Source organism: Odocoileus virginianus, chromosome 16 (assembly GCF_023699985.2).
Source record: "Odocoileus virginianus isolate 20LAN1187 ecotype Illinois chromosome 16, Ovbor_1.2, whole genome shotgun sequence".
Lineage (NCBI taxonomy): Eukaryota > Metazoa > Chordata > Mammalia > Artiodactyla > Cervidae > Odocoileus > Odocoileus virginianus.
In genome coordinates this window covers 1,253,376-1,366,508 of record NC_069689.1, presented here as the reverse complement: position 1 = coordinate 1,366,508, position 113,133 = coordinate 1,253,376, and the positions used below count along the sequence as shown (strand labels likewise).

Below are 113,133 nucleotides of genomic sequence, written 5' to 3'. Positions count from 1 at the left end.
CTCACAGCAGGCCAGCGAGGTACTCTTCCTCCCTTCTGTTTGTGCTGATGAGGAAGGTGAAGTACCAAGGGTCACAGAGAGTGTTACAGTGAAGGTAAGGCTTATTAGCAGGTCCAGCTCTAGAACTGGAGCTCCAGTTGGTTTGCTCACAAAGCCTTTGACCTCTTTACAGTATGCTTTGTCTTTGGAAATTAGTTTTAAAATGTTCTTTTCAAAGTATGGACAGTTCTTAGGTCCCAGCTAGTTGATTTTGAACCCCCTGATGTATGTAGAAGACTAGAAGGGTTTCTGACAGAGCTGGTGACTGATTCTCTCAGATAGGACCTCCTTTTGTAGGCCCTCAAGTCTGCAGCATACCAGAGGGGTCATTCTCTCAGGGATACCCCATACATTTGGATATACTGGTACCTCTGTGGGAAGATCTTGAGTCATTTGCATCTCTCTCAGAGCAGAACCAGAAGCTTTGTCCATGTAGAACCACTCCCCATGCTGTGTAGTTACTTCCTGTCAACTAGTAATACCTGCCCAGTTAGAGCCATTCTGGCCTGGGGTGTTCTTAATAAAAATGACAGCAGCAAACATTTACTGGTTGCTTAACCCTGTTCCAGGTACTTTTCAAAGTGCTTTCTAGGTATTATGCACTCTCAAACCAAACTTTTGAAGTTGGTATTGACAGAAGAGACCTAACTGAGGCACAGGAAAATTAATCTGCCACAGCAAGAACTCAGACCTTTAAGGTTCCATCTCCTGATCTTCCAACAAAATTTCCTTGAGTTTCTTACCTTAATCAAGAGCTGAAGTATACAGCAAAAATTAAGCCAAACCTTTCTTTGGATGCAGGCAAGCATAATAGGTAAAGAGAGACACGTAAAATCTGGGAAATCAAAGTGGTTGGGGTTTGGTGAAATATGTAGGAAACAGAATTAATGATAAAAGATTTGAAGGAGGTAGCCTTGAACTGTCACTTCTTTGAAGAGACTGTAGCCCAATTGCTGTGTAAACTCAGAAGTTATGCTTGAGTTCCTCATCGCACATCTGAGGTTATCACTTGTGAGGGCTCCATAAAAATGAAGTTTCCTGGGTCCTACCCAGTAGGTGATTGAGTGAGTGGCAGGATGAGCAAACTTGTTGAACTACTGTTCATGCCCCTGACATAAATCTGAGAGAAAAGGATCAATGGCTTTCCCCTGCTATAGTCTACTTGTAGCCCTTTACCCATGAGATAATACTCAGTGTGAGCCTACCTGTGTTAGGTGTACAAGGAGGTAAAGAAAGGGGAAGACACGAGAGGAGCCCTGAATCTGTCCAGAAGTCAAGACTGTCACATATGAGATTTGGTGAACAGAGCCAGAGAACCCACAATCAAATACTGGGTTTCACCATTGAGAACATACGATGAAGAAAGTGTTTAAGGGAGAGAGAGTACTGTACATAACTCAGGCTTTTGCTTCTGATTTGGTTGCTTTTTTTCTTTCCCACTTAATTTACTCCCTCTGGGCTTAGTCCCTTCATCCTGCCCATCTCTGTTAGCTAGGATGAGGATTCCTGAGGTGAAGGGTACCCCAGCATCCTCAGCATGGAAGGGTCACCTTTGTCATGTGCAGGCAAATGACAGAATGTGACTGGTTCTTATGAGACTGGACTATTTAGCATCATACTTTGAGGAAGATGGGGCTCCTCCCTTATGATCTTCCCTTCTCTAGAGATGATCAGACACATATGGAAATTCTCACAAGTCAGACCACTGCAGGGAGGTGGGCCGGGAAGTATGGCCAGGTAGAAAAGTCTTCTTAGAGTAACTGAGCTCTTCGGTAGTTTTGAGGTCTCACCACTCAACTTAAAGCAGGTTCTAGCTTTTATTAAAAAAAAGATGCTGAATTAAATGATCCTACTACAGGCCCTCCAACACTAAGGGTCTGGTTCTTTACTGGACAGTGCAAAATACCTACAGAGGAATCATCAGACCCTTCTCTCGTTGGGTCAGCTGCCACTTGCAATCCCCAGTTTTAGTTTATTTTCAAAGTCTCCTCTTTCAAGGTGCATCCACCTCCCTATAATCCCTCAGTTTCCTTCCCAAGGGGGCCAACCCATAGACCTTTAAGGTTTTTGTGTTACTACATGTGGGACAGACCGGGTGACTCAGACCCGAGCTACCAGAGCTCCCAACCAAGGTCTTAGGTTTGTCTCCAGCCTTGGTTACTACCAAGACTACTATTCACACACCATCATTAACTTACCAAGGACAAGAGCTAAAAGATCCATCAGTTTGGGAATCAGATTTTGTCTTGGGAGATACCCACTCTACAGTTACCATCACACAGACAGTTGTGAATATCAAGTGTTTTAAGACTGCACTGCTTTTAACTGACCACAGAGAAAACAGCTCCACAGATAGAAATCTAGCACTCTCAGAAACCTGTTGCAGTGTTTAGCCTTCTTTTACCTCTCACCATAGCTTTCATAAAATCTGTTTAAGCTGAGTCTGGTGTTCTGCAGTCTTAAATACTCTCATTTTTTTTTTTTTTTTTTTTCTGGCTAAACCCAACATGGACAAAGCTAACTAAACCAGAAACCTAGAGTGTGTTGGATGGAAGGGGGAGACAATGATCCCTTCTCAACAACTTAGGGTAATAATATGCTCCTCCTAACATGGTAATATGTTCCTGACAGTTTTGGGGACTAAGATGAAGGTGAAAGTAGGAAAGCAAGACAGTGAGTTGTGTAGAGAAAGTAGTCAAAAAAGACACAGTGCCCTCTTCCCCACTAGGCTCACTTCTACCCTTCCCCTCGCATCAGAACCTGGCTCTTTTCTAAGCTAATGTATCAATAGTTGTCTTAGCCTCGTGACTGGCCAGATGCACAGCTGAGTCCAGCTCACCCATTTCATCCTGTGAAGTCTGTTTTAGTTCCTTGACCTTTAATGATACCTATTCTGTGGGCAGCAGCGAGTGGACTACAGAGTAGGATGTTCAGAGCAGATGCTAGTCTGGAGATAGCAATTGGTGACTTAGTTTAGATAGAAGCTAGGAGCCTTGGAAGTGGGTGAGAACAAGAAGAATGAGGAGGGCAAGAAGAGAGGCGAGACCCTTGGGAGCCACCGATATTTAGGGGAGAATGGAGAAAGAAAAGCCTGGGAAAGATTCTGATTACTAGGCAGAGGTAATCAAGGACAAGAGCAGGCTGTCTTCTCACACACTGGTGAGAGATGGGGAGTGGCCGGGATGAATGACCAGGATTCAGAAATGGAACTTCACTAGTGACCCTGAGGCAGGAGATGGCAAGGAGGAGACATGAGTGGGAAGTGAAGGAATAGTGCTTGGGCTCCACTTCAACCAAAGCAAGGCCCAATTTTTACATGTTAGACCTTTGAGTAAGATTTCATTTAAACAAAAGAAACTGCTACCTTAAAAAAAAATCATCAACAGCAAATACGCCAAAGCAAACAGTTTGAAAGCATAAAGCAGAGTAAACTGAAAATAGTGTTACATCTTTTTTCTAGATTTGGGCTGAAGCGACCTAGAGGGGTCAACAGTGCCAAGCGAGGGCAAGACATTTCAAGGCACTGAAAAGCTGTCTTAAAACCCAGTTTAAAAATTCCAAGTTTTCAAAATCACCTAGAAACCTAAACATGGCATTGTTCAGTCGCTAAATCATGTCCAACTTTTTGCAACCCCATGAACTGCACGTCAGGCTTCCCTGTCCTTCACTATATCCCTAAGTTTGCTCAAACTCACGTCCATTGAGTCAGGGATGCTCAAAATATGGCATATGTACAACCATATAAGCCATCTGGCTGCCACAGAAATACGGTTTCTAATTTATACAGTGGAATTTTGGGGTCCTTTAAGCCTATCCTGGTCTCCTCTCAAACTGGAACACCAGGGACTTTGAATGGCCAGGAAAAGAGGGAGTGTTGACAAAATAAAGGAAAAAAGGATCTGACAACCTTTGAGTGCTAGGCATACTTTATTTTTAATCTCACAATAACCCACTGCAGTAGGTATTCTTAGTTTGGTGGTGTTTAGTTGCTAAGTCGTGTTGGACTCATTGTGACTCAATGAGCCTGCCAGGCTCCTCCGTCCATGGGATTTCCCAGGCAAGCACACTCAAGTGGGTTGCTGTTTCCTTTTCCAGGGGATCTTCCCAACCCGGGAAGGGATGGAACCCAAGTCTCCTGCATTGCAGGCGGATTCTTTACCACTGAGCAATCAGGGAAGCCCTATTCTTAGTTTACAGATAAGGAAATTGAAAAGATTAATGACTTGCTAAAGACAGCCCAGCTAGGAAGTAGCTAAACTGGAATTCTGACCAATACCTTAAGCTCTTCCTCTTAAACCTATCAGACGCTTTGGGTTGGGAGTGGGAAGCAAGCCTTAGATGCCCCTCACCTGGATATTCCCAAACTGCCAATGGTCTTTAGCTGGCAGAAATTGTGTCAGCAGGGCCCCAGCACTGACATCTTTTTGGCAGAGCTACTAAAGTGCAGACCCTAAATATCTCTCAATCACCACCTACCATAAGCACCCTAAAAACTGTGATTGAGGGTGTGTGTGTGTGATGCCTAGGAGGCAGGGTGTCAGAAAATCTGACAGTTTTGAGTCTATGTGTTGTGAGTTGAGGATGCATGTATGTGATTGGGAGACAAATTGCTTCTTTGGAGAATTTTTTTTGAAAAGGGCCAGAAATCATTTGAAACTGGCACAAGCTGCTCTTGGAGTCAGGAAGGGAAGGAGTGTGGGACAAGAGGGGAGGCTGTTTTTCTCAGAAGTCCAAACTTGAATCACGGGTCCCAGTATGTCTAGAAATAGCACGTGGTGGAATGGACAAAGCTCAGGCACACTCAGTTTGGCAGCTTGGTTTGGGCAAGTCAGTCCAGTACTGTGAGCCTCAGTTTGCTCAATTACAAATACAGTTCAACACAAAAGAGGACTCCTGGGAATCAGAACCTGGCTTCCCCCTGTGACTTCTCCAAGGAAGGCCTTCACACAGAGTCATTCACTCTTTTCGTTCTCACTGATAATCAGAGTAGGGGTGAGGTGGGGGTGGATGCAACTGTTAATGAAGCTGGAGGGCCAGTGTCTCCAAATCAAACTTACTAATTTCCCAGAGTCTGGGAGTGACTGTGTTCTGCAGGGATCAATGTACTGAGCCAGAAACAATCACAGGACCTCTTCCAAGGGGCCCCCTTGCCTGACTGCTGGGGACACTGGGGTCTCAGGGGTGAATTAGAGTTACTGTCCTTGAAGAACTCAGTCTAGAGGGTGTTCAGGAGGGAATTCCCATCAGGGTGGTGCACTTCGGAGGGTAAGGAGTGTCAGTGAAGTCTGGTTCTCTGAGCCGGAGTAACTGTCCTAGTTTGCAAGTGCTCCATAAGTAACCTCATTTACAGTACACCCACTGTAGTCGAGGCTTACAGTCAGATGCTTGGGCCTTTGGCCTCCACAGTAGTTTGGAACCTCACTAGGTGTATTAAAACACGTTTTTATCATCACATGTGATCTACATAACAGTAGGGACTGCTCTGTGAAGTTCTTGTACAGGACAGGAGGCTGAACCACAGGAAATACGAAGACCAAGTGGGAACCACGGGGCTCAACTTCCAGACAAATGTTCTTTCTGCTCTATTACTCTCCCTCATCTTACATTCACACAGTATCTGTTATGCTTTCATTTAGGGCAGAGCATCTTGGGAAATAAAGCCCAAATCTGAGATAGGGCTCCAAACATCATGAGATCTCTGTTCTGATACAGAAAAACTTGGTCTTCAGTCTAAGGTTCCCCCAGGCTGGGAATGTACTTCAGCCTCCATGGCCTTGCCAGATGCTGGGCCTCCCACAGAATACACAACCCTCACCTCCTGGTTTTTCCTTCTTTACTCCCTTTCCTTCAGTAATTCCAATCAAGCTGCTACCCAGGTTCTAGTCCCTACACCTGAGATGACCTACTTCCCTTCCCAAATCAGTGTTTCTTCCCACCTGCTCTCCTTAGTAGCAAACTTCCATCCCCATTAGAGTCCCCCCATCCCCATGGACTCTGAGGGAGGGAAGGGTCCTTACAGACTATCTTTCTGCTCCAATTTTTCACCCCTATTTTTGAAGAAGAGAAACAGGCCCAGAGGGAGGAAGGGACTTCCCTAAGGATACACTGCTAAGTCACTGGCCATGCTACCAGATTGCTGAACCGCTCGCCTCAAGCTCTTCTACCTCTACACACGCCAGCCACTGACAACTCCTTTCCCTCCATAACCCACAATGATCAGTCACCCAGTCCTCTTGAGTCTTTCTCAAACACATTTCCCATTTTTATTCCTGCTTACCCACTGCTACTGCCCTAGTCAAGTCTTCCTTACATCTCACCTGAATCGTTGGGACAGCCTAACTGGCAGCAGGCTACCCTATTCTGCCACAATATTTAAAGGCCCTTTGCATTCTGACACCCCACCTCATCCACACTAGCTTCTTTTCCTGAATATCTCAACTAGTCTTGCTCACTCACTGTGTGACCTGGCCCCCAGGTCAGCTCTGTTGAGCACAGGCATGTGGGGTAGCCTCACCATTCCCCCCCCCCCCACAAAAAAATTTTTTTTTCAAATGATCCAGGGAAGCATCTGAGTCAGAATTTTGATTTTAGGGCTGCTGAAAGTAGGAAGGGTTTCTGGATTGGGGGAACCAGGAGAGACAACATACATCTTGGCTCCCCCCACCTACCCCTCCCACCAGAAGATGGACCTCTGTAGTCTTCAAACTGCTCATTACAACAGCCTTTCTGCCTCACCTTGCTGCTTGTAGGCACCCTTCTTTCAACCCACCCTCAGAATTCATCCAGCTGCTGGGATGTTCAGCATCTTAAATGGTAGTTCTGGGCCTGTGGTCCTGTGACCCAGCATGCTGCTTGTACATTCTGCTATACAAGTCTTTAAGAATTTTAACAAGGTAGAAAAGTCTTCTGCTCTTTGACTCCATCTTTGCAACTCTGGTTTTCATTACTATAGCCACACTTGAAGAAGCTTTTAATACTGCTTTGCATTTATCATTCTGTGTGCTTTGCTGAAAATGAGTTAGTTGCCCCTCCGTTTCTGCCTGAGTGACACCTCCTCCATGAAGTCTTCACCCAGTTTTCCTCAGCTCGAAGAATCTCCCTGCTCTGAGCCTCTGGAGGTGTCTCTATATACATTTCCAAATTGCCTTAGCTCTTTCTGTATCCTCTCTTCAGCTAGGTCTGAAGCCCTAAGAGGGCACAGAGTGAGCATCTCATTCAGTTTCTGTAATGGCAAAAAGCAGCAGGTGCGATATGAATGTGTCTGCCTCACCCCTGAAGGTGCTCAGGCAAGTGCCTGTTACCCCGAAGGCAGGACTTCCCGCTTACACCGCTCATTTTTTAGGGAGGCGCCGGACACGGTTAGGTTACACAGCCAGGGGAGTCGGGACATTCCAGTCAGTCGCTAGGGTATCCTTACCCGCCCCCTCTGCCCAGTTCCAAATGGGGTGTGTAAGAAGGATGTGGGGGCCGGGTAGCCCCAGTAGCTCCTCCTCCAGGTTCACCCAGCGGATCTTCGAGTCCCAGGAGGTTTCCTTCCAGTCCAAGGGCCTCAAGTAACTCCAAGCGGCGGTGCGGTAGAGATGGGGCCCTCTGCCACGGTTGCGCCTCCCACTCACAGCTAGTTTAATTAATTTATTTCTATTTTTTGGAGGGAGGGGGCGTTCAATGAAGGGGAAGAGGTGGAGCAAGGGGAGGAGGCGGGCCCAGGATGACTGACGCGAGCACCGGGGAGCCAATGGCCCGTAGGGGGCGTTCCCCCCCATTCAGGACTCCTCGCCTGGCTCGGAAGGTATGTTAAACAGCTGCTTTTAATTTGGTCTCCCCAATCTCGAGCGTTTGGGGGGCTTGTTTGCCGGCCGGTCCCTTTGACCAGTCAGCCATGGTGCAGGCGCCGCGGGCCCTGGGACGGAGCTAGGGGAGGCTTGGAGTCCGGCGGCCGAGGGAGGCGAGGGGCAGGCCAGGAAGGAGAGCTCCTGGCGCCGCCCGCTCACCAGTGTGTGTTTCCAAGCCGGGCCGGATCCGCGGGGAGGGGGTCGGCCCGACCCGGGGTCGCCAGTGTACCGGCCGTGCTGCCTAGTTTATTTCACCGAGCGGTCGGTTTCGGTAGGTTTCGGCGGTGGGCTGGGTAAGGGGCCGGCAGGAGGAGATCCCTCGCGCTCCTGGAATGCCTTAAAAAATTATTGTAAAGAAGAAAAAAGGGGAGATTCCGTACACCGACTGGAACCGGGCCCGAGCTGCGGCGCGCGGGCTCGGCAGGGGGCGGCGGCCTGAGCTCAGCCGGCTGGGCCCACCAAACCGCCCGGAGTTGGTCGAGAGCTGGAGTTAGCGAGCGAGCCCAGGCCCGCAGCTTTCCCCGCTAACCACGCTGGGTGAGGGCGGCAGCCGCCCAAGGGTTTTGTTTCTGTCCGCAAACTTGTCGGAGGGGGCGGTGGGCGCGCTCAGAAGAGGCGCGGGCTCCTTGGGCCCGCGGTTGTTATGGACTCTGGGGGCGGGGGCAACGCCGGACTTGCGGGAGGGGCGGTCGGGGGCGGGGGGAGGCCACCGGAAAGAGCCCCAGCGCCTCGGCAGTATACCCATGCGCCGGTCTGGGCTCTCCGAACTCCCGGGCCGTGGCAGGAGAGCCAGCGTTCGGCGCCGGAACCCGGCCCGGGGGTGTGGAAAACCTCCAGGAACTCGGCGGCTTCGACCCGCAGCCCCAGCTGATCCCTTTGCAAACATGGAGCTGCCTCCTTCCCCGCCCACCCCAAGGCGGCGACGGCGGCTCCTTTCCCCTCCCCCTGCCGTGCTGCTCGCCCGCGGAAGGGGCGGGGGCGGGGGCACCGGCGAGTGAGCGCGCCCACGAGGGGGTAGCCTGAAAGGGGCAGTGAAGGTCGGAAACTGGGCAAACAGTCTTCACGCTCGGAATCGGGAAAAGGAAATGCATCAGCGGGCGGGAGGGGCGCGGGGGGCGCGCCTGTCAGCCGGGATGGCGGCCGCGGGCTGGGGGGCGGGGCGCCGGCGCGAACCGCGGAGGTTGGGCGGGGCGACGCCAGGAGAGGAGGTGCAGGGGCCCGGCCCTTGGAGCGCCAGAATACCTCTGCTTCCACTCCTTGGCCTAGCCTGTTTACTATACTCCGGCGACGGCTTGTGCAACCGGCCTGGAGGCGAGCTGAGGGGCGGGGCCTTCCCTTCTCTCCTCCACCCGTCTCGGGCTTCTTCAGAGGGCCCGCCTTCTCTTGTTTTCCACTGGCTGGGCGAGGCTCCCTTTTTTCCTGCTCGGTTGTTGATTGGATGACATTCTCCCCAGCTCCGCCTATCGGAGGCCGGGCTGGAGTTTAAGTTGCTAGGATTTTTTTCCGTAAAGGGCGGAGGGAGGATTCCGGCGGCTTACGTGAGGCGCAAGGGTCCGCCCCTACTTCTGATTGGTGGGGTGGGTAGTCCCGCCCCCTACGGGGGAGCGAGCTCGGAGGGGGAAGTCCACCCCTGTTCCCCGCCCCCTCCCCTAGCGTGTGTGTGCGCGCTCAGCACATGTGTAAGGCGCGCCTTGCTCCTTCGAACAGTCCTCCCGCCCGGAAGTCCCGGGCTTGGAGCCCTTGGCAAGGGGGGCGGGGAGAGCCGAGAAGGCACACGATGTTTCCTCCAAGGCTCGAGATCTGGTAGCCTTCGCTTTGAAGTTAGGGGTTGACGGTGTAGGGTGGCTTTGGGGGGCTTTGCTCTCGCGGTTCTGCAAGGGTTGGGAGGAGGGGGTGTGGTCTGTCCTTCCTCGCCAAGTACCAAAGTTTTGACCCTGCATCCTAGCTTTTCTCGCGACTCAACTACCCGCAGACTGCCGTAAGCCTAAGCTTCAGAACGCTGCGGATGCTGCCAGTGTGTTTTCTTTCCAACACAAGGCAGCCGCTGTCCTTACTAAGCTTTATCAAAACCTCTGAGCAACCTAGGATTGCCGTGGATGCCTTAGGCAATATCCAGGGCAGCTCATCCCCTGCTGACAGAGAAGTCGAGGGCGGCCCAATTCTGCTAGAGTTCCAAATGGTTCTTGATGTCCAGGTGGGAACGCCGTGTGGCATCCAGTGCAAGGAGCGGAGGAAGGCCCAGTTCTGCATATTTACCGCTTCTTCGTAACCTCCTAGAGGTTTGGCCTGGGGGTCTCGTTTGTTTCGTCCGTGTGACTTATTTTTTGAGCTCCGTCCTGGGGCAGGGTTTGGCTCCCGGGGAGATTGTTCCCATCTGTCGGCTATTGATGAAGTTCACAGTTCGCTGCCTTGTCCTTCCGGTTTGGAGTCTGGCCCACCTGTTGCCAGCGCTCATTTCTTGTGGTCTCCGGCGGATTACGGAGGAAGGACAAGGACCTGGGAGTAAGCTACCTGGGGCCTGCCTCTTGGATACGGACTCGGCTCTCTTAGGGGAGTAGCCTTTATGCGGAAGAGAGCGGGAAAACTCTAGTCCCGCCCCCTCCTCTCCTGGCGCTCCGTGAGCGCCCCCAAAAGCAAGGCCAGCGTCAGTTCACCCTACTTAGTGAATAAATAAAAGCCACCTAGATATCGCTAGCACCTCGTCTGTGTTCAAGGCCATATAACCTACACAGAGAGGGCCTAGGAACTGTCATTAACACTCGCAGACCAAGGAGGAGGGAACAGCTGTTCTTATTCTGTTTCCAACTCTGGAACTTTTATCATTTCTCTGAAGTGTGGTGAAAGATTCATTTATGCCATGGCCTGTTTGGTCTCCTTTCTCAGTTCGTCGAGTCCAGATCAACCCTGGAGATCGCAATTGCCGTACTCCTCACGCTCCGCCTTTCAGAGGCTTGCCAGGGCGTTGGCTGTTAGGGCCCTGCCCTCATTTTGGTTATCTCCGCCCTCTTAGGACTGCATATTCAGGTTTAGGGAGTGTCGGTGTTAAAAGTATGCAGCCACCCCTAGCTGCGGGCTGAACAACCGCTGGAGCTATTCCTCGACTTTGATCTCCAGCCCTTAGTTCTGTATTCTACTTACTGAAAGGAGCTGTCGGCTGCTCCGCATATCTGTGTCTACAAGGAGGCAGTCTGCAGAAATGTAAATTGTAGAGAACTGAATGGGAAGGATGAGATTCTTTCTCTTTGTAAGGGGGGGTCCTCCACGGTGGCAATGCTGCTGCCTCTCCCTTTCAGATCCCAAGGCATCGGATTCCCGCTGCTGCGCTCCGCATCACCTCTTGTTTCAGGCCCTGGAACTCTCTGCGCTTCAGTCTCTAGTGTAAACATTCCACAAAAGGACTGCTAAGGTTCAGCCTTCTCGCGCAGGGCGGAGTCAGCTGCTTCCTAGACGGGCATCCTGGCCAATAGAGGCTCCTACCGGCGCCGAGATAGCCAGTATGATGGTTGGAGGCGGGGCCTGGCCCGGCAGTGCGGTAGGAGGAGCCTGCTCACGGACATTTTACCCCACATCGGTTACTTACCTTCCTGGGGCAGTCGGAGAGCTAGGGGTAGCCTTCCAATGCGGTGACCGGCGAGGGCGGGAGCGGAGTTTTTGGGCCTGTAGATGAGACGGCACGGGGCGGGACATGTAGGGTTCTCCAATGAGATGCGAAGAGCTTCCCTGCTTCCTCCAATAGTATTGTGGCTTGGGGGTGGGATTCAGCAATTCGTCTCCAATAGGCGGGGTTGAGTTAGGGAAGCTCCCCGCCAATAGGGGCGTGGAGAAGGTGAGCGGCTCCCCCCCCTCCCCTCCCAGCCGGGGGGGAAGGGGCGGGCATCAGCAGGCAGAGCAAAGCGATTGGCTGTATCTTTGACGGGCGGATAGGACGGCCTGTGCGGAGCGAAGTTGAGTCTTCCCTCTGCGGGGCGGGCCGGGCGAGTGGGCGGGATTTCCCGGGTAACAGAGAAGCGGCCGCGGCGGTAGAGGCGGCGGAGACGGTTTCTCCATCTTCCCCCCCTCCCCTTCCCCCCTCGGAGTTTCCCTCCCTCCCTCCCTCCCTCCTTCCCAGTCTGGGCACTGGGGCCTGTGACCGCTCCGTTAGCGGAGGGGCGGCTGCCAGTCCGCTTTGGCGGGCCTGTGCCCCGCGCGGTTCTTGGGGCCTCCCTGCCCCAGAGGCTCACGCCGAGAGGGACACGCAGTGAGGAGCGGCCGAAGCAGCTTTGCGGTGAGAGCACGCCGGGCTGGGGTCGGGGCGGGGAGCCTGGTGGCGGGTAACGCCGGAGCGAGGGTGTGTATTTGGGGGGGGGGGCTGACCTCTTCGGCTTCCCGTAGAGCAGGAGGGCGGGAGGCGTGTGGATGTGTGAGGGGGGTGGGGGGCGGAGCGGGGTAGCTCTCGGTGCGGGAGGGGGAGGAGAGCGTAGTCCCGGTGCGCGCGGAGGGGGCGGGCTCTCGCGCCGCCGCTCAGGGGCGGGGCCGACGCGCGCGTGCGATTGTGGAGAAAGGGGCGGGGCTGGGCCCTATGCTGAGTGTTCTTTGCCGCCGACCACCCCTCCAGTCCTCCCTGGTTGGGCGGGGCCTCGGCTGGGCGGCCTAGCACTGGCCTGCTGGGGTTGGGGGACGGGCTGGGGGTCTCCCGCCTGTGGCTTCGGGGCGCGGCAGGGAGGGGGCGTGAAATCTGCCTTCCTCCGCCTTCCTGGGATCCGGTTGGCCGGAGGGGCCGTACGGAGCGGCAGTGCCACTCCCCCTGACCGTCCTCCCCCTTTCCCGGGTTTCCGCCTCCTTGGCAAGCGAGGCGGGGCTCGGGGAAGCCCGCTGTCCTGTCTGGCTCAGAGTCGCGGCGCCTAGATCTACCCCGCCCTACGTCTCCATAGGGTGGGAGGAGCCCCCGGACTGCGAACTGTGGAGGTGTCAGGACTTTCTCTTGTGGCTCGGCCAAGCCTTTTGCCTGGGGCACGAGAGTCAGGTGCCAGAGCTGTTTGTTGTCCCTGCTTTACTCGGTGCAGCATGGATGGCACTGTGCAGCCTGGAGAGCGGTAGCGTGGTCCACTTCACGGCCCTCTTGGTTGTAATTCTTGGGGCGAGGTGCTCAAGGTCCTTTCGTTGCAGTCTGCGGTCGAGGGCTGCTCGTGCTGAGACCGTGCTTCCGCAGCGGTGCTGGTTGGGGGGAGGGGCGGAGAGTCATCAGAGACTAGAAATGTGGCCGGGGACAACCTTTCCTGGAGTTCCCTTGATGTTGGGTTACCGAGGCTGTATGGGGCGGGGCTTCCTCTAAGCCAATGGGATGGTGGGTAGTTAGTTAGACTTGGCCTCTGTTTCTTTGCCTTAGAACTTCAAATACAGTTAGCCAAGGAAAGGCTGAGAAAGCTTCTCTTCACAAGACTGAGATTTAGAAAAGGAGGTGTTGGATTTCCATTTAACTAAATGATTTTTATAAAAGATGGTGATTAAAAAAACCTGAGACTTTGAATAAAATATTCCAGTTTCTTCAGCTCCTGCATTTTTTGAATGCCCTAATTGTACAGGTGGTCTGCTACTTAATTTCACAAATAAGTAAGTTGCAGTTTAGGTAACTTTAGGTATTCTTGAAAAGTCTGGTTTTATGTAATTCTGTTAGAATATCTAGACCACTTTCTATTTATATTTATAAAGCATAATGTTCTTGCCCTATTTTTTATTAGAGAAGGGTGAATTTGAGGCTAGTGTATTGAGCCTTGTGTATGTAACTTATGTACTACTGTTGCCCTGCAGTCTGTATTTGGAAATTGTCTTAGGACATTTCAAGGTTAATGAGCCACTTTAATTGAGGATTTTGCTCAGAGTTGAGACATTCTCTTTTTTAAAAAATTTATTTTAATTGGAGGCTGGTTACTGTACAGTATTGCAGTGGGTTTTGCCATACATTGATATGAACCAGCCGTGGGTATACATGTGTCCTCCATCCTGAACCCCCCTCCCACATCCCTCCCCATCCCATCTCTCAGGGTCATCCCAGTGCACCGGCCCTGAGCGCCCGAGACATTCTCTCTTCTTAAGAGAAATTACTTGTGTTTTCAATATTTTTCATGAGAAAATAAACATGGGACAAATATGTTTATTCCTTAATATCTTATCAAGCCCTCTGGCTAATTAGCTGAACTGAAGTTCAATTCTGGATTTGTGCTTTGCTCATTTGGGACTGAGAGCTTGGTGTTCTGTGCTATACTCATGTGAAGAGATTAAGTCCCACCTTCTTAGCTAAAGAAGTAGCAGTGGCAACAGTAACTTTAATTTGGTTAGTGGTGACTGTAATAGAACTGGTGTGGAGACAGGAAACCTGGGTATTTTTCCTTGTTTCTATAAACTGATAAAAGTTGGTGAAAATAGCGGAGAATTTCCATTGAGGAAAGTTAGCACATATGTCCCACTATTTGTAGCTGTGTGCTGGGAACCATAGAAGACCTAATTCATGCCTTTGAAGACTGTGTGGTCTTTTGGTGAGCCAGGGTCAGAAGTCCCGCATAGACTTTAAGAATTCAAGTAAGAGCTTAAATAATGCTGTATTAAGAAAGTTAATATCAAATATCAGTATCATATACTATACTTTTATCAAAGATCCTGGATAGATTTGCATTTTGTAATTAAGGTTTCACCTAAAGAGTAAAAAAAAAAAAACTTTTTTTTTTTTTGGGGGGGAAGGGGATATGTAGTTAATTTCATAAGATTCCTGGCAAAATGTAGTCCTGTTTGCATCTTCAGTGCAAACAGACAAAATGCTGAAGAGCTTTGCCAGGCAGATGTTAATGGCTGTGAATTTTAGTTGAAATTAAAAGATTGTATCCATGGCATTCAGTAATCTAGTGCAGTGCTTTCAAAGGCTTTCTTACTCTTCTGGATAACTCTATCAATCAAGAATTTGTTAAACTTTATTTTCTGTAGAGTCTTATAAAGATGATGTTAAATGCTTGTTCAAACTACACTTTGTCTCTCTTCTTGAGTAATAATAAGAACTTAACACTTACTGAGCCCTTTACTATGCCCCAGGCACTGACTTTACATTTATTAATGTTTAATGCTCGCTGCAGCTCTGTAGTAGGTACTGTGAAATCCATTTTAAAGCTGAGGAAACAGTGGGAGAGAGAAGTCCGACGTACGGTAAATGGCTCGTCCAGAATCTGGACCCAGCACTCTGGTTACAGAGGCCAGGCTCTTAGTGCCGTACTCCGGCTGCCTCTGGTCTAGGGGTAGGAGATGAAGGAGGAGCAGTGTGGAGGCGGTTTGTTTTTTTTTTCTTTCTAGTTGTAGTAAAAGATATAAAATTAACAATTTTATCTATTTCTAAATGTGTGATTCAGTGACATTAAGTGCATACACATTGTTGAGCAATCATCACTTCCATCCACATTTCATCTATCCATAAGATAGATGTTTGGTTGTTTCCACTTGTCTAAGTGGAATGGTGTCTATTCCACTTCTTGTCTATGCTTCTGTGAACATGGATGGATAAATATCTCTTCAAGTACATACTTCGTATTCTTCTAGGTATATACGCAGAAGTAGAATTGCTCAGACATATGATAATTTTACGTTTAATTTTTGGAAGAAGCACCAATGTGCTTTTGAAGTCACATTTGAGGGGGAAGATTGAGCTTCAGATTCTGAAGGTAAAATGAGTCAACATGCATTGTTGACCACCTTTTTTAAGTTGAGGTATAATTGATGTACAGTATTATATAAATTTCAGGTGTACAACACAGTGATTCACAATTTTTTTAAGGTTATTGAGCATCTTCTTAAATAGCTCTGGAATGACACAGGAAGAGTCTTTGTCCCTGAAAAGTTTACATTCTTATAAGGAAAGGTAGATACACATACAATGTGATTTTTACTACACGCCAGTATAGGTTGAATGTGTAAGAGTCAAGTATAGAGAGCTGTAAGGAATTCAGGGGAGAGCCCAGCTTTTGGTGGGAAGAGGAAGAAGGGACACTGAATAAGAAATAGGAGGGAGGAGTCTGAAATCAGAGCCAGTTTAAGGGAGTTGTTAGACATCTCTCAAAATACCCCAGAGAATGCTTTGGAGTATTAGAAAGGGTGGCATTGTATTGAAAATGGCACATGGATTGTCTGTCTCCCAGAGTTTGTGAATCCTTTTCAGTTGGCAGATGTGATTGCTTCCTCTGCTTAAGAAGGTAGTTAAGAAGCACAGGGAAGAAATTATGAACTTGGGGTAACTTTTTGTTACTCTGTTAAGCTCAAGATATTTTATTAATATGGTCAACTGTTACTTCCTAATATGTCTTTCCCTCCACCTACCTTCCTGTTTCTGTTACTTCAGTAAGTGAGTGGTCAAAGTAATATCTTAGGATTTTAATATTTTTCTTGTTACAGTTTAAATAATTCCTGGTTTTTATTTTTTGTTGAGATTAAGGTCAAATAGTGAGATGCATCCAGCAGCATACTTGGGTAGTCTGAGTTCTAAATATTTCAAGGAGTTTTGTTTTTCTGACAGACATCTTTGTAAATTTGAATTTTAATTGTCTTTATACAATTATCTGTCCAATTGTCTTTTAACAACACATTAAAAACCTTTAACTTCTCTTCAGTTATGTAATTTTCTTTTGGGGTCTGTTTCTTCAAAAGGCAAGCCCTTTTCCCCCAAAGTCCCAAAAGACTTGCCCAGTGGGATTTGTCGTCAGATATAACCACATGCTGATTTTTTTTTGTCCTTGTGTATTTGCAGGACAGCAACCTGATACTGATATTCCTCAGGGAGAGCTGCACCAGCAGCTCACAGTTCGTCTAGATTGGGACTGTATTTTCTCCATAGCTTCGGTGTCTAGGACAGTCCTGGCATACAATAGGTCATAGATAAGTAGTTTACAAACTGAACTCTAATGATATTTTATAGTTTGATGACTAGAGGTCATCCTGGAGTATGAAGTCAAGTGGGCCTTAGGAAGCACTACTATGAACAAAGCTAGTGGAGGTGATGGAGTTCCAGCTGAGCTATTTCAAATCATAAAAATGATGCTGTTAAAGTGAGATGGTTGCATGACATCACTGACTCGATGGACATGAGTTTGAGTAAGCTTTGGGAGTTGGTGATGGATAGGGAATTCTGGCATACTGCAGTCCATGGGGTCACAAAGATTTGGATACAACTGAGTGACTGAACTGAACTGAAAGTGCTGCACTCAATAGGTCAATAAATTTGGAAAACTCAGCTGTGGCCACAGGACTGGAAAAGGTCAGGTTTCATTCCAGTCCCAAAGAATGTTCAAACTACCACACAGTTGCGCACATTTCACACACATGCTAGCAAGGTAATGCTCAACATACTTCAAGGTAGACTTCAACTGTACATGAACCAGGAAGTTCCAGGTGTACAGGCTGGGTTTAGAAAAGACAGGAACTGGAGATCAAATTGCCAACATCCACTGGATCATAGAGAACACTAGGGAATTCCAAACAAACATCTACTGCTTCATTGACTATGCTAAAGCCTTTGACTGGATCACAATAAACTGTGAAAAATTCTTTTTTTTTTTTTTTGGTGGAAAATTCTTAAAGAGATGGGAATACCAGACCACCTTACCTTCCTCCTGAGAAACTTGTATTCAGGTCAGGAAGCAACGGTTAGAACCAGACATGGAACAATGAACCAGTTCAGAATTTTCAAAGGAGTACGTCAAGGTTGTGTATTATCACCCTTCTTATTTAACTTGTATGCAGAGTACATCATGCAAGATACCAGACTGGAAGACAGTCTGGAATCAAGATTGCCAGGAGAGAAAAAAAAAAGATTGCCGGGAGAAATATCAACAACCTCAGGTGTGCAGAAGACACCACCCTTATGGCAGAAAGCAAAGAGAAACTAAAGGTGAAAAAGCTGGCTTAAAACTCAACATTCAAAAAATTAAGATTGTGGCATCCAGTCCCATCACTTCATGGCAAATAGATGGGGGGGAAAATGGAAATAGTGGCAGATTTATTTTGCTGGGCTCCAAAATCACTATGGATGGTGACTGCAGCCATGAAATTAAAAGACACTTGCTCCTTGGAAGAAAAGCTCTGACAAACCTAGTCAGTGTATTAAAAAGCAGTGACATCACTTTGCTGACAAAGGTCCATCTAGTCAAGGCTGTGGTTTTTCCAGTAGTCATGTACAGACGTGAGAGCTGGACCATAAAGAAGGCTGAGCACCAAAGGATTGATCCTTTGGAATTGTGGTGCTCGAGAAGACTGAGAATCCCTTGGTCTGCAAAGAGATCAAACCAGTCAATCCTAAAGGAAATCAACCCTGAATATTCACTGAAAGAACTGAAGCTGAAGCTTCAATGCTTTGTCCACCTGATGCAAAGTGCCGAGTCATTGGAAAAAAACCTGATGCTGGGAAAGATAGAGGGCAAGAGAAGAAGGGGGTGACAGAGGATGAGATGGTTGGATGGCATCACTGACTTAATGGACATGAGTTTGAGCAGACTCTGGGAGATAGTGGAAGACAGGAAAGCCTAGCGTGCTGTGGTCCATTGGATTGCAGAGTCTGTCACAGCTTAGTGACTAAACAACTGGAGGATACCTCTGTTTAGTTGGCAGTTGGCTTCAAAATTAGTTAGGCTTTTATTGGTAGGAATTTCTAACTGATCCATCTCCTTTTTGCTCCTCCCTTTTGCTTCTGTTTTCCTCACCCACTCTTGTGTGAGTGCCTGCATGTTAGTTGGATTTACCGGCATCATGGTGCCGAATGTTTCCTCAGTCCTGTTGATATCCTGCAGGGCTAGGCTTGCTGACTTGCAGGCTGTTGAAGGATATACAGAGACACAGTCCCTTATTTTCAGCTCTGAAATACAAGTATTTTTGTTTGTTTGTTTGTTTCAGTAAGTTTGGAATTCAGAAGCACAACTTCTAAATTTTGGTAAGTTTGGAATTTGGTAATAAGGAATTCAGAGGCACAACCTGATCTAAGCTGTCCCACTTGGTGCAGAAATGTGAATGTGCTTGGTTATGGAGAGCTACACTATGAACCATATGCCTTTCCAAAATCTAAGCAATACTGATAACTCAAATTTCTATCACTGGAAACCTCTCCTCTCTACTGTAGAGGAACAAATCCAGTTGCCCACTTCATACTTCCTCTTGGATAGCTAACAGGCATCTTTGACTTCTTTCTTATTCACAGCAAATAAATACTGTTGGCTCTATATTCAAAAAACTATCCAGAATTTGACCACTTAATTCCACCCCCTACCCCCAGCTACAGCAGTGAATATCACTAACATCTCTATTTCTAGCTTGGATTATTTCAGTAGCACCTTAACTGTTCTCTCTGTTTTGTTACTGCCACTCTTCAGTCTGTTCTTAACATAGCAACCCAAGTGATTCTCTGCTTAAAACCCTCCAATGGCTTCCCATTTCAGTCTGAGTCTTTATTATGACCTATGAGAACAAACATGTACTCTCTACCTATTACCCCCAACTCCATCACCTTTCTGACTTCATTTCCTATTAGTTTGTTTTTCCTCTATTCTGCTTCAACTGCGTGGCTTTTTCCCTTTTCTTGGAAAACGCCAAGCACATATGTACGTCAGAGTCTGCATTTGCTGTTCCCTCTGCCTGTAATACTGCTTCTGCTCATCCCCACATGGCCAGCCCCTTACTTCATTAACTTCATTTCATAAGTTACCTTATTAGTGAGATATTCTTTGGTCATTATTACCTAAAATTTCAAAAATTCTCCTCTGCTTTTTCTTCTTAGCATGTGTCACTGTCTAATATTTTGAACACTGTTTATTATCTTGTTTATTTCTCCCACTAAACTGTAAACTTTTCCCTGGTGGTCCAGTGCAGGGGGTCTGGGTTTGATCCCTCGTCAGGTAACTGTATCGTGCGTGCCGCGGTGGAGAGTTCACATGCCACAGCTAAGAATCCCGCCTGCTTCAAGTTAGACCTGATGCAGGCAAGTAAATAAATAAATACATATTTTTAAACATGTAAACTTCCTGAGGAAGGAAAAGTTTGTTTTATTTTGTTTACATCTATATTCCTGGCTCCCAGAACAATGCCCAACACATAGTATGTGCTTACTAAATATTAGAGGATGCATACATGTGTGAATGAATGATTTGGTTTCCATCACAGCAAAACACTATCCTGAGCACAGTGGAGGATACAAAGATGTTTAAAGGTTTGTGTGCCCATGTCTGTGTGGGGGCAGAAATATAGCTAATAGAATAGAGGGAATATGAGGTGAGTGGCACATCTGTCATCCACAGAACCACCTTGAGTTCTGTTCTTTGTAATACTTTCTTTAAAGCTGCAGCTAGCATAACTTCTGTTATACTTAATCTGTAGTTTTACACTTGCCAGTTAGTTTATAGAAAGCTTGTCTCACGAAGTAAATGTTAATGTCCTTGAGAAGAGGGATACACAATGACTTCCTGTTTTTAAATTCCTCTACTGTTAATATTTAATTTTTTAAACTTTTCATTTTGAAATAATTTTATGCTTAAAAAACTTAAGAAAATAATACGAAGAATTGCCATATAACCGTCACCCAGATCTCCCAGCTGCATCTTACAGACAACTACAGTACAGTGATCAAGTCAGAACGTGAGTATTGATACAGTTGTTAGTATCTTTTGAATTGAACTAAATAGTTTCTTGTCCATTTTTTGTCTATAACATCAGTGTTAGTTAGACCCAATTTTAGTTTTTGAATTTCTTTTTTGAGCAGTATTAACTACCTGTAAAGATTTATATTTCATGACTTTATTCTTTATTAAAGAGGTCTTCAAAAGAATGGAAATTTACTTATTTTCTTTTAAATGGAATAAACTGGTTGTAGCTTTTACTGTTTATACATCTGACCTACATTGTAGGATCTTGATGATCTTAGTTATCCTATATCTTGAAGCATTTTGGTCTTTCATCGTCTTAAGAATTACTTTATTATTACTGATCAATTATTCCCAACCTAGATAGCGTATTAAAAAGCAGAGACATTACTTTGCCAGCAAAGGTCCATCTAGTCAAGGCTGTGGTTTTTCCAGTGGTCATATATGGATGTGAGAGTTGGACTGTGAAGAAAGCTGAGCGCCGAAGAATTGATGCTTTTGAACTGTGGTGTTGGAGAAGACTCTTGAGAGTCCCTCGGACTGCAAGGAAATCCAACCAGTCCAGCCTAAAGGAGACTAGTCCTGGGTGTTCATTGAAAGGACTGATATTGAAGCTGAAACTCCAATACTTTGGCCACCTCATGTGAAGAGTTGACTCATTTGAAAAGACCCTGATGCTGGGAGGGATTGGGGGCAGGAGGAGAAGGGAACGACAGAGGATGAGATGGTTGGATGGCATCACCGACTCGATGGACATGAGTTTTAGTAAGCTCTGGGAGTTGGTGACGGACAGGGAGGCCTGGCGTGCTGCGGTTCATGGGGTCGCAAAGAGTTGGACACAACTGAGCGAGTGAACTGAACTGATGCTGGAAAAAAACCCTGAAATAATAAGTGGAAGAATGATGAATTGCCTAGAAGGATGTGTTGTGTGCATGCGTGCCTACTCAGTTGTGTCCAACTCTTTGCAGCCCCATGTACTTCAGCCCACAAGGCTCTTCTGTCCATGGGATTTCCCAGGCAAGTATACTGGAGTGGGTTGCCACTTCCTACTCCAGGGGATCTTCCCTGATCCAGAGATCAAATCTATATTTCTTTCATCTCCTGCATTGCAAGTGGATTCTTTACCACTGTACCACCTAGGAAACCCTAGAAGGGTGATGCAATAGTAAATTTTTAAGTCATCATTTCTTCAGTTTTCTTACTGCTTTGCCCAAAGCATTACAGCATCTTTCAAAAATGTATAAAAGAAGTTGGGGGATGCCATCTGAAACATTATGTAAGATGTTACCAATTGAGTTATCTGAGTGAAGAATTGATGACAGTTCTTTATGCTACTATTTTTATAGTTTTTTATAAGTTTTCATTCAACATATTTCATAACCTGTAATCTTTTATTTTCCTCCAGTAATGGCAAAGAGGAAAACTAACAGAGGAAGACGTTTCACAGTTGTCAGAGGAACTATTAGATGAAAGTAATGGGCGTCCCTGGTGGCTTGGTGGTAAAGAATCCACCTGCCAATGCAGGAGATGTGGGTTCAATCCCTGGGTCGGGAAGATCCCCTGGAAAAGGAAATGGCAACTCCAGTATTCTTGCCTAGAAAATTCCACGGACAGAGGAGCCTGGCGGGCCACAGTCCATGGGGTCGAAAAAGAGTTGAACATGACTTAGTGAATAAACAATAACGATGCAACAGATAGCAACACTCTTGGCTGTGATGGTGATGGTAGAACTGATTGCATAAGACAAGCTGATGACTTTGAGGCTTTAGATGATAATATCCTAGATGAATTTTCTCAAACTGAAGAATTTATGAGTGGACAATATATTTCTGAGGGTAGGATGCTGGCTGGAATATGATGTCCTCATCCAGGACTCATTCAACTAGAAGAACTTAGGAATGCAGCATTTTCAACAAGAGTGTAAACCATTACAATTTGCTAAAAGGATGTACAATGGTATTCTACTAAAACTTACTTGACACAGTTTGTAAATGGACAGATGCCCAAAGTTGTGTTTGATGATGTGAGGGCAAAAACCAATAAAAAACCCCAAAGTAATAAGCTAGAACTTTACTTGAGATAAGTCTGTGCATGACAGTTGATGACTAGTCAGTTGCATTTTAAAGGATATTGCTTAATTTTGGTTATATATATCTTCAAAGTCAGGGAGATGTGGAATAAAAATTTGGATTTGCAGCTTAAATTCTCACTAAAATTTCTAATAAAAATGTTTCTAGCTCAGATGTTTAATGATAAGTTTTTCTGGCATACTGGGGTTAAAGGTGAATCACATGTTGTAAAGAAAGCAGTGTTACCATCTCCACATACAAGATGATTGTCCTGAATCACCTTTTTAAAAATTGTTGTCACACTGTAGTATGACATAACTTCATCAAAGCTCACAAAAGGTATATATCAAATGGGATTGACATTATATTAATCCAGATTTCTCAGCCTTGGCCCTATTAATATTTTGGACTGAATCATTCTCTGTCGTGGGGAACTGTCTTGTACACTGCAGTGTGTGTGGTAACATCCCTGGTCTCCATTCATGAGATGCCAGTAGCACCCCTCTTCTGGAATTTTGACAACAAAAAATGTCTTCTAACATTGCCAGATGCACCCTGGAGGGGGGCAAAATCTCCCCAGATTGGAGGACTGCCTCTTCGGAAAAATATGAAACTACTTTTCAGGGGAGGCTTGGGTATCATATCTTGCGGTATTTTGAGGAAAATGGGTTGTTAATTTTGTTGAGCAGTTATTCTAGGTAATGTGGGAAATCTAAATGGATTGACTTTTTCATTCTGGAAACATTTTTCTTTTTTTTCACTTTCTAGCAGATTTAAATCCAGAAGTGGATTTTTGGACAGATTTTGAAGTAGACTGTGACAGGAGTTTTACAGGGTTGAAGTAATTATAGTCACTTGTGCTTTGACAAAAATTTCCTTACTTTTGAAGAGAAGCTTGCCATTTTTTCAAGAGTATTCATTGAAATAAAACTGACCAGGACACATTTTATGTGATTTCACGTGATGTAGTAAGAGAGAATAATTTCAGATTTTTCTTTTACTATATAAATAAAAGATCTTTAAAGTGTGCCTAATTCAAGATAATACCAACACAAAAGCAAGAGGCACTAAAGGGTCAGCCATAAGTTAAATGCATTTCATAAAGAAAGTTGTGTGTTAAAACCCTCCATAATAAGGAGGTATGTTTCATGCACACTATTACTTTGAGCTTATCTTGACTGAAAAAATTCTGTTGTTTCCATTTAAGCCAATGTGTGAAATTTAAATTAAAAGATTCTTTAAAGTTGGATTTTTCCATTTGGATTTTAGTAATGGTGAAGTTTCTGGATTTCTCGGAGGCCAACACTTTATTGTGGTTAAAGACATGTAGTTTGTAAAACTAGAAAATTAGTTTTTATTTTTCTTGTTCTAAATGGGTTAGTTTTTACCCTGCCCTTCTGTCTGGAATGTGTCCCATTCACTCCTCAGTTGTTCTGTCCTACTCCAGAAGACTCCCCTGCAATGTCAGAATTATCCTGCTCTACTTACTTTATTTGGGAATTATGATTACTTTGCCTGATGATTTGGAGCTTTTCCCACTTTTTATTATAATAAATGACCTGATGACTTTTTAGTGTTCTGTGCTATTGTTTGTTCACATTAGGCTTTCTTTACTAGTTTCTATCCCTCAGAGTGCTTCTTTTTTTTTTTTTTTTTTTTTTTAAATTCTGCCTTTTTAGATTAGAGTTTTGATAACAGGTAACCTCCAAATTTGAAACAGTTGGAGACCATAGTCAGAGATGAAAATCATGTCAACTGAATCGGGGCTTGAAAGTAGTTTTCTAACTCTTTCGGCTCCATCATCTGGCGTTCAAATACTTAATGGTTTCGAATTATACTGTACCTCTCTCTAAGGAGGATGCTCTAAGGTCTGTCCAGTATTTCTACTCCAGATATATCATGTATTCCAAGGAGAAAGAGTATCTACCCTTTTGTTCCTTTAACCAGCCATGTGACCTTGAATAAGTCACTTAATTTCTTGGAGTATCAGTTTCCTTCCAGATAGAAGGTTTCTGAGTGCTCAGCCGACAAGAGTGTTGTGAGGAGCTGGTGGCAATCAGATCACAGGACTTGGCTGTTGTGGAGCAGGGAATGTCCCTTTCAGTGCTGGGGCCCCCACCCTGAGCCCAGGGATTGGCACTCGGGAACTCTTTGTAGGATGGATAAATAGACAAAAATTTTATATAGCTATTTACTGCCTATAAGTCCAAGTTACTATAATATTTTAATTCATCCTGTATACTCCCATACCCTAATTCATCCCTAATTTTCAAAATATAACTACCTTCTCCCTATAGGATCTTTCTCAGTGTACACATTTCTACTCCCTTCCCAGTTGACACTGCTTGTTTGTATCACTTGTGAACTAGTTTGTATTACTAGCTTTTCCTCCTACGATTTGATATTTTATAGTTGACACCCACATACACACACTACCTGGATTTTACTCTTTCTATTTTTACAGTACTTGTTTTATTATATATCCACCTTTCCATTCCATCATCTATTAATCCAAACTAATTTCTTGGTGATATTCTAAGTACATTTCACACATTGGTACACTCTTTTGGGGGGGCCCTTGGCAGTGAAAGTGCAGAGTCCTAATCACTGGACCTCCAGGGAATTCTCTATACTTTTATCTAAGTGCTTGAGCATGCATCTCCTTATCTAGAGTTCAATACTTGTTTCTAGAATTTGCACACAATGAAATGCAGAAATATTAAAAGACTACGTTGTGTATGTGTTGAGAGCATACTGTATATATTCTGTAGCTCATTTTTTTTTTCACTATTCTGCCTTTCCCTTTAGATGAACCCTAATCCTTCTAATTACTACATAGTTTTCTAAATATGGGTGGATTCAGTTTACTTAGCTATTGATAGATGTCTAAAATTTTCATACTTTGCTGCAGTAAATATATTTAGCAGATACATAGGATAGAGACCTAGAAGTGGAATTGTTAGGTAGTTAAAGGGTATGCACGTTTTCAATTTGATTTAAAAATTTAATAAAAGCCTGGAAGTTGCCAACCAAATAGTCTTTACCAGTTACCACCAGTAGTGTCTCCTTGTACTCTCACCTACACTGAATATCATCATTCTCTTTTTAATTTTTGCTAGTTCCTTTGGGTAATCATTTTACTTTATATTACTAGTGAGGCTATATATGATCTTTCCAGCTAGCTGGGATTCCGTGACCAGGGATCGAACCCACCCCCACCATCCACCCACATTGGGAGCATGGAGTCTTAATTGATCATTGGACCATCAGGAAAGTCCCTCCAACTAGCTTTCAAACTTTTCTAGGGCAAGGGTTGAAATCTTCTACCACCTTCATATCTAAATATTTGCTAAATGAGTGAATGAGTGCTGCCAGAGCATTCCTGCTGTTGGGTAAGGCTGAAGAAAGGATGAATGAGGTAAGTGTGTGAGAAGTTAAAGAAAGCAGAAGTTGCTCAACGTGTGTGTGTGTGTTAAATTAGTAAAGGAACTCTTCTTTCCTGTTTGTCTTCTCTTCTGTGTGAGGTAGGATAGTGAGATGGTTAAGAATCCAGGCTCTGGAAGCAGGTTTCGTGGATTCATAGCTGTGCAGCATTGGGCAGTTTACTGAATCTTTGTGCTTCAGTTTCCTTATTTGTAAAATAGAGAATAGTATCACCTTGCTTACAGGGTTGTTGAATGGATTAAATTATTACTGGTAAATTGTGTAGAATAGTGCTTAACACTCAATATATGCTGCTGTTATGTTAATTATTATCTTTCCCTTCTGCATATGCAGTATTTGAGCATCTGTGATGAGTGTCTGGAAGGTGAGAAATGCAGACAAAGTTGAAAAGTACTCTATCTTGAAGAAGCTTACAGACTTCAGGCTTCTTTAGAGGAGTGGAAAAACATTTTGATAACCTGGATCATAGGGTGGGATTGCAAGGATATAATTGGTGAGTTAAATTGTCCCCACAATTAGTGAGAAAGAATTTTGAAGGCTAACTTAAGGAATTTGGATTTTTTTTTTTTTTTTTTTTGGCTGCACTGTATGACCTGTGGGATTTTAGTTCCCCAACCAGGGATTGAACCCAGGCCCCTCAGCAGTGAGCCTGCCAAGTTGGGTTTCCACCTGGGGACCTCCAGGGAAATCCTGGATTGATGGATTTACAACTGGATTGGATTTGCATTTGAGGCCAACCATTTTAAAAGCAGTGTAGACTGGATGGGAAGGAGGCTGGAAGGTGTTGGTAATGGAGAATGGTAAGGTCCCAAAATGAGGAGTTGCCTGTATGACTAGGGGAGAAGCAGTTGATTTGAGAATCATTTAGGGAATAGAATTAAGAGTGGTAATTGTTCAAGAAGTAACGGGCAGTTCACAGAAAGTACAGACCTTGGCAGCCCCTTCAGTGTCACAGAGATTGTCTGGAAGGCAAACTCCAGAGGCAAATGCAGTTAACTGCTTTATAGAATCACACTTTATAAAGGAAATGACATTTTAATAGCTAAAAGATAGGACATGGTCTCAGAATAAAGCATAGTTCTCTAATACTTAACCTTTGGAAAACTCAACTGCAGCCTCCTCCCCCTTCTTTTTCATCTCCTATAGACTTGTCCGTAGACCAGCATTTGGGAATAGCTTCCCATGTGGGGCAGTGGTAAAGAAGCTGCCTGCCAATGCAGGTGACTCAGGTTCAATTTCTGAGTCAGAAAGGGCCTCTGAAGAAGGAAATGACACCCCCCTCCAGTATTCTTACCTGGAGAATTCTATGGACAGAAGGGAGCTAGGCGGGCTGCAGTTCATGGGATGGCGAAGAGTGGGACACAGCTAGCATGCATGCACACAGAGTAGTCTAATTACATCCTTTTGCAAGTAAGAAAACAGGACCAAAGTTACATAGCTTCAAGTCAGTTCAGACTAGAATCCAGGTCTTGACAGGTACTCTAGTCTTTTTTCCATAGTCTGTGCCGTGATCTTCTGATCTAAATTTGGTTTTCCATTTATGAGGTATCGACTGGCTTTTGGTTCCAGCGATTAATCTCAGGTGTGTTTAAGCATCTAGGTTCCATGCCAATAGAACCCAAGATCAAGCTATGATCTAGATCATGGGTTTATATAGAAGTAACAGCCAAGAAGTCTTTAAGACTTTTCACGCTGTTCATTTATTAGACTTACTCCCAAATAGGTTGAGATTGAGTGTTCATAGTCAGTTGACTGGCAGTTCTTAAGTATAAATAGCATGTGTAAATCTATATTTCTAACTTCTTAATATGTCTGAAAAATTTTGAAATACTGTGCTAAATATGCTACTTCATACTAGAAAAGCCTGGGAAGACATAATCAGTTAAGACATTTTAAATTATTTCCCCTCGGCAGCCATCAGCAGTTTGTTTTCAACTCCAGTTAACTGAATTCAACATATTATCATATAAATTTGGGAGACCGTCCTTTGATCTAAATTTATAGTCAATAGGAACTTCCTGGCAATTCAGTGGTTAAAACTCCACACTTCCTATGCAAGGGGCTTGGGTTCAATCCCTGGTAGGGGGACTAAGTAAGATCTCATATCCCTCACAGCAAAAAATACAGTATAATCTGCAGAAAGATTAATTATGGCTTGAGATGTACAGAAAGATAATATTGAAAATGGCTGGCTTGCAGATGAAACAGTTGTGCTCCTGTGTCAGAATCTAACTTAGGTTTGTGAGAACAACCCAAGATTCTCTTTCAGGGCTGAGCACCCGAGTGACAGGCATGTCGAAGATGATGGTGAAGCAGCCCCGAGGAGTCCTTGTGAGGATTGCTTCCCCTCAGGGCATGCACATTCCCAGGAAATGAGGAAAAGAGAGATTTGGGTGTGTTTAGAAAGTAGGTAACCCACTTCCCCCCAATTTTAAAAAGAATCTTGCTTTAGATGGAAAGGGGAGTGGCTTGTGAAGTCTATTACTGTATTTTTAATCTTCTCACCACAGCAGTGGTATCTTTCTTAAGCTATTTTTTGTGACCAGAAAAGTGGTAGGGCTTGGCCCCATTTTGTCTTTGGCTGACTAGACCTCTCTTTCTTATTGATATGCTTGTATTAATGATACCAACGTTGGAAGAGCTCCGAAAAGACCCATCTGGATTCCTGGCCAGAGTGTTACTAGACTTTGTGTGCTGCGGGAAAGGAAGTATTCCCGTACAGGGGGATTATTAAACTAGGGGGTTCTGGAATCACTTTAGGATTTGAGAGTATAAGGAGAAAACTCATTAATGATCAGTTTCAACCTTATTTTATTTTTTAAGAAATAAATTTACATGGAAGGAGGAGCTTATTGGGATGTACATAGTTTCTTAAATTGGCAAGTTTACAACCATTGTCTTACTACTGGCCTAGTATTCTTTCTATGATACCATTTAATTGTTGAAACATTTCATACTTTAAAAATTAGACCACAATTATAGTACTAGCTTTTGAGAGGAATTAGGAAGAAACACTTGAATGTTTTTATAGCCGGTGAATAATATAATTAATATTAGGGATGATGGCACTTGAGAAAACCAGAGAGTAAAGAAAGGTGTATTTGTGTGTTTCTAAATTGGAGGAATAGCCTCCAAAAATATTTCAACTCTGCAGTATCAAGGTAATTCAAACTGGGTTGTTATTTACATTTTTGTCTCTCAGTTATGATAATCTGTCCACTGTTGGGAGTGTGTGGTCCCCCATGCACTTAAACTGCCCAGTGATCATCTCCAGATGCAGTAGATAGTCATTGACTCCAGGAGTTGAACTTTTGGGTACCTGGTTGTGCACGTTACATTGGAGTGTGAACTGGTTTGCATGTTGTTGCTTTTGGTTTCTGCAGGTTTTGTAGTGCATCCCTGAGCATGAGCGCAGAATGAAGCGACGTTTGGATGACCAGGAGTCACCGGTGTATGCGGCCCAGCAGCGTCGGATTCCTGGTAGTGCAGAGGCTTTTCCTCACCAGCACCGGGTGCTTGCCCCAGCCCCTCCCGTGTATGAGGCGGTGTCTGAGACCATGCAGTCAGCCACGGGGATTCAGTACTCCGTGACTCCCAGTTATCAGGTAAGCTGGAGCCCAGCAATGGACTAGGGTGAAGGAAGAACGCTGGTGATTCATCCAGTTGCAGAGTTTTTATTAAACATTCGGGTATTAAAAATCTATTTATGGGATATATGTAAGGTATTAAAAATAATGTAAACAATGTACACCTGTGTATTTACTACACACATTTTTTTAAAGAGTGTTGCTGTAACATTTGAAGTTCATCGTGTCTTTCCATGGTCCCTTTTGCTTTTCTGTCCTTTTAGAGGTAGCCACTAATCTGAACTGTATTTATTATTTCCGTGACTTTCCTTAGTGTTCTAAAGTCTTTCTTCTCCCTGGTTGAAGTGTCTTTGGCTGACGGTGCTGTGTTGGTTTCTGCTGTACGGCTCAGTGAGTCAGTTGTGTGTGTGCATGTATCCACGCTTTAGCTTCTTTCCCCACGCAGGCCAGTACAGAATATTGACTAGGATTCCCTGTGTTATATGAAACCATTTTATTTATACATATAGACAATAAAGTTGTTTAGTTTGGGTATTTTTGAACTTGTATCTAAAGTAAAAATGTATATTTTCTTCTTGGATTCATTTTTTTTTTTTTACCCATTCAGTGTGGTTCCTAAGACTTATCCATTTTCATATATGTGACCAATTAAGTGGAATTTTCACTCGGTTATGAGTTACATGAATATATTCAATTAATTTATCCATTCTTCTGTTGATAGAGTATCAAGCTGTTTCCAGGCTTTTCCTGTTAGACAGGAGCTGCAGTGAGTATTCGAAGATTTTCCTAGTACAGTAGTACTCACAGTGGCAATCCCTGGCAAGATAAGCTTGCACCAGACTATGAGTTGGTGCACTACATATTTTATCAAGAAGGGTTTGCTATGGAAATAAAAAAAGGCAGTGGAATAAAGCAGTGTATTTATTAGTGAAGTAGTTGGTTTGCATTCTGGTGCAAGCTACTTATTTTTGCAGACCATTCTTCAGGTCTGCTTATTTAACTTCTATGCAGAGTACATCATGAGAAATGCTGGGCTGTAGGAAGCACTAGCTGGAATCAAGATTGCTGGGAGAAATATCAATAACCTCAGATATGCAGATGATACCACCCTTATGGCAGAAAGTGAAGAAGAACTAAAGAGCCTCTTGATGAAAGTGAAAGAGGAGAGTGAAAAAGTTGGCTTAAAGCTCAACATTCAGAAAACTAAGATCATGGCATCTGGTCCCATCACTTCATGGCAAATAGATGGGGAAACAGTGGAAACAGTGGCTGACTTTATTTTTTTGGACTCCAAAATCACTGCAGATGGTGATTGCAACCATGAAATTTAAAAGTGCTTACTCCTTGGAAGGAAAGTTATGACCAACCTAGATAGCATATTAAAAAGCAGAGACATTACTTTGCCAACAAAGGTCCGTCTAGTCAAGGCTATGGTTTTTCTAGTAGTCATGTATGGATGTGAGAGTTGGACTATAAAGAAAGCCAAGCGCCGAAGAATTGATGTATTTGAACTGTGGTGTTGGAGAAGACTCTTGAGAGTCCTTTGCACTGCAAGGAGATCCAACAAGTCCATCCTAAAGGAGCTCAGTCCTGGGTGTTCATTGGAAGGACTGATATTGAAGCTGAAACTCCAATACTTTGGCCACCTGATGCAGAGAGCTGACTCCTTTGAAAAGACCATGATGCTGGGAAAGATTGAGGGCAGGAGGAGAAGGGGACAACAGAGGATGAGATGGTTGGATGGCGTCACCGACTCAATGGACATGGGTTTGGGTACACTCTGGCAGTTGGTGATGGATAGGGAGGCCTGGCGTGCTGTGGTTCATGGGGTCGCAAAGAGTAGGACATGACTGAGCGACTGAATTGAACTGACCTGCAGGTCTGAGGACATAGTAGGAAGTTTGAGTGTCTAGGAGAGGGTTTGCTGGGCCATAGGATATATACATCTTCACCTTTAGCAGGTAACATCAAATTGTTTTTCAGAGCTGTCCCAGTTTATTTCTGTTTACTCCAGCACTGTATATTCCTGTCATTGCATATCCTGATCAACACTGATCATTCATCTCTTTTCTGTTCACTCTTTTTTGTAAAAATATAAGAAATTTATGTTTTTCCCTTTTTAGTTATGAAAGTAAATGTCACCGTTTTTAAAAAAAAAGGATATAATGTGACTTCTTCCTCTGAACCCTCAGACTTAACCCCATTGGGTGCATTTCTCGGGTATTCAGAGTTTTCTCTGCATATGCAGGCATGTTTATTTACCTTTCTAATTATCTCGATGCACTTCTCTCTTTACATAATTTAGGTCATACAGTGTATACTGTTCTTTCTTTTCACTTAATATGTAGTGGACAACTTTGCACTTGAATATATGTATGCTGCTGCTGCTAAGTCGCTTCAGTCATGTCTGACTCTGTGCGACCCCATAGACAGCAGCCCACCAGGCTCCTCCATCCCTGGGATTCTCCAGGCAAGAATACTGGAATGGGTTGCCATTTCCTTCTCCAGAATATATGTATGGATCCAAGTAATTAAATATATATATATATTTATTTACTCATCTGCTCCAGGTCTTAGTTGCAGCATGCGGGATCTTTAGTTGTGGCATGTGAACTCTTAGTTGTGGCATGTGGGATCTAGTTCTCTGACCAGAGATTGAGCCTGGGCCCCCTGCATTGGGAGCTTGGTGTCTTAGCCACTGGACCACCAGTATATATCCCAAGTAATTTTTTAAAAAATCATTGCATATATAATATTCCATTCCAGGTCAGTCAGAACCATAACTTATGTAGTCTAGAGAGGCACAGGTTGGGCTGGCACAGGAGTTCCCTGGTAGCCTGGTGGTTAGAATTCTGGGTTTTCACTGCTGTGGCACGGGTTCAGTCCCTGGTCAAGGAGCTTAGCCCCTGCAAGCCATGTGGTGCAGCCAGAAAAAATAAAGTAAAAATGAAAAAATAAAAAGGTTTGACTGTTACTGGTAATATAAATTGGTTTAATCTTCCTTGAGAGCGATTTGATAGTTTGTATCAGAGTTGTTATTTTTTTACCTAGCAATTCCGTATCTAGGAATTATAAGAAAACAGTCAAGAAAGAGGGAAACCTGGATGAAGTAGGAGATGGTAATTCCTTAGGTGTCACTCCCCCACTGGAGCCCGCCTTGAAGCAATATAGTACCTTCCTATGGGGCCAGGTGGCGCAGTCAGAGGACTGCTACAGATCACATCACTAGATTAGGACTTGAAGGAAAGAAAGGTAGTGTGTTTTCCTTGGCTGATTACTTTTGTCTGAACTAGTTCACGACTTTCTCCTACACCTGGGATAATCACATTTATTCCTATACCAGAAACTATAACGTGCTCTTATAAAACCAGCCGTCACAAATATTTGTAAATGCTAGTTAAGTCTTACAAAAACCCATTCAGTATGTGCATGTTGTAATATAAAAAGCTCAGAAACATATAACTCTTCTTACAAGTATTAGAGCTTTTTGAATCGTCTAAATAGTTTCTTTTTACTCCTAATGTTTATTGTTTCTGTGGATTTGTAAATAGTTGCTCTATTTCCCACCTTCTACTCTGCCCAGGGTAATCTTTGTAAATCTGTGGGGACTTGGGGAAAAAAACATTCTTAAGTTGTAGTGCTTAGTTTACATTGTTTTAAAGTGTCATGTTATTTAGTCTCCTTACCTTGGAGATGTGGCATATCAGGTGTATTGTCCTTAGTTGTTTTCTGTAGTGATTAGAGTTCTGAAATAGGAACATTTTTAAAGCTTTGGAAATTTTATATAACACTTTTTGCAATAGAAATAGAAGGAAATGGGCTTATACTTTTATTTTAACCCTAAACTTTTAAGAGGACAAGAGGGAGTAGATAAGAAATATGTTTCATGTTAGACCACCAACAGTTTGGAAAATTTAAAAGTTTTATTTTAAAAGTAGCAAATAAGGGGAATTCCCTGAGTCCTAGTCAGGTGGCTAGAGACTTGGAGCTTTCACTCCAGGAACAAATAACAATATACAGAATAAATAAAACAAAATAAAAATATTCTCTAACCCTACCGTCACAAAATAAAATGGTCACATTTTACTATATATTTGTTGTCTAGGATTTAAAATTTTATTATTTTTTTTTTCTGAACGTAAATTTTTTTATTCTAGTATAGTTGATTTGCAATGTTGTGTTAGTTTCAGATGTACAGCACAATGTGTGTGTGTGTGTGTGTGTGTGTGTGTATAGGATTCTTTTCCATTACAGTTTATTACCAGATCCTGAGTATAGTTCCCTGTGCTATACAGTAGGTCTTTGTTGGTTATCTGATTTATATATAGTATGTGTATATGTTAATTACAAACTCCTGATTTATCCTTAGTGTATTATATATACTGCTTTGTGTAATATGCTTTAAAAAATTATTTAAAAGTTTAAATTCATATGCAACACATGAATACATTCAGTTTATGGATTGTGAACATTTTTAAGTGTTAAAATATTTGCCTATCTATCAGTGCTATTCAAACTGTGGTCCACAGATGGTTGATATGAATACTTTCATACTAGTCTGTAATGAAATAAGAACAGAAATGGAGTGTTTAGAAACTTCTTTAGCAATTGGACATTGTAATTTTATGTCTGTAAAACCTTGTAATAAAAAATAGGGGCTTATGTATTTTTATCTCACATTATATATAGTAATTCATTTTTCTTGTATTTCATAAAAGTAGTAGTCCATGAAGGATCAGAACTTAAGAAACAAGAAAAACTGGTCCTTCGCCACAGATAGTTTGAGATATACCGAGCTATATAATTTTTAATAGCTGTAGAATTCTGCTATAAGATGGGTGGGCTATAGTTTATTTCACCAATTCTCTTTTGTGGGAAATTTGGGTTTCTGGTAATCTTTCTGCATGTGTGTTCTTTGGAGGCGTTTGGGGAAGAACGCACAAGCCTTGAAGCTTCTCATCGGTGTTTCGTCTGTTCTAGGTTTCAGCAGTGCCGCAGAGCTCCAGCAGTCATGGGCCCACCATCGCAGCGGTGCATAGCAGCCATCATCACCCCACAGCCGTGCAGCCCCATGGAGGCCAGGTGGTCCAGAGTCACGCTCATCCGGCTCCACCAGTTGCACCAGTGCAGGGACAGCAGCAGTTTCAGAGACTCAAGGTGGTATTCCGCCCCTTCCGTTTCTCTCTTAGCAGGCATCATTGACTTCAGCTTGTTACTAGTGGTGGTACAGCTGTTTACAGTAGGCTGGGGGCTGAATGACAGGAAGCCTTACTTGTTTGTTTTGAAACCTATTTAGATTTCCTGTCTTAGCACCTTGTGCCTGATCCAGAGAATACATTCAAGAGATGTTTTTGGAATGAATGTGTGGTATTCAAACGTTCCAGGATTGAGGAGCTATTTTCATATGAAATAAAGTCCATTTTTGGATGCCTGCTTTTGAACTCTTCAGTTCTTAGCGTGGAATAAGGTTTTATTAACATACACATGGTTGACTATAGTCCTGTATGGTAAATGGACCCAAGTATTATGGTTTAATCTTCTTATTCTTCATGACTAGCTGAATTGGCTAGCATCATCAAGTCCATCCTTAGTAAATCACATGCTCCTTTCGGGAAACCTTTATGAAGTTTGGGAAAGGCTGTCGTTGTGAGTAAAAAGTCAGTGTTTTCATCTGATCTACTGAGTGTATGCTGTAGGTTTTCAACACTTTGAAATTCATGCATCCATGGAGAAATGAAACTTTCATTTCCAGCTAACCTTCTCTCTCTGTTTAGCTGAGTGTTACTTTTCCAAATGTGTGATTATGCTAGTAAGTTTTCCAGATTTCTTTTTTTCCCCCTAGTTTTTATATAAAATTTTAAATCAAGTGCAAGAAGTATAAAACTGAAGACCTATAAAGAGATAAGATGTTGTATCTTTATTTGGTCATACAATTGTAATTATATCAAGTAGCTTGCAAGTAAAAATGAACAATGTATCCTTAAAGGACACATCTGTGTGTAGCAGATATTTCATCTCTCTCTTTTTTTGGTACTTAATCTAGTTCTCCCTGACTCCTGCCCTCATTGTTTTGGACTCGCAAGAACTTTTTAACATTGGCCTAAAGAAATTAAATGTTACATAAATAAAAGCACACCAAAGCTAGAGGGATTTTGTACAATTTACTCTGTATATTAGCTTAAGTAATTACGAGTTGACTACGCATAAACATAGTCCTAAAGAGAGTAGAAATTATTTGGGCCTGAAACTTTACTCTGGGCTCTGTGTTTGGGAAAATTTTGTAAGTTATATCAATGTTTTCCTTAAAGCATTTTTACTTTCTGTTTGTAGAGTGGTGGCTGTATACCAAGATGTATTATTGTTACAAACTTAGAACTTCACCAAGTCCTGAAAAAAATTTTTAAGTTGGTTTGGTGTGACTAAATTCCATATTAATACTATATTTAGCAATTGATACCTTAATGTTGCAAAAGCACTTATAACTTAATTATTACACTAACAAAAAATGTACATTTATTTGTATATCCTTTTTCCAGTCAGCCCTGTCAAAGCACGGCGCCTATTTTATTCTCCTTCCTCACTCGGCTATAAGTATATAGGGTGTGCTTTGTATGTTTTATAGGTGCTGTCAAGGAAGCAAGAAAGGGCTTTAGAGTTGGGGTTATAGAGTGAGTCACAGGTTGAGTTAGGTTTTCTTGCTCTGTTCTCTTGGTTACAAGCTCTTGAATGTGATTCCTGGACGTAATAACTTGTTGAATTTCCTATCTAACAAGGAGAGGTAAAATGGTTTCTTGTGCCTCCGTGTAATTTCATTTAATTTTCTCACATCGCTTGCCATTTTTGGATCAGTCTTAAAATGTTTTACAAGCATTTGAACCAACTTCAGTAAACCATTTATATTCTATAATAAGGAAGTGTTCAGTGAGAACTCTTAGCTTATTTCATGCATCGACATTGTCTATACTTCTTCTTTGTCTTTGGCAGATTAATGACAAGGAAGATTTGAATAATTATTTGTTGAATGCCAGCAGCGTACATATTTGGCACATATTTAGCAAGTTCTCTATACAGTTATTTGCTTGTCTCCCCAACAACGTTGTGAACTCCAGGAGGTTGGGGACCTTACTAATAAATGCCTGTTGAAGTGAGCCAGGAAGATGCATCAGCAGACTCTTAAGACCCGCCCCACATGCCTCCTTAAACCTGTAGCTTTCAAATGATTCCTTCCAAGTTGTGTTCTTCTAAGTAATGATTGCTAGAACTGTATACATGCTTTGATAAAAGAGTTGTACTGTACTAATTTTTAAACAGTGGTTCATTATGACCTATACCTTTTTCTTCCAGACACACAGACATCATGTATACTTTGCTTCTTCAGGTTTCAGCACTTTTTCTCTCTGTGTATTTATTGTATTACATGGTAGAGTGCTTGTTTTTGTTTCTTATTTTTTGTATGTTTATTTTTGATAACTCTTCTGTTGTGACTGTGAATACTATTCTTAAATATCTTCCAAAGTTTTTCCCTTCTGCAAACTTACTGAGTTTTAGGTTCCATCAATTTGGTCACTAATGAAACATTTCAATATGGAAAATTCTGAATATTGAATTTCAACAAAAATTGTCATGTTATTTATAAACTACCAAAAGACCAACCTCCAGTGAGTTGGTATCGACCAGGTATACACACAGTGCTCTGGCAACACAAATGCTCTCGTTAACCATGGCTATAGTGGAAGTTCGGGCAACTCTTGAGCTACTGCTCTTTAATGGCTTATTTGATCATAAAGATTCTGTTTCACAACATGTCACAAGAGTAATGCTTGTCAAATCAGATGTTTACTTGTGAAACTTTCCTAAACTTGCTGTTATATAGAATTAAAAATAATCCCATAGTATGTAGGATACACCTAGTGGGCAGTTCCCTTAGATATCTCCTGAGTAACTAAAACTCAGGTTGTCCTAGATCACACTTGTAACTTTCTGGCCCTTCAAACTTATTCCTCTTTGTGAATGCCCACATGGTGTATAATTTAGTGAATGCCCTCTCTGCCTTATCTTCCATATACAGTCAGTCAGCCCCCAAACCCTGTCACTTCTGTCTCCTAAAAAGCTTTTGAGTCTGTCCAGTTCTCTCTTTTTGTTTGGTCAGTACTGTAATTTATGCCACTCCTGTTCACACATGAGTTAACCTTATAGTGTGACTGGTTTTCCTACCTCCTTTTCATCATCTGTTTTTCCTGCACCAACTCGTTCTCAGTATTGTAGCCAAATTGATACACTAAAGTGCAGATGATAAAAATCTGAATTGCCTTCTAGATCTAAAAATCTAGATCCTTTTAGGGTCTAGATCTTGCATCGTCTCCTGTGTCATCTATCATCACTCTTCCTACCACCATTTCTTCTTTTCACCACAGATCCTCTAGCCAAACTAAACTGTTTTCACATTTCCATATATACCAGATGGTGTCGCATCTGCAGTTTTGCCCATGCTGCTTCCTCTGACTTTCTTCATGGGTCTTCATTTTTGCTAACTTGTACTCATCCACAGGACTCAGATCAGACACCATTTCTTTAGGAAGCCCTCTGGTATGTCCCCATAGGTTGGTTGGTTGGTTTATTTTCTTGTGTGTGGAGGGGTTCCCTTCCCATGTGCTCTCTGGGCATTTGGTGATTGCCCACTTTCCCACTGTGTTATTACTCCCAGCTGGATGTGGAATGAACTTCTGTACAGCAGGGCATACCGTGGCTTATTTATCATTAATTCCTTAGGACCTCACGTTGGTCCTGGCCTAGCATGTTGTTGCTTCTTAGTAAATATTTATGAAATGAATAAATGAATGAATAAGTGAATGACGTATGGATGTGTTATTCTTCACTAATAATTCTGTGCAGAACTATTCAAAGCAAGGTTACAGATTTTATGAGTTAATTTTTATTTTAAGCTTGAGTTATATTACTGGTACCCATGTTAATTTTTAGTGTTTTTAATGTATGTTTACTATATGTTTCTATTTCATTTAATATGCTGATTTTATTTAGGTATAAATCAATCTTGTAGAAGTAATTCTTGCCTGGCTTTTCTCTTAATAACCTTGAGATTTGTTCCTGCCTCAGGTGGAGGATGCACTATCCTACCTTGACCAAGTGAAGCTGCAGTTTGGTAGTCAGCCTCAGGTCTACAATGACTTCCTTGACATCATGAAGGAGTTTAAATCTCAGAGGTAAAAGATACATGTAGTTGTACTTGAGAATTTTGCTTTGTTATTTTGGTTCTGGAAGGAGGATGTAGCTTATTCTCATCTGCTGAATGATAAAGGGCTCTTTGGAGGGGGTTGTGTTTTTATTTCCATGGGTCATGTTTTTGTTTTATATATTGTTATATAAAAATTGCAGGCCCAACACCTTTATTTTCTGCATATTGATAAATTTTTCTTAGTACTTAATCTCAGTCAGGGAAGTAAACTGGTAATGATTAGGCTACTTGCTTTTTGGATTAACTTAAGATACCCTAATATTCTGGCATGGTTCACTATTATAAAAGAGTAACTCATCTGAACAGTGTATATAGATACATAACTTACACTGGTGTATCAGGGGTTGGTTCTTGCATGGGAATTGGAGTTGAAGACTTACTGCCTAAGTATTTGTTTCATGGGACTGTTAGCATGTTTGAATGTCTATTCTGACCAAGCCTCTTTGGTTATGAAGATAAATGGCTTTGAATTTCAGAGGTCTTTGGGTGTGGTTAATTTTGTAATATTCAGGTTGATTTTTATTTTCCTGTATAGAGAACCTAGTGGAATGTGAATTTTGTCTTGCCAGGGTGCTTTGTCAAGCTTGCAACTTTAATATTTGTGTTTTTTTCTTTTTTTAAATCAGCATCGACACTCCAGGAGTGATTAGTCGTGTGTCCCAGCTGTTCAAAGGCCACCCTGACCTGATCATGGGCTTCAATACCTTCTTGCCCCCTGGCTACAAGATTGAGGTGCAAACCAATGACATGGTGAATGTGACAACTCCTGGCCAGGTTCATCAGATCCCAACCCATGGCATCCAGCCCCAGCCTCAGCCACCACCCCAACATCCTTCCCAGCCTTCAGCCCAGTCAGCCCCAGCACCTGCCCAGCCAGCTCCTCAGCCCCCACCTGCCAAAGTCAGCAAGGTGAGCACTTGGAAAACTCTGCACCATGTGAAATGCATCCCTAGAAAGCACCCTCCTTTGACATTTTCCCTTCGTATATAAGGCTTAGATAGATAACACAAGTTAAAATTTCATCAGAGAAGATGCAAGTCACATTCCTATAAAGTGGCTCACATTTACACACCACATAGTTATATATCTGTTTAAGTCTATACATCAGCAACCTGCATGGACTCTCTTGCCCCCAACTTCTGCTGTTTGAACCCATGAGCATCCCAAGAAGTGACAGCTTTGTGTAATAGTACTTTGATAACACAGGCAGAAATGGTCAGCTTATGATCAGATTACACTGTTTTCTGTATGGTCATCATTTTACAAAAAGTTACTCTGTTTACCAGATTAGGCCATATCAAGCTAAGCAGAAGATCTTGATGATGATGATGATGATGAGGTGTCCTTAGTACAGAACTCTACTGATACAGTAGCCATGAGTCACATATGGCTATATTTAAATTAATTAAAATAAATTTAGTTTTTCAGTTGCACCAGCTACATTTTAAGTGCTCACTGGTTTCATGTGGCTAGTGGCTATTGTGCAGAATAATGCAAATAAAGAACATTTCCATCACCTCAGAGAGTCTGCTGGGCAGAGTTTGTTTAGAAGACTTTTTTATGTGGCATTAACTGCAGCAATTGAATTGTCTTTTTTGACATTAAAAATCTATGTAGAAAAAGGTTTTTTTCCTATTCTGTTTGCACCTGTTAAGCAAGGAAGCTTAAAAATTGCATATTAAAATTCTTCCCTGTAATTGGAGATGTCACCCACTTTTAAGATTGTGTTTAGAAAATTTAAGGCTGGAATTTTTGTATTACAATGTATGAACCCTCTGCTCTTGCCACCCCTGCTCAGTGTGATTTGAGCTGGGCTAAGATGGCCTAGCCAGAGTGAATAAAGTATATATGTTAATCAGACACCTTGTTTCTCTTTACTTTGAACTTTCTTTCCTGTGTTAAACCATCTGTATTCCTGAGGAGAATAAAGACTTTTTTCTTTTTAGCCTTCCCAACTACAAGCACATACTCCAGCCAGTCAGCAGACTCCCCCACTCCCACCATACGCGTCCCCACGTTCTCCACCTGTCCAGCCTCATACACCAGTGACAATCTCGTTGGGAACAGCCCCGCCCTTGCAGAACAATCAGCCTGTGGAGTTTAACCATGCCATCAACTATGTTAATAAGATCAAGAACAGGTTCCAGGGCCAACCAGACATCTACAAAGCGTTCCTGGAGATTTTGCACACATATCAGGTAAGACAGTTGCCCTTTCAGCCTGTCTTAACCAGTTTGCCTTCTGGGGACAACTAGTCTGAGAAGAACTAGTTATTGTGGACACAGTTGTGTCCACTAATTCTTACTGGTAGTTAACCAGTTAGAAATTGTGATGTGTGTTTGTAAAGCCAGTTTGATTTACCTGACTTTAATTGCCTTGTAGCAGCCAGTTAGGATTTTTAAAGTCACTGCTCTGTGAAACAGTGCTATTTATCTGGAAGTTTAAAGAATGATTTGTACATAGTTAAAGTACAATAGAAGGAGAAATTTCTCTAATATTTTGTGTTTTATCAGTCGGTAGTGATCCCCTGATCTTTCACACACACTGCTCTGGTTTTCAAAAGGAATTGTCAGCCACCATCTTCCACTCCTTTCTCAACTTCAAAGTTTGAAGCCAAAAACAGGTGCTAAGAACATAGACTTTCGTCTTAACTGCAGTCCAAATAGATAACATACAAAGCCCCTACCAGGCTTCTCAGAAACTGTGTGCAAAAGCAGGTCATTCAAAATAGTGCCCCTTTAATATGATCTCTTCCCGTTTGCAATTTCCTATTAGAAAGAGCAGCGAAATGCCAAGGAAGCTGGAGGAAACTACACTCCAGCGCTGACTGAGCAGGAGGTGTATGCCCAGGTGGCTCGTCTCTTTAAAAATCAGGAAGATCTGTTGTCAGAGTTTGGACAGTTCCTACCAGATGCCAACAGCTCTGTGGTAAGTTATTTAGAAGAACTACACAATTGAGAATAGTTGTGATAAGTTAGGAAGCTGGAATCAGAAGGATACTCTTTCGAAATAACTTGCTTTGATAAGAGCACTCATCTCTTTCATGTGTTCTTAATTAGCTTTTAAGCAAAACAACTGCTGAGAAGGTCGATTCCGTGAGAAATGACCACGGAGGCACGGTGAAGAAACCTCAGCTGAACAACAAGCCGCAGAGGCCCAGCCAGAATGGCTGCCAGATTCGCAGGCACTCTGGAACGGGGGCCACCCCTCCAGTGAAGGTGAGGAGGTCGCAGCTGCTCATTGTGACTTTCAGGAACGGTAGTAGCAGACAGTGCACAAGGCTGACACTTGGATCCTGGATATTTGAAGTTAGTTGGTGTGTGTCACAGAAACTCAGTTCAAATCTTTTTATCTGGCTTTGCGAAGGAATGTTAGACTACTAATTGCTCCGATTACTTTTGAGTTCTTACAGGTTTTCTTTATAGTTTCTCCCTTCTTTGCTGTTAGCTCTCATCTATTTCTTTGTTTCCTGCCAAGGGTTTCTGAGACTTAATTTTTCCTACCTTGTACTAAGAAAGAAGCTGATTAAATTGATAATTGTTTCCAAAATAAGTCAGTGTTCTCTGAGGTCCTCTTGTGAGTAAAGTGCAAATGCTTTGTGGGATCTCCTAGGTCTAGAGCCTGTTCTGCGCAAGGTTCTTTGTTGGGTTGCCAGATCTTATCTGTATCATCTTAATCTCCAAGGAAGGACTTTGGGGGGGTGCAGCAGAGGGCGGTCTTAAACTCCTGTTGGTGACTTATCATGGTGCTCCTTGTTAGGGTCAACACTGATGGTCTGCCTGCAGAAAGCTGAGCCCACTCTCTCCCTCCTTGATGTGGGGCAGCAGTGCTAGGGAGTGGGCTCTGTGTATGTATTGAATGTTGTGTCAGTGAATTCTGAAGCCGTATATGATGTTGAAGAGATAGACGTGTCTTCAGAATTTAAAGAATAACAAAAGCTAGTGGAATATCTTATGGGAAGAAGTGACTGGTAAATAAGCAAATAACCACTAAGACTGACCTGTAAGGTGCTGACACTTTGGAAGGACTGTTGAACTATTTTTCAATGTTTGTAATGGTTTCTCGTTTTGAAAGCCAGCTGAACATAGTAATCGTGTATGTTTCTTCACTTTAGTAAGGAATTTTACTAATTCGAGTAGCAAGAATCAGGTCAGCAGATAGGCGCCAATCTTGGTCTCCTCCCACACTTGATTACCCGCAGGTGGAAATCCTATATTGGGAGGTTAGGATTCCCTGTCTGCCTTTTCCTCAGGCAGTATAGGCAGAGGCTGTGACTCCTAAGAGAATGCAGTCCATAGTTAGAAAGGTAAATGTGCTGCTTTTCCCAGAATGTGCATTTCTTCACAGGCATTTGAGAGGTGATTTCTTTATAGTAAATTTTCTGCCTGGAGTTATGTATGACCCATTCATTTGCTTTAAAAGAGCAATCTTAAATTGGTCTGAGTGGATATTACTGACAAGGTAGTTATTCCTTCTGTTAGGAAAATAAACTTTTTTTTCATGATTTTTTTCAGTAGAACCTTTTAAAGGTAAAGGTTAAAGATTGATTACTGTGTATTCCAGATATTTTTATAGCCTCTTCTGCCTCCACAGCTAGGAAAATAAAACAATAGCATTTGGTTCCTAATAAAGTTACTTTTAGCCCATGGAAAAAAGTAAGGATATTCTAACATCACAGTAATGCTGTGACCATTTATGGAAAGAGGTTCTTGACCTGTGAACCTCTGAGGGGAAATGACAGGCAATCTGAAAAACTAGGGAAGATGAGTGGAAATCTTTTAAGATGTAAAGCAAGTTAGTGACTTGAATTCTCTGATTTGTTGCAAATTATTAATCAGTGGTGGTCAGTGATGGAACCTTAGAACAGAGATGATAATAAAACTCAGGGGATTCCCTGGCAATTCATTGGTTAGGATTCTGCCCTCTCACTGCCGGAAGCCCAGGTTCAATCTCTGGTCGGGGAACAAAGATCCCACACTACAGGGCACGGCCAAAAAAGCAAAAACAGAAAATAACATAAAGCCCAGTGAAACCCTCTCTTTGAATCTTACATGTTTATATTTTTCCTTTTTTACAGAAGAAACCCAAATTGCTCAGCCTCAAAGATTCTTCTATGGCAGATGCCAGCAAGCATGGTGTAGGAACGGAATCATTATTTTTTGATAAGGTGAGTAATGAATAAATTGGATTTGATTGAACCCGTGTCTCTCATGTCTCCTGCATTGGCAGGTGGGTTGTTTACCACTAGCACCACCTGGGAAGCCCTGCATCACTTTGAAAGACAATGCGTCAAATTGGAAGAGTCCTAATATTGGCTACTAATGCCCAGAGAAAATCACCTTGTCCCCAAGAAGATTTTGTTTTAGAGGCATCAAGCTGGTTAGGACCTTGTACTTTCTAACGTAGATTTCAAATTGTAGGTCTTTGCCATCTTTGAGAACTGTTAGCACAACTAGAGAAATGGTAGCACCGTTTGCTTTAATTTTGTGAAATAGTTTGCAGCAAAATATAGCAATTTTCCTTGTGGAAAAAAGCTTTACAAGAAGTGCTTGATATTACTCTCTAAAACTATTGCGCTCCTATTATAGATACCCAGGTGTATATAGTGAGGCATGTCAGTACAACAATTGTTGAGGACTTAAAATGACTTGTAACCTCAGTACTTGTGAAACTTATTTGTGGTATTAAATATTGATTCATGGGAATTCTGATTTAATTGTATGTTGTCAATATTCCCCAGGTGATTTTTTTTTTTTTTTAAGTTTTGGTTGTGCTGGGTCTTTGTTTTCATAAGGGCTTTTCTTTAATTATGAGCAAGGACTACTCTCTAGTTTCGATGCATGGGCTTCTCATTGCCATGGCTTCTCTTGTTTTGGAGCACTAGCCCCAGAGTGCGTGAGCTCAGTACTTGTGGCTCACAGGCTTAGTTTCTCTGAGCCATGTGGGATCTTCCCACACTATGGATTGAACCATGTTTCCTGCACTGGCAGGCAGATTCTTTACCACTGAGCCACCAGGAAAGTCCTGCACCTCTGGGTTTTTGCAAAAGGGCAAATGATTTAGCATCTCCATGATTGGTGCCTCCTGGGTCCATGGCTCTGATCTGAATCTTTTCTGAGGGCTGCCTGGGCACTTGGTGCTTTTGAGGCAAATGTAAAAGTCCAGGTCACAGCCAAAAGATGGCAAGAAAAGGGTGAGGGAGGGGGACTGAACAAGTTAATTTTTAAAATAGTGATGGTGTTCATTGTTGTTGTTTTCAAGGTATTATTTCTTAGACGCACTAAAAAAAAGTCTGGAGTTCGCTTGATAATTCAGGGAAATGATTAGTGTTTGGGTTATTAAAATTCTCAGCACTGTAAAGAAAGGAGAAATGGAGAAAGGAAACAGGTCAAGTCAGAGGACAAAAGTACCTTATTTTAAAAGGTTATTAGTCAGAATTACTAGAGTTTGAAGAGTGTTGAAAAGAGTCTGTAAACATCCATTAGGAGAAGCAACAAAAACTTGGGCAACACTCATATGGTTCAGAGAATCAGGCTTGTGAGAAGTAAATGTCTTATTTACTCCAGGATCTCTTTTTTCAGAATTTTTATTATAGGCATTTTTAAATATGTGAAATTAAAGAGAATGGTACAATGGCACCGCATGGACCTGTTGTCCAGCCTCAGCAGGTCTCAGCTCCTAGCTGATGTGCTTGTTTCACGTGTACTCTCACCTACCCCAGATTATTTGAAGACAAGTCTCGGATAATAAATTGTTTCACCAATAAGTATTTTACTAAGTTTTCTTTCTTTTTTAAATATTTGTTTATTTGGCTGTGCCTGGTCTTAGTTGTGGCACATGGGATCTAGTTCCCTGATTAGGAATCGAACCTGGTCTTCCTTCATTGGGAGCGCAGTCTTAGCCACTGGACCACCAGGAAAGTCCCTAAGTTTCCTTTTTTTCAAACATAAGCATTAACACATCTGAAAAAACCAAAATTGATTCTTAATATCATCAGATAACAGTTCAAGTCTCCCTAGGCTTTTAAAAGCGATCCAGGATCTCTTGATTTCTCAGTTAATTATTTTTCTTTCGGTTGTCTCCATAAGGTCCGAAAGGCTCTGCGGAGTGCAGAGGCCTATGAAAATTTCCTGCGCTGTCTTGTTATCTTTAACCAGGAGGTGATCTCTCGGGCAGAGCTTGTTCAGTTAGTCTCTCCGTTCCTGGGGTAAGTGGAATCAGGAGCTTGGCCCTGATGCATGATATGGAGGTGAAATAAAACTTAGTTTGTGGGAGTATATGATAGACAAAATTAATTTGATTGTGGTGGGTCAGTTGACTCATAAAATGTTAGTGCTAAGACAGTCCTCTGCAAAGTCTTCTAGTTCAACTTTGGAAATGAAAAAATTGGCAGACGGCGTGTTGGCCAAGACTAGTGGTCTCCTGATCCCCTGACCAATGTTGGATGTTTTACATAGACCAGTCTCTTCAAGGGTTCTAGAATCTTGACTTTGACAACCAAAGAATTATCTGAACTTTGAAACAATATTCTTGATTAGAAGGATGGCTGGTTCTCGCCTTGTTTCGGTACAGTTCTTGTGTCACTGCCTTAACTGATCTTAGAGCACTCTGTAAGAAAAGGAGAAGCCAGGTATTTAAAAGCAGTACTTCTTAGGTAAGAAGTGATCATTGTCACTGGAATTTGTCCAATGATAGCAGAGTTCTGACTCTATATCAAATGGTAGTCACACCTCAGCATTACTGCATAATGCTTCTACTTGCTCACCAGTTTTTGGTTTGATTCTTTAGGAAATTCCCAGAATTGTTTAATTGGTTTAAAAACTTCCTGGGCTATAAGGAGTCTGTACATCTGGAAACCTTTCCAAAGGAACGGGCCACAGAGGGCATTGCCATGGAGATAGATTATGCCTCTTGTAAACGGTTGGGCTCCAGCTATCGAGCCCTACCAAAGAGTTACCAGCAGCCCAAGTGTACGGGACGGACTCCTCTCTGTAAAGAGGTAAGGCCTTCCAGGGAAGGTATCAACCCTGAGTCCTCAGCTTCCTCCAGAAGGGAGTAGTACCTGGAATGGAGAATGCATACGAACGAGGAAATCAAAATCCTTTTCTGTCTTTTTTCAAAAGAAAGTGTTTTGTACTTATATTGAGAACCTTTTTTTAACTATCTTTTTAAACTTGCTACAGGTGAAACTTGTAATGTTAACTGTTTCTTCCCTCCCCTAAAGTTTTCTTTTTTAATTGAGAAAGCTTAATCACCAGAAAACTTTGTTACACTTTTGTTTCAATTTATTTTCTTTTACCCAAAGGTTTTAAATGATACTTGGGTTTCCTTCCCCTCCTGGTCTGAGGACTCCACCTTTGTTAGTTCCAAGAAAACTCAGTATGAAGAACATATCTATCGTTGTGAAGATGAACGTTTTGAGGTACAAGCTCCTTTATCATTTGAAGTTTGGGGAAATGAGAGATTCGGAAAGACAGGATATCTTAAATACCAACCTGAGAGGACTGGCTTTTAAGACCAAAGAGCAAGAGGCTCATATTCTTCTGTGGTAAATGCTTGTTGTATTTACCATGTTTTATGACTTTGTCAGATATGTTAGTAATATTTTCATGACAAATGTGACTTATCTAGGCCACTTTAGCCCTTTTAACTGAAATTAAAATAATAAATAATGGGATTTTTACTCCATTTGCTGAATAATACTCCTTTGAATTTTTAATGGCATTTTAAAGGTTATTGTGTGCTACATAGTATTTAAAATCAGCATCTTAAGACCTAGTGGGCTTTCTTGCAGCTATTTTAAATTACTTATCTTAAAGTATATATTATTTTTAGCAGGTATCTTACTAACATGGTTAGCAAACCAGTGCTCCTATGAGAACTGGAACTCTTCTGTCGTATTTCTGGTGTTGATTTGTCTCCTTTTGAAAGAAAGTTGAGTTAGGGACTTCATTTTAAAGTAGTTGGGAAGGGAAGAGCTGGAGTGAAGAAATGGGCTGGTTGACAGCCCTGATACCAGGAGTGGGAAGTACTGGAAACAGACTCAGTTCCCAGTGTCTGGTTTGCTGATATCAACAAAAAGGGAATGTTAAATGTGTCCAGAGAAGGAAAATTACATGCCTCCTTTTTAACGTATTTATTATATAAAACTGACTGTCCCTGCTCTTCCTATGGGTGGGAGATGTTTTGCCCCTTTTTTAACCCATACTGATTTAGCTCTCTGCCAATTATCCCCCTTCACACTTTTTCCCCTGTTTCTGGCATGTTTGAATGAAGAGCCACATGTTGGTTGGTCCGCTGGGCCCCTGTGTTTATGAGGAGCTTCAACCATTTGCAGAAAACTCAGCCATGACAGATGTTAATTTCTATGGAAAGTTTTATCAAGCTGAAGAAAGCATTTCTTTTTTTTTAACCTATGTTTAGTCAGTTTCAGTGATGTGTTAGCAGAGATTGACGCCTGTTTTTGACAGGATATTCTTATTCTCAGCTAGTATGCCAGCAGATGAGAGACATCAGCCTCATTTCCTGCTTGTTATTGCAGTAGTGAGGATGAAAGAAATGTGTGTCTGTATGCACATGTACGTGTTGAGGATTGGATGGGTTAGACTAATTTGAATCCTTTGTACATCAGGATTGGTTAATATTCCTGCAATACAGTCAACCCCTAAATCCCATTGACTTGAAAAAGACAGATTTATTTCCCTGTCATACTGCATGCGCGTTGATGTTCAGCCGAAGATTCCACTCACCAGAATTGCTTGGGGACCTGGGCTGGCAGAGTGCCACCATCATGAACAGTGCCAGTGACTATAGGGGAAGAGCTCAGATGGATCTTGCACCCTTAAATGTTCTAGCCTAGAAGTAATGGATGTTACTTTGACTCACCTGTTAACAGCTCATAGGCCAGAACTAGTTACATGGCCTTAGCTAATCTCAAGGCAGCCAGGAAGTCCAAGCCATCATTTATCATCAGTGGGGAAAATGGGCATTAAAACTTTTGACAAAACGACTACAGTAGTCCTCAAACTAGAAAATTAGGAAACACTTATACAGAGTCATAGACCCTTGAGACTGCTCATTTCCTTTATTTTCTGTTTCTCATCTAGAAAATTTTGTGTTAAGCTTTGGAAAAAAGTTAACTCAAGGTTGCTAGTCATGTCTTTAACCAGGTTAGGGAATATTCAGTGAGAATTTAAATGGTTACGCACAGATACAACATTGAAGCCCTCAAGGAATGCTCTTATTATTAGTAGATGTGGAACAAGACGTTAAACATTTAAACATTTTAAGTTACTCTGAAAAACTAATGAGATTGATTTACTATCTTGAATGGTCTTTTTGGGATTTGGTGGTAGTGATTGTTATTGTTTGTAACAGATCTGAGTAATTCACAAAAGTTCAGGGAAAACTGCCAGTAAGGTTGCCTCCTCTTAGGTCCCTCTGGCGTGGGGGCCAGTAGTCCTTAATAAACCACATTGGGGGTGCTAGAAGTATTAACTACTACTTTGTTGTTGTTGTTCTGTTGCTAAGACGACTCTTTGCGACCCCGTGGACTGCAGCACATCAGACTTCCCTGTCCTTCACTTACCTCCCTGAATTTGCTCAAATTCGTGTCCATTGAGTCGGTGATGCCATCCAACCATCTCATTCTCTGTTGCCCCCTTTCTCCTCCTGCTCTCAATGTTTCCCAGCATCAGAGTCTTTTCCAGTGAGTCAGCTCTTCGCATCAGGTGGCCAAAGTTTTAGAGCTTCAGTTTCATCATCAGTCCTTTCAATGAATATTCAGGGTTTGGATGTTTGCTGTGTATCTGGTATTGTGCTGAATCCTTTATGTGGGTTGTATTGGTAAATACAGAACACAACCTTGTGAGAATAGGTGGTGGTATTCCTGTTTTACTGATAAACAGTTTTATTTGGCCATGGTATGGCAGAGTCCAGATTCAAATCCAGGAAGTTTGACTTCTACCTTCTACTCTGGACAGCTGTTCTGTTCTGGTTTGGGTCCTGAGCATCCTTTGTCTTTTTTTTTTCTTTTTAGCTTGATGTAGTTTTAGAGACCAATCTGGCAACTATCCGGGTTCTGGAAGCAATACAGAAGAAACTTTCCCGCTTGTCTGCTGAAGAACAAGCCAAATTTCGCTTGGACAACACCCTCGGGGGTACATCGGAAGTCATCCACCGAAAAGCACTCCAAAGGATATATGCTGACAAAGCAGCTGACATCATTGATGGTCTGAGGAAGAACCCTTCCATTGCCGTCCCAATTGTCCTTAAAAGGTACCTGAGTGCACCTGCCCTTCATGTTTTAGTGTGCTTCTCAACAGATTTAGTGTCCCATTAAATAAGGTTCTCCTTTTCGGCCCAGTTATTCCATGAGACATCCATTTCTCCCCAACCTCAGCTGTAGGAGGTCAGGTGAATAGTGTGGGCTAGTGGAGCTTCTTGATGGGGTTCTGTGTCACCAACAGCAGAGAACAAACCTTTCCAGTCCATACTGGAATGCTCTGTATGTTTAGGGGGATATTTTAAAATAGAGAACAAAGAAGAAAACAGCCACCCACTTTCTTGCCACTCAGTACTAACTGATGGTCACATCTTTTGTTTTTTAATAAGAAAAATCACTCTGTCTCTATAAAATTGATATGTTATTTAAAAAGCCTTAGCGTCCCATAAAAATCCAAGAATGTCTTCTTTCTCCTTCTTTCTCCTAACCAACCTTCAAACCAAGGTATAGAGGGGCCGTTGAACCCACCTAAATAAGGCTGTAGGTATCAAGGAGGAGGCCAGGGCTGAGCGCCAGGCTCCTCGAAGTCCGTGGCGCTCTGTGCTCTACTATAAATCTGGTCCTCCCTTTGTATCACCTGGTGAAAACTTATCCACTCCACAGTTCACACGTGCCCAGATTTTCTTGTTCCTCCCCAGTCTTCCTCTCAAGAGCTGGCAGAAGGTGTTTGTTTTCCTGCCAGTAGCATTTAACTTTTGTCTTCGAGGTGGAGGATATCCTTCAGTTCTAGTGCTGGTTTTGATTTTATTCTCCTCTCTTCCAGAGGATCAGAGTCAGTTGTTTTCATTGGAACTTCTAATCTCTGTCCAGAGGAGCATTGTTGTACAAGTTCTCTGCTCTTGGACATTTGCATTTACATTAGGATAATAAACATTCTCAGAAGTCCTATAGTAAAGAAACTTGTTTCACTTTGTTTTAGCTGGCCAAGGAAGAGAATCTACTTTTCTAGGGTATTCTGTGGAATGTTGTTTGAGAAATAACTGTTCTTAACAAGATTTCTGACTTTGGAATAAATTACTTCCCCATAGTAAGTCCTGAATGAGTAGTTTTCTCATGTATCAGAGTTTGACTAGTTTGAATAAATTTACCCCAAAGTTGCCAACAGATTTGACAAATCTGGATACCTTTTGACCTTTGAAATAAAGTAAACCTGACATATTTCTTACTTCTAAATCCTTGTGAGATGAAGTGCTGTTATCCCCTTTTTACGGATAAGGAAGCAGTCTTACATGGCTATTGTGGCAGAGTCGGGATTCCAGTCTGCGATTCTAATATGACTCCTTGCCTTAAGATTCCCTCCTCTGGACTCCCGTGTCTTTCTTTTTCCACCCTCTACCCTGCTAGGTTGAAGATGAAAGAGGAAGAATGGCGAGAAGCTCAGAGAGGCTTTAACAAGGTGTGGAGAGAGCAAAATGAGAAATACTACTTGAAATCTCTGGACCACCAAGGCATCAACTTTAAACAAAATGACACCAAGGTCCTGAGGTCCAAGAGCTTACTCAACGAGATTGAGAGTATCTATGATGAGGTGAGTTGGGAGTCTCAACATTTGTGAGAAGTCTCCAGTATATGCTCAGCATCGCTTTGACTCCTGCAAATTATCTTTGTTATATGAGCATGAGACCCTCCAAGCTTTGTTGATTGTTACTTCGTAGGATAGACTTCTATTCCCAGTTCTTCTACCATTTTAAATCTAAGTCTCACTAAGCTGTTTTACTGGTTTTCCAGTTTTCCATCCTGGTTATAGTTCATGCCCAGTGCCACCCTCTTCCACTTCTCTCCATATTTCCTTCCAGCAGTACCTTATATTCCTTCTTGTAGCCTATCTCAACTTGCCACAACTTAAAATACTATCTTCAGTCCCCACACTCTTTCTTTCTTTGTTTTTGACCATGCTGTATGGCTTGTGGGATTTAAGTTCCCCCACCAGGGACTGAACCCAGGCCTTTGGCACCGAGAGCGTGGAGTCTTAACCACTGGACTGCCAGAGAATTGCCCCCAGACTGTTTCTAATCCTTGTTTATTCGGCATCCTTCAGGATTATGTAGAGTACTGGGAGCTAGGATACAGAGATGAATAAGAAATTAATCTTTCTTTCTTTGAGCTCACAGTCTTAGGGGATGGATAGAAACAAATAGAGTATGATTGAGAATTTCTAGAAGTGGTATGATCTTGAATTTTAAACTTTATTATGAAAATATCAAGCATACATAAAAAGGGAGCGAACAGTAAAATGAACTGACATAAATTTAATTTCCTCTCTGTCTTACCAGTTTTATCTGCCACCTTCCTCACTCCCAGAAGTATTTTATTTATTTATTTTTTCCCAGAAGTATGTTAAAGGAAATTTAAACCTCATATCGTGTCCTCCATAAGTACTAATGTAAAATTTTAGAAGATGGTCCCCTTTCTTTCCTATTGTCTTTTAAAAGTCTCAGTGTCTGGGAGGTGCCGGTCATGGTACCCCCAGTCATTTTGGTATCAAACCACATTTTGCACATTATCTTCTTGTTTCTGGAAGTTTTTGATTGGAAAATAGTGGCCATTATGGTTAATAGAATGTACTACTGGCGTAATCTTGGAGGTCTGTTTGTTGCTTTTGTAGCTGTCACATAATACTTTGTTTCTCTCTCTCTCCTGGTAGAGGCAAGAGCAGGCTACAGAAGAAAATGCTGGTGTACCTGTTGGCCCACACCTTTCACTTGCCTATGAAGACAAACAGATTCTGGAAGATGCTGCTGCTCTGATTATCCACCACGTGAAGAGGCAGACAGGCATTCAGAAGGAAGATAAATATAAAATCAAGCAAATCATGCATCATTTTATTCCAGATCTGCTCTTTGCTCAGAGAGGTGATCTCTCAGATGTGGAGGAAGAGGAAGAAGAAGAGATGGATGTAGATGAAGCCACAGGGGCGGCTAAGAAGCACAATGGTGTTGGGGGCAGTCCCCCTAAGTCCAAGCTACTGTTTAGTAACACAGCAGCTCAGAAGTTAAGAGGGATGGATGAAGTGTACAACCTCTTCTATGTTAATAATAACTGGTATATCTTTATGCGGCTGCACCAGATACTCTGCTTGAGGCTGCTGCGGATCTGTTCCCAAGCTGAACGGCAAATTGAAGAAGAAAACCGAGAAAGAGAGTGGGAACGGGAAGTGCTGGGCATCAAGCGAGACAAGAGTGACAGCCCTGCCATCCAGCTGCGTCTCAAAGAACCTAGTGAGTGCTAGGGTTGTGGTCTGCAGAAGGTGTGAGAGCTCGGGGATGCAGGACCTAGTTAGACTCAGGATTGCTTTCTTTTATGTTAATGCATAGAGCACAGGCAGTCCTTAGAGGCTGGCTGGGTTCAAATCCTAGCACTGCAATTTATTGGTTGTGTGACCTTACTTAAACTCTCTGAACCTGTTTATCTGTAAACTGGAGGTGCTACTTGTTATCTTGTGGGGCTGCTGGGAGAATTGGGGGGAATACGCAAAGCACCCTGTGCCTTGCTTAGATCATAGATCCTTAGTAGCTGGTACTGTGGACACCAAGGAAGTGGGTGTCAGTTACCGTCATCAGTTTCCCAAATGGAAGGTCTCTCTTTGAAAGGACAGAGAATGACTGAAGCATCATAGTTGGTTCCACTCCATGACAGAACAACTGTTCATGCCTTAGACAATTGCAAAAAAGGAGATGGGGACTCAGGAGATGGTTTGAGACAGCAGAACAGAAACGAAGATAGAAAACTCAGAAAAAGGAAAATAAGTGAAGGTTAAAGAAGCCTCCACATGCTGTATGTGATTCTGTGCTGCTTGCTTCTACATCTCCCTTCAGGTTGTAAGTTAGGTACTTAAACTGTTAGCCAAAGCTCTTCTGTGAAACCTTCTTGTGCGTTCTTTAGGAAATAACCCCTTTTTGGAGTGAATTATCTCTTTTTTTAAAAACTGTTAATAATGTAAGAAGCCCATGTGAAGCCCTGGCCATCTATCTATTGGAGAGCTGATGACCTTGGAAATTAATTCTAAAAGCCTTTGTCTGGATTAATCCTAGCTTGAGAGAGACATATTTTAGACTTCAGTGTGGTGATTCCCTCTGCTTGCGTAGAAACGAGAAAGATGACCTGATCTTGGCTTGACCATTGACTTAACCTGATTTTTGAGGCTAACAGTTCATTCTTCAGTAATAATGCCAAGCCTCCGGCTCACATGGTTTGCACCGGTAGAACGCATAGCTTTATACTGATGTGAGAGCATTTTTCACAGTAATAGCACAGCCCATGCCTCTGCTGTGGATCTGAACAAGGTAATGTTCTGTCAGGAAACTCAAGCCAGTTGCTTCTCTTGAATAGTAGTTGTCCTGTTTTGCCTGTCTTGAATGAATCTGTCACACTTCAAATAAATGGAAGTGGACTCAACTTTTGCTCTCAGAGCGTTCCCCCCCACCCCCGTACAAACTTTACAAAGAGGTAGCTAAATGTCAAAGACAAAGAGTTCTCTTTGTAATTTTTTCTCATTATAGTGAACTTTTTGTTGAAATACAACACACATACAGAATTGTGTAACTCAGTGATTTTTACAAAGCAAATACACCTGTGTGACCAGCACCCAGATCAGGAAACAACATAACCAGTAGCCCCCTTGCACTGCTGTCTGAATTGCCAGCACTGGAGATGAGATTTGCCAGTTTTTCAGCTTCATGTAAATAGGTCTTATTTTAGTAAGCTAAAGGTGGAGTCCTTTCACCTTTCCTTGTGCACTCTGTTAGTTGCCAGATGTCTCTGTAACAACTGATAGGGTTTCTCTCTGGTGGTTGAGGTGATTTATACGCAGCAAGTATAGGTCATTAGATGTAATTTGTGAAGTACAATGTTGGGAATCCACTTTTAAACAAAAGGACTTTGACAAATGCAGATACTTCATTATTCATAAAGGATTTAATCTGCCCTCCTAGTTTCTTATTCCTGAGAGGTTTCTCAGTGCTAGTGTTTGGTTCTGTCTGCCTTTTCTCTTCAGCCCTTTATGCTTCGTTGAAATAGCTGTTTGAGCAAGTGACCCATGTGGGGGACGCTCCCTTTGCAGGCTCCTCTCCTAGCAGGGAGCTGACAGCTTTTTGAAGAAACTTCTTCCCTGGGATATTTTGCTCTCCTGTCACGCATTGCCAGGCCGTACTGTAAATAAGTGTTTTGGTCAGTCAGAGGGTTAGAAGCTGCTGTTGAAATTGCAGCGTCACTCTCCTTTGATAGACAGTGCTGGGGTTGTGGCCACCTGTCAGATCTCATCTGTCTGCAGCAGACTGAATACTAAGGGTTTGTTCTGTCGAGTGCTTTTCAGGCCAGCTGTGGGATTTGCCCTGCCCTCTCTTCCATCTTTTAGCAGGGTAAGGCCTCACCTCTCCCCTCTTTCCCACAGTGGACGTTGATGTAGAAGATTATTACCCAGCTTTCCTGGACATGGTGCGGAGCCTGCTGGATGGCAACATAGACTCGTCCCAGTATGAAGATTCGCTGAGAGAGATGTTCACCATTCATGCCTACATTGCCTTTACCATGGACAAACTCATCCAGAGCATTGTCAGACAGGTGAGGGTGTGGTGCGGGCAAGGGTTGGGGAGGGAGACAGTCCTCATCTGCAGGTGGGTCAGGAAAGAGACGGGGCGAGTTTTCTTTGGGGAACGGGCAGGCAGTTTTCTCATGTGATAATGTTAACAAACACGTGGTTCTGTAGAGGGGAGGGAGAGATTAATGTGATGTCGCGTTTCTCCTGTTAACGGAGTGGGAGGGCTTCAGCCGTGTGATCGACTGCTTTGCGCAGTGTGCCCTGGGAGGAGGAGCCTACCTCAGCCGTGAGGTTTTGCCCCCAGCTCCCGTCCTACCTTCCCAGCTCCTATGTCACGTACCCGGTGTGAGCTGTTTCCTCTTCTCTGAAAAGTGGAAGTGTTAGTCACTCAGTCCTGTCTGACTCTGTGACCCCATGGACTGTGGCCTGCCAGGCTCCTCTGTCCCTGGAATTCTCCAGGCAAGAATACTGGAGTGGGTTGCCATTTCCTTCTCCAGGGGATCTTCCTGACCCAGGGATCAAAACCTGGTCTCCTGCATTGCAGGTTGATTTTTTTTTTACTGTCTGAATAGGTGTTGGTAATTCTATGGACTTTCCTCATTTAACATTTGAAGTTCTTTTTACAGGAGAGGTTTTGTATACCATCTTTTATAATACTCTGTCTGCCTCACTATCTGAGACTCCCCTCTGAGTTAGGTTTGTAGTTGGTTTTGTGGTTTATTCTTGGGGTACCCTGGGAGTTTGTAGATATGTTGTTCCTTACAACAATGATAATTTTATAGCAAATAACATGTAATAGGTTTCCATTCCTTTGCCTTTTGTTCTGAGTTCTCAAAGGTATCAGTCTGTTGTTAGTGCTCTTTTTTCTTTAATTAGTGAATTTATTTTTGGTTGCAATGGGTCTTTGTTGCTGCACATGAGCTTTCTTTCGTTATGGCAAGCGGGGGGGCGGGGGGGCTGCTATTCATTGCGGTGATCAGGCTTCTCATTGCAGTGGCTTCTCTTGTTGCAGAGCACGCACTCTAGGGCACACGGGCTTAGTTGCTCTGAGGCACATGGAATCTTCCCGGACCAGGGATTGAACCTGTGTCCCCTGTGTTGGCAGGCAGATTCCTATTCACTGCCCCACCAGGGAAGTCCCACTTTTTTCTTTTAAAGTGGAAAGTGCGTTCCTTAGGTAAAATCACAAAGGAATCCTTTGTGAGGCACTCTTGCTTTTGTCTTGAGTTTAGAAGGATGTGTGGCTTTGCACCCCTCTCGGAGGATCTACTCAAAGTCAAGGAATAACTGAATCTTGGCATCTTCACAGAAGTTGTCAGGGAGGGAGCTGCAAGTTGAAGCAGTTATTAGGCCTTCCCTTAAGGGGTCTTTATGTTGACAGACAGAAATCTTTACATGGATGTAATCAGCTATGGTCATAATTTTTGAGAGACTAATGCCTATTAATATTCCCTAAATTTATATAAAAGAGTCCACTTACAATAACATGTGCTTATATTTCTGTTTACAAGTGTGCTGTTGCTGTAGCTAGAAGTAAAGTCTTTCATACTATCAAGTGCTCAACTTTAAAAATCCAATACTACCAGCTTTTTTTTTTTTTTTGTAAGCCCACAGTTGGTTTTTTAAACAATAGATTAGTGATTAATTTTGAGTCAGTAATAAGTAAGGTCCAGTCTTTTTTTTATGGAGACAGATTGTATCTGGAAATCCAAATCTAGTGTTTTAAAAACATACATTTAAGCTTCTCAGCTTAACTCCTGAATTGGAGGCATAACATTTCTCCTTAAATCCTTTGCTGTTCTCCCAGAGTTCATTATTGACTGGAGATGGAATATACATTGCAGGGTCAAACCATATATTTAGCTTACTTTTCCAGACTAGTTTAATACAGGTTTGCTCAAGAATACAGTAGGCAGTCTCACATATGTCTAGTGTGGGGCTGAAAGTATAGCCAGACCAGGTAGGGACTAGCCTGGGAAGGTTAACTCTGGCATGCCTCTTTTCTGGACATGTCCCCATCCTCATGCTTCTCTCTGCAGATGAACATCCGGCCCCCTGAGTGTTTTCAGCGCTGGAAAGCTATTACCAACCTTTCCAATCCAGGTGCTCCTCTGTAAAATGTCTGTCTACCAGACACACTCATTGTGTCATTTCAGTTTAGTAGGCGAGAGAATCTGACAAGCCTAGCATTGGGTTGGGAGTTGCCTAGTTGTGCCTAGATTTATAATGCTACCCTTTCCAAAGACTGGGTGTGGCCAGAAATCCAAGAAGAGGGTGTGGAAGGAGTCGGTGACCTTTACCAGGAAAGTATAAAGATGTATCTACATAGTAGAGACCATGCTTTGTATACTTTTTTTTACACTGCTTTTTTCTCTTAAACACTGTGTTTTAAGCTTTCCCCTGTATTTTCAAGTTATAAGCGTTGTTTTAACAGTTACATTAAAAGCTGTGTATGGCCTAATTGTAATTTAACCATTTCCAGTTGCTGGCCTTTCTACCACCATCAGGTCACTCACCGTCTGACCTTACATTTTGTCCATTTATCTACAAATACACATACTTGTCATTTAAGACTTTTTCAAATGTTAAAAATAAGTAGTTGTCATAGTTACTAGTGCTTCAAAAAGAGTGTATCTTCCTAAAAATAGAATGGCTTAGTGGTTATGAGAATTTTAAAGTAAAATAGATAAATTGTTATTGCAATTAACGTTTTGCTTTCTTCTTATCTGTTTTTCACATCCTGTGGCATTTTAAGGGGTAAAATTTCATTTGAAGGAATTTTTATTTTATGATAGATATCGTCATGACCTATAAGAATGGAATCTCTGAAGGGTTCAACTTGCTAGTCATCAGAGAGTTTAATAAGAGTTTAATAAGTTATCATTAGTCCATCATGACTGACATGTATTGAAAATGAGTTCATTTGCATAAAATTTACATACTATGCTTTTATTATCAGATGTGGATAAATAGGGAGTGTGTTAGAAAGAATATTGGCCTGGGGTCCAGAAACTTGAATATTCGTTATGACTCAGCTCCTTCAGCTGAGTGCCAGTGACAGATTAATTCAGCAACAGCTTCTTCAGTGCCTATTGAATTTCACTTTTGTACCAGGGCTTTGAATATAGGAATGGATCTTGTTTTCATGGTTCTCCAATTTCCTTCTCCTCACCTTAGCACACAGGTGTAAATTTGTCTAAAATGTAAATTTTTCTTACATATAACAGGGCACCCCTGTCCAGACTGCTTCCCAGGGTAGTGGTGTGGATCAAATGAGAATATGTGTGAAAGCAAATTATAAATGGTAAAGAAGTGCCATAAAGGTTAGCAAGCCATAGAAATTTTCTTTCGTGTAAAAAATTTTTTTAAGTACCTTAGAACTTTAAATGGCTTCCCTGGTGGCTCAGTTGGTAAAGAATCTGTCTGCAATGCGGCAGACCCAGGTTCAGTCCCTGGGTGGGGAAGATCCCCTGGAGAAGGAAATGACAACCCACTCTAGTATTCTTGCCTGGAGAACTCCATGGACAGAGGAGCCTGGTGGGCTCCAGTCCATGGGGTCACAAAGAGTCAGACAGGACCGAGTGACCAGTGCTAGAACTTTAAATAAGTAACATATTAACCTGAGTTACCTATGGTTTTGCTCTTAAATATATATGAACATTTTACTTGTGGACCAATGATATGGCTGAAGATTTTGTCTCGGTTATTCTCTAAGATAATAAGATAGTGATTTTATACGATTAATTTTCTAAAGTTTTCAACCAAAAAAACCCTTTTTTTAACTGAATGATTGGAACCACCAAAGGAAGGCTGAGTGTATGATGGGTAAAACTGTATTTTTGGTTCCTGATGACTTGCCTTTGCTTGATTCCAGCTGCAGCATATCGTGAGTGATGAGATCTGTGTACAAGTGACTGACCTGTACCTGGCAGAAAACAATAATGGGGCCACAGGAGGCCAGCTGAACACACAGACTTCAAGGAGCCTCCTGGAGTCAACATATCAGCGGAAAGCTGAGCAGCTCATGTCAGATGAAAATTGCTTTAAGGTGAGAGTTACTCATTTAGTCAGAGAACATGCTGATGACAGTGTAAACTGTTGGGACTCTACCCCGCAGAAGTCAGAGCTGTACCAGGGTGCTTCGACCCAGTGTCTCCACTCCTAGAATGCCTTGGAGTTCCTTTGAACTCATAAAAAACATGGAAAAGTAAAGTCTCGTAGGCAGTCTGTTTCTTGCCTTTAAAAAAAAAGTCAGTTCTTATATATGATTTTCATTTTCTCTGAACTTTTTTTTTTTTGGTATTAAATGCTTTGTGAATATTGTTTAAAAATGTAATCCATAGTCATTGTAGAAAAGATAGGAAATGTAGAGAAAAGAAAAACTAGTTGTCTACAGTTGTCCCTAGAAATAATTGTTGATGGCATTTCTAAACTTTTCTGTGTTTGTATGTATTTTGAAAGAGATTATACTGGGCAAAGCATTCTGTGTAACTTATTTTGCTCAATTAGCAACACCTCTGGGTCTTGAGCATCTTTTTATGACTGTTCAGTATTTTATAGAAAATTATACCCGTCTATTTGGACATTTAGGTTGCTTCCAGTTTTCCACCATTATAATAGCTAATTAGAAAAGCAAATAGCTGGAAACTGGGAACAATCTAGATGTCCAACCCTTAATGGGAATGGTTAATGGCAGCCTATTGTGTGACTGCTAGATGGCATATTTTGCAGCTCTTTAAAAGTTAATTATATGTTAATAAAAATAATGAAGCAAATAAAAGGACACAAAATGATGTGTATTACTATTGCAGCTGTGTAATATGTATAGTTGAACAAAGCCTGTATGTATTAATGTAAGGACAGGTTTAGGTGGCCCAGAGTATGGTTTGTAGTTGGCCAAGCAGAGAGAGCTAAGCCAAACAAAAGTTTAACCTCAGTGAGCATGTCCCGTGTACTTTAATGATCTGACCCTCAAGCTGTTTGCTTAGCTGTGTGTGCTTCTACTTTCAGCCTACTGTAGGCTTAATTTAGAATCAAAGACCTGGAAACACGTTTTCTAGCTCAGTCACAGTTTGTGATGCCCTACTACCTGAGGACTTTCCCACTACAGAGGAGAGTTCCTAAGCTTTTCATAGTTTTAAATCTATACATGTTTATCTTGAGTTTAATGTGTGCTTATTTCATGGTGACAGAATTACCACCCCCACCTACAGTGAGTTAATAGATTGTGTGGTGAGGGCCTATGAAGGAATGGGTAGACTCACCCTGTAGATAACACATTTGTCAGAATAGCAGAGGGGCAGAAGGTTTGGTAACCAGGAATAGTGGGTCATCACAGTGACCTTTAAAATGTTTTATATAGAGAATGAAAGTCCATAGTATAAGCATTAAGCTAAGCATAAGCAGCCCTTCAAATCCCCTACCCAGTCCCACCTCCAGCTTCCTCTCCCTTTATTTTTTTCTAGGCATATTCTCTAGTGCTTTTTAAAAATTAGGCATGTTTAACTCTCCGTATAACCACTCAAACCCTTTTCTATGCACTTACATATACATATGTGTTTATGCAGAAATAAATTTTTGAATTAAACTATGTACTTTACATCTTGCTTTTTTTCCACTTAATATGTCTTAGAATTTGCTCTATTTTGGTTTATGTAGACATAGCTCATGTTTTTTAGCTGCTGTGTCATACTTAATACTATGAATGTACCATAGTTTTTTGTGGTTTGTTTTTTTAGGGTATTAGCTCGCTTACCACAGCTCAAACTTGAGCCCCCAACAGTGAAAGCACAGAGTCCTAACCACTGGACCACCAGGGACTTTCCTGTGCCATAGTGTTTTATTTTTTTTAATACCATTCCCCTATGGGTGAACGTTTTAAGCTATTTCCGTTTTTACTATCTCAAATAGTGCTTCATTGAACAGCATTTACAATTTATATTCTTGTGTGCATGTGGTAGTGTTAAGGGTAGACACATAGAAATGAAATTACTGGGTTGAAAGGGTCAGGTATGCATATTTTAGGGCTTTCCAGGTGGTGCAGTGGTAAGTGAAGTGAAAATCCCTCAGTTGTGTCCGACTCTTTGGACTATACAGTTCATAGAATTCTCTAGGCCAGAATACTAGGCTACCAGAGTGGGTAGCCTATCCCTTCTCCAGGGGATCTTCCCAACTCGGAAATCGAACCAGGGTCTCATGCATTCCAGGCAGATTCTTTCCCAACTGAGCTCTCAGGGAAGCCTGGTGCAGTGGTGAAGAATCCGCCCAACAGTGCAGAAGCTGCAGGAGACAGGTTTAGTTCCTGGGTTGGGAAGATTCCCCGGAGGAAGAAATGGCAACCGACTCCAGCATTCTTTCCTGAAAAATTCCATGGACAGAGGAGCCTGGTGAGCTTCACTCTACTGGGTCACAAAGAGTCAGACACAACTGAGCATGCACGCCCAGGCATGTTTTAAAATTTAAACTTTCATTTCTCTCCCAAAGTGACAGGGTATACCAGTATGCACTTTGATAAGAGCATTTATTTCTCCATAATACCTGTATTATCAAGCTCATTTTTGACAATTAGATGATTAGAAAAATACTTTAATTCATATTTCCCTGTTTCCTACTGTCACCCATTTTTCCTCTTCTGTGTATTGCGTACTCACATTCGCATCCTTCACCGTTTCTGGGGGAGCAGGATTGTAGTTCTTTTTATGTACTGTTTCAAATATTTTTGTTATGATTGTTTGATTTTCTTTGTTATGATTTCTCTGAAATTGGTTGGTCTTCCCCTTTGTCATGTTTCTCAGGGCCCAGCTAAGTGTCACTTCAGTGAAGTGGAATCTTTCTCAATTCACTGAGCGGGGAATAGCATATTGCTCTTGTTTCTAGAATAGTACCTTTGTAGTTATTTTGTTGTAATGTAAATATAGCTGTTTGTATGTATTCCTTTTCCTTTACTGAATTAAGCTCCTCCAGGCAAGAAACTGGGGCTTCCCAGGGGCTCAGCTGGTAAAGCACCAACTTGCCAATGCAGGGGATGTAAGAGACGCACATTCGATCCCTTGTTTGGAAAAATCCCCTGGAGGAGGGCATGGCAACCCACTCCAATATTCTTTCCTGGAGGATTCCACGGACAGAAGAGCCTGGTGGTCTGCAGTCCATGGGGTCACAAGAGTCAGCACAATTGACTGCACATGCGCGCACGCGCACACACGCACGTGCACACACACACACGCGCGCGCTTGCTTAAGAAACCATGCTCTCTTCTGAGTGTACCCCTGACAGATAAATAACAAACATTCAGTGACTTGACTTTGTGTTAGTTGAATGAAGCAAAAGAGATATGTAGAAAAAGGAGAGGAGGGTTGTGTCCAAATGGTAGAGGATCTTCATAGCCATAGTAAGGAAGACGTGTGAATTTTGTTGTGGTTGGTGAGCAGTGAGGCATTTTTAAGGACTAAATAGCCCACTGGATTTGAGCTTTCAGGAAGATCAGTTTAGTAGCACTGAGTAAGGAGAAGGGGAGAAATCGAGGCATATTTACAATTGGAGGCAGTTACCAAATTGGGGTGATGGATGTGGGCAGTCTAATAATAAAGCTAGTCAAGCCTTGGAGTGATTGCAGAGGTCAGAGAGTTGGGGTGAACACATGGTAAAGGACCTGGCAAGATACTGTCAGACAGGTGAGGAGCCAGTTGGGGTGAAATCGAGTTCAGTTTTAGGCATGTAGAGGACACTCTTCTCAGTATTACTTTGAAGGGTTGCTTCCTTACAGCCATAGGACAGATCTTGACGCTAGGTCATTCATCCTAAATCCAGGAGGTTTTAGCAAACTCCTCGGAACAGGTGTTTTCAAATCTATTTTGAAAGTAAACTATGTTTATGTTTATATGTGTGTATGTTATATTCTTGTCATTTTAAAAAATTTCTTAGCTAATAGGAGTTTTTAAAGGCTGCTCTAGAAGAACTGTGAACCAAAACTGGTTTCTGGTTCTGTTTGCTTATTGACTAGCTGTGTGGCCTTTGAGAAATTTAGGTTTTTCCCTATGTAAGATGAAGAATGTTGAAATAAATGATTCTCAAGCTTTCTTTAATCTCTGATCTTTACCATGTAATTCTGATAGTGATCTTTTTTATGTTTTTAATTTTTTTTTCATTTATTTTTATTAGTTGGGAGGCTAGTTTCTTTACAATTAATTTTAATTTTTTTGAATTATGAAAGTATGATAACACATTTACAGGAAGCTTGGAAAATACAGAACAAGGTTACATATAGTTCCACTATATATTATAATTATGTTTTAAGTAGGTAAGTTCAGTGTCAAACTCTCAAAAATTAATAGAATGAGTATACAGAGAAGTAGAAGGATATAGTAAACCTGAAAAGCACTGTCAACCAATTCAACATACTTAAAATTTATACAGTCTTCACATAGTAGGATACAAATTCTATTCAAGTTCCCACAGACTGTAATCTTGGAGACACTGAAGTATATCCAGGGACATAAAACAAGGTGCAAAGCTTTGATGGTCTAAAGGTAGTGAAAGCATAGAGTCTGTTGTCTTATCACTGTGGGGTTAGGTAAGAGGTCAATCTGATAGTGATTTATCTGCAGCAGTTCCTCAGGATAAGGGCATTGAGAGTCCTGGGATTCCCAGCGGGGGGAGCTCTGTGTGCCATCACCACTTGATACTTCTTTTGTGCAAAACATGACTTGGTTTTGCCCCTATCAGTGTATTGCTTTTAAATATGAATTTTAAAAAAAAAATCACACAAATAATATTAACAAAACTCAGAATTTCAAATATCATTGGTTTCATTGCAACAGATCACTTCTTAATGTTGATGATTTGTGTTCCTTACCCCATGGTATGTGTAATTTCTTGGGTAGTCTTTATTGTGGTGAAAATGTGACTGCTGCTCTCTGATGTTTTCCACTTCAGTTTGGTATGGGAAGTTTCTTTAAAAAAAAAAAAAAAAAGCACTGTAGACTTGTTTACATCTTTGCATTAAGTCCCATAAGTGAGATTATCAAGTGAAATGGCATTGACATTTTATGGTTCTGACTTTTGAGCACTCTTTCTGATATTGATTACTGTTTTAGCTAATTCAAGAAGTATGAAACATGAAATGTCAGCAAGAAGCTCTTACATTTCATTTTGCTGGTAGCAAGATGAACAACCTTTGCCTTTTAATCACCTCTTAAGCTTTTGAGTATCTTTCTCATCTCTTCAACTGGAGCAAAATTTTTTTTACAACTCTGTTGCCTCCCCCCACCTCTCAACCCTTGGGAATCTAATTACAGCTTTGGAGATGGTCTTTGGTTTACACTCAGGTTTCTTATTTGCAGCTTATGTTCATTCAGAGCCAAGGCCAGGTTCAGCTGACCATTGAGCTTCTGGACACAGAAGAGGAGAACTCGGATGACCCTGTAGAAGCAGAGGTATGGATGAACATACTGCAGAAACTGTGCTGAGAGTGTGTTGTGCTGAGAGTCTGCGTAGGGACTGTCTACTAGAAGCCCAGCCAGCGTTAGCCTGTTTAAGGGTCAAGACCTGGCGCTTAAAAGTATAGGTCATGTCAGCCATGTCTTCGACTGCCTAGTGGAGACTGCCTAGTGGTAAATATTTAGAGTTAATGGCAATCTCATCTAGCGTTCAGTAAAGCCCTCTCCTCAGAGGAAATCTCGTGGTTGGCAGCTTTGTTTTTCTCCTAAAGCATAAGAAACAACAATGAGGTGCCATCTGCCCAGTATCATCTTGATTCTTTGTGTCATGTTTACTTTCTGTTGGGATAGATGGAGCCAGGAGTTCAACCCCACAGAGTAGATAGAGAGTGAGTTGGTTATCACAGCTGGGTCTAGCAGATAATATTAATGAGAGAGGCAAGCATTGTATATGACATTGACAGCATATGGAGGGGAGGAGACTGTTGTTTTATGGGAATATGGTTGCCAAATCTTTAATATTTTTTTAGAAAAGGTTCCAGAAATTCAGATTTTGATGTGAAAGGTACTGACTTTCAAACATTTGCCACTATACATTTTGTTCTTTAACAGAACCCTCTGTGGGAAAATAAAACTTGTCAGTGAGCTACCTTCTAACCATTTATGACTTCTGATAACTCTAAAGTATCTCAGAGAAGCTTTAAGTTTTGCATTCTCACAGCTTTTCTAAGCTGTGTTTCAGTACCACTTAACAAGCATGTCATTATGGGAAGAGATTTTTTTTTTTTATCTTGAAATTTAAGTATTTCAGTCAGAATTTGCTAACCTACCTGTTGAGGTTGGAGTTCAGTTTTTGGTTCCTTCCCCACACCCATGTTGTATTTACAATTCTAGCGCTGGTCAGACTACGTGGAGCGATACATGAATTCTGATACTACCTCTCCTGAGCTTCGTGAGCACCTGGCACGGAAGCCAGTGTTTCTCCCACGGTGAGTGAACCGTGTCCTGTGGCAGCAACAGGACACTTCTGCGTCCGGGAACAAGGGGTTAGCTCACTTTCAGGGTCTTGGTTTTCATTTTATCTATGGTTCTGTTTACTGAAGACAGTGATTTGAGGTTTGTGTGGCTTTTACACCATGCTCTTACCTGGAGTGTATGCCCAAGCATCAGGGCGGTGAGAATTGAGGAATCAGTAATAACTTCCCTTTAGGAATACGTGTCAGAGTCTCCAGGGTTTGATGATTCACTGGGAGGACTCACAGGATGTAGTCGTACCCACAGTGATGATTTACCATAATGAAAGGATACACAGCTAAATCAGCAAAGTCAGAAGGTACCTGTGACAAAAGTCAGAGGAGGGCAGGCGCAAGCTTCTAGAGTCTGTGGCTTCCATTGGAGTCACAAGGACACTCTTTAATTCCTCCAGCAGCAAATTACAGTATGTTTGAAATGCTGCCTGTCAGAGAAGCTTGCTGGAGACTTGGTGCTGTGAATTTTTTTTATTGGTTGCTAGTCCTGTGGGTACCCTCTGCCTAACTTGTACCAAAATTCTAGACTTCCAGAAGGAAAGCAGGTTTTCAGCTTTCCATTTACTTTGTACAAGTGAGGCACTCCTAGCGTTTAGAGAATGGTGGAAACTCTCCCACGATCCACAGTCCCAGAACCCACCCAGGGGACAACCTTGTAAGCAAGATTTTCAAAGGATGGCAGTCTTAGGCTGGCTGTGTTACTCTTAGCAGAATTTTTGAAATTTCCTCCCTGTATATGGGGAAATTGTGTATGTTGGATGACCTCTATCTGAAGATGAAAACAAAGTTTCAGAAGTAGAAAACAGGTTTTGCTATAGTTGAGCGGCTTTCTTCCTTTCCCAAAGTTTGGGAATTGAAATCTCATGTCTTACATGCCCAGAAAGGTATTATCTATCATAGTGTGATTAGACTCTTTCCTGATTGGAACATGGAAAGAGGTGTGAACAGAAGGACGCTGCCAGCTTCTTCTACTCATTGAGTTATTTAGCAGACTTCAAGCAGCTGCTCTGTGCCAGGCCCCTTTCTCAACAAAACAGATTTAGTCTCCATGCTTATGACACAGTACGAATAAACATAAGATTGTATATTTCTCACCAGATTGGCAAAATTCTTAAAAGATTTGTAAACTGTATTTTAGCAGGTGTGGGAATGAGGGGAGCAACCTTCACATACTTTAAGGGGAGCTATTGATACAGTCATTCTGAGGTCAGAGCAATTAAAATACAGAAGACTTTACCCTGGACCTTTGGTTTTTAATAATTTGCTATTATTACAGCTGGGGTTATTTTTCAGTCTTTCTTTGAAACCCTTAAATTCTTAAGAGATTGGATACCTCCCCCCCCCAAAGCTCTTAGTTATGTGAATTATATATAGTAATATTTATCACATTTAGAAATTAAAACTGCAAAATGTTTATGAATTCATTTAAAAAAATACTAGATGCATTCCATGTTATTATCATAAATAGTGTTTTAATGAAACACTACTTCAAATTAGTGAAAAGAGTGGCTTTGCTCTACATTTTTGTGAATCTGTTTCATGTCTGGCTTAGTATAACAACTGGATTCTCATAGCTGCTCCTGTATTCAGTCTGTTTGTTGCACTGTTTTGTTTGGTTGTACTATGTGAAGAAAATCTGGCTAGAAAAGGAAGTATTTTCATATCCTTTCAGATAATTGTAGATATTTGATATGACAACAAAACTCTCCAAGTAGTAGTTTCTTAAAGGTTAGTTGCAGTATCAATGAAAATATCAATGAGCTTATCAAAATCCATTGGCTTATCTTGTACTTTGAATTTTTTCTTGCATGGTTTTATAACTTCATACAGTCAGTTATTTGAAAAATGTGAAATCACTGAGGTATGCAGACCTACCAAATGTTGACATGTTTTCTTTTTACAATATTCCCACCCCTACCTCCATACCACCCCTGAAAAAAGCCACGTTTACTAATATTGCCGTTGACTTCATCAGTCACATCTTTAAGTAGTGGGAAGTTGTCACTTGTCATGCTGGCCAGTACCAATTTATCAAAATTCGTAATTTTACTTGAAATCTTAAATTTTATCTTTAACAACAAATACATTCATTTGTTTTTCCTTGAGGTACTAGGCTCTGTTGTTCATTTTTGAGAATATATCTGCCAAACATCCCAGACTGGCTAGTCAGCTATTCTTTCGGGTAAAAAGTGTGAACATTTGCAGTTCAAGTGGTGCTCAAGTGCTTTCCTTCATGAGTCCGTTGTACTTTAGCACACAGAGGTGCTTTGTATGTAGTTCCCATTTAATCACCCAGCATATTAAAAAGATGTGAAATAAGGGGCTTTGATTTCATAAGAAATGTTACTGCTTCACAAGGACATTCTTAAATCAGAGCAGCTTTCCTTTTTGTTTAACTGCTAGTGTGTGGCCAGAGAAGAGTACAAAGATGCCTAAGGAGGTTGGTGCCACCACCAGCTTTTTTTTTAATCACCATTATTTTTATACCGCTAATGCTAATGTTAGTACTTTGTGTTTTGTTTTGTTTTTTTAGAAAGAAAAATAGTTTTGATCTCACAACTTCCTCAAAAAGGTCCTGGGCCCTCCAACAGTCCTTGGACCAAAGAACTGCTGTCCTATGGAAATGTACATGAACAAAGATATTCATTGAAGCAGTTTTTAATAGCAAAGTCTAGGAAACAATAGAATTGTCAAGCTGACAACCTTTCTCTGCTTGTTGTTGAGGGGCTTAAGCTCTATATACCTGCCAAGGCATCCACTGATGTGAATTACCTTTTTTCATATGTAGAATGGCACTGATTATGTACTGTCTTTGGGAGAACTGAAAAAATAGACATTTGAATAATGTTTTGTGCTCTGTGGTTCAGGTGAAGAGCCCTGATTGATTCCTGTTAAGGAAATGTTAAATTAAGACATATTTCTCTGTAGCAGTTAAAGAGAACGACACAAATCTATGTTTAATGAAATGAAAACAAAAAATCTTTATGCATTAAGTGAAAAATTGAGAGAGACCTAGAAGATTTTAAGCCAAAACTGCTAACAGCAGGACTTCCTTGGTGGTCCAGTGGTTAAGAATCCGCCTGCCAACGCAGGGAACAGTAGTTCAATCCCTGGTCCAGGAAGATCCCACATGCCAAGGGGCAACTAAGCCCATGTGCCACCAATACTGAGCCCATGCTCCACAACAAGAGAAGCCCCCCCAATGAGAAGCCGGCGTACCACAACTAGAGAGCAGCCCCCACTGGCTGCAACTAGAGAAAGCCCACGTGGAGTAACGAAGACCTAGCACAGCCAAAAATAAATAGATTAAAAAATACCCAAAAACCCAAACTGCCAACAGTGGCTACCCCTGCCAAGGCAAGTGGGATTTTCAGAATTGGGGGTAGTTGGCAATTTCTACTTTTTATTCCATGTATCTCTGCAGTTGAAAAAAGATTTTTTTAACAATGAAACCATTGAACATTTTTTTAGATGTATGTAGTTGTGATCAGCTTCATGAAGGCATATAATAAAGAAAAATTGGGGGGCAGTCATAGGAATCTGCATCTGGAGGAACTCTCACGCTGCAGGGCTTTGCTGCTTTGTAGGAATCTGCGGCGGATCCGGAAGTGTCAGCGTGGTCGAGAGCAGCAGGAAAAGGAAGGGAAGGAAGGAAACAGCAAGAAGACCATGGAGAATGCAGACAGCCTGGATAAACTGGAGTGTAGATTCAAGCTGAATTCCTACAAGATGGTATATGTGATCAAGTCAGAGGACTACATGTATCGGAGGACCGCCTTGCTGCGGGCTCATCAGGTGAGAACCAGTATTTGGAATTTCTCCACACGTCTCCCTCCTCAGCCAACACCGGAATGCTGTAACAAAGTACCACAGATTGTATGACTTAACATCAAAAACTCACTATCTTAACACTTGTAGAGGCTGGAAGTCCAAAGTCGAAGTGTTGGCAGATTTGCTTCGAAACTTCTGAGGACTGTGAGAGAAAATCTTTCTTGCCTTTCCAGCCTCTGATGGTTTTCCAGCAATCACCGGCATTGCGGGGCTTGCATATTTCTGCCTTTGTTTTTACATGGTATTCTCCCTAAGTGCAAATCTGTCCAAATTTCCCCCTTTTTAAAGAACGCCAGCCATACTGGATTATGGGTCCACCCTCCGACAGTATGAGCTCATCTTAACTAATTGTGTCTGCAACAACCTTATTTCCAAATAAGGTCACATTCTGAGGAGTGGAAGTTAGGATTTCCACTTGTGAATTTGTCGGGGGACAACTTAGTAACAGCTGGTGGCACCTTCTAGTGAAGCTACTCCCAGCATTCACATTTCCGATAGTATTGCATGTGTGAATCCTTGTGCGAATCCCATGTGTTCACTTGTGAAAGTCCTAGTGCTGTTATGTACCAGGTATTGTGCCAGGCCCCGAGACTACAGCCACAAGATAGAGCATGTAAGGTAGTGTGATGATGTGCATTTCCAAGGAAAGAATCGAGGTGAGGTGATCAAGGGTGAATGGCACACAGGGCCCTGCTTTTGTTGGGAAGGCCTCTAAGGAGGTGACCCTGAGGCCTGTACAATGACAAGGATACAGCCTGGTGCAGAGTTGGGTTAGTACTTTTTAGGCAAAGGAAACAAGCAAGTGCAAGGCTGGGAGGGAGGAAAGGATTTCACGTGTTCAAAAAACTAACATCAGTTGTGGGGGACTTGCTTAGTGATCCAGTAGTTGAGGCTCCACACTTCCAATGCAGGGGGTGCAAGTTCGGTCTCTGGTCAGGGAACTAGAATCCCAAATGCCACATGGCAGGGCCTTTAAAAAATAAACATCATTGTGTTTTGAGCCATAGGGAAGGTGGGATGCATGAAGTTGGAAAGGTGGGCAGAGGCCACATTACTTATTCTCACAGGCTGTGGTTTGGATTTTGAGATACATTGAGACTTTATTGACCAAGATGTAGACTGATGGAAGTGAGCAAGTGCACCAAGTTGGATGGGCAGAGACCACTCAAAAGACTGTTCTCATCCATATGAGATATGATGACTGCCCAGACTATCAGGGTTGTAGAGGGATTTTAATTAGATTGGAGGGACTTCCCTGGTGGTCCAGTGGTTAAGACCGTGGAGCTTCCAATGCAAGAGGCCTGGGTTTGATCCCTGGTCAGGGAGCTAGGATCCCATATGCCATGCTGTGTGCCAAAAAAGGACTGGAGATATAATTGTCAGGATGTGCTAATGATTGGATGTGGGGAGGTTAAGAGAAAGGAGAACATTAAGGATGATACCTGGTGGGTTTTGTTTTTTGATTTTGTTTCTTTGCTTATTTTGCTTGAGTAACTGGGAAGCTTAGGGGTATGTCTGTTAACAGGAAAGGGTTATTACCAGGTTTGGGAGGCAGATCAAAGGACTACTGAACATTCAAGTGGGAAGCACAGGGTGGGCAATTTAATCTGCTACTCTCTCAGAGCTGTATGTTATATGTCTGCATGTCTGATTCAAATGATGTAGGGAGCTGGGAACACCTAATTTATCTCTGTATCACCTTCCCTTCCTTGCTTATGGGCACCAACAAGTATGTTGGAGGTAGGAACAAAAAACCTCCACTAAAGATCTGCTGTTTCCAACAATCTGCTGGACAGAGTGGGATAATAGGAGGAAGGGATAGTGGGTTTTAAACCCTTTGCCTTACGCTGTGACAGAAATGACCAACAGCCTCAGCTCATTGTCTCACTTAGGGTACATTAGAATCGGCTGAGTTGCTGGTTTATAAATACAGATTGATGGAAACAAGAAACTCTGTACACGTTTTTCCCAAGACCTTCTTCCTCAACACGCCACCACATGGTGATGCTGCAGACTAAAATCGAGAAGCACTGAGCTAATTCTGACCAGACCTTGGGTTGGCATTTCTCTGGGGGCTTTGTGATCTGCAACTTGAGCCCACATCTTTCCTCTGCTACTTTAGAAGAAAATTGGATTTTGTATTTAAAGGGTTTTTTAGTCCTAGTTCATGGGTGGTTTCTTTGTTCTATTTTGCAGTCCCATGAGCGTGTAAGCAAGCGGCTACATCAGAGGTTCCAGGCCTGGGTAGATAAATGGACCAAGGAGCATGTGCCCCGTGAAATGGCAGCGGAGACCAGCAAGTGGCTTATGGGTGAGGGGCTGGAGGGCCTGGTGCCCTGCACCACCACCTGTGACACAGAGACCCTGCACTTCGTGAGCATTAACAAGTACCGTGTCAAATACGGCACAGTGTTCAAAACCCCATAACTGCAAAGCCAGAGCAGATAACTGGAGGGGGGTGGTGTGTGTGGGGGGGGCGCGTATACTCGCACACACTGAAGAAACAAGGAAGATGCCTTTCAAGCCTCACTGGGCCTCTCTGGGACATGGCCACCTGATCTGTGCGTGGCTGGTGCAACCTGGCACCAAGTGGGCTGCATATAAGGAACGTGTGATCCCTCACAAAGCCGGAGTTGGAACTTTTCCCAGGGGTTTTGGGTATTAGCCTGCCCTGGAGGGGAGGAAACCCATGCAAGCACAGGGACACGCAGCTTGCACACACCAGCAGAGTGGAGACTGGAGCCTCTTGGGGCGACCTTCGGTGAGGGAACCGGATGCTGTTCACACCTGGACTGGATGGGCAAGCATCGACTGACAGACTCGAGAAGAGTCATCGCTTAGATGGATTGTAACTCTGATGGTCACTGCTCCTTTCCTCTTCCCCCCAAAAAGGAAAAAAAAAAAAAAAACTGGATTGGATTTTTTTTTCCTGGTCACTTGAGCACATCTAGATCACCCATTAGGTTTTCTCTGGGACCTGCAGTTTGGCTTTGGGATTGATCATCTTGTGGATTTGATTCCTGATGAATACCTTGCTGCCCACCCTTTCTTCTCTCCTCTGGTTCTCAGCCTCAACAAGTTCAAATCAGTCGTCCTTTTTAGCTCCCGTGGAACTGTTTTGTACCTGCTTCTTTACTAGTCTACCCTAGTGCCATCCACCAGCTTTACTCACACACACACACACAATTTTAACTTGGTTTTTCTTTTTTTTTTGTAAATAATGTACATACTGTCAATTTTTTATTAAAAGAAATATGCTTTGATGTGCTAGCATAACTGCTCTAGCTTCTTGTGTACCATAGTTCTATGTGGCTTCAGATTTAGTACCTATGAACAGATGTACAAGACATTTATTACACTTTTTACCAAAGGGAGTTACCGTTGTAGTACTTTTGTGTAAAACTTGTCTTCCTTCTTGCCCCAACTTTTTTTTTTTTGTAAATAAATAAAGCTTGGTTCTTACTTAAGGAATAAACTCTCACCACAAGTCCCTTGTCCTCACCAGAGAATACCGTGGAGCAGGGATTTGGGCTTCGGTTCCTTATCTACATACAGTACAAAAACAGGATTTTGCTTTAAATAGTTGGCAGTCAGTTGCACTTGTCCCAAATCAAAATATCTCACATTTTAAAAATAGAATTATTCATTCTTTTGGCACATATTCTACCCCCTTATTTCAGCTGTTTGGAAATATTTTACATATGGGTATGTTGTGCAGCTGTATAGTTTGTGCTTCTCTATTTTTTCTTCCCCTCATTGGAAATGGGAGTGAACAGCTTAAATACCAAACTAGTGTTTGAAAGAAGTGTGTACACAGTGTGTGATATAAATGGGGTTAGGAGGGAGAAGACTTGATACATTAGCAACTGCAAATGGAATATATACGTATATATATTTTTTAATTACGTAAATTTAAAGCAGCAGATATTTAAACGAGTGATCAGGATTTTTGTATGTGGGCAGCCTGACTTTTCTGAACAAACACCAACTGAGCCCCTCCCAGGACTTTGGTGAATTTTTCTCCAGCAACCATTACTCTAGTCAAAGTAAACAACGGTGTTCCTGTGTGGTTTTGTTTGCTTTTTAATTAAAAATCCCTAATATCACCACCACAAAACCACAATTTTTTTTGCTCTGGACTTTCCTTACGAATGGTAAGCTTATCTGCTTTTTAGACTTGTTGAGGGGGGCAGTGGAGGGATGGGACAGTTACAGGAGGAGACTCAGCTCACATGTGTGAGGTGGCAGCAAAGGCTGTGGGAGGAGATTCTGGTGAAGCTGCAGCACTGCCTCACTTGGAAGGTGTAGTGATACTGATGGGTTGGGTAGGATCTTCAGGTTATCCACCAGTAACTCAACCCATCCCCATCTGCTTGCTTAAGAAAGATCCTGTTGACTTGGAGTTAATAGGGGGAACTGATTGAACGTGACCCAGGCAGCCCCAGCTATTGCTGTGTCTGCAGAGGGTTATGTCCAGAGCAGCTGCCTGCAGGTCAGGATAGGGTTTCAGGACCAATCCTACTAGTGCAACCAGAAGAAGGGAGCTTCACCTACAGCCAGGATTTACAAACAGCATTTTTATGTCTCCTGCCTTCTGACATCTGAACTCCAAGCTCAGCTCAGCCTATCTTACAGCAGCAAGTTATATTTTAAGTCATGTTTGGTATTCTGTACTTAAGTCACCTTTCCCTACGATTTGCATTTGAAATGTTGTAAACTTGGTCAGTATTTCTATTAAAACATCAGGGGTCCGTTATGTTGTGTATATACTTTTCTTCCTAATGATTTTATAGAGGAAGATTTCATCCCATTCCCAGGAGGGAGGTGGGGGAAAGCTGCCAATAGACTGCCAATAGACTGCCAGAGTAACATGAGGATGAAATTGGAGGTGTTTCTGGTATTATGGCTTCTCTGAACTCATCAGTCCCTATAGAGAAATGCATTATTCTGTTAGGCTCATAAATTCTATGTTTGATCTGTCGTCTCAAAGTCTTAAGTTTCTGGCAATGGGCAGCTTGAAAGCACCGGTCCCTGGCGCCACCTTAAGCAGACACAGAACCATAGGCAAGGAGGTTCCTCTTGTAGCTTCTGAGACTTCAGTGATCTGGATCTGCAGCAACCCAAGCTCCCACCAGTCGCGCCTTCGGTCTGTCTCTGTCCTAGGCTTTTCTCAGAATCGAAACGTCAGACTTCCTATTTTACTTAAGGATTTGCCCAGTGGCGACCAGCTTGGACCGAGATAAGAGTAAAGCCTCAGAAGCGCAGCTTTTAGCTTTCAGCTCGCTGCTCAAAGTTCGGAGCAGCGGGGCTTCACTGAGCCGTTGGTGTTCCACGGAAAGTTGCCCGGGCCTGGAAGGCGCCTTTTCGGCGCCGGAACCTTTGGTTCCAGGCCGAGGATCGCGCCGGCAGCGCCTGGGGCCTTCCGGGGAGAGGGGAGAGGAGAGATGAGCGAGCGCGAGGCGATGGCGGCGGCGCCGGCCCTGAAGCACTGGCGCACTACGCTGGAGCGGGTGGAGAAATTCGTGTCGCCGCTCTACTTTACCGATTGTAATCTCCGCGGCAGGTGTGGCCCCCTCGCCCAGGGCACCCGCCGGCCGCATCCACGCGTCTCTAGCCTTCCCTTCCGGGGGGAAACCCAAGCTTCGGCCACGTGGGCCGAGGGACAAAGTGTCCGCCTCAGATAGTGCTGAGGCCCGGGAGGAGGGAGTGGGGAGAGACTGTGTCGTGGGGCAGCCCTCCCGGCGGTGGATGGAGGGAACGCACATCCCCACCCGCCGGCTGGCCCACGAGCGCGCGCCACCTGCCCCTCCCGCCCAGGCTCTTCGGACACAGCTGCCCAGTGGCCGAGCTCTCCAGCTTCTTGACGCCCGAAAGACTTCCCTACGAGGAGGCAGTCCAGCAGGACTTCCGCCCGGCGCAGGTCGGCGACAGCTTCGGACCCACGTGGGTAACGCTCCAGAGAGGGCGGAGTCCCTGGGCCCCACCTCCCAGCTTGTTTGACTCCCCTATAAGCCTCCATTGTCGGCTTTCTGCCCTAGACAGTCACTTAGGGCAGAGCAGCACCCTCTGCTGGAGATAGCTCCCTGGTTCCTCAAGCCTTCATGGAAGAATTTTCTCTTCCCTACTACTCCCCACGGGCTTCCCTGTGGCTCAGATGTTAAAGAATCCGTCCGCAATGCGAGAGACTTGGGTTCAATCCCTGGGTTGGGAAGATCCCCTAGAGAAGGGAACGGCAACCTACTCCAGTATTCTTGCCTGGAGAATTCCACGGACAGAGGAGCCTGGCGGGCTACAGTCCATGGTGTCACAAAGAGTCGGACACGACTGAGTGATTTACACTTCACTTCTTCCTGCTCAGTGACATCCCTTAGGAAGGGCACTCTAGGACAGATCACAGACCGCTGACTCTCTGCCTCCTTCTCTCACCTTGCTACACAGCCCATTGTTTCTTTCTTGTGGATCAAAGCTGAATATCTTGTGGTGCTGCAGATTCTGCAGAAAGTCTCAAGCCTTTGCTGACCCTTAATCATAGGAAGTATGTCGAAAGGACAGGGCTTTGACCCCTAGGCTCATCTTAGTGGTTCTGTTGCAGATGGTGGACCTGTTGGTTCCGCGTAGAGCTGACCATCCCAGAGGCATGGGTGGGTCAGGAAGTTCACCTTCGCTGGGAAAGTGATGGAGAAGGCCTGGTGTGGCGTGATGGGGAACCTGTCCAGGTGAGGAGCCCTGCCCTGGGTCAAGTATGGCCACATTTCAGCCCTGGTCTCTGGCGAAACGACAGCTGAGTGGCTATGCCTGCAGGGTAGTATCAGGATTTCAGGACTGGATGAGTTTTTGCTTAGGCCCCTGTGTAACTGTTCCTTCTTATATTTAAGCGGATCACTTAAGGTCTCAACATAATTAATGCTAAGCCAACTCTGCCACTGACTGGTCACCCTCCCATTCTAGAATGAAACTAGTTACTAATCAAATACAATAATATGTACAGCAGATGGACTTACTAAACCTTTACTAGATGCTCGGTGCCAGACTAGTGGCTTTGCAGACTATATCACCTTTTATTTTTAGTTTTTAATAAACTAGTTTTTATTATATGTAATGTATGCTTATGGCAGCTGGGGAGGACTTTGAAACAGTTTTGGATAATATAAAGTTTACAAAGTCCTCTTTACCTGAAATAATGGGTCTCTCCCTACCACCTCACCCCCAATTCCTCAGATAGAGCCACTATTAAGTGCCTTGTTTATGCATCCAACTTTATCAGGTTTAACCTTTATAATCCTATGTGATAGGTTTTTATGGCCAGTGGCTCAGACAGTAAAGAATCTGCCTGCAGTGCAGGAGACCTGACCTGAGTTCGATCCCTGAGTCAGGAAGATCCCCGGAGAAGGGAAGCTACCCACTCCAGTATTCTTGCTTGGAGAATTCCATGGACAGAGGAGCCTGGCGGACTACAGTCCATGGAATTGCAGAGTCAAACACCACCAAGCGACTAACACTTTCACTTTTCACAGACAGAAACTGAGATATGTAGAGGTTAGCACACTTGCTTGGGTTCACACAGCTTCCATTTCAATTTGACTAATCCTCAGTCTCAGGTTAGGACTGTTGCTCTTCCTATGCAGAAAGGCAGCAGACCCCTCCCTTCCTCCCTCCCTTCCTTGGCTCAGTGGATGTCTCCTGAGTGCTGTCTCTTCACAGGTCCCTGTGCTAAGCACTGGGATGTAGTGGAGAATGAAGCAAACCTTTCCCTGACCTCATAGCGTTTCCTGTCAGATGCTTATTTGGGGTACAGAGGCCATCAGAAGCCACCAAGGACCTGACACCTACCTAAGACCCCACAAGACCAGTGGCTTTTCTGCTGGTCAACAGGTGACATTTGGTGTCCATGGTGCTGACTGCCGTTGGGGGTGAGGCGCACTTGCTACCAGAGGTCCCTGATTTGTCAGTCTTGGCTTTGGGAGAGAGGAGCTAGTGCTAGAGGTCCAGTAGAGGGGCCTGGCCCCCTTCAGCTTATACTTCACCAGAACCGTCCACAAGCCTCAGGCCCTGTCTCTTTCACTCTGCTCCCCACCAGGGTTTGACCAAAGAGGGAGAGAAAACCAGCTACATTCTGACCGACAAGCTGGGGGAGAAAGAACCCCGCAGGTGAGTGAGTCCCTGGACTATGGCTGACCAGTGCTGTAGGGGAAGGAGGCACCAGAGGGTGAGGAGGCGCCAAGGTCCAGAGTGATCTCAGAAACACACCCACTTTCAATACCACCATCCTCAACCCTCATAGTTTGTTTTTAAAAAGCAGGATTTTTCTGACCAAAAAGATAGCATTTTAGTTCCTACATTAAATGCAGAAAAGCACTAAGAAGTAAATATTAGTAATTCCTACTACCTCGTCATCTAGAGATATCCATTATTAACAGCTCAGCATTCTTCCCAGGAATTTTTTCAGAGGTGGCACTTATTAGTTGAGGTTTGATATTTTGCATCCTGATTTTTTAAAATTCCATATTGTAACATGTGCATTTTATGACACCATCAAAAAACTCTGCTTAGATGTTATATTTTATTATATTCAGTATTTATTAAACATTGTGTATCTGATGTTTCCAGACATGGGGACTATGATGGTGAATGATGTGATCTTTGACAGCAAGGGAGACTTACATATCCAATTACAAAACTGATGAGGGCTCTGAAAGAAAGCACTCTGAATGGGAGAAATCTGTTCTAGACTAAGGAGAGCACTAGGGGAAGAGTCCCAGAAGGCTTCCCGAAGGAAGTCATGTTTGCTTTCTGAAGATTGAGCAGAACAGCACCACAGCCTATCACACTGCTCCGAACAATGGCCTGCATCTGTTGGCTGACAGATTGTTGCTCTGAAACCTGGACCTGGGAGATCCAAACATGTTTTTAATGTGCAAAGAGGGTTCTGAGACCCAGGCAGTGCTTTGTATAGACGGCTTTAGAAACAGAAGTATAACAACATAATTCACACAGTTCCAAACTTGGCTACTTATCCTCCCCAGCCGAGGCAGAATGTGGGTTTAGTCTGTTGTTTCCACCATGACCCTCTGTCAAACATACCTGACATAACTGTGAGATCCTCTGGGTGGTAGATCCTGCGGGCACATGAGGAGGGGTCTGTTGGATGCCTCCTTGGTCCTCCCTGCCCAAGCCCCAGAGTCCTCTGCCAGTCCCTTGGCCTGAGGCTGCCTCCCCACATTTGTAGCCTGACCCTTTATGTGGAAGTAGCCTGCAATGGGCTCCTGGGGGCCGGAAAGGGATCCATGATCGCAGCCCCTGATCCAGAGAAGATGTTCCAGGTGAGCCGGGCTGAGCTGGCCGTGTTCCACCGGGATGTCTACAAGCTCCTGGTGGACCTGGAGCTCCTGCTGGGCATCGCCAAGGTACTCAACACCCCCACCCCACCTGTATACTCTCTCGAGCCCTGTTTCAGGCAGGCTGTTTCTTGGGTCAGATAGCTGGGGCTCCGGGAATCCAGAATAGAGAGAGAGTTTTATGCCTGCCTGAGTGTTGGGAGGACTTCCCTGTGTAAAGGGGAAGAGGGAGACAGTGCTGAGCAGGAGGACCAGCAGGAGCACAGGGTTGGTGGTAGGGAGGAACTCTGCTGAGAACCCCTGGGAGATCAACTGGGGTCTAATTTTGGAGCTTCTGCTTGCTTGAGATGGGGATTAAGGGGCAGAACCCTGCTGCAGGGCCTCGGGGAGGACAACCAGCGCAGCTTCCAGGCCCTATACACTGCCAACCAGATGGTGAACGTATGTGACCCTGCCCAACCTGAGACCTTCCCAGTGGCCCAGGCCCTGGCCTCCAAGTTTTTTGGCCAACGTGGGGGTGAGAGCCAGCATACCATCCACGCCGTGGGGCACTGCCACATTGACACAGGTAGGGCAGCAGTTGGCTGGGTTGGCTCGGCATGGGGGGTCAGGAGTGGTCTTGAAGACCTTGTTGCACCCTGGAAGCACTGTGTGATCCACTTCAAGTTCTTGGACCTCAGTTTTTCCCATGTGTAAAATGGAGAAAGGGGAATGGACTGTAGCTTTTGTTAAATGTGGCTTCATTTATTCTTTCAGAAAAATCTGATGTCCTTGATGGCATTATGCTAGATATTGGGGGGAGCAGGGAGCATTATTGAGGCTGATGATCACAAAATAGGCAGAGACAGTTGCTGCCATGATGGAGGGAAGTGTGGGGAGATGGGGAGCCCAAAAGAGGCACATAACCCAGCTGGGTCTGGCAGATTCAAGAAGGGCTTCTTAGAGGAGGTGACCTTTGAACAGAATGAGGATGAGTAAGAATTTGACAAGGGAGTGATCCCTTGATCACTTCAAGGGAGTGATCCCGTCGAATCCTCAGACGGGAGTGATGTGTGGAAGTAGTTGAGATGGGGACGCAAGCATAGGGGGAGGCTTTCTGGGGAGGATCAGGAGTTCATTTTGGAACCTGATGAGTCTGCAGTGTCTGAGGCTTACAGGAAATGACATTTTAAACGAACTTCCCAAGGTATTGATTCTGATGCAGCTGAAGTTTCTGAGCCACAGAACTGGGGCTTTCTCTGCTGTGCCAAAGCATGGGATGTGGCGCTCTGGGCTGGTAAAGAAGGAACTGAGGAGGCCTAGAGGTTATGAGAGGCAGCAGTGCCTCAGGCAGGATGGACTCAGGCGGGTCCATCCAGGGAAGCGGTGCCCTCTGTTCCTGGATGTCTTCCGTGTGTGTAGGGGAGGGGCCACCCCTGCTACTTCCTAAAGGATCCTGTCTAAACCACAGAATAAGGCCAATCCAGGGACTGGGCCCCCCACTTCCTGACTATAAGATTGCCCCTCTAGCCCCAGCCATGTAAAAGTGACAGCTCAGGAGAGATGCCACAGGACTCAGCAGGGAATGGGATGGGATGGGAGGAAGGCTATGGTGACCCTCTGGTGGCCCAGGAGGGGCCTGGTTGGGTGCTAGGGGACAGGGGTGTGGCTGGAGGTCTGTGAGGGGCTGGGAACCTGGCTGCTCTCCTCTATCTTCACCCTTCTCCCCGCCTAGCCTGGCTCTGGCCCTTCAAGGAGACCGTGCGGAAATGTGCCCGGAGCTGGGTGACAGTCGTTCAGCTCATGGAGCGGAACCCCGAGTTCATCTTTGCCTGCTCCCAGGTCAGAGGGACGGCTGTGTGAGTGGTACCTGGACCCCAGGCGGTGCTAGTGTGGGGTTCCCAGGGCTTCGCAGCCCACCTTCTGAGCCCCAGGCACTCAGTCCTGGGTGGGGTTCATGTTGCTCCTGGCCAGCCCCCACCCCATCTGCCCCACAGGCGCAGCAGCTCGAGTGGGTGAGGAGCTACTACCCTGGCCTGCATGCCCGGCTTCAGGAGTTTGCCTGCCGCGGGCAGTTTGTGCCCGTGGGGGGCACCTGGGTGGAAATGGTGAGTGCCTTCTGCAGCCCCTCAGCCTCAGGCCTTACCATCAAGTGTTCTGTCCTCAGCTGTGCTGGTGACTTTCTGCAGGTCCTTTATGCCCTCTTATCAGTCCCTGGAATCCTAGGGTTCAAGACTCCAGGGGGGTGGGGGTCTCAAGCACTGTGACGGGCCATCTGTATGACCCGGCCCCAGATACCTCCTTGTCTGGCAGACAGATGGTTAGGCTGAAGTGAGGAGATGGACGCTTCCGGGACACTGGCTTCCCCCAGTGTCAGAGCCCTGGCTTCTCCGGATGGGGTGGTTGCCTGAGTCCCTGCCCGTCTTGTCTGGTCCTGACCCCAGCGGCCCCCTTCTTCCCTCATGGCCAGGATGGGAACCTTCCCAGTGGAGAGTCCATGGTGAGGCAGTTCCTGCAGGGTCAGAACTTCTTCCGTCAGGAGTTCGGGAAGATGTGCTCAGAGGTAGGTGAGGAGCTGCTACACCGGCAGGCAGTAGGGGCTGGAGCTTGCCCTCGAGTGAGGAGGGGCTGCAGCTGGGCTGCTCTGCCGAGCTCCTGGGTCTGCGTGCCCCAGACGCCTTCTCCCTGCAGTTCTGGCTGCCAGACACATTCGGCTACTCTGCGCAGCTGCCCCAGATCATGCGTAGCTGTGGTATCAAGCGCTTCCTCACCCAAAAGCTGAGCTGGAACTTGGTGAACTCCTTCCCGGTGAGCAAGCCCGGGGGGCCAGGCTTGGAGCGGGCCTGGGTCCCTCCTGGCCTGAACATCTCGTCCAGGCTTATTGAGGGGTCCTGGACAAACCACCCAGCCCCCACCCAGGGAAGACATGCCTCTCCCGGGGTCACACAACAGGAGGGGCAGGTGAGGGAGGCCCAGCTCTGCCTCAGCCCTGACTCTGGCCTCACTCTTCCCCCTGTCTCCCTGCCTGTAGCACCATACCTTTTTCTGGGAGGGGCTGGATGGCTCCCAGGTGCTGGCCCACTTCCCGCCTGGTGACTCCTATGGGATGCAGGGCAGTGTGGAGGAGGTGAGAGGCATCTTGTGGCCAAGGTCGGGAAGGGAGGCAGGCTGGAGGGGGCCGGGCATCCAGCCTAAGCTGACCAGTGTGGACCTGCCCCCACCTGTCCAGGTGCTGAAGACAGTGGCCAAAAACCAGGACAAGGGACGGACCAACCACAGTGCCTTCCTCTTTGGCTTTGGGGATGGAGGTGGTGGCCCCACCCAGACCATGGTGGACCGCTTGAAGCGGCTATGCAATACCGATGGGCTACCCAGGTCAGGCCTGGATTCACTCCACCCCACCCTCTGCCCTTGCCCTGAGCCTTGCCTCTGCTCAGACATTGGGCCCAGTGCCTCCCCTCAACCTTGTTCCCTCCAATCCCAGACCATGGGCACCTCCCAACTTCTACCCTGGAGGTGGGGTGGGAGAAAAGCTGAAGGTGGGAAGGAGCTTAAAGCCACTAAAACAGAACTCTCCTGGGGGGGGTGTCCAGACCTGGCCTTGTCTGGACAGGGAGTCTTCTGGGGGTGGCTCCATTCTGTCGGGGCTGGACCTCTTGTCACACTTGCATGGAAGAAGGGTGAGTCACATGGCCCAGGCTGGGAAACCCAGGTTTGCAGTCTCCCTCAGGGTGCAGCTGTCTTCTCCGGAGCGACTCTTCTCGGCGCTGGAGGGCCACTCGGAGCAGCTGTGCACCTGGGTTGGGGAGCTCTTTCTGGAGCTACACAACGGCACCTACACCACCCATGCCCAGGTCAGGATCTGGCTGCTGAACCAGCGAAGCGGGGATGCCCTAGAGTGGCCCAGACCTGGGGGAAGAGGCTTGTGTTCCATGGAAGAGCTGAGAAGAGTGCAAGAGCTGGGTGCTTAGGAGCCTGGAGGTGGTGGGACTCAGCATCTCTTAGCGGGGAGGGTCTTGGGCAGAGGGGAGAGGAGGCAGGCTTTTGGGACAGACAACACATAAGGCTTCATCCAGGAGTTCCTGGAGAGCATCAGGGGTTCTGAGCAAGAGAAGGCTTTGGCAGGGGGGCCCTGGGATGCTTGCCCAGGCTCTAGACTGAGTCCCCCTCCCTTGGGCTCAGATCAAGAAGGGGAACCGGGAGTGTGAGCGTATCCTGCATGACGTGGAGCTGCTCAGCAGCCTGGCCTTGGCCCGCAGTGCCCAGTTCCTCTACCCAGCTGCCCTGCTGCAGGATCTCTGGAGGTCAGCACATCTTCTGCCACCTGCTAACTTCACCCAGACGCCTCTGTGGCTGCCCCAGCCTCCCAGCCTTCCCCAGCCTCCCATCCTTCTCAGCCCTGCCCTTGGCCCCCGCAGGCTCCTGCTCCTGACCCAGTTCCATGATGTGGTGACTGGGAGCTGCATCCAGCTGGTGGCAGAGGAAGCCATGTGCCACTACGAAGGTGAGGCTGATAACATTTCCACAGCTTTCCAGCACCTGGTGCAGCGCCCAGAGTGTCCCCCATGGGACATTCAGGGGTCACCCGGACCCCCTGCCCACCCATAACCAACCAGTCTCTCCCCAGACATCCGTTCCCATGGCAACACACTGCTCAGTGCTGCAGCTGCAGCCCTGTGTGCTGGGGAGCCAGGTCCTGAGGGCCTTCTCATTGTCAACACACTGCCCTGGAAGCGCACCGAAGTTCTGGCCCTGCCCCGGCCTGGTGGGGCCCACTCCTTAGGTATGAGCTGGGGAGAAGGGTGTCTACTGTGGCAGGAGAGATCAAGGCCAAATTGAGAGTCAGGGACATTGGCCTGGGGGTCTCTGCCCCAGGGTGCCCCAGGCTAGAGAGGAGGAGGAGTATTTACTCCCTCCACCCCACCCTACCCTGCTCCAAGTATGGTTCCTGAAAGGTCAAGGAGGCTGCCCTGACACCCAGCCTCCTCCCCAGCCCTGGTCACCGTCCCCAGCATGGGCTTTGCTCCTGCTCCCACCCCCACCTCACTGCAGCCCTTGCTGCCCCAGCAGCCTGTGTTCGTAGTGCAAGAGGTGAGTGCTGGCATGTGGCGGTGGGGCAGGGGCTGTCCTGGGCTGTCCCTAACAGAAGTGTGGAAGTTCTGAGCTCCCCAGTCTGGAGCAAGTGGCGAGGCAGGGCTGGGGCTGGAGGTCAGGTGGGCTGTTGGTTGCGGGACGCCCCTGCAGACCTAGCCTCAAGGCACCCTCCCACCAAGACTGACAGTTCTGTGACTCTGGACAACGGCATCATCCGAGTGAGGCTGGACCCAACTGGCCGCCTGACATCCCTGGTGCTGGTGGCCTCTGGCAGGTGCTTACCCCTTGCCCTCTCCCAGTGCCTGGCAGGTGGACCCCAGACCTCTCATTCCCTCTGTCCCCTGGCCACAGCTGACCACAGTAGCCCACAAGTGGCTCTGGACTGGGACCCACACATGGAGCAGGGCCTACTCACCCTACTCTCCACCCCACCTACCTCAAACAGCTAGGAGACCAAGATCATTCGGTTATAAAGTATTGATGTCCATGTCTTTCCAGGGAGGCCATTGCTGAGGGCGCCGTGGGGAACCAGTTTGTGCTGTTTGATGATGTCCCCCTGTACTGGGATGCGTGGGACGTCATGGACTACCACCTAGAAACACGGTGAGGGGTGGGCAGGATTCAGGGTAGTGGTAGTGGGAATACGAACAAGTGTACTGGGTCCACTCTGCCAGGCTGTCCTGGCTCAGCGCCTCTCCCCCCTATTCCACAGGAAGCCAGTGCTGGGCCAGGCAGGGACCCTGGCAGTGGGCACTGAGGGTGGTGTGCGGGGCAGCGCCTGGTTCCTGCTGCAGATCAGTCCTAATAGTCGGCTCAGCCAGGAGGTTGTGTTGGACGTTGGCTGCCCCTATGTCCGCTTCCACACTGAGGTAGCAGGGGGCAGGGTGGTGGGTATCTTCCCTGGGTGTGGCTGGTGAGGAGGGGCCAGCCCCTTGTCCCCCACCCCCCACAGGTGCACTGGCACGAGGCCCACAAGTTCCTGAAGGTGGAGTTCCCTGCCCGTGTGCGCAGCCCCCAGGCCACCTATGAGGTCCAGTTTGGACATCTGCAGCGGCCCACCCACTACAACACCTCTTGGGACTGGGCTCGATTTGAGGTCTGCCATGGGGTGGTGTGGGGTGGAAGGTTTGGCTCCTCCCTGGCTGGGGAATGACTCGTTGTTTGGTATGGGGTGAGGAGGAACATGATGGTTCCTGGCATGTATGTCAGGCATTGTGCTTTATGTTCAGTTTGATATTCATGCCCATTTGATGGGGTAAGGACTCTTAATCCACCTTTCCCAGATGAGGGACTGAAGCTTAGACAGGCTGTGTGGTGTGCCCAGGGCCTTCCGAGGTGAGAGCTGGAATTCAGTCAGTGGTGAGGTCCCAAAGCATCCCTCAGTCTAGGACAGGGAGCTCTGGAGCACATGGGGGGGGGGGGGGCACCAGGCGGGTCTCTGATCTGCGCTGCAGGTGTGGGCCCACCGCTGGATGGATCTGTCAGAGCACGGCTTTGGGCTGGCTCTGCTCAATGACTGCAAGTATGGTGCGTCAGTACGGGGCAACGTCCTCAGCCTCTCGCTGTGAGTGGGGTGCCCCCCAGGGACTGCTATGGGATCCCAGTCTTGCCAGGAGAGAACTGCAGCAGCTCCGGCCTGTCCTTTCCCACCCTCCCCACCGCAGCTTGCGAGCGCCTAAGTCCCCTGACGCCACCGTGGACATGGGACGCCACGAGTTCACCTACGCGCTGATGCCGCACAAGGGTGAGTGCTGCGCCCCATATTCCTCTGCCCTTCTCGGCCTCCGCTGCCCCAACGGTAAGTGGGGAAAATGCCTGTAGTCCCGCACCCTGACCCCATGTTCCACCACACGTCCCTTTTCCGGTCTGCGCCCAGGCTCGTTCCAGGACGCTGGCGTTATCCCCGCTGCTTACAGCCTCAACTTCCCGCTGCTGGCGCTGCCGGCCCCGGGCCCGGCGCCCACCGCTGCCTGGAGCGCCTTCTCAGTGTCCTCGCCTGCGGTCGTGCTGGAGACTGTCAAGCAGGCAAGGGGCGGGGCGGGGCAGGGGCGCGTTCGGGGCGGGGCCTGCCGTAGACCCCGCCCACCACCACACCTCCCTCCGCAGGCAGAGACCAGCCCCCAGGGCCGCACACTCCTGCTGCGGCTCTACGAGGCCCACGGTAGTCACACCGACTGCTGGCTGCACACGTTGCTACCGGTTCAGGAGGCCGTCCTGTGAGTAGGGGTGCAGGGTAGCAGTAGGGGTCTTGCCCTCGCGGGGCCCTCATGGTCACTTCCTGTTCTCCAGCTGTGACCTCCTGGAGCGCCGCGACCCTTCTGGGCCCCTACTCCTCCGGGACAACCGCCTGAAGCTCACCTTTACTCCCTTCCAAGTGCAGTCCTTGTTGCTCGTTCTGCAGCCCCCACCGAACTGAGTTCCTGAGGGTGGGGTTTTGTTTGTGGAAGGCTTTGGCAGCCCCTCAGTTCTGCCTCCTGAGCCTGAAGCAAGGGTCAGTTACCGCTTGAACAATAAACCCTTGGCTCAGGACCCTGCTGGTAGCCCCTGCTCAGTCCCCTCAGGGCCCATCCTCAGGTTTTGAGGGGACAGTTTTTACCCCAGGCATTTGGGGGCAGGGGCAAGACCTAAGGTTATCTGTACATGCAGCGTCTGGATTGCAGCCCCCATGAGAGAGACCCGGGATATTGGTGATCATAAGCTGACTGAAAGACCATGATGCAAGACGGTGTTCTGGGACTTCATGGTAGTCCAGCGGTTAAGACTATGAGCTTCCAGTGCAGGAGGCGTGGGTTCAACCCCTGGTCAGGGAACTTAGATCCCAAATGGGAAAAAAAAAAGAAGCACTTCCCCCTGTACCCACGGATAGAGGGCTTGGGGCTGAGGAGAAGGCCTGGTGGGTGGGTTCTGACTGACCCTGACTAGGAGGGAAGCATTGACTAGCCTGGACTAGGCTAGGGGAGCAGCCACAGGCCCTGAGGAGTCCTGGACTGGAGGAGCTGTAGAGTCTGGGCTAGCTGGGCAGGGGTCCTCTGCCCCACCCATGAGGGGCCGTCCCTGCAGAAGCCGTGACCTCCTGTCCTCAGGACTGAGCAGCAGGCCCTTCACATTCAGCCTTCCCAGACCTTCTGCAGTCAGCCCAAGAAGTGCCAAGAAGTTCAAGTTTATGCGTTTACTAAAAATTAGCATTTTTCACATGGGCTTAAAAAATGAGGATAGTGGGGTACAATTAAAAACGTAATTGTGTAGGGAATGGCCATAGGGTTGGAGCATCCAGTTCCCTGCAACTTCTAGGAAGCCACACAGGCCCAGACCAAGGGTGCCAGGAGGAGGGGTGGACACAAGCAAGAAGAGCCTCTTGCTAGGAGGCTGAGGTCCCCTCAGGCTCCAGGGATGGGGTGTCAGCCTTGGTCTTTCGGGTTCTGCGGCGGCCTGGGGAAGGACAGGTGAGATGGCAGTCCCTGGCCGAGGACTCTCCAAGAGCGCCCCTCCCGCCTTTGTGCACGTATTCCTCCCACCCACACTGCCATCCCTTCTGGGGCGCTCACTGTGGTGGTCCGTCCCTCCCCAGAGGAAGTTGCTGAGGAGAGCCCACCTGAGGGTGCCGGTCGCCGCCGCCTCTTCCCTGTGTCAGGGACTGGGGGCGCTTCTGGGTCCTGGTGGAGGCTGGTCCCCTCGGGCAGCTGGGCTGTAGTCTGTTTAGGAAGGCCTCTCTGTGCCCTTCGTGTCTTTGAAGGGGCCTTGTTTGGAGATGGAGGGTCCTGGGTGGAGAAGACAAAGGTCCCCGAGGAGCCCAGCAGGTCAGGTGGGTGAGGACCCACCTTTGCCCTCCATTGTCAAGGAAAGGAGCTGCCTTAGAGCCTGGCCTGGGAGGTGTGGCTGGACTAGGAGAGAGCGCAGGGACAGGGAGGAGCAGGGAGCCATACCTCCGCTCCGTCCTCAGGACCCTGCTGTGCTCCCTGGGATGACTTCTTCTTGCGGGACTTTCCCCCTGCAGGACATTGATGCTGATGGGCTTGGAGGGTCCTGTGGCCTCGGCCCCCTTTGTCTAGACTCCCACGCTCCCACTCTGGAGTGACTGCCAGCGTCGGAACAGGGGACTGGGATGGAGAAGGGTGCTCTGGCCCTTGCACAACTAGTTCTCTCTGCTCTCGTTACATTAGGAGTTTACCTTTGGGTGCCAGGGGTCCAGGATCCCCCTAAAATGGAATCAGGAGAATTCAGGAGTCAGCCTGGCAGGGGTAGTTTCCTTGGAGAGGCAGAATCATACCTGTCCTTCCAGATCAGTGAAGCCGTTCCCCAAGGAAGCCTGACTGTCCCCTCCCCACCCCCCAGGTCAGCACCAGCAGCAAGGTCCCCCTGCTCTGGGGCTGCGCCACTAGCGGGGACCCTAGGACTCAGAGGAGGGGCGGAGCATAGCACAGGGAAGGCTTAGACCCTCAGGACCAGTGTGACCCCAGGTCTTTCCATCTCACCAGCTTCCTTAGGTCTCTGCCTGTACAACCATTAGAGCCCAAACCTGGAACCAGATGGTGCGGCCATGCCGGTCCCGCAGGGAGCTCATGCCTGGTGCGCTGTAACACCGCAGCCAGGCTCGGAAGGCAGCAAAGTCCTCCTCCCCACTCTCCGGCCCGTAGCCTTTGCCCCCTGTGGGACAGAGGAACCAGGCGGAGATCAGAGGGCTGACTTAGGCTGAGAGGAGGGGGAGCCCAGTTAGACCTGGCTCAGACATCAGCTTCAAAGCTGATGGACCGAGTCAGGGGGCCAAGGCTCTCCCTCCTCCAGCTGTGTGACCTCAAGCTGGTGTCTTCCCCACTCTGGGCCATGGCTTTCCCATCCTGAAGTCGGATTAAGAATCCTTGCCCTGCCTGCCTCATGGGCAGCTCAGGAGACACAGACACCCACCAAGTGAAGATCTGTGAAGGAGGTGTAGTCCATTTAGAAACGACTAGGTCAACAAACTTCCGTTCTCCGGGGAGGGAACCAGACCCAGAGAGGGGCAGGAACTGTCCTGGGTTACATGATATGCCAAAGCAGAGCTAGCCAGCCATCTTTGCCTCCCAGGCCTCACCCAGCTGGACCACTTCCTTGGGCACTGAATGGCACAGCTCCAGCAGGTCGGGGTTCTGCAGCTTGGCCCTGATCTTCTGGCTCAGGGTCAGCTCCGGGCTCTGGAGAAGGGGCAGGGGTAGGACCTGGATGTCAGCATGAAGCAAGGCTGCTCAGAAGGCAGTTGATCCCTCACAGAACAGGCCCCTTCTGAGCTTGGCAGACACGGACAGTTCATCAGCAGCCCCCATCACCTCCCACACTCACGTGCGCGCGCGCGCGCGCGCACACACACACACACACACACACACATTGTAGACACAGGCTGGAATGAGAAGGGACCTGCTCGAGCTGAGCCACAGACACCTGACCCAGCCCCAACCCTTGTCCGCCTGCCTGAGAGGTGCAGGTGCATCCCTCCTGGCACCCTCACCGGCCTGCGCTGCTGCAGGGCCTCCAGAACTGTGCGGGCCTTCTCGAAGGGGGGGATCCTCAGCCTGCAGGGAGGTGGAGAGGGGTGCTAAGCAGAGGGGAATGTGAGCATACCCAGCCACCCCCGCCTCATGCCCAAGGCCTGCCTGCTGACCGGTACAGGATCTCCGCCCGCAGATAGTTGCCAATGCCGTTAAAGAACCTCTGGTCCAGCAGGGCCTCACAGATGGGCCGGTCAAAGGCCTTGTCTGCTAGGTTTCGTAACACATTCTCCCTGGAGGGACACAGCCTGGGCACATGAGACCCATTCTGCCTGCCCGCACCCCCCCTCCCCCTCCCTGCCTCCCAATGGGGTAGGGGAGAGGAGCTGGGGGAAGAAATTTCTGGGTGCAAGGGAAGGAAACAAGAAGTCCCAAGTTCCCATTATCCCAGCCTCCGTGGTATTTGGCAGCAGGAACCTCCATTTTCTGTTAAATAGGAACAACAATGTGGGATTTCAATTCATTATAAAAGGTTAAAAATGCCAATCTAAAGGAACATGCTCAAGAAAACACTTGAATCTAGGTATGTGGTTTGCATGTCACCATAGTGGCTCAGATTCAAGATACTTTGGGGAACAAGGTGATCACAGGACCTCAGGTGTGCCTGCAGTCTGGAACTCCCTGTCCAGGACTTCCAGTTGCTTAGACATGAAGATTTGACATTGGTGGGGTCAGCTGTTTTCAAGATGCTGAAGATCTTCCAGGAAGCTGGCACTGGCTGTTTAGCAGGAGTGAAGGGGGCAAGTCCTGGCTGATGAGTGCCCCAGCACCCCCATGGGTCTCTCCTTGCCACCATGAAGAGGAAATGAATCTTGCTTCTTTGAGAAAAGGGTCATGACGAGACTGACTCAGTGATGGGCATGAGAAGCAAATGATATAGGGGCCAGAAGACAGTTTGGGGGGTAAAGGTAAAGTGGAAGGTCAGCCTGGGTGGTCAGCTCCCAGAGGGAGGCATATCCCCACAGGCTTTGCAGCTGGAGGACCAAACAAGCCAAAATGCTCATCACAAGAGAGAAACTTCAGAACCAGCTGGCAAAGAGTTAACTTGTGGCCTGACCCCCCAGGAAAGGTGAAGTGGGAGAAATCTAAGACAACACAGATAGTTCCCTGGGGGTGCACTTGGGGTCATGCCTGGGAAGGCCGGGAGTCTGCTGCCTTCTGTGGGCCAGAGATGCCCTGACCCACCCCAATGGGCAGCCGAAGGCATGCCTTCCCCAAGAAAGGATTTGTCAAGTCCCACTCCATGCCTTCCTGTTTGTGAGTCTTGTCAGAATGTTTGTACTTTAGAGCTTTGCACTTCCCTGGTAGCTCAGCTGGTAAAGAATTCGCCTGCAATGGAGGAGACCTCAGTTTGATTCCTGGGTTGGGAAGATCCCCTGGAGAAGGGAACAGCTACCCACTCCAGTATTCTTGCTTGGAGAATTCCATGGACAGAGGAGCATGGCGGGCCCCAGTCCATGGGGTCACAGAGTCAGACATGACTGAGTGACTTTCACTTCACTTTCACTTTCCCTTCCCCCTGCCCTACCTGAAATAGCTCTGTGGGAGCAGGGACCACATCCCTCTTGATCACAGCTGAACCCTCAACACTTAGAACTGGCCTGGCACCAAGCGGAGACACATGCATGTTTTATCTTTAGAGGAAAGGAAGTGGCTGACACTGGGCCATCTTATGTGACCTGCATCCCACCCCAGGTGGGGCTCTTACCCCGCCTCAGGCAGAAGACAGAGAGACCAGGGAACACAGACCATGGGCTGGCACGATGTGGGAGACCACAACCTGATTCAGAAGCCATGTCATCAGTGGTCCTCTCCCCACCCCCTTGAAGCAGTTCCTTCCTGTTCAGCCTCCCTTCTTGGGTTGTTAAAGCCTCTCTACTTTTCTTAGCCTTGTGCAGGCACCAAGCAGTGTGGGATGCTGATGAGAGCCCCAGCTCTGACACAATCGGCCACGTCCTCCACCTCTTGCCCCCACCTCCTCTTACAGGTTTTGGGTTTCCACATCCATTAGCTCAGGGAGTTGTCCCCAGAAAAGGACACTGTCTTGGTCTACAGATGAAAGGACTGAAGCCCAGAGGGGCTGGAACTCGCTTCTCATTGGCCAACAAGGACTAACGAGCCACGTCTGGAGCCCCGGACTGTATTTCTCACCCCTGGTGCTGGCCCTACCTGAACTGCTCGTACTCCAGCAAGACACACGGCCCGCGGCCTGTCTGCCACTCGCCCCCGAGGTCCCAGCGGCCGAATCGGCGAATGTCCACAAAGCAGAGGGCAAGTCGGGGGCCAGGTGGAGCTGTGTAAAAGCGCAGGTGGGCGTGGGGTGGCAGCGCATCGCTGGGCACCAGCTGGAAGGAGCCAGTCATGCCAAAGCGGAAGACAAGGGCCAGTGGCTCCCGTGGGGGCTGGGCCCCAGGCAGAGGGCTCAGGGTCAGGCGCAGCTCCTTGCCGCGGGCCAACGCCGAGATGCTGTAGGCACTGCTCTCAAAGGGCACCTCAGGGTTGCGGCTGACGGGTGACTTCTCCACACACCCACCAAACACCAGCTCCCTGCAAGCCTCGTTCACAAAGTGGCTGGCCAGATGCAGCTCAGGGCCCTCAGGCATTCTGTGGGAGGGGCAGCCAGGCCCTGTGGGGAGGATGACAGCAGGTTGGGCCAGGTGTGCATTCAGTGAGGTGGCAATATCACTCCCAATTTTCAAAGGAGAAGCCAGAGGGTCAGAGGAGGGCATGGTCAATGGGAATTGGCAGGAAATCAGCTGGCTTGGCCACAGCCCCTGCTGTCCCTCCCCCGCCCCACCCCCTCCCCCATCCCTGAAAATGCTGAGAAAGCCCAGGACACTCGAGAGCTCTAACTTGGGAAATATGACTGCCTTGTTCATTAACACCTTCCATGGGTTTCCAGGAACACTTTCTGATTTTAGAACAAAGACCATATCCTTCCCGGGCCCAGGCTATCATCTCATTTCCTCCCTTGTGTGCCAACCCTCTTGCTCCAAGCACACAGCTCTCCCTGCCCCCCACCCCCATCCCCGGCCCTTGCCGTCCCCCTCGGTCTAGAAACTTAAGAGAGGCCCCCTCCTGACCGCTGTATTGGAGGCAGCATCCTCCGTTCCCTGACCCCCTTCATGGCACTCCCAGAACCTGAAATTATTAGCTCCTGTCTGCCTCTGGCTCCACTCCCACCCCAGAATGGGAACTGTGCACGCTCATCTCCCCAGGAATCAGGCCCACCTCCGTTGCCACAATGATTGAGGGAATGAGCCTGGAGGATAAGAGCTGGAATAACGGTGGTTCACAGGCTCTGCCGGCAGACAAGGTGGAGGAGCCTGCCCATCACCCACTGGTCAGGACCGAGGCCGAGGCCAATAAGAGGGAATGTAGTTGTCTTCAGGTACATTAGAGCTAGAGTCAGGGACACCCGACTTTGAGGGAGGAGGATGGGGCGCCAGGAAGGGCTCCCGAAGCTCCAGGCCATGGTCCAGGGGGACATAGGAAACTCCCGGGTCAGCGTCTCGGGCCAAGAGGTGTGTCCCCCTTCCTCACCCTCATAGGTTCCCATCTGGCTAAGGCAGGGAGTTTGCCAATTTCCTCAAGCCAGTGTCGGAAGATCCGAGGCCAAGGTAGGTGTTGGGCAGGGGGAAGCATTTGGCCAGGCGGACTCCTTTGCCCTCCCCACCCGCAACCTCGGCGCCGCTCTGGGCCTGGCACCCGAAAGGGTTCGTTTTGCGGGAAAAGGTGAACTTCCAGGTTCCTAATTTCGCGAGGGGCGGACGCTCAATGTCTCGCCTCCTACCCATCCCCCTCCTCCAGCTCCCGCTGCCTGCCCTCGGTTAACCCTGGCTCCCTTCCTCCCCAAGGCCCCCATTCCAGCCCTCTTCTCAGTTCTGCTGCACACACACACACACAAACCCCGTCCCCCGTCCCGCCTCAGGCTACCTCGCCCAGCGCCGCTCCCGCAAGCCTGCAGCCACCAAGGGGTTAATGCCGGAGGCGGAGCGGCGCCCAAGAGTATGCTGGGAGCTGCGGACGCTGCTGGGAAATGTAGTTCCTCTTGTAGGTGGTAAAGCCTGTAAGGGGTGGAGTTCCAGAGTAGAGGGCCCTGGGGTGTGGGGAAGGCTTCGGTCAGTCACCTGGCTGGGAGGTGGCGGAAGAACCTGGTTCCCGCTGCCTGGCGCCGGCGGGTTCCGGGGTCAGGTGTGAGGTCCTGGGTTGCAGCTGACTCTGGCTGTGAGAAGCCACGCGGCTAAGTCCAGGACCTGGTGGGCAATCCCAGCGGTAAACAGCAGCAACTTCCCGAAACAGAGACCCTTGCAGCTGGGCGCAGGGCGCGAACAGGTGCGCGATCAGTGTAGGCTCTGGGGACCCGGTGGTGGCCTTACGTTTCAGCGCTAGTCAGACAGAACACATAAACACCGTCACCGCGGGTGGTAGAGTGCAGCCCGGCAACCAAAAGCAGGGGCGGAGAAGTGGAACCTACGTCCGATGTGGGGAAAGGTCTCTCTGCGGTGACATTTAGGCTGAAACCTCAGAAGGAGTCATCCGGAGAAGAGAGGGGACCAGTCTATAGGGCAGGTGGAAGGAACTGCTAGGGAGGTGGTTAGGAGGAGTGCTGAGAGGGGAGGACCGATACACGAGCAAGGGCCCGTCCCCTCCAACCTCTGGAGGCCTCCATAAGGAGCTGGCATTTCATTCTAAGTGCAGCAGGCTCGGTGCCTGACCCACAGCCGATTCTCCCCCTTCATACTACTTCTTCCTCTCCCTTCATCTATTTATTCGTCTATCTTGCCAAAAGTACTTTAAAGTAAACTAAACAATGCACGCAGGAATGCTAAGTCACTTAAGTTGTGTCCGACTCTGTGTGACACTATGGACTGTAGCCTTCCAGGCTCCTCTGTCCATGGGATTCTCCAGACAAGAATATTGGAGTGGGTTGCCGTACCCTTCTTCAGGGATTCCCAACCCAGGGATAGAACCTGCCTCTCTTATATCTCCTGCATTGGCAGGCGGGTTCTTTACTACTAGCGCCACCTGGGAAACTCAATAGTGAGTGAGTGAGTGAGTGAAGTCGCTCAGTCGTATCCGACCCTTTGCGACCCCATGGACTGTAGCCCACCAGGCTCCTCCGTCCATGGAATTCTCCAAGCAAGAATACTGGAGTGGAGTGCCATTTCCTTCTCCAGGGGATCTTCCCGACCCAGGGATGGAACCCAGGTCTCCCACATTGCAGGCAGCCGCTTTAACCTCTGAGCCACCAGGGAGCCCTCATTAGATAATACTTTTTACCAAACCTAGTAAAGTTAACAATAACTTTTAAAAAATATGTATTTATTTATTTGGCTGCAGGGAGTCTTAGTTGTGGCATGTGACTCTTTAGTTGCAGCATGCGGGATCTAATTCCCTGATCTAGTTCCCTCATCAGGTATGGAACCCAGGCCCCCGCTGCATTTGGGAGCACAGAGTCTTAGCCTCTGGACCAGCAGAAAAGTCCCCAACATAATGTCTTAATATTATCTAATACATCCCATATTCAAATTTCCCTAGTTGCCCCCAAAATGTCTTTTATAGCTAGTTTGTTCAAAGCAGGGACCAAACGAGGATTATATGTCTGTTCAATCACTTCCAATCTAGATGGAACCACCCTTCCCACCTCCTACCCACCTCACTTGCCTTTTTTTTGGTCATGATACTTACCTTTCTGAAGAGTTCTTTGAGATGCCCCATCAATATTCTGGATTTGTTTGCTGTTTCCTTGGGTGTTGTTAACTTTTTCCTCTGTCTCTAGTTCTCCCTGCACCCCAGAAATTAGATCTAAAGGCTTGGAAGTGGAAGTGAAAGTCACTCAGTCGTGTCCAAATCTTTGGGATCCCATGGACTGTCCATGAAATTCTCCAGGCCAGAATACTGGAGTAGGTAGCCTTTTCCTTCTCCAGGGGATCTTCTCAACCCAGGGATCGAACCCAGGTCTCCCGCATTGCAGGCAGATTCTTTACCAGCTAAGCCACAAGGAAAACCCAAGAATACTGGAGTAGGTAGCCTATCCCCATCCAGGGGATCTTCCCAACCCAGGAGTCGAACCGGGGTCTCCTGCATTGCAGGTGGATTCTTTACCAACTGAGCTATCAGGGAAGCCCCAGTATCTCCTAGATGCTGTTCTGTACTCCAAATTGCATGACACCAGGAGACACCCAGCCTCTGGTTGTCTCACTTTAGTGGGGATGAAATTGATCACCGGTGAGGCTGTGACAGCCAGACTTCCGTGTTGTAAAGGTATGTTTCATACCCTGGGACCACTGAGTAATCTATGGGGCGGTTTCTGTTTCCTTAGTTCTGTTTGTTTAATGAAGTTATACAGTAAAATTAATCCATTTTAGAGTGTGAGGGCTTTTTTGTTGTTGTTGTCTTTTTTTTTGCCGTGACAAGGCATACTGGATCTTAGTTCCCCAACCAGGGATCAAACCTGTGCCCCCTGCATTGGAAGTATAGATAACCACTGGACCACCAGGGAAGTCCCTAGAGTGTGACTTTTGACAAATTCATACACTTAATCATCACCACCATCAAGAGATAATACATTTCTATCACCCCCACCCCAAAATTTGCCCATGCACTTTTTAGTCAATATTTACACTGTACCTGTTGACAACCACTGATCTGTTTTCTGCCCATATAGTTTTTGCCAATGTCATACACAGGCATATCTTGTTTTACTGCACTCCACTTTATTGCACATCACAGATAATTGCATTTTTTCTAAACAAATTGAAGTCTGTGGCAATCCTGCTTTGTCAAGATGATGGTTAGCATTTATTGACAATAAAGAATTTTTAAATTTTATTTTATAAAAGTGTAATTGGTTTACAAAGTTGTATTAGTTTCTGCTGCATAGTTAAATGATTCAGTTATATATTTACATATATTATTTTTCATATTCTTTTCTGTTGTGGTTTATTACAGGATATTGAATATTTTCCTGTGCCATACAGTAGGCCCTTGTTTATTCATTCTGTATATGATGGTTTGCACCTGCCAATCCCAAACTCCCAATCTATCCTCCCCACCACCCCCATCAATAAAGTATTTTTTAATTACAAAAGAGTTTTCACAATGTACAAAAAACTTGTACATTGCTTTGAAACACAATGTAGTAGTAGTGTAGTTGCTTGTCATGTCCAATTCTTTGCGACCCCAGGGACTATAGCCCATCAGGCTCCTCTGTCCATGGAATTCTTTGGGATCCTCCAGGCAAGAATACTGGAGTTTCTCCAGGGGATCTTCCGGACCCAGGGATTGAACCCAGGTCTCCTGCATTGCAGGCATATTCTTCACCATCTGAGCCACCAGAGAAGCCCTTAAACACAATGTATTGCACACTTAATAAACTACAGTAAGGTGTAAACAAGCTCTTCTATGCACTGGGAAACCAAAAAGTTCATGTGACTTGCTTTATGGTCATACTCGCTGTGCTGCAGTGTTCTGGAACTGAATCTGCAGTATCTCCAAGGTGTGCCTGTACACAGAATCTCTAGTATGTAGCCTTTCTGTTTGCTTTTGTCCTCATAGCATAATGCATTTGAGATCCATCTATGTTGTGATGCTTATCAATCCTTCTTATTGCTGAGTAGTGTTCCACTGTGTAGACATACCAGCATGTTAATCCACTTACCAGCTGAGGGACACTGAGTTGTTTACATGAGGTTATTCTTTAGCACCATGCAAATACCCAGTTTCACATCACATCAGCCTTTCACCTAATGGCTTTCTTACCACTGATGATTCTTGTCTCAATCAAGTACTTAATTGGGAGTTACAAAATGGTGATTTTCTAATGCTGTCATTCCCTCTACATTAACTTGAATTCTTCTGTAAAGAAGAGCTTTATTTCATTGATTAGGGTTATTCTGAAATACTAAAAAGACAGGATAAATTCTGAAACACTTCTCTTCAATTATAAATTTTTAGACTAAGAATTTGGTGCAATAAAGTCCAAGGGTGACAAATTAGGGTTGATTTTTTACGGAGAGGGGGTTTATCTTTTATGGACTCATGGATTTTTTTTATTTTCAATAGCTAGATCTGTTCCCTGCCAAATCTTTATCTTTTCCCCCACTTATTGAAGGAGTACTGTTTTAGTCTTTAGGGCTATACAAACAGGTAAATACAGTTCCTGTCCTTAAGAAAGACTGGTAAAAGGCAAGTGAATAAATACAAAATTGCAATGCTGTGCTACAATAGCAATGAGAGGAGATTCTGTGATGACACAGAAGAGGGAATGCTACCTGGGTAACCAAGCTTCTATTACGAATTTGATGAGACTTGGAATTCTTTTTGTGACTGCCATTTAATTTGCACTTTATTCCCTGTTTTTTTGCTTTTGTCTTCTTTTTCTTGCCCTTATATGGGCTACTTGAACATCTTTTAGAATTCCAGTTTGACTTAACTATACTGAGTGCATTACATTGTATATAGCCTTTGAAGCAGTTGCTGTAGGTATTACTCTACATATATTATATGTGTGTATATACTTGTCACAGTTCATTGATATTGACATTTTATCAATTTGAGTAAAGTGTAGAAACCTTATATCCTTTTTCCCTCACTAGTTTATAACAACCTTCAATATCTCCTTTACATACATTGAGAACCACATCTAACAGTATTATATTTTGCTTCAAATATGTTGAACATATTTCAGAATACTCAAGAGAAGGAAAGTCTACTGCATCCATGTTTTTATTCTTTCCATTATTCTTCATTCCTAATGTTTCAAGATTTCTTCTATCACGTTCTTTCTGTTTAGAGGTCCTCCTTTAGACTTAAAATTTTTTTTAATTTTATACTGGAATATAGTTGATTTACAATGTTGTGTTAGTTTCAGGTATATAGCAAAGTGATTCAGTTTTATATATATACACATATACACATATATACACCTATACACACATACACATATACATATACACACATATACATATACACATATACATATGTGTGTGTATATATATCTCTCCATTCTTTTTCAGATTCTTTTCCAATATAGGTTATTACAGAGTATTGAATGGAGTTCCCTATGCTATACAGTGGGTCCTTGTTGACTATTTTATATAATAGTGTTTATATGGTAATCCCAACCTCTTAATCTATCCCTGCCTCCTAGCCTTTCCCCTTTGGTAACCGAAAGTGTATTTTCTATGTTTGTGAATCTGTTTCTCTTTTGTAAATAAGTTCATTTGTATCACTATTTTTAGATTCCACATATAAGTAATATCATATGACACTTGTCTTTCTTTGTCTAACTTACTTCATTTAGTATAATATCTAGGTCCATCCATGTTGCTGCAAATGGCGTTATTTCATTTTTTATGGCTGAGTAATATTCCACTGTGTATATATACCACATCTTCTTTATCCACTCATCTGTCTATGGACATTTAGGTTGCTTACTATTTTGGCTATTGTAAATAGTGCTGCCATGTACACTGGAGTGCATGTATGTTTTCAAATCACGCTTCCTTCCAGATATATACCCAGGAATGGGATTACTGGATCATATTGTAGCTCTGTTTTTAATTTTAAAAAGAAATTCCATGCTGTTCTCCATAGTGTTTGTACGAATTTACTTTCCCGCCAGCAGTACATGAGGGTTCCTTTTTCTCCACACCCTCTCCAGCATTTATTGTTTGTAGACTTTTTGATGGTGGCCATTCTGACTACCTCATTGTAGTTTTGATTTGCATTTCTCTAATAATTAGCAATGTTGAGCATAGCTTTCCATGTGGTTTTTGGCCATCTGTATGTCTTTAGGAAAATGTCTGTTTAGATCTTTTGCCCATTTTTTGATTTATTTGCTATTGAGCTGCATGAGTTGTTTATGTATGTTGGATATTCATCCCTGTTGGTCACATCATTTGCAAATATTTTCTCTTGTCTTTTTATTTATGGTTTCCTTTTAGCCTTTTTATTTTTATATTAGAATTGCTAGTGACAATTTTATTAGGTATTCCTCATCTGCAAATGTCTTGATGTCCCCCTTTACTCTTTAAAATGTCTTACAATTTTGTCATTTTTAAAAATTGAAATATAGTTAATTTATATTATATTAGTTTCAGGTGTGCAACATAGTGATTCAATATTTTTATAGTTATATTCCACTTAAAGTTATTATAAGATATTGACTATATACTCTGTGCTGTACATGTGTCCCTGAAGCTTATTTATTTTACACATAAAATAAAGAGGTTTGTACCTCTTAATCCCCTACTCCTGTCTTATTCCTCCCCTCTTCTGTCTTCCCACTGGTAACTATTAGTTTATTCTCTATATCTATGGATTTGTTTGTTTACTTCTATTCATTTATTTCTTGGATTCTACATGTAAATGATATCATACACGATTTTGTCTTTCTCTGATTTATTTTACTAAGCATAATACTCTCCTAGGTCCATCTATATTTTTGTAAAAAGCAAAATTTCATTATTTTTTATGGATGAGTGATATGTATAATATATTATGAACATTGGAGTGCGTGTATCTCTTTGAATTAGTGTCTTTATTTCCTACAGATAAATACACAGAAGTCGGATTGCTGGATTATATGATAGTTTTATTGCTTTTTTTTTTTTTTTTGCAGAAACTCAATATAGCTTCCACAGTGGCTGTACCAATTTATATTCCCACCAACAATGAACAAGGGTTCCCTTTTCTCCACATCCTTGCCAACATTTGTTATTTGTAGTCTTTTTGGTGATAGCCATTCCGATAGGTGGGAGGTGATATCTCATTGCGGTTGTGATTTGCATTTCTTTAATAATTAGCAATGCTGAGCATCTTTTCATTGCCAGTTGGCCATTCCCATGTCTTCTTTGGAAAAATGATTATTCAAGTTTTCTGCCCATTTTTCAATCAGGTTGTTTCCTTTTTTGATATTGAGTTCTGTGGGCTATTTATATATTTTGGATATTAATCCCTTACCAGTCATATCATTTACAATTATTTTCTCCCATTCTGTACACTTTTTTGTCAATAGTTTCCTTTGCTGTGCCAAAACTCTTAAGTTTAATTACATGCCATTTGTTTATTTTTGCTTTTGTTTCCTTTGCCTTAGGAAGAAAAAAATCCCTCCCCCAAAATTGCTACAATTTATGTCAAGAGTATTCTGCCTATGTTTTCTTCAAGTTTTATCATATCTGGTCTTACATTTAGGTCTTTAATCCGTTTTTATTTTTTTTTATGGTATGAGAAATGTTCTAATTTCATTCTTTTACTCGCCCTTTACTCTTAAAAAAAAATATGTATTTTTTTTTTTGGCTGTGCTAGGTCTTACTTGCAGCACGGAGGATCTTTAGTTGTCCCATGTGGGATCTTTAGCTGTGGCATGTAGGATCTTTAATTTTAATTATTTCTTTTTGGCTGCCCTGGGTCTTTATTGCTGCATGGGCTTTCTTTTTACAGTGTGAAGGCTTCTCATTGCAATGGCTTCTCTTGTTGTGGAGCACGGGATCTAGATGGTGGTCTTCAGTAGTTGCAACTTGCGGACACAGTAATTGTGACACACAGGCCCAATTTTCCCGCAACATGTGGGAACTTCCTGGACCTGGAATCGAACCCATGTCCCCTGCATTGGCAGGTGGACTCTCAACTGCTGGACCACCAGGGAAGTCCCCATGTGGGATCTTTAGTTGTATCATGTGAACTCTTAGTTGCAGCACGTGGGGTCTAGTTTCCTGACCAGGGATGGAACTCGGGCCCCCTGCTTTGGGAGTGTGGAGTCTTAGCCACTGGACCCCCAGGGAAGTCCCTTGTCCTTTACTCGAGGTGACTTTCTCTGAATATAGAATTCTGGGTTGACACTTCTTTCAGGGCCTGAAACGTGTTGTGTTTGTTGTCTTTGGCCTCTTGTGGTTTCTGATGAGATATTCAGTCATTCGAATTGTTTTCCACCTATATGTAAGGTGTCATCTCTGTCTTGCTGCTTTCAGGATTTTTTTCTTTTCTTTAGTTCTCAGAAGTTTGATTATGATGTGTCTTGACATAAATTTCTTTAGATTCAACCTGTGTGAAGTTCATTCAGCTTCTTGACTCTCTACATTTGTGTCCTTTGCCATATTCTGGAAAAGTTTTGGTCATTATTTCTTTGAGTATTTCTCTGTTCTACCCTCCTTCTTTGTACCTTCTGGGACTCTGACACCACACGTACTAGATCTTTTGTTAACAGTCCTACAGGTCCTCGAGGCTCTATTTTATTTACTTTTTTGTTCTTGTTGTTGTACAAGTTATCTTCCCTCTGTTGTTTAGACTGGGTAATTTCTATTGGTTTATCTTCAAATCCACTGATTCTTTCTTCTGTAGTTAAGTTCACCCATTGAGATTTTTACTTGGGCTATTGTGGTTTTCGGTTCTAAAATGTTTATCTTGTTCTTTATATCTTCTATTTCTCTGCTGAGACTTGAGGCATTTCTAGGATGGCTGCTTTAAAATCCGTAACATAGACTTGTAACATCTGAGACATTCTAGTGTTGGCATTTGTCTTTTTTCATTTGAGTTGAAATTTTGTCGGTTCTTGGTACAATGACTTTTAAAAATTGAATTCTAAATATTTTGGGTATTATGAGACTGGATTGTATTTAAATCTTCTCTTTTAGCAGGCCTTCTCTGACATGGGGCTAGTTGGAGAAGGGCTATGCCACCTCCTGTGAGCTGGGGTAGGGTCTAAGCTCCCACTCAGCCTTTGTAGGCAGGGATGGAAGGGGAACTGCGGTTCTGCAGGGTGTGGCTGGAGGACAGCCCTTACTGTCTCTAACTTTTCTGTGCTGCTGGACTGTCCTTTTCCTCGTCTACTGCTTAGAGAAAGCAGGCTTTTGCCGGGGCTTCCTTTGTGTGTTGGTGTTTCTAGGTGGTAAGCTTCTCCATCACTCAGCTTGGGATACATGAAACAAAATCTAAGGAATTTTTTGCTGTATTGTTCTTCAGGTCTTGAGGATCCTAGCCAGTCTGCCATCTCATCACCTTTTGTAGTCTCATGCTTGTTTTATAAAAAATGTCCAAGGTTTCTAGCTGCACTTAGGAGGAGGAACAGAGAAAAGCCCATCTGTTCCATTTCTCCAGAAGCCAGGAGGGGAGTCAGGCCTTGTCTCTTTAAATTGTCCCATCTTTAGCCAGTGGGTCAAGCTTGCGCCTGTTGACATGACTCATTTTTGACAGTTTCCTTGGACCCTGAGACTTCCCTGATGGCTCAGATCATAAAAGCGTCTGCCTACAGTGTGGGAGAAACCAGGTTTGATCCCTGGAACAGGAAGATCCCCTGGAGAAGGCAATGGCACCCCACTCCAGTACTCTTGCCTGGAGAATCCCATGGATGGAGGAGCCTGGTGGGCTACAGTCCATGGGGTCGCAAAGAGTCGGACACGACTGAGTGACTTCACTTTCACTTTTGGACCCTGAGATGTTCTAGGCTCCCCCTGTCCTCTCCCTGCCCCAGACCCAGGATCAGTCTTTTCTACAAGTGGCCCTGGATGGCCTAAGACAGTCCTGGGAAGCCCTTTGTCTCAGTCTGTTCAGGCTGCTATAACAAAATACCATGGACTAGGTGGCTTAAACAACAGACATATATTTCTCACAGTTCCAGAGACTGGGAAGTCCACATTCAAGTCAGAGTCAGTTCTTGGTAAGGGCTCTTTCCTGCTTTGTTGGACAGCTGTCTTCTTGCTATGTTCTTATACGGCCTTTCCTCAGTACATGTTTGTAGGAAAAGAGTGTCTTCTTTTATAAGAACACTAATCCCATCATGCAGGCCTCATGACTTCATCTGAAACTGATTACTTCCCAAAGGCCCCACCTCCTAAACCATCTCACTGGGGTTGGGGCTTGGACATAGGAATTTAGGGGTGGGCTCACAATCATGCAGCCCATATCCCATTCCCCTTGCCAATGAGTGGTTCGGGCACAGGCCTTCTCTCTTCCTAGAGAAAATGACAGGGAGTCACAGGCTCCCTCCTTTCTCTACTTGGGGCATCAGGTGTTGGGGCCACCTACTTGCTGCCAGCTTCAAGACAAGGCCAGCACAGACAAGGCAAGGCCAAGAGCATCCCAGGACTGAGAGCTGGAGCCCTGCTTCTCCTGTCTACAGACAAGCTGTCCCATTTTGGTTCTCATTCTGCCTCACCCCTGACCTGCCTCAGTCAGCAGCTGAGAAAAGAAAATGTACCATAGGTCAGTGTACCACTGTCTCTGTCACGAAAACCTCTGATCTGAACCCTAAAGAAATCATGCACACACTGCTTTACACTTTCCACATTTCTGTTTATTGTTCCTTCTCAGGAAAACCATTGATAAGTGCCTTTCACGGGGGAGGGAAGGCAATGCTGGAAGTGTTCTCAGGATCCCAGGCAGTAACCTAGGAAGCCAGAGATCCAGGAGACCAGGCCCTCAGGGTCCTGGAGCTGGGGCCGCCCCCTAATGAGAAGTTCAAGGGCAGCTCCACATGGGGCCCTGTGCTTTTCTTCTCAGCCCAGGTTGTTCATCAGGGCCTGGGCCTGCTTCAACTCTGCAGTGGGGAGAGGCAGGCAGGCAGGCGGCAGTTAGGCGGGATCTCAGGGCGCCCCTTACCCTCCTGATACAGCTGAGCCTCACCTGCCAGGAGGACCTGGAACTTGTCTGCTGAGAGGGACATGGTGACAGGCTGGGTCGGGGCACCTGGGGCAGCTGCAACCTCCAGCCGCAGGTGTACCAAAGGCTCCTCCACAGCACGCAGCAGGCTAGAGCTCAGGGTGTAGTCCACCCGCCAGCCCACGCTGACCAGCCTGTTCACTGTGAGACCAAGAGGGGCTTGAGGTCACAGGCCAGGGAGCCAGGCGACCCAAGCCCTCACCCTGGCTCAGCCCTGAACCCTCCAGGGCTCTGTGGCCTTTGAGAGGCTCTCATCCCTCTGACCCAGGAACTCAGAGATTACCCAGAGCAGGTCTCAGAGGAGAGAAACCTGGCTGGAGCCAGGAATCCCAGCCCTGTGACTACTTGATGTGATGCAGTTAAGTATCCTTTCTGAGGACAAACACCTCCCAAGCCACAGGCACCTTCCAGAATGGAGCCCAGCCCCAACCCGGGCCCACCCTGCACTCACCCCGCAAGCTGCAGACCCGCAGGCGCTCCTGCAGGGGGCTCTGCTTCTCCTCGTAGCAGCGACAGAGGCTGGCCGCGTGCTCTGGGGACGAAAGGACGTCCCCTGAGCTAGCAGGTGGGGGCTCGGGCTTAGGTGGCTCAGAGCGCAGGTCTCAGGCTCCTGGCCCAGAGAAGGCAAGGTGCGTCCCAGGGTCACATAGCCTGACCTCTGCCCAGCACCCCTCGGCCCAGAGGTCACCCACCTGTAGGTCGTCCCCATACCTTTGGGCAGCCCCAGCTGCTGCAGTTCGCTGGACAAGGACTCGCCATCCACGCTGTGCTTGGCCGCACTGGAGAGGATGAAACTCAGCACCGCCACTGTGGCCTTCACATCGCCTGACTCTGGAGGGAGCCGTGGGTGGAGTGGGGGTGTCACTGCTGTCCCAAATACCTCCTTGTGGCCCCACTATCTTCAGCTCAGAGTCCCCAGGCCTCCTAAAGCCACGAGCACTGCCATTGCGCCACTGGGAGCTGGTGGAGGCCCTGGGGTGGCAGCGGCTTTCCTTCCTTTATCTCCTCCGCCGAGGCCAGCGGGTCAGAGTGGGCTGGGAGGAGGGGCCTCTGTGCCAGGCCCCAGGCCAAGTACCCAGGGTCACCCAAAGGTCTGTGGAGCCAGTGGGGTGCTCACCAAACCTGGCGTCCGCAGTGAGCTTCAGGATCTTCTCGTACTGTGAAGAAAGGAGGCCCTCAGGGCGGGGCTGGTTCCCTGCTCACCAGCCCCCTGGCCTGGACCCGGTGGTAAGGACACGAGGTATTCAGGGAGGGTGGGAGCTGATCACCCACCCCCCTCGGTCTGGTGCACTTTCAGGGCAGTGGGGTCCCCGGGTCATGGGACCACGGGGGGCGGGGGCAGGGGCCTGTACTCACGTCAAGCCCGTCTCCCAGAAGGTCCTTCAGCACCTGGCCACACAGCAGCCTCAGCTTCACAGAGGACTGGAGGGGGAAGCCTTGTATCAGCCAGACTGACCCACCTTACACAGGCATGCTGACGGCCTGGCTCAGAAGGGGCTGGCCGCAGGATCAGTCACACAGCATGGGAGAATGGCCCAAGAGGGCTGAGGTCCCAACTCAAGAGTGACCTCACCACCCTCCACGCCCCCCCCCCGCAAAAGCCCCCAGCTGCAATCCCTCCCTGCCCCCACCCCCAAGATCCCCTGCACTCAACAATCTTGGCCAGCGTGCTGATCTCTGCCAGGACCCAGTCAGGACAGTCCAGGTCACCACAGAATCGGAACCTCTGCAAGAGAGTGAGGTAGGTGGTCAGGCTGGAGGGCAGGGCGACACATGCCCAGGTGTCTCCTGAGCTACTGCTCCTCCGGCTTCCTGCTCCCTGTCCAAGATGGACGAGCTCTGGCCACTTGTTCTCCCCTACTACCAGGCTGTTTAGAGAACACTCTCCCTGATTCTTCCTGCCACCAAACCTTGTTCTGATGCGTGTCCCAGGCATTCACCTGCTCTGCGGATAAGCCTGGGTGCCTGCTCTGTGGGAGAACCCACTGTAAGCGCTGGAGGTGCCACACGGAACGCATGACCCTCTCACCTCCTCTTCTTTCCCTCTCCAGCTCCAGCTCACTGGCCTCCCTGTTGCTTCTGCTGCAAATTAAACGTGGCTTGCTCTCTCATTTCACTCAGGTCTCTGCCCAAATGACACCTCTTCTGATGGGCTTTCTCTGACTATTTGCTTTCTTAAATAGCCCTTCACACAAGGTAATTTGGGAAGGTCAGCAAATGTATTCATTATCTTGATTGTGATAATGTTTTCATGAGCATACACATCAAAACTTATTGAACCATACATTTACACATGTATGATTTATGTTAATTTTATCTCAAAGAAGCCGTTTAAACAGTTCTTCACCATCATGTTCTAGCTCCTTCTCTTCCTTTTTGATCTCCACAGCATTTATCATACCACATATCACAATATATTCAAGATGTCTTCTGTTAGAATGCAAACCCACCCAGTCAACCACATATTGATAATATCCTCCACCCACCTGATCCACTGTCCTTTGTCCTGTTTCTGCAGCAAAGCTCTAATGCACGCAATGTACATGTTCATCTCTCCACACCTCCACCTGCATTGCTTTCAGATATTGGGAACAAAACCCGCCAACTGGAGACACCGTGAATCCACGTTCTCCTGATTCTGCCGGGCCCTCAAGGCAGCCCCATTAACTGCATGTCTTCTACTTTGCCCCACTGTTCACCTTATCAGTCACTTCAGACCTGCTCCATGACCCTTCCACTCCAAACCTTTCTGGCCTGCCACCCCCTTGATCACATGTGACCCCAGTGAAGTCCTCTAGCCATGGTCACAAATGACTTTTGTCACTAAACCTAGTCTTCCTCTTCCTTAGTTAATCCACAACAGGAGACACAAACCCATCCTTCTTCCTGAAGCCACACACTCTTCTGGATTTCTCCCTCTGGCCTGGCCTCTGTCTCATTTGCTGGCCCACCCCTCCTGAACCGCAGCCCCCAAATGGTGATCTCTGCAGACTGCCTGCTGTCATTACTCTGAGGCAAGGCACTGGGACCGCTGGTGAGGTGGTGGGGTGTTAAGCAAAGTCTGGGGCTTCTTTCCCTACTTCAGGGATTTTTAATTGTTTTGTGGCAAGGACTCATCAGGCATCTGGTGAAGTCTACAAGCCTCTCTCAAAACAATGTTTTCAAATGAATAAAGTACACAGGAAAAACTACATAGTAAAAGACACTAATTAAAGGTTATCAAAATAGGTAGTTCCCTGGTGGCCTAGTGGTTAGGATCCTGGGCTTTCACTGCTGTGGCCCTCGGTTCAGTCCCTGATCGGGCAACAGAGATCCCTCAAGCCACATGGTGTGGCAGGGAAAAAAAAGTTATCAAAATATTCAAAACCAATTGGTGATGTGACATATGTTTCAAGTGATGACAGTAATTTGGAAATGAACATAAATATGTAAATAATCCCAACAGCTGTGACATGAAAATATCTGATCTCCATTAGTGACAAAGTCAGAGGTGCTGCTAATAATACTGAGGTCTGTTGCCAACAATCCTAACTGGAGGAAATATTAAATTTCAGTTTGAAGTTAGTGAAAGTTGAGATATAGTATTTTTCCTAAGTTCATGGGCCCCTGACTTCTACCCATTGGACTATTTTATCATCTCTGGACTTTCTCTGATTTCTACCATCTCTGTATTATTTACATTTATACCATAAAAATGTGTTCTTTGTGTAACTTCTCCCATCCAAGTACCAACCAGGTCCAACCCTGCTTAGCTTCCAAGATCAGAGGAGATCAGGCGCGTTCAGGGTGGTATGGCCGTAGACGCCTTGTGTAACTTCTTAAAATACCGGCATTTCTCTACGTTCTGTCCTAGGCTCTCTCTTCTGAACTCACACTGTGGCTGAGACAGATCATCTTTCTGCAGATGACTCCCAAATTTATAACCACCATCGTATTGTAGATTCTCTTCTGAGCTCCATACCCTTAAATCCAGTCTGTCTCCTACGCAGGTGCACTTGGCGGCTTAGAGGCCTCACTCAGCATGTATCACAGTGACTGGTTCTCTTCCCTCTGAAACCTGCCCCCACCTGTCCCGCCACCACTGAGCACCAGCACCTGGGAACCAAGCCCAGCTCCCTCCCTCCCCCTTCTCCCTCATGCATTTAGCCTCTGAGCCCCGATGATCTCCTCTTCTATCTCCACGCTCTCTCAAGTCACTATCATCTCCTGGGTGGGGGAGTGTCTGCTGCCCCAGGCTCTTCCTCCTTTCCCTGCCGGCCTTTCTTAAAAGTCCAAACTCCTCTGAAGACCCAGCAAGCTGTAGTCTTTGCTTATCAGTCGTTCACTAGCCTCTAGTTTCTACTCTTCCAGGTGATGAGATGTATTCATTCCTAGGGTTCCGAGCTCTCACTCACCTTAAGTCTTTGAATGCTGTCCCTTATCTGAAGATACAGCCTCCCACCAGCCCTCTTCCATGCCCCTCAATTCCTGGTACACTAGCTGCTTGCTTTCTGCCCCAGCAAGCTTTCTTCCCGGCTCCCAGGCCCTCAGGTGATGTCATCCTTGGGAAGCCTTCAGGCATTATGCACAAGGTGAGTTTAGTCCCTTCCGGCTCAGGTCTTAATTATGACTGCCCATTCAAGCCTCCAACTCTGCCCTTCCCTCCTGCAGCCCAAGTCCTAATGCCTGGCACAGTGCCTGATATACAGCAGGCACTCACAATCTGTTAAAGGAATCAATGAATGGATAAGTTGAGAAGTTTCCAGCCCGTATATACTCCTTTGTGCCTCCGGGAAGAGCAAAGGGATTTCCTAACAGTGCAGAAGATTGAGCCAAATTGTCAGGAAGTGTTTCTCCAAGTTCCACAGGAAGGCTGGGAGGTGGGCGCCTTCGGGATGTCTTACTCGGGCAGAGAAAGGCCTGGAGAGACAAGCCCCAGCTTCTGCCCCTGGGAGTTTGGGCCCTTCCTTCCAGTCAAGACACTCCAAGCCTGCCGCCCCGCCCTGCTGGAGGAGGACGGAAGGAGGCTTTTCTTTACCAGACCCTCGGCTTTAACGACCGCACCCAAGTGTCTGCTCCGCGGCCCAGGCAGATTCCCCATCTCCTCGCATCCAGCGCCCCACCCTTCCCGCAGCAGCGGCAGGGGGATTTGGGGTTTCCTACCGTGCCCGCCCCCCAGCAACCACAGCCTCATATCAACCCTCACCCCTCACCATTGCTCCAGGAAGCCCGCGCCCAGGACTTTCACCTTCCTGTCGCGCCGGGTCAGCTGATGCAGCGGTCACGTGACGCTGGGCGGGGCTTCCTCGGATCACGACTCGCCCAACCCCGAGTTGCTGGAGCGAGATACGGGGTCCCTTTGTCAGTCCCCAGAACCTTTCTCCGGAAAGGACCAGCGCCAACCCCCAGGTTAACTGAAAGCAGAACCAAAGCAGCAGGAAGAGGGAGTGGAAGCCGTTTAATTTGTTCTCTTTAAGGCAGGGGAGGCCTTCCTTTCTGCAGTGGTATTCAGGTCGTTTCCGTGTTTTGCATCAGTACAGCTCCCTTACTATACAGGTGTGAAGTGAAGTCGCTCAGTCGTGTTTGACTCTTTGCGACCCCGTGGACTGTAGCCTACCAGGCTTCTCCGCCAATGGGATTCTCCAGGCAAGAATACTGGAGTGACTGAAGTGGGTTACCATTTTCTTCTCCAGGGGACCTTCCCAAGCCAGGGATCGAACCTGGGTCTCCTGCATTGGAGGCAGACGCTTTAACCTCTGAGCCACCAGGGAAGCTCTAGCAGGTGTGGGTTGTGGCAACAGATAAAATTTTAAAACCTTATTGAAATAGAATGCCCATACAGGAAATTGTACATAGTACAAATACAGAGCTTAATGAATTTTCATAAACCGTATGCCCCATGTAACCAACACCCAAATAGGGAAACATTACCAGTACCCCAGATACCGCCTTCAGGTGCCTGGTAGTGCCTGGGTATTTTATTCCATTTTGACGAATCCCTTTAACTGCATAGCAAAAAGCCTGTAACAGTTGACATGCTCAGAATGCTTTTGCAGCTTCACCAACATCAGCTGTTTATCTTAATTTTTCTCAATCTAGTGGGAGAGAAAAAGGTTGCTTTAAATTGTATTAGTCTGCTTACTGGTGAGCTTGAAGTAATGAATAGGCCAGGAAAACTAAGTTTCCAGTATTGGCTTAAATAGATAAAAACAAACAAAAGATAGCAACAACAAAAATACACTAGAGTATAAACTAATGACCAAAAAAGAAATTGAACAGTTTGATTTCTCTCTTTAGTTCCATGCCTCTCACCTATACAGTAGACCCTGATTGTTTTATTGTTGCAGACTTTCAAGCTTTCAAAGGACAGATAGAGCCCATGACAATTAAACCACTCCATAAATAGAGAGAAAGTTAATTTTTGCTAAAATTGATCACACTTAAAAAGATCTTTTAAAAAATCATCAATATCAGTACAATGAAATCAATAGTGTTGCAATATACCATATCAAATTTTTTTTCTTTAAAGAGGACAAGAATAGTTCCAAAAGAAGAAATGAATTGATGCATTTAGGAAATCATTATTTAAAAAAAGAAAAAAATTATAAATAGGTGAAAACTGCCCTAACTTGATAGGGTATTTGAAAGACAAAACAGCAAACAGCAAACAGACTATTTAAGTTTGGAAATAAGGCAAAAGGCAGGTGGCATGTCCTTTTAATATCGTACTGGAGCATTGTCTCACAGATTTGTTTCACAAATAAAGATTATTTGACTATTTAGACCAGTAGTTATCATACTTTTAGAGTGTTTAAGAATCACCTGCTGGGTTTGTTACAACAGTACTAGGCTCCACCCCCAGAATTTCTGTAATTAATTAGCTCTGGAATGAGACCTGAAAATTTGCATTTCCAACAGGTTCCCTGGTCTGCTGAGAAATCCAGTTTGGGGACTATACTTTGAAAGCCACTAATGTAGGAAAATGTATCTGAGAAATTATATGTTAACTCATGATTTTCTGTCTATTAGAAAATATAACCCCAAAGATTACAATTTCATTGCCCCATATGTAATTATCAGGTTTTTGTCTCTCAGCACACACTTTGAAATGCCTTTGCTTGTGCACTAGAAATATTTCTCAACACAGACATAGAAAACAGACTTAAGGACACGAGGGTGGGGGAGGAAGGAGAGGGTGAGATGTATGGACAGAATAACATGGAAACTTACATTACCGTATGTAAAATAAATTAGCCAATGGGAATTTTCTGTATGACTCGGGAAACTCAGACAGGGACTCTGTATCAACCAAGAGGGGTAGGGTGGGGAGAGAGACGGGAAGGAGGTTCAGAGGGAGGGGAAATATGTATCCCTCTGGCTGATTCATGTTGATGTATGGCAGAAACCAACAAAATTCTGTAAAGTAATTATCCTTCAATTAAAAAAAAAACAAAACTTCTCAAAATGTTCCTTGGGGACTTTCCCAGTGATCCAATGTTTAAGACTCTGTGCTGCCAATGCAGGGGGCATGGATTGGATCCCCGGTTGGGAACTAAAGTCCCACATGCCGCATGGCCAAAAGATTTTTTTAAAAGTTCTTTGAATTAGCTTTACCATCTTACTGTTCCCTCATTAATTAAATATTTGACATGCTTTCCTCCACTTGTATGAAAGTCTTGTTTTTCACTTTTTTGCAAATTAAACTTTGATACAGTATACTAGTATACTAGCCCTGGACAGGAGTATACAGATACTATATTTTAATACTAGATGTATTCCCCTTAAAGTCAGGAGCAGTAATGCACTCTCATTATGACCCAACATTATCCTAGAGGGGCTATGGCCTGGGCTTCTCAACTGGGGATGATTTCGCCTTCCGAGGGGATATTTGATAATGTCTGGAGCTATTTTTAGTTGTCATAACTATAGAATGCTGGCATCCAGAGGACAGAGGGCAGGAACACCGCTAAACAGCCTGCAGGGCGTGAGATAGTCCCCAGTAACAAAGACAAGACAGCCAGGTGGCTAGGGGAGGGTGCTGGAACATTGCGTATAGACCAGGCTCTCCAGACCCGCCTGGGGCAGTGGAGTCAGAGGCCCACAGGTGAGCACCTGCTCATCCCAGCCCCACACACCCCACAGGTGGAGAGAAGAAGGCTTCATAAGGAGGTGGAGGCAAGCAGGCAAGCGTGGATCTCATCTGTCTGCCTGAGAGAAAGCCCCAGGTCAGCAGAGGGAGGGTCAGCCCACGTTCCTGAGCAAGTAGGGGATGGTCCTGGCCAGAACTCTGAAACTCTGGCTAGTTGAAGACCCCCGCATTTGCCCCACAGATCATCATGGGAGTCCTGTCCAGTCTCTGGCCATGAGGTGATTCTTTGACTTCTAACGCCGAGGCTCACCTTGCCTTTCTCTCTCACCTGCCACTCTTGTGCAGCCCTGCATTGAAGGTGAGTGTCTCTCTGAGGTGGTCTGAGGGGCTAGGGGTGCAGGCCCAGGGTCAGTGGCTCGGGCTGGATCGGGGGCCAATCGCAGACCCGTCTCTGTGCACCGTCACCCTCAGCCGGGCCTCCCATCCTGCACACAGCCGCTGCTGTGGG

General features: G+C 45.4%; 4 protein-coding genes, 1 long non-coding RNA gene and 1 other non-coding gene across 22 annotated transcripts; 2 read left to right on the top strand and 4 right to left on the bottom strand.

The window, feature by feature from the left end:
* Nucleotides 1-6,089: 6,089 nt before the first annotated feature.
* Nucleotides 6,090-12,307, bottom strand: LOC139038649 (uncharacterized). Its single transcript, XR_011491665.1, has 3 exons — nucleotides 12,225-12,307; nucleotides 9,114-11,528; nucleotides 6,090-8,207 (listed from the first exon to the last, which is right to left on the bottom strand). It is a non-coding gene; the product is annotated as an uncharacterized lncRNA (long non-coding RNA).
* SIN3A (SIN3 transcription regulator family member A) lies at nucleotides 7,750-74,725 on the top strand. 6 transcript variants are annotated; one of them, XM_020873585.2, is made up of 22 exons: nucleotides 25,209-26,509; nucleotides 28,286-28,422; nucleotides 29,400-29,621; nucleotides 34,584-34,760; nucleotides 38,718-38,824; nucleotides 39,483-39,765; nucleotides 40,803-41,054; nucleotides 41,632-41,784; nucleotides 41,916-42,074; nucleotides 43,934-44,023; nucleotides 45,945-46,063; nucleotides 46,645-46,855; nucleotides 47,162-47,278; nucleotides 49,895-50,133; nucleotides 51,485-51,668; nucleotides 52,785-53,358; nucleotides 55,530-55,699; nucleotides 59,551-59,724; nucleotides 65,015-65,107; nucleotides 66,005-66,099; nucleotides 69,726-69,933; nucleotides 72,166-74,725. In XM_020873585.2, exons 3-22 carry the CDS (start codon nucleotides 29,433-29,435, stop codon nucleotides 72,394-72,396), a joined length of 3,825 nt encoding a protein of 1,274 aa, XP_020729244.2. In that variant the 5' UTR covers nucleotides 25,209-26,509; nucleotides 28,286-28,422; nucleotides 29,400-29,432; the 3' UTR covers nucleotides 72,397-74,725. The 6 variants fall into 6 exon arrangements, with proteins under 6 accessions (XP_020729245.2, XP_070333680.1, XP_020729243.2 ...); XM_020873586.2 differs by lacking the exons at nucleotides 25,209-26,509; nucleotides 28,286-28,422 and adding an exon at nucleotides 7,750-7,828; XM_070477579.1 differs by lacking the exons at nucleotides 25,209-26,509; nucleotides 28,286-28,422 and adding an exon at nucleotides 7,944-8,142.
* A 647-nt stretch (nucleotides 74,726-75,372) lies between these two features.
* MAN2C1 (mannosidase alpha class 2C member 1) lies at nucleotides 75,373-86,906 on the top strand. Of its 3 annotated transcripts, XM_020873587.2 has the most exons (26): nucleotides 75,380-75,532; nucleotides 75,787-75,912; nucleotides 76,562-76,685; nucleotides 78,047-78,117; nucleotides 79,196-79,373; nucleotides 79,683-79,872; nucleotides 81,019-81,125; nucleotides 81,281-81,391; nucleotides 81,754-81,846; nucleotides 81,975-82,091; nucleotides 82,315-82,410; nucleotides 82,513-82,658; nucleotides 83,014-83,137; nucleotides 83,466-83,587; nucleotides 83,702-83,787; nucleotides 83,911-84,066; nucleotides 84,277-84,374; nucleotides 84,557-84,651; nucleotides 84,876-84,980; nucleotides 85,090-85,246; nucleotides 85,330-85,473; nucleotides 85,832-85,941; nucleotides 86,042-86,121; nucleotides 86,254-86,402; nucleotides 86,484-86,593; nucleotides 86,667-86,906. In XM_020873587.2, exons 1-26 carry the CDS (start codon nucleotides 75,414-75,416, stop codon nucleotides 86,791-86,793), a joined length of 3,141 nt encoding a protein of 1,046 aa, XP_020729246.2. In that variant the 5' UTR covers nucleotides 75,380-75,413; the 3' UTR covers nucleotides 86,794-86,906. The 3 variants fall into 3 exon arrangements, with proteins under 3 accessions (XP_070333682.1, XP_020729246.2, XP_070333681.1); XM_070477581.1 differs by having other exon boundaries at nucleotides 75,373-75,532; nucleotides 83,911-84,085; nucleotides 84,265-84,651; XM_070477580.1 differs by lacking the exons at nucleotides 75,380-75,532; nucleotides 75,787-75,912; nucleotides 76,562-76,685 and having other exon boundaries at nucleotides 78,063-78,117; nucleotides 79,219-79,373.
* Nucleotides 86,907-87,531: 625 nt separating this feature from the next.
* On the bottom strand, nucleotides 87,532-94,284 carry NEIL1 (nei like DNA glycosylase 1). Of its 10 annotated transcripts, none has more exons than XM_070477589.1 (10): nucleotides 93,440-93,692; nucleotides 92,066-92,522; nucleotides 90,010-90,144; nucleotides 89,857-89,920; nucleotides 89,446-89,545; nucleotides 88,894-89,021; nucleotides 88,546-88,573; nucleotides 88,301-88,365; nucleotides 87,970-88,135; nucleotides 87,532-87,806 (listed from the first exon to the last, which is right to left on the bottom strand). In XM_070477589.1, exons 1-10 carry the CDS (start codon nucleotides 93,453-93,455, stop codon nucleotides 87,736-87,738), a joined length of 1,230 nt encoding a protein of 409 aa, XP_070333690.1. In that variant the 5' UTR covers nucleotides 93,456-93,692; the 3' UTR covers nucleotides 87,532-87,735. The 10 variants fall into 10 exon arrangements, with proteins under 10 accessions (XP_070333690.1, XP_020729260.2, XP_070333686.1 ...); XM_020873601.2 differs by having other exon boundaries at nucleotides 90,010-90,129; nucleotides 93,440-93,687; XM_070477585.1 differs by lacking the exons at nucleotides 88,546-88,573; nucleotides 93,440-93,692 and adding an exon at nucleotides 94,027-94,284.
* A 9,886-nt stretch (nucleotides 94,285-104,170) lies between these two features.
* Nucleotides 104,171-109,857, bottom strand: COMMD4 (COMM domain containing 4). Its single transcript, XM_020873613.2, has 8 exons — nucleotides 109,750-109,857; nucleotides 106,212-106,283; nucleotides 105,914-105,979; nucleotides 105,675-105,714; nucleotides 105,269-105,388; nucleotides 105,009-105,089; nucleotides 104,522-104,698; nucleotides 104,171-104,435 (listed from the first exon to the last, which is right to left on the bottom strand). The coding sequence occupies exons 1-8, from the start codon at nucleotides 109,750-109,752 to the stop codon at nucleotides 104,395-104,397; spliced, it is 600 nt and encodes a 199-aa protein (XP_020729272.1). The 5' UTR covers nucleotides 109,753-109,857; the 3' UTR covers nucleotides 104,171-104,394.
* Nucleotides 109,858-110,235: 378 nt separating this feature from the next.
* On the bottom strand, nucleotides 110,236-110,307 carry TRNAW-CCA (transfer RNA tryptophan (anticodon CCA)). The gene has a single exon. It is a non-coding gene; the product is annotated as a tRNA-Trp (tRNA).
* Between the last annotated feature and the right edge of the window lie 2,826 nt (nucleotides 110,308-113,133).

Excerpts from the sequence above, each read along its gene's own strand:
- SIN3A (XM_020873586.2), top strand. The coding sequence starts at position 29,433 with ATGAAGCGACGTTTGGATGACCAGGAGTCACCGGTGTATGCGGCCCAG. Across the intron at positions 29,622-34,583 it reads CCGTGACTCCCAGTTATCAG|GTTTCAGCAGTGCCGCAGAG; the intron begins GTAAGCTGGAGC and ends CGTCTGTTCTAG. Across the intron at positions 69,934-72,165 it reads CCTTGCTGCGGGCTCATCAG|TCCCATGAGCGTGTAAGCAA; the intron begins GTGAGAACCAGT and ends TCTATTTTGCAG.
- MAN2C1 (XM_070477581.1), top strand. The coding sequence starts at position 75,414 with ATGAGCGAGCGCGAGGCGATGGCGGCGGCGCCGGCCCTGAAGCACTGG. Across the intron at positions 82,659-83,013 it reads AATACCGATGGGCTACCCAG|GGTGCAGCTGTCTTCTCCGG; the intron begins GTCAGGCCTGGA and ends AGTCTCCCTCAG. Across the intron at positions 85,247-85,329 it reads ATGTCCGCTTCCACACTGAG|GTGCACTGGCACGAGGCCCA; the intron begins GTAGCAGGGGGC and ends CACCCCCCACAG.
- NEIL1 (XM_070477582.1), bottom strand. Across the intron at positions 89,022-89,445 it reads CAAGGAAGTGGTCCAGCTGG|GGGGCAAAGGCTACGGGCCG; the intron begins GTGAGGCCTGGG and ends TCTGTCCCACAG. Across the intron at positions 88,366-88,893 it reads GCCGCACCATCTGGTTCCAG|GGGGAAAGTCCCGCAAGAAG; the intron begins GTTTGGGCTCTA and ends AATGTCCTGCAG.
- COMMD4 (XM_020873613.2), bottom strand. Across the intron at positions 105,980-106,211 it reads TCAGCACGCTGGCCAAGATT|TCCTCTGTGAAGCTGAGGCT; the intron begins GTTGAGTGCAGG and ends TTCCCCCTCCAG. Across the intron at positions 104,699-105,008 it reads GCGGGTCTGCAGCTTGCGGG|TGAACAGGCTGGTCAGCGTG; the intron begins GTGAGTGCAGGG and ends TTGGTCTCACAG.